Here is a 124,977-nt window from a genome sequence, read left to right on the forward strand (position 1 = left end):
CAGTTTTGTAAAGTAAGTAAAACAAAATATATATCTTCAATATATAAGTTTTCTTCTATATAAATCTTACTAAGCTTCCGCCCTCCAATAGCATAGCTTAACAAGAATAATATAAACTTTAAGAGTATAAGAATATATTTAAATTAACTACTAGATAAAATAGATAGTTGAATTATAGAGAGCTATAATAAAAGTAGGGATAGGATATTTTTATAGATATAAGAAATTTAGTAATTATTCTGATTATAAATAATTAGACTAATTATAGGCTGTATTCTTGATTTGTCTATTTCCTTTAGGCGAATCACAACCCTTCGCTTATGTGAGTCGATCACCTTGATCATAAATAATCAATATAATCGCTTCTTTACGTGATTCCCATGTTACTCTGTAACAAAATAGCAGACGGCGTTTGTTGGATTTAAGTGCGCAACTCTGCTCTTTTTGCATTCATCTTCAACAATTCGCTGTGAACAATGGTGGAATTCGTTTTGCTCAAGAGTCGCCAGGAAAATTGGGGCCATGGGCGCAGCCTGCAAGGCTATCGAGATTTGACGCAAACGAAGTCTAACGCTTTTATGATTGGAGTACGGTGTGACTACGGTCCACAATCCATAGTCGAGCATCAGCACTTGATTCTATGCTATCGGTACGTACCGCAATGCTGTAAACATGAAATCTACGGCGCCTTCGCTACAGTAATAAATCAACAATGCCGTTAATTCTACCCGTGCGGGTGGCGTTTAGCAATTGCAGTTTGACTTGCGCTATATGCCTACCCGCGCTCGCTCCCTCGAAGTCGTACGGCCTGACCATATTTCTGTAGTTTCGTAATGAGCTGATCGCCTTGTTTCAACACATCGTTATACTGCTTGTTTTTATCGTCTGGTCGGTTTGTTTCAATGATCTCATTGACACGATCAATTCTACAGGAGACGCGATCGGTGGCAATGAAATTGCTCAAATCCCTGGATAGACGTTAGCGACCCTCAGCACAATGATACAGGCTAAAATATACTTGTCCAAGAATTCCACGCTAACTCCAAAGTCCGTTGCCATACTTCTCAATCCTACGACACGATATGACTGCAAAAGCTGTTGGTAGCCACGTAATCGCATCTCGCGCACATACCAGTGCCTATGCTCGTAAAGATACCGATCCTGACTGAGGAACCTTTCTTCTACGGTCCCAAGCGCTACGAAGAATGAGCGGTAGTTACCAGCATATAAGCTATTGACCAGGCTTGCCAGCGGCATGAAATCAACGTCCATTTCAGTTTCGTTTGCCTTGTCTGTGCCGATTGCCGTGAGATTTACAGCCGTAGGTGCGGGTGTAGAGGTACTCAACACATCTCCCATCTCTTCATCACCAGCTGCAGGACCAGCGGACATTGCACCGGTGAGGGCAGAGAGCTTGTCTTCACCTTCGCCAAGGATAGCTTTGATTTCTGGAGCGTCTACGACCTTGGCCTTGAAGTCCACCCTCTTGAGTGCTACGGAACCAGCGAGCACAGCATACACAACTAGACTTGAATAGTTGCAAAGTTCATAACTGGTAAAAGTGGACAAGCTGTCAAGAAGCAGAGGCGCGGCGATATTGTAAGAGCGGACGGTCAACGAGTGCAAACCGGTATAGGCCTTAAGCCTGTTGCGGCGATCCCAGTCTCCACCACTTTCGACAAGGGCGGATGCCCTCTCAATGGCCCTTTTGGTAAAGATGCGATCGTTGAAAAAGAGACCTATGCGAACGAGAGCGAGGACAATATCAATCTTGGTGCCTAAGATGCTTGTCTTTTCGAAGACAGCTTCGTATGCGGCTATTGCCTTATCCTGTTTGTCACATCAGAATTTAATTACAAATTTGGAAATATTGAAATCTGTTGCATATGCACCTTGTCGCCAATTTTTGTGTAGTACTCAGCCCGTTTCCCCCGTGCAGTCTGTATCTCGGTTTCGCCAGCTTTTTCGACGGCCTCATCCTCCTCCCGCTGAATTTTTTTCAGCTCTTCTTCATTCTCCTCCTGAAGCTCCTCAAAAAGGACGTCGTCCCAGTTCAAGTTGATACCAGCTTCCCAACTGGGTCTTCTGGTTGCCAGCATCTGCGTTGCAGAGCTGCTCGTTCGTCTTAGTATCTGCTTGGGTGCATCTGTCGTACCCTCACTGGAGACATTCAACACGCCTTCGGTAGGATGTGCAAGGTACCGATATAATGGAGCCATTCGTTGCTCTTCGATGGCATTTTTGAGTGCTGCTAGTGAAGTCTGGCGGGAACGCGACGACGCGTGCGGGTTGGTAATGGTAAAGATATGTTGTGCAAGTGAGAGATCGGGATATTTAACAAACTGTGGCTCGCCCATGATGAGGATGGACAGAAGAGTGCGGTGAAGGAAAGGTATTGTACAGATTTATGAGTTCGGTGTGAGACTTCAGATTGGCTGATACTGCACCTGACGCTAGGTGTGGATAGTGTTCGTGCTGGAGTCATGGGGATTCTTGGACACGAGCTTTGACATCCTATTTACGTCCTCAGGCTGCAACATGCGACGCACCTTTCCTGACGCCTCTGGTGCCTCTCGACCTCTTCCTATCAATTTTGAACGTCTTCAATTATGTTTTAATTGAACAAATCAAATCTGGAAGTTCTATATGTTCACTAGTTCTATGAAGACACTACACTTTTTTACATGATGTGCAAGGCACTGAACTCAAATAACTCGGATTTCGCCTAGTAAGAGGTTCTTTTTCCCATCATCAGCCTCACATGGTCGTAATGCAAACATGCCGTGAACGATTGAGCCGTGTCTTCATTTGAAAACCATATGTTGATTTCGATTCGTTTCATAATATGCCTCACTCTGGCGGATTTCGACTTGTGTGGATCCATTCATTTGTCCGGAAAACGAAGTCCATATCAAGAGTATTAGCACGCTCTTTAAGAGCATTTCGAAAGTAAAAATGACTTAAAACTGATATGTTGCGTTAGCAATGGATACCCATTGGAGGCACTGTATTCAGTGTGTGTATATATCACAAGACTAGAGACCAATTTTTGGACCGGAACACCTATAGCCTAATACGGTAGCCAGATGAGAGTTTCGCGGAGTACGTTAGTCGAGCAGTCGAATTCGGAATTCCACGCCTAACTATCCGACCGCTCAACAAGAAGTCAAAACCACGCTCTGCTTTCGTGGGTTTCACAATTTGTGGACTTGGTCAATTTACTGCCATCCTACTGAATCATCGTTTTTATTACGCTATTTTGCCTTGCCCATCATGACAACTTCTATGGACTTGCGTTCCATTTTCCCTTTCGATAATGGGCAAGAGCATCCAGATTTCATGAAATATACTATTGACAGTGGTAAGCCCATGAAGGTTATTAATATTGGTGCAAGATATACTGGCGTTGTGGCATGCATTAGAATCCCCCGCAAATTCGCGAACATTGAGTTTAAATGCTACGAAAAGAATCACGATGTTGACGGCACTTGGCTGGATAATACGTATCCTGGTGTTGCCTACGACGTGTAAGCAATACACTCTGGTTCCTTCAAGCAAGTGTGCTGAAGGGACGATAGACCATCCCACGAGTATCAGACTGCATTCGAAACGAACCCAAATTGGACGCAGTGCTATTCTACAGGTAATGAGATTTGGAAATATTTCAAACATATTGCAGTCAAGTATGATGCGGAAAAATATATCACGTTTAACACGAAGATGATTGAAGGTCGTTGGCAGGGGGACAAAAAATTGTGGAAAATAACACTCAAGAATGTCAAAACTGGAGAGGTTTTCACTGACGTATGCAATGTGCTTTTTGGATGCGTTGGTAACCTCAACAGACCGCACCTTGCCGACATTCCAGGTCGAGATACATTCAAAGGAAGCTTGATCCATCCCGCTCGGTGGAATCACAATGTTGACATCAAAGGTAAAAAGGTGGCTGTCATTGTCAATGGTAGTTCTGCTCTTCAAATAATCCCCACAATCTACTAGCACGTTGAGAGTCTGGACAATTATGTTCGTTCTCGTACATGAATCACTTCTGGCTTCGGTGGCGACCTTGTTCCAGTTGAAGGTGTACACGAGACGCGTGGGGCAGGAGGTGTGAATTTCAGATATTCTGATGAAGACACAGCCAAGTTTCAAAACAAAAAAGAGTACTATAAGAGCTATGAACGCACTTTAAGAGATGCGTTGGCATGCCTCCACTTGATCACATTCAAGGGATCACCGCTCGCGATGGGAGCACAGAAGGCTACAGCTGAGATGATGCGTTTAAAGAGCGTGAAGGACCCTTCTGTTGCAGAAGCAATTATACCTGATTGGGCAATTGGATGCAGAAGACTTACGCCAGGGACGCCGTATATCGAGGCACTCTGCGAAGAAAAGCGTCAACTGATCAAGGAACCTATAGAGTGCTTTGATGCATCTGGGATCATAACCAAGGAGGGAACCCATCGGCGATACGACGTCATAATACTTGCCAGTGGCTACGAGATTACATACCAAGACTTTCCATTGTACGGGAGAAATGGTGTCAACCTCAACGATATATTTGAGCAGGCGCCTGAATCCTATTTGGGAGTTTGTCCGCCTGAGATGCCCAGTACGCAATCTTTTGTTTAATTTGGTTCTTTACTAACAGTAGGAGCAAGAATACTGCGTCCCGGTTGCTCCTACGGGATTGTGACAACAGGCACCTTCCTCCCTGTCTTGGAATACGCCACTACCTTTGTAATGTCTTGTATTGAAAAGATGCAACGCGAGCGCATTAATTCGATGATACCTAAGCTTAAGGCCATAAAAGCATATTCGAGGCAATGTCAAAGATAATTTCAGGAAACAGTCTATAGTGATCAATGTCGTACTTGGATGCGTGGATGCAAAACTGACCCTGATCGTATCATTGCCATCTATCCGGGAAGTGACTTACACTTTCGCAAAGTTCTTGGAAATCCAAGATGGGAGGACTTCGACTACGAGCTGATGGATGAGGAGGAGCCTTTCGCGTTCTTTGGAAATGGAATGACTGAGCAAGATATGGACATGAAGGGGAACTTTGCACCGTACATGGATATCGAGGCTGAATATCCTGAGTTACGAGAATTCTTTGGAAAAGAGGAGAATACGAAAGAACATGCTAGTCTGAAATCTGCAGTGATATCCAGTGATAACGCGGATCCAAAAAAGATGCTAGAAACGGATGGGATCATGACCACACAGATTGACTTCATTAAAAGTTCGCACAGTGGCATAAATTTCCTGCAATAAGTTGATATCGAGATAAGGATTTTAATTGGTGTCTCGCATTGAAGAGCATATTTAACTCTATATTTCAATAACGTCGTGTCATTCTGCTTGCTTGGATGTTTAATAATCTCTTCGTATGCTTACTATTGCGACGCTTGAATGTGTCCAAATCTTTTGTTAATAGGCTTTTGGTCTGTTAGCCATAAATATATTTCCAAATGTGTATCCGTCATAAAATGTTGGTTTCCCCCCGGATTCGGCAATTGCTATGGTAGTTAATTTGAAGAGACACAAAAAAAAATTGCAGACTGAACACATAGATAGCAAGAATCGGTAAATATACTCTTAAATTTCTCTGAAGACGGCGTTGCACTTATCAGTTGAACGAGTAGAGGATGATTTCTCCGTATATATCCTATTTACATGGGACTTTCAAAATGATATCTAGCATCGCTAATTTGAACTCATTTTCCCCACGCCAAACATGCCTAGATTGAATATATGAATATTTCATAATCCACTTAGAATAGTGTGGTTTTCTGGGCTGCCAGATTTTCTCATCGCTTTTCTAAAAGTATTCGAACCAAGTGTTCATACTAATTTAGCCATGAATGCAGAGACCTTCGATCTAAAATTAATGCGAGTATGCGTTGTGTTTTAGGTGACCATATACTCAAGGCCAAATATATTCGGTAATGATAAAGTGGTCATCTTTCTCTCCAAAACTTACGAGACGCAGTAGGTAGCGAAAGGTATATGTGGATTCCTAGCCTTAAGAAATTGGACGAACGGGACATCTTCCTTGTAATGAGTGCGGGATTTTGTTGCTTCCAAAAGTTGACAAAATTTGAGCCAGCTCAAAAGGCGTTCAACCATGACTAAGGCCGGCGAAAATGCCGTATATGTTCATAATTTGTGCTGTACACGGAGATACGCACAGAACTTCATACCACCAAAGATCAGAATCAGGCAGCATGTGTCCATGCTGTTTAATAGATGAGCGATCTACTAAGATCGTATAAATGCAAAGTCTACGACGAGTTCAGCAAACGGCTTTCACGTCATTTCGGAGACTTTCCATGGCCTTAGAGGGGTGTTTGTCACGTAAATGCCTCACCGGAAACAACTGGAATAAGTATGAAGAAATTCACGGGCAGGTATGTGTACTTTCTCTGAATTTCATATTGGATTCATCGGGTCATGGAATGGTATCATGCAGCTATATTAGGACCTTGCCATGCACAGCTTTAAGTCCTCCAGAAGCAATGATAAACTGGGAGGATCGCAGCTTCTCAATAATCCTTCGTCCGATGTATGAGTGGCAATACGCTATTAAAATTGCGCTAGCCATCATACTTTCGGCGACTACTCAAATATCTATGATTTACTGAGAAATTCAGCGGCTCTTGTTGAAACACTGTCCCCCCTGGCGCTTTCACACGAATTTATCATCACATTTACCAGTAGCTTGTATCTAGAGCGGGCGACGCAAGAATTAATTTGAGAGCCCAGTGAGTCTTTTACTAATCTATACTCCAAATTTGAAGAAAATTCTGTGATTTTTGACAGTCCATATTATTTTCACAAATGTGGTCAGTATTCGAAAAAATAAAGTCGCCAAGGAAGCGAACTCAGCCGTGAGATAGAGTAAAATCAAGGATACTTTAATCTACAGACGTGTGGAATTATGTTTTATATTTTGAACGATCCACGAAATGAATCTGACGATATGTCCATCTCATTTCGCGTATACACAACAAAATGTTCAAGAGGACGAGAAGCAACCAAGACGACGCACGTTTAGATCGCCTTGTAATTTCACAAAAGTGTTTGGCCCTGAGGCTGAAACATGAATATCAGATGCTTCTAAATGCCAAGCTACAAGTTTACAGACCTTTCCTCATTCATGACTAGATCCGTCTTGTAAAAGTTGAATGTTTCAGCAACTATACACCAATTCCACTTGTACTCGTTGCCGTACACAAATTATGCTGTAATTATATAACTAGCGAAACTAACAACATTCCCTCCAGGGGCCTACACAATCTCAACTTAAAAAGAGCTGTGCTATCGGAAGCCCTATTTCCATTCTCGACCCCTCATCGAATGAAGCTTAGCGGGAAAAAGTCACACGGCTGAACTTGAACCAGTAATCACTTTCCAGGTCCTGCCAAAAGCTTAACTTAGAATAGGGACGCAGGCTGTCCAGGTAAGTTTTTGACAAAGAGTCGCGGATGAGCATTGCCCGCGTAGTGTGTCGGGAGATAGAAACAGCAACAACCGTTGAAAGATGTTTACGAGGAATAATGGAACCTTTCGTGCGTGGAAATTTCCTGATTTTCCTTAAAATTGCGAGTGGCATGGCCGTGTACATTTAATAATATTCTGTGGGCTTCCAGAAATGGAGTTTCCTTCTCACTTACTCGATCTCAGCTATTTGTCGATTTTCCGCAGCACCACTTTGACTTTTGCTGTTACTGAGATAATCATCTAATCGTCATGGGCTCCGAACCAGGTTCAATTACCATGTTCGACTCTGAAAGGTCGGGCAAAGTACTTTCAATAACAGGTACCGCTAGCGGCATGGGCCTTCAAACTGCTAAGTTTCTTGCATCGAAGGGATGCAAGTTGTGTATTGCCGACATCCAAGAACGAGTGCTCAAGAAAGCCAAAGCTGACATAGAAGCAAACAACGGTGCCGGGACATGCATTGCAGTCAAAACAGATGTCCGCTCGCAGTCCCAAGTTGATCCTGGAGAAGTCAAGCATGGGAGACTTTTGGTCACATTCATTATTGTTCGAACTTCGCTGCTGCTGTTGGCAAAGATATTTGCATCAAGCCAACATAGGAGATCAGTACTGAAGACTGGCAATTTGTGCTTGATGTAAATTTGACAGGCATGACGAATCGTCTGCGCGCGCAGATACCGAATCTCAAGAATGGTGCCGCAATTGTGAATTTTGCCTCCGTATCTGGCCAGCGAGGTTTGCTCTCAATGGAGCATATTGCGCAAGCAGACATGGTGTAATTGGATTACGCAAATGCACAGCAAAAGAATTAGGACCAAAGGGTATTCGTTTGAACATTGTTTATGAACGGTCCAGACGCTCAGAAGACATTGATTGGACGCTAATAGTCTACTAGCTGGTCCAGTCAACACGTTCATGATGCGCGAGACCGATAATACAGGCCACATCGATATGAACTTTGCCAGCTTGCTGGCTTTGAACGGAGTCGGTGAAGTGCAAGATTTTGCAAATCTTATCGAATTCTTACTATCTGACAAGAGCTGTTTCATAACAGGCGGTACCATCAGTATTAACGGAGGCTGGATCTAAGAATTGAAAACATCACTACGTTGACGTTGTTCGCAATGCCGGAATATATTCAAATGATCATACTAGCCGCGTCAAGACTGTAATATTATCTTTGTTCTTTCTCGATGACGCTGCCGTGATCAAGTCCTATAGCAATTATTTGACTGTTAGTTTCGTTCCTGTTGGATTCATAGCATTGTTCACAAATATAATGACAGAAATATTGTAGGCTCTTGGTAGATGATAATACATTTAACCTAGTATGTTGCAAAAACATTTAGCTAGAGTTTCCGTACATGGAAAGGTTGCGGAAGTGGAACCGCAGGGCAGCTATGAGCGAGTATAGGATATGATAAGTTGCCTAAGATATCAACGATGTTTTCAGAGAGGCAATCGAGGGGTCATATATTAAATACCGAAGCTACAGTTGAATGAGAAGAACTCGGCATGAGAGGGTGAGTAGGCTGGATGCTAGGGCACAGGAGTTTGCACAAGAGGACAAAGGTATAACATGTACTTGTTGTATGCTTAGACGATGCCACCACCAGTGCGGTGCGAGTTTCAGCGCAGCAGATCTCTCAAGTTAAAATGTACCTTACGCAGGGACACGACGATTGAGCTGCTGACTTGATAAGGGTATCCTAAAGAATCGATGCACGATGCTGACACATACAGATGGAGTTGTGAAAGGCTTTGAAAGCTCTGTGCAGAATTTTGCATGTTAAAAATATATGAGAGCATAAAATGCAAATGTGCAATGTTCATTTGCACGTGGACGATGTCTTCAGAGACGATTCAAGTAGGGACGATGTCGAAGTTTTGGAAGCGAGGAGCATTTTATCAACGCGAAAGTGTTTGTTCACTTAACTTCTTGCAGAATGTTGTGCTGCTGTTTCTACTCCAAGTCGTTTGTCGATCTTCGATCTGATTTCGAGCAGCTGATTCACGTTGAATCGTGTAAATTTGCACAATCATTGCCCTAGAACTATGACTGAAGAGAGCTATAAATAAGCGATGCTTTTCGTGTTTCAGTCTACCATTCTTGCCTTGGCATTACCACTAACAGAAGGATAAATCAACGCTTTGCAGACCTGGCTGATAATGTAGCCGGCCAACGCATCTATCGCTCTCAAACTTATTTGCGAGCCCTTTACTGCAGCAACGGGTCCCTAAAGTGCTTCTGCTGGTTGGCTCTTTCATTTATTCTTGCCTGGAATTTTTTCTGTTCCCTATCCGCTCGTTTCTTTTCCTTGATCTCCTGGTTTTTCAACTGCTTCTTTGCAGCGTCATCGAGCCCAGCTACACCGAGAGCTTCATTTCTTAGAATGAGCTCGTGAGCCCTGCCACGTTCACGTTCACGGGCAGCCTCACTTGGTCGTAATTCACGTTCGTCATTATTGCTCTCGGTAAGTAGTCGATGCTGACGCTCCTCTGGCGTTGGGTAGTTACGTAAATTTTGGCGCCATATCCTATTCAGGGATCTGTGACCAGCAGTTCGGCCAGAGGGGAGATGTAATTCGAAGTCATCATAGTAGACTGCGGTGGGACCATGATGTGCGTGACTATGGAAGCCGTCTGTCTCGCGGTGACGACTGCTTGTCGTGGAGCTGTGATGCTTATTCTGCCGTAGTCGACGCTTGACCTCTTCCCGCTGTTCATCCACATAGACCCGCCCAAGCTCTTCGGTGGGTACAGACGAGGCGGTTGAATCGGTCTCCCATCCGTCGCCCTCTTCCATTTCATCATCACATTTGGCTTCACGTCGAGCACCAAGTTTAACGCCACCGCCAGTTGCCGTTCCATTGTCGAGTAATTCGTCATCTTCGCCGTCCTCAGTGTCCCAGTCATCGTCAGAATATGTGCTTCTGAAGTCGTAGAATTGACCAATCTCCAGTTGTGCGTCTTCCGTCTCGTAGGCAATTTTGCAGTGATCCGTGTCCCTCATGTGCGTCTTGATACCGTCTTCTGACCATTTAAGACGGCCGCAGTACAAACACTGGTGTTCCTCATTCACTTTAGTGTTAAGGTACCGGATTAAGCCTTCCATATCAACAATGTAATTTGGCTCAGGTAGGAAGAGACCATGGGATTTGATCATGTGGTCAAGAAGTTCGGGAACTGATTCAAAGTCGTACTGCGAGCAGAACAAACATTCCCTGAGAGGATCACGCTTCCGGATACGACCATTGACTGGAGTGTTGTTGGTGCTTGGCGAGAGTGGGTGATCTGGACGTGTATCCTCACCAACAGCGGAGTGATGTGGGCGTGATGGCCGCCTCGAAATTGGTTCGGGGTTGTCTTCTAGAGAGGAATCTTTGATGCCTTCAATGACGTCCTGGAAGTCATCCTCGGCTTCGCTGTCCACATCACCTCTAGATGAGATGGCAGGATCTCCCAAAGAGAACGTAGAACTCATTAGGGACTTCGAGTCATCCTCTTTCTTGCCCAACTTTGTAGCCTTGACGGCATTTGATTTGTGTTTCTGGCTTGACAAGTGGTTGAGATACGCATTTTCGGAATAGAACGTTTTCCTGCATGGATCGCAGTGCCTCTCGAAGGAGGCACGGGCAGCGGTAGCGGCAGCGGTTGCACGATTAGCAAGCACCTTCTCGTTGAAGACCTCAGACGACAGGGGTGGAAGCGAGGCAACTCGTCTCTTCAGATTGTACCTATGCCAGTCGCTTTGCATATGGGTTCGCTGCAAGTCGCTGGACTTGAAAGCAACCTGGCAGGTGTTACAGGTAAATGGGTGGGTGCTACCATTCATCTTTCACGTAGTCAGTGTCAAGACTACAATAGACAACAATTCTGCGCGACCTGATGTATATGAAGATTCAAGGATGAAGGGTCGCAGCGGGTAGGGGAAATATGAGTGCCGTCGGCGTGTGCAAAATATTGGTCTGTGTCTGCGACAAGTGGGGCGCCGAGTTGGGACTGTATACGCACAACAGTCACAGGCAAGACGCGGCGAATACTCGGAACACGGGCTGAAGAGCAGCAGGGTAGTCCCTCGTGTTTTACGGATATGATGGATTTTGCCACGAATCTGTAGGTAATGCGTACCGAGAAACGAGAGGTTGTTCGCCTTGCAGCCGTAATGCCGAAGAGCGACAGAGGAGGGACGCCGTACTTTTTGCAGCTGAGCCAATGTCGTCACAGGGCGAATTTTTTGTTATCTGACCCTACATTGACTTAGTCTGACGCCCAAAGACTTATCGATTGCAACTCGATGGGCATTTGCCGCTTGTGTCGGCCGCCACCAGCCACCTTTGGCTGCACATGCTCAGCCTCACTTGGAGGTGCAAGTATTTTGAACTCACTTCGTGTGAGTCCGCTGTATCGCCAGTTTCCTGGCGCACGACAAGTTATGTTTCTGCACGTTTTAATCTGCGCGCTACACTTCACCCTCTCCTCTGTACAGCCCCCTTTCTATGGCGTCGAGCGTATGAACGTATTTCAGACGTAGAAAGAAAATCGCATGGACTTTTAAGCTCTGTTCCCGCCAGATTCGTGCTACCCAAGATGCTACGCTGATGTGACAGCCTCATCTCAACGACGCACCGCTAGATACTTCCTTAATCGACTTGCCAGTTTCGACCACCCGTTGCCCTTTCAATCTTGGATGGCTGCCATGCAGGAATCGCCGCTTGATCTTAAGCTCTGGCATAAAGTTTTTGGAGCGTTGGGAGTCATCCCACGTAGCAACGTGTTGGTGGAACGTAAGCAAAAGAGCAGGCTAGTTGCATTCCACCTCCTTCTTCAATGTTTCGCTTTGCAAATACGGTACGGATGCGAGAACAAAGATTGCAAAACACTCGGCTGTTTCAGTTGCCGCAGACGAAACACGAGCGAGCCTGTTCGACGACCTACATTGCTTGCTGCGAGAAATCAGGCGTTCGTTCTTGCAAGTACTGATGATCCACTGTCGTATCTCTGCCCAAATCCGTTGCGAACAGATATCGATGGTGACGAGAGAGTTGACACAAATTTAGTAAGAGCTTATGTTCTGTCTTTGCAAAATGGAGACGACGCCATGAGGGCTTCTCAGGCTGCAATCCAAGGACAAAAGCGCGGGGATGATCCTACGTCTTCTCCTAGTAGGAATGGACAGTGCGATGACTCGAGCGAAGACAAGCATGCAAAGACAAACACAACTCAGACGAAGGTAGACAGGGCTAGCCTGGTTCAGAACCTGTTCAACACGAACAAGATGGCATACTGGTTCGACTCACAGTGCAACACAAGAGACAACTCGAAATCGAAAGACCTTGACGTGATGGTTTTTACGGAGTTGTCTCGTGAACTGGCGATGGCCATCGCCACGGCACTGACAAGGATATCTGGCAGTTATCGAGACAGGTTCGCATCAATTACTGACTTGGTGGTTCGTTCCATTCGATACAATTTCTCCTCGCCAAGTCGTCTTCTAGAGCAATGGTCCTCGCCCGGCCCGCAAATTCCTATAGCGTCGCTGAGTAGAATGCCCTTCAAAGAGGTTCTCGATACAGATGGTAATGTCATCAATTCCATTGTTGCCATGGATAAACCACATGAACATCTGCGGCATTGGACTGCGCTTCCGGCTGCATTTGAGGAGATGCTCACCGCAATGTGGAATGCTTTGGACGCTCTGCTTGTTCCGCCTCCTCGGATTGCTGGCTCGAAGAACAACACATTGGGAACTGCCTATGTTTCAGACGACCAGGCAGCCCGAATGATCTTCATCGCAATTTTGCTCCTGATAGTTTCAATTCCGAAATCAGATTCCACAACGCTAAGCTTAATTCTTGCGAAACGCAGCTTGGGTGGAAGTGTCGTGGGATATTCTTCGGAGACCGAATTCAACGATACTGTCCATATGCGGAACAATGTTGTCTTAGTTTCCGACGCGTTCGAGTATCCTCTTTCAACGCGCTTAGCTGAGAAGGTAGTTGCTGCCCTCGCAGTGAGACGCTCATATTGGTGTGCATTACGGGTTGAGGGCTCTGAGGTATTCCCCGTCATGTATCTTGTTATGGCATACATGAACCGGTTAGTATTTGAAGCGATTTCTCCAGATGATGGACAAGGCACATGGCGATTTGAAGTTCAGCGTCTCCACCGGGTCGGACGCAGTCCTGGACCGATATTGTTGGAGTGGTTGAAAACAGTCTTCCGGATAGGATGGAAAGGTGAACATGTCGTTGATCGATGGAAAGGTGCAGGCTCGGCGCTCGAAATCATGAACGACCTGTATCAGATGTACAATTCGGATCCAAAGGGATGGGTTCCGGACGACTCGCACTTCGTCATACCATTGCTCGGCGCACACCTTAAACCACACAAGATCGTTCCTGATTATCTGGCATGGATGGCAGCAAACCCACCGGGGAGCAAGCGCTACAAGAACGAGCGCCACCTTTTGCAATTCCCTTTCCTGTTTGAGCCGATGCGAAGGATGCACAATTTCCGTCTTATGCTTTACCATCAAATGCACCATGAATGGCGAAGATCCCGCGCTGTTCGTGAGCTTCACAACCATTTCTCATGGCTTATCACCCCGGGCTCGTCCGACTACCGGTGTATAGACGAGAGATGTAACCATGCTATGTGTGAGCGTTTACGTTTTCAGAACCGACAGCCTATTCTCTCGGATGACGCTCGTCACGGTTCTATTCGGCGTCTACCTAGCCATTTCTGGAACAGAGATTTGTATCTACGCAACAGGTTGGACACGTCACGTGCAAAATTCCTCATTTTGGATATTGAGCGACAAAGTATATTGGAGAGTACCTTCGATCAGCTATGGGGCCGAGAACATCGTGAGCTACTCAAGCCGTTGAAAATTGTCATGCGTATGGATGGTAAGGATGAGGATGCTGCGGACCACGGCGGGGTTTCTCAGGAATTCTTCAGGCTTGTTCTGGCAAAGGCCTTCGAGCCGGAATATGGGCTCTTTGTTGTCACGGAGGAGCAAACGAAGATGAACTGGTTTAAGCCATTAAGTCTCGAGCCCCTGCAAACATACGAGCTTCTGGGTTTACTCTTTGGTATGGCCGTGTACAATGGCATAACATTACCCGTAAATCTCCCTTTTGCAATGTATCAAGTCCTGTGTGGTCGCGGACCTTTTGAGCAGTTCGTGTTACAGGATGCTTGGCCATCATTGCATAAGTCATTCCAGCAACTTACAGACTGGAGGGAAGAAGATGGAGACGTGGAAGAAATCTTCGCGCGAGACTATGCATTTTCGTTTGAGGCGAATGGGCAAACATATACCATTGATATGCTCAATGATGATTCGACTTTGGTAGACCGGCTCTTCTATTCTGAGGATTCTGAACAGAGCATCTTCACCGACATGAGGAGATCGCTGACACCAGTCACGTACAGCAATCGCATCGACTTTATCAGTGACTACAAAAAGTGGCTTGTTTTCAACTCGGTTAGACCTCAACTTGAGGCATTTGTGAAAGGATTCAGACATATCATCTCGATAACATTCACATCGTTCATAACATCGCCCACTCTCCAACGCTTTGTTGAGGGCACGAGACAGATTGACGCTTCGCTCCTTAAGGCCGCAACTTCTTATGCGATAACATCCCCGGAGACTGAGCCAAGTTATTCAGACGAGTATTCATCTGCACATCCCACAATTCAGCATTTCTGGTCCGTGGTCATGAATTATGATCAGGTACAGCTGCAGAAACTGCTCACATTCGTAACGGCAAGTGACAGGGTGCCAGTCCAGGGATACAGAGCCATAGGATTCTCGATCGAAAAGCATGGTGACGTAAATATGCTACCTACGAGCAGTACTTGCTTTGGGAAATTGTTTTTGCCGCCGTATGAAAGTGAGGAGGCAGTTTCGAGGATGTTGGGCATTGCCATCGAGGAAGGAACATCAGGCTTTGGTTTTATGTGATGACTCGATTTCTTTTCAACCGCAGATCTAATCAACTAATGACGGCCCTCCTCGTCGAGGGCCAAACCATCCCTGTATCAAAATTGTGCTCTTCGATGCTGCCAGATTTGTCCTGTGTCGAGAATCGACTGAACTACTTGATCATGGGGATCTTTTTTGGCACGGAACTGATCTACGGATTATGGAGCACTGTAATGGAATCTACTTATTGAATGCATTTATGCAAATCTTGGACAGGTGTGGCAACGATACAGATGCGAGTAGCAGAGAAAGAAATATTTTAATACTTGCCATGATTAGTTCTTGATATGGGAAAAGGTACGAATGACGGATATGCGTAAAACTCCGCACGGGAGATGCTATATCAAAGTAAGAACCGATCCATAAGACACGGGGCTACTTCTCTGGGGAAAAGAAAGTATTTTAATTGGCTTGCGGTCAGCTGAAGAAGCTGCAAGTGAGCATTGGCTCGTTATTAAAGTCTAAGGCTATAAGAATAAATCAGCCACATTATTCATGATTCATTAGCCACATGATACGGGTATCACTTCTTTCAGTGGCCCTCAATTCAAACCCGCTGGAGATTTTGTCATGTGCTTTATGTGCCTCATCCTTTGCCAGAATTCAGTCTTGGGAAGAGTCAGCCTGACGAGCTCCGTACATGTTGTCAATGATGGAATGTGCACGACGCAGCGTGCTATTCGTTCAAACGGGAAGCATTTGCGTTGTAATCGTTTAGTTATCGTCGTCTTGTTCGATATGCTCATAACGATGTTTAGTCCTCAACGGATCGCTCCTCATAGGCTTGCCGCTGCCCGTAAAGCCAACTACGAGTAGATCAGTATCTTCAACTTCAGATTAAACGTCAATAAGACTGTACCTCTAGCATTAACACCTTCTCCTGTCCTGAACATACTGTCTTTCTTACTTAGCTTACCCTTGACTGCCATTTTGTTGTTGAATGCCTTCCAATCGTTGGCGCTCTTCTCATATGTCTTGTTGTTCTTCAGTTTCTTTGGCATTTTGGCTGGTTTTGGTGGACCATCGCTTGCTTTGCTAGGCTCCTTGCGTGCCTGAGCCAGCTCAGGGTTAACATTTGCCGCGGCCGAGTATGTGTGTGTCGCAGACTGTGTAGGTGGTTCATCTGCCTTGCGTTTGACCTGCTGAGGCGCAACAGGAGCATTTAGGGGTTTGAGATCAGCCGAACCCAGCGTGGGTGTGTCTGGCCAGCCATCAAACTTGATAGTAAACTTAGGATCCTTGGACGAGCCGGTAACGGCGAGAATTCGAGCGGTATAAAACTTGCCCTTGTATCGCGCCTGGACCTTCTCATTCACATGGTATGTGCGTGGCGGCTCTGGCGTGTCTGCGGAGGGTTGGTTCGAGGGCGGCTTTCGATTGGAACCTTGGTACGCAGGGTGATTCTCGACGGACCATTTCGGTGGCGAGTCAGCAGCTGGTGGTGGAGGCGGAGGTGCTGTGGACTGCGCTTTAGGCTGCAACTTAGCAAGCTCTACTTCGTACTCTTGAATACCGCTCTCGACGATTGTCTTGAGCTCGATGAACTCAGCGTTGTCTGGGTTTAGTGCCAACTGCTCATCGATGGTCTCGAGCTGCGACACAGGTCAGTACGGACCAGAGGAAAATTGGCTAGAGATAGATAGAACTTGCGTACCTGATCGCGCCATTCCTTGAGTTGGCTCTCCAGCTCAGCAACAGAGCTCATGATGGCTCCTCGCGACTTTCTCGTCTCGAAAAGGCCGTCTTGGAACGTGGCTGGCTTTTGTGGTGGACACGGCTCGTGCCTTGCTCGCTCACTCGCTGCGTGGGGGTGCGCAAAGTGCAAAGTGCGAGAGCATACGTACCTTGTTTTCCCTGCGACGTCTTGGATCGGTGGACGTGGATGCACTCCGGGGGCGTGTTGTCTGCGACGGGTCCAAGGCAAGACGCTTGAGGCGTTTTGCAGGCGACAGGAGCCTGGCACGGGTCGTTCTTTCTGCCTTGGTGCCCGACACAGGGCCAGGCAACCATTGGAGACATGCGCTCACGTGAGCCACTCGAGGCGAGTTGCGACTGTGAGTGCTCAAAGCGGCTGAGTGGGGTGGCCGTTACTGGTCTCGACGCGGACGGAGCTGGGCGGCGCCGCTTTGTGGCCCCAGACGCTCCCAACCTCACTGCGCTCAACCACAGGCTCACTTCCCGTGTTCGAGCTCGAGATTTGGGACCTTGCTGAAAACACGACCTGGCTCTCGATCGCTGGAGCGATACCTTGTGTGGACACCGGCTGCCTCCCCACTCCGCCTCTGCACGGCCTGACAATGGTCCAGCCGCTGCGAACCCTTGCTGCCGTCACAATAGTTCCTCCGACCGCCGCTTACAAATCGTCTCCGACCATCTGCCCTCCAGCGACCATCTTCTTCTCCAGCCTTCTGCCGCCTCTTGACTAGGCCAATCACTCGCCGAGAAACAACCGCAGATTGGCCTTGAGTCTGTCGCTGCTTTGTGCACCTGGTCCCTGCTGCTACCGCCGGACAGGGCAAAGCGCGCAATCTTCACCAGGTCCATCTGTCATCATCCATTTGCTCAACTCTTTTGCCCGCTTCTGTCTTCGTACCTTTTCTCACACTTTCGGCCCATCCGTCCTGGGACGCCTTCCACAATCTTTCGCCTTCGTACTACAACCATCGTCCTTGTTTGGTAGCGCAACTCGTCTTTGCGTTTTCGCTGCGGGGTAGCGGTGACCACGACTGCGGGATTCGTCCGGAGGTAAGCCCGATTCCCCCGTCAAGACCTCGTCGTCTGATTTGACTCGGCTTCGCCTGGTACGTTTTGACTTCGATGCAATTGATCCGTACGGCACAAATTCTTTCCTGATATCATTGCCGCCTTTACCCTTCATCTCTCAGGCGCAGCATGTCCGCATGAGAGAAGTACTAACATACGTCTGTCCCTCGTCCCTAGAAAGACTCTGCGCGCGCTCACAAGTTTTGCCACCATCCGCAGCTACGCTCCACACATCATATCTCACCTCCCGCCATGACGGCTTCCAACGGCCAATTCACGTCCTATTTGGACTCAAATCAACAGGATCTGCTCACTGCTGCCCTTAACTCCAACAGCGCGCTGAGTTCCGGCGGCGTGAATCAGCAATTCGGCAACGATGCGCTACAGACGTTCTTCGATAGCATGGACCCGTCGCTATTTCTCAACACGAACAATTTGGCCATGCCGGATTTCAACAACTTTGGCTCCATTGAAGACAGCCCTTACCTGGAAAATTTCGGTGACGATGCCAACTTCGACTTTAACAAAGACGGTCGGATGATCGGCAATCTTCCAGGTGATGACGATGATGACGATGAAGATCACCTACACGACAAAAGAAAAAGTCCTGAAGGCGAAAAGGAAGACAATGAAAATGCCGGCAAACGACGAGAAGGCGAGGTCAAGGAAGCGAAGAAGCCTGGTCGCAAGCCACTCACATCTGAGCCAACCAATGTAAGCAATGTAGCCTTTCATCACTGGTGTCGAGCAAGATTCCGATCTCATCTCAGCCTGAGGCGTGACGGGCGCTAATTTTTTTTTTTCAGAAACGGAAAGCACAGAATCGGGCTGCGCAACGGGCATTTAGAGAGCGTAAAGAAAAGCATCTCAGGGACTTGGAGACAAAAGTCGCAGACCTAGAGAAGGCCTCAGAAGCTGCCAATCATGAGAACGGTCTTCTTCGTGCGCAGGTAGAAAGATTACAAATTGAACTACGAGAATACAGGAGGAGACTTTCTATGAGCACTGGATTGATGAGTCGGTCACAACCCATGGGCGGCAGCATGTTCCTCCCAGGCTCTGTCAGCACAGTTTCAAACAGTAGCTTCCAATTTGAGTTCCCTAAGTTTGGCAGCTTACCTGGAGGCATATTCGGAAACAGCACATCTGGTACAAAGGACGCGATCAACGGCAACAGCAAACCTTCAAATGGTGTACTAGCTCGCAACGGATCAAGTACAAGCAGTATGAGCCCAAGAAGTCAGTTACCCGGGAGTGGATCATTGTCTTCAAGAAGCTCACCGCAAACCAATGGTTCGACAACCTCCAATGTCGAAGCTTCTGACCGATCAAACAAGTCAGTATCCAGCATTTTTACTCCAGCTGCTTTCAATGATTCTTCGGCCCTGAGTTTCGATAACTGGGTGACGACAACCACGAGCGCTGAACCCGAGAGTACAGCTAGCGTCCAGCAAAATCCGTCGCGCATTTTTCAGTTCAACAATAGCAGCAATAATTCCACCGCATCGCCCGGTTCTACTTCATCCGCTTCTCAATATGGAGGAGCTGCAAACTCATCTTGTGGTACATCGCCCGAGCCTAGCCACAACTCTCCCAAGAATAATACGCTCGATACAATATCCGAGTGTAAGACAGTTCAAACATCAGAAGGTGAGATTTCCTTCTGCGAAAAACTCAACATGGCTTGTGGCAATATTCGCAACCCGATACCGCGCAGCAAATCACAGCAATCTGACGGCATCAAATCAATAGGTGCCAATGTGCAACAATCGACCGAAAAGACATCTGCGACTAAAGACAGCGACTTCAATTACTTCGCCGCGATGGCGAATCAGAATGGAGGTGGATTTGATCCCCAGCTGTTTGATACTTATAGGGAGCCGCAAAATGCCATTGTGGGTGACGGTGATTTTACTGGCGGTTTTTTCAATGATGCAATGCCTGCAAGCGACTTCGCTGGCCCATTTGACTGGGCGAACATCACCGCTCCGACCGGCCTCACGCCATTCCTGCCAAAGACGAATCCGCTCGAGGTCGCTGATGCATTGCAAGCAGGCGGAGATGACGAGGAAGTCGTCCCAGCCGATGAGCCTGGCTCATTGATGACTTGCCACAAGATCTGGTATGTTTTTATTGCCTACGTTATACTACGCCTCGATAATAATCATTCATTAGGGACAAGCTTCAAGAGCGACCTGACTTCAAGGATGGTAGCCTTGATATAGACGGTTTGTGCTCGGAGCTTAGAGCGAAGGCACGCTGCTCCGAAAGTGGTGTAGTTATTGACCAGAAGGATGTTGATAGCGCCCTTAAGCGCTTGTCTCCATCTACTGCTGGCAGTGGCGCTGCTCCGCCGGCTTAAATGAGCACACTCCTTTTTGACCATTCTTTGCACACGCTAGGGCGTACGGTTACCAATAAATAGGCGAGAGCCTGATCACGCACGGATGGAATGAACGCATAGTAGCTACGGCTTCTGTCATTAACGACGAACGCGATGAACGCGATTTCGAATAATGGAGTTGGTGGTTTGGCTGAAATGAAATCACTTTCAATGTTGTGACATCCTCACTCTAGATACGGTGAGGATTTGTAAATATCAAATGATATGATAAGAACTTTGATGCTTACATCATGGATTCGTTTTTAATATTGCTCTATACATTGCACGCTAACTATTGCAACTCTGTCGTGCCATAGAGGACTAGTTTTAGCATTGCAAATTCCAGCAGGGTATGAAACGCTCACATTCATTACACTACATGGCTTGTACGATTAAATCCTGCTCGTCGATACCAGGGCGTTGGCACCTGCGGTCAAACGTGCGACAGCACCGTTTACCATGTCGTCAACGATCTCTTTAGCTGACAGCTCCTTGTTTACAACGGCAGATACCTTGCCCATCAAAAAGGGGTGAGCTTCATCTTCAAGTGCCTCCATCTTCTTTGGGTTGGTTTCAAAGTCGTGCATTACAGGGAGGATACCCTTGCTTGTGAGTTCCCTAATCTCAGCTTGTCCTATCAAATCCCGTTAGCGCTGTCCTTGAGAGGCCAAACACCTGACAATGATTTTGACATACTGTTCGTCTCCCAATCGTTGATGTACGGGCTATTGCGCACGCGCAATGGGCGGCCTGAGAAGATGATGGTCCTGATGTTGTCGTCGAAGCCCGCGGTCTCGACAGCCTTCTTATGTGCCCTGCTGGCCTTGGATTCTTTGCACAGCACGAAGCGAGTTCCAACCCAGACAGCTTCCGCTCCCATAACAAGGGCAGCGGCCAGGGTTTCACCGTTTGAGATGCCGCCTGCGGCAATGACTTTGACTGGTTTTCCAGTGAACTTGGACGTTTTCTGCTTGCAGATTCGAACGACCTCGGGGATTATCACGGAGAGTGGAACATCACCGGTATGGCCTCCTCCTTCGCCTCCTTGAGCGCAGATGATATCGGCACCGCGATCAAGTGCCTTCTGAACATGCTTAGGGTGACCGACCATGTTCATGTATAGGATGCCGTGCTTATGAAGCTTATCGACAGCTTCTTGTGGTGGAATACCAATTGCGCAGACGAACAACTTTGTTCCGGTTTCAATCATCACGTCAATGAGCTCCATGAGCTTGCCCTTGTTGTAGTCGTAATTCGTCTTGCGGGCATTTCCACCAATCTGGGGGATCAGAAGGTCGACGCCAAATGGCGCATTCTTGTCAATAAGGTACGACTTGAGTTCCTCAATCTCCTCGCGAAGCATCTGAGGCGTATAACCGTTACCACCGATAACACCCAGACCTCCAGCGTTCGTTACGGCCGCCGCTAATTCAGCGCCTGACGTGCTCCCCATGCCAGCAAGCAAGATTGGGTGCTTGATCCCAAAAAAGTCTGTAAGAGTGGTTCTGATCTGTTGTGGTGAGGCCATGGCTGCGATGTTAAATGTTCAGCCACAAAAAGATTTCCTTTGCAGACTGGTTTCTTTTTCTTTGCACGTTCAATGAAAAAGAAAATATAAATACCAGACGAAAGGACTCTCACAACGAAAGCGAAGATCGCACAATAAATCAGGCTGCGGTGCAAGCGTTATACATGTTTACCCAAAAGGAACAACCGAGGATCCCTCGGCCAACACAATGCGGAGAATCGAGTCATCTTACTAGGTTTCAAGAAACCCCAGCGGTGCATCAGCCACGAGCCCAGCCTACATTTTGTATTCTGGCAAATTTGACCGACTTTGAATATTGTGGAAAATCAAAGCTGATCGGCGAAGTTGAGTCATGATACATGTAATAGCGGCTTGGAACTTGCGTTCGGCTCTGTCGCTATCTGATTCGTCTTAGTCGTGTAACATGGCTTCAAGAGAGGTTTTTAATTGCATTATATTTCAAAAGTTTCTTTATTCCCCTGATTTAAACGTTTCGCAAGGTCCTGTTAAACTAAGCCTGCGTGGGGCTGTAAACTTGCACGATAAGCAGCACATTTGTCTAGGCACGAGAGATGACAATAAAAGTCTTGGCCGTCATGAACATTTTCAACACAATGCACCTGATCAAAAATGTACTGAAAAGCGTAGCGGTGCCATCTCGAATATAACATTAACAGTAATCGGAGAATGCGTCATGTTTGGGTACGTTACAGGAGTCCTGGAATGTCGAGGAAGCAATGCGGGGCAACTGGATCATCGCTGCAGATACGATGTTGACCTTCGCCCTCCTTTAGCCATTCTGAAATGGGCTAACAACACGAGCGAAGTGGGAGGAGACAGTTGGTATTAGCCGAACAACTCGCGCCCGGGGTATATCATTCTAGCTTTCGCGCATGTACACTCTGCTTAATCCTGCTGACCTACCACAAAATATCATCGCAGACACCCCCCCAAGCTTACCTGCTTACACATAGCCATCCAGCAATTCATTTTGGAAGACCAGCGGAACAAGACCATGCCTGTCCCATACAAGAACATTGGTCCCGTAAATCCCGCGGATGAGGTTGACCTGTCGAAGTTGAAGGACAAGAACGTCATTGTTACTGGCGGTAAGCCTCGGCATCTGTACAGTCCAGGTTGCCGCGACTGAACTACACATATAGGTAGCTCTGGCCTTGGGTCTGCATATGTGCAAGCTTTTCTATCCGCTGGTGCCTATGTGACGAATGCAGATGTCCAGGAACCGGTCAATTACTCTCCACCCTCGGAGGGCAAATATCAATACGTTCGGTGCGACGTAACAAAATTCAAGGACCAGGTCAATGCTTTCAAATCTGCGCTCAAATTATCACCAACGGGGAGAATCGATGTGGTTGTAGCAAATGCTGGAATATCAGGACTAGATCCTGTCTTCACACTTTCTGACACTGCTGACCCTGAAGAGCCAGATCTCAAGATCTTGAATGTTGACCTCATCGGTGTCCTATGGACTGCAAAGTGCGCCATGCACTATTGGCAATTTGATTCCCGGCCTCCACAAGAAAAGTGCTTCATAATCAAGTCCAGTCTCGCAGGCTACCTAGCGGTTCCTGCCGCAACCTTGTATTCTGTTTCCAAATATGGTGTCAGAGGCCTTATGGTTCAGATGCGCATGGCAGATCGTTGTAGGGTCAACGTGATTGCGCCGTGGTTCATCAGCACCGACATAATGAGCGATGCAGTCAAAGAGAGAATCGGAGCCAGCTTAAAGAGCATGAAAAGCGACTGGGCTGAAGTAGAAGATGCTGCAAAGGCTGTTATGAAGGTTGCTACTGATGAGAACATCAATGGCCGCGCATTAGCAATTGTCCCGAGAATGGACGTTGAAGAAGGGTATATGGACTGCGAAGCGGACCAGTATCCTGAGGGCACCTTGTTACACAAATGGTCAAATTTCTTTGATAGTGGCTTCAACCATCGGACGCTTCCTAAGGAAAAGCAGTAGATTACGGAATTCAAATAAGTATATACAAAGATACAGCATCTTACTCGAACATCTTCAGAGGAGATGAATTATCAAATATCATTGAGGTAATGCGCTTAATGCAAGTTTCTGTAACTAGTGCACGAAGATGATGTCAAAAAATAGCTTATCGGAAAATGAATAAATAAGTACAATGCAATACAAAATACGAAATGGTCAAAACTTAGATATTTTTATGTTTAGTAATGTCCAACTAGGCTAATGAAGCAAATATCAGCGGGACGAAAGGGATGGATCTCGGTGGTCCACTAGAGCATGGTCGCAAACACCTGTCTCAAGCCAATCAAGGTCTCTTTGCTTGAGTGTGAAAGCATCGACAACTCCACCAACGAGCAGCACAATGTCGTTCCCAACTCTGCCGCGTGGAGCAGCCTACCTAAAATTATTCAATCCGCAAAAGCGAAATGCATTAAGCTTGGGTGTGTTACGGGATTTGAAGTCACAACTGACGCAGTACAATACTGGCGCGAGCGGCGAGCTAATGATGCTTCCAAGGAGAGAGAGCGCTGCAGGCAGAGAATTGCCGCAGTGGCTAACCTCCCCTGACGAATGGCAGAAGGAAAGATCCCAGCTGCCCAAGGTTCTGGTTTTGCGATCTGAAGGTCCCGTTTTCTCTAGTGGACATGACTTGAGAGAGATGAGAGAGCTGGGGCGACAAGGAACCCAAGAGACATTCTCTCTGTGCGCTGAAATCATGGGCATGATAAAATCATGTCCTACACCAGTTGTGTGCCCAATACAAGGTAACAGTGTTCATGCCATAGTTAAAAGCAAGCATTAACGTGAGGTAAAGGCCTTGCGAGCGCTGCAGGGTTTCAACTGGCTATGTGCACTGACTACCCTATTGCACTGGCTGATACGAAATTTCAGCTACCTGGGATGACTATAGGACTTCCTTGTACAAGCCCAGCGACCGTCGTGTCTCGTAAAATACCACCCAGTCTTGCTTACAGAATGTTTGCGACTGGAGATGCCATGCGTGCCGACCAACTTCAAGGGGCGGTGGATGTTGTGCCTGTTCCTGAACATGCAGAAAGTACCGACACGAGAACGAAAGCCTTCGAGCAGAGGGTATTACAAGTAGTGGAAAGACTTGTCGACCTTCCAGCACAGCCACAAGCTTTTGGCAAATGGGCATTCTGGACGCAGCTGACAATTACGGATAGTTCAGAGATGGAGTGGGCAGGACAAATGATGGTGAAGCATTCCGCTGGAGACGACGCAAAGGAAGGTATTTCTGCATTTCTTGAAAAACGAAGACCGAAATTTCAGACCTGAAACCCGTGGGATCTTCTTCCTTTTGCGCTGCCTGTCACTCCATACAAATTCCCCCAACCTAGAGTCTGTATCGTGAGGGTGTTGTATTCGCATGCTTTAGAAAGACTGACCCGAAAACACCGATATGCAAAAATTATGATGCAAGGCAAGTTCGGCCATCAAAATCAATGACCTCCATCTTCTTTATCACCAATCTAAGCTTTTGGACGTCGAAACAGGATTGGAAAAGGCTATAGAGTTTGCAAGGCCATCTAATTCGCGACACACTGGATAGCGTCAATATTAAATCCAAAGTTGAACACATTGGATACTTACGTTTCTCCGCGATGCCGCAATTACTCCCATTGACTTGACCGGAGATCTGCAACGGTAGTGCTGGCGTAATTTTTTTGCCTGCTGCACGCTCCTTGCGAACATGCTCTCGAATCACAGAGTGCAACTCCTCCTGGCTCCGGCTTAACGATCTGCTCCCGCCTATCGCTTTGATCTCCTGGTATTCGACTTCAAGAGCCTTGACCAGGGCTTCAAATTCGCTCTCTAGGTTTGATATGAGACTTTCCATTCCATTTATGGTATCTCTATGTGTAGACATGTAAAGTGTTCGTCGAATTGAGCTTCGCGTAGCGGATATTGGCTCGACAACTGTCATGTGCCACAGTGGTGCTCCTCCGACAGTCGTAAGCGCAGAGACTGGGCTTGGAAAGTATATCCTGCTTTGCTTAGGTACTGAATGAGAAATTCTCTTCAAGCTGTCCAAGAACGAATTCGAACTTGTGTCCAATTGCGGCACTCCGGAGTGCTCCAGCAGAGCATTCACTTGCTTCCAGTTAAAGTTCGCCTCCTTTTGCCAGAAAGCGAGATATGAAGAAGACTTGGAAGCGTTTGAATGCAACGCGAATGCGTTTAGGCCTTGCGTTGGTGGATCGAAGACGTCCCAGTCTGCATCGAAATTGATGAACACGAACCCGTTCGGATCCGTGCGAACCCAAATCTGGAATAAGCCATTGTCTTCTTTCTTGAAGCCTGGGACCTGGTCGAACTGGGGGGCTTTCGTAAGGTTTCCTTTGGTGTCGTAACTCCAACCATGGTATTTGCATCCGAGAACAAGCGATGAGCCCATGACTTTTCTGGTAACGTTGTATGCACGATGTCGACACACATTGTGGAAACCGCGTAATATTCTGTCCTTTCCGAGAATGAGAAAGAATGGAAAATCTGCAATCGTGAATGATAAGTAGTCTCCCGGCTTTTGAAAGTGGCTCAAGTGGGTGATGCAGAGCCAGGTCTATATCGTTCAGTTTGATACAAAGAAAGGTACGCGAGGAGAACTTACTTGACTGAATATGGCTCGCCGTTCTAGTTCAAAAGTGCCGTCATCTGTAAACCACCCATCCGGCGCGTCGTTGACTTTAGCTACTGTCAGATCAAGGCCAATGTCCTTCGGAACGGAAGTGTCTGGCACTAGAGTCTGATTTGATACTGGCGAAGCCCTTCGTTGACTAAACACCCATAAAACTGGAATCGTAATAAAAGACAAGGTCAACACAGTGGCAACGCCCAAATTAATATCAGTAACATCCATTGCTCCGTTCTTTGCGCCGATGGAATAGAATTGAAATGGAATTGGGAACAGAGCAATGCTAGAGCGGATGTCACACTCAACATATTATGAGTCGAAGCTTCATGTCCAAGGTCTTCGCCCCGCTAAACGGCGCTAGCACTATCAGTGTCACAGGTGCAACCATGTTTCCCGAAACGGAATTCACATCCATGAGTCTACAAAGTTCGCGGAGTGAGGTCAACATTTCCCATGCACGTCCCGGTGATCCAGCGTCGGAAGAAGTACGCCACCAATTAAGACAAAGAATATCTTCCAGGGGTATTGCCCTGGAGCTTCTTTGTTGTTCATTACCCAAGAAGTACTCAAAAATCACGATAGAGAATGAGTATCTTATCGGAATAACGATCACATGCATTTTGGATTGGTCGGACGAAGACAAGTTGATTACTGCCACGAAACCCTGTCAATCATATCCCATTACTCAAGCCTCTGCGGGTTCGACCACAAGTCCCGGAGCAGATGCGTCCATTGAATCACTCTTTGTCGACACGTCTTTGGGCATCGAGTCTGCATTTGCTAGCTGCTTTTCATCTTCGTACTGACGAAGCACTCTTTTCAGCACTTCCTGTTGGTAGACTAGACGCCGTTAGCATCGTCAAGAGGTAAGAATTGCCTCTCTGACTTACAGGCCACGCCATTTTCCTTTACTGGATTAAGGATTCCCTCGTGATAGATGCCCTTCTCTAGATTTGCCTGCGCCTTCTCACACAACTCAAAGTCCTCCAGAGCAACTTGCCGGACAAACTTGAAGTACTGCTCGAATTTATCGCCAGTTTCCAAGTGGTAGTAATCGAATTCCATGCGCGTCATTCCAGGCTCATCTGTCGGGCACACCCTGAAACTACTCATGCCACCGCCATACACATTTAGTGTACAGTTGGGGAAAAAATATAGGAAAAGACCATCATCTGGTTTCTTGGGATCCGCAATGTGTTGCGAGAAGTTGGTGTGGTTGTGTACAGCATAGAAAGTCGGCGGATAGAAAATACTGAAGCTTGGATGGGTGTACTGGCAGTGCAAGCATTCCTGATAGCCATCCACCATGGTCTTCCAGTTGAATTTGCCATGGTATTTGAGACTTCGTCGGTGTGGAAGCTTGGTAAAGTCCACGCGTTTGAGCAGTGGAAGAACATCCGGAAAGTATTCTTCAAAAGGCGGGGCCGCATCTGATATTGCTGCGAATAACAAACCCGTCTCTGTCAAGTAGCTTCTGGCTTCCCGTTCATCCTCCGCGTAGACAACCCGAGGCGCTTCATTGCTCTTTGTAGTGGACTTGACCAGCAGCTTGACTCCAGCAAACTCGTACTCGACTACTTGCTCATCGCTCTGAAATCTTGTGAGCGGGCCGAGAAGATACCATGACTTGGACAGTCAGTAACGAGCTGAATAATGGCCGTTCTTTATGCACCTTTAAGAATACTGCTCGTCGCTCCAGCTGATATAATGGTTTACTGCAGTACCACGATGCGGGAAGAGTCTTCGGCAACTCCATCATGGATGGAAGGAATCAAATTTAGCGATACTATGATTGATCTGTTGTTACCAAGAGAGATTTTGGATGCCGTTCAATTTCTTAAGTCGTCGCCGCCGATGTGCCTTGACTACTTTATGGCCATGTTCTATCGCCCCCAAACAGGCAGTCCGGTCCTTTGATGCGGAACTAACGACGAAACCCCGTTTGCAGGGTCGAATTTCGACGACACAGTCACTCGCGCGTCAGATAAGCACTTTCATGAGCTGAAATGACCCACATTGAGCTCATGACTGGACGAGACATCTACCCCTCCAACGCTTTTGTTACGTAGCGTGAACCAATCGAGAATGATGCCGATAGCAAAATTTGCTGAGTTGACGACGCTGCGATCCATTGCGCAATACATCGCCGCAACGCGGATCCAGAGGACAAAGAGAGTTTTGAGACTGTCTCGGCTCTCACCGACTATGTTCCTTCGGCGATCAGGTGACCAAGTGTTGGATGATGTGCAGCCAGAAGTGACACAAACTACGCAGTCAGTTGCCGATGGGATTTGACACGACAGAGCGAACACAACAAAGGTTGCCGCTCTTCTTGCACGGTGCCATTTATTGGTGTTACTTATGATCAACAGATGGCGCCAAGTGCCGAAACCTTGCCGTCTGTCTGCAGACCGTTTGTTCTTCCTACAGCTTCTCCTACGTCGGCCATGACGCCGAACTAGGCGTGTTTCTCGACGAGGGGAGTTTCTTCAAGGAAATATATCGCAGCTCTCATGAATGGGCACACTTCATCCTCGCTGCGCAGTTTGTTGGGATTCCATCCAGTGTATGCGAGCTCCGCTATCCAGATTGGGAGTTCGAAAGTTTGATGCACACCCGTCATGTAATTTTGAAGTGCTCTACATCAGAGTAGTAGATTCCGACGTAATCTATGTCCGCTTGTTGTGGCCCACCAAACATGCCGATGAAGCTGCTTAACCACGGTAAACCTACCGTCCCGTTCGATATCACATGATGAGCCGATCCTGAAATATGGATAATGTGTTTTCAGAGGTCGAACATAAGCAGCAAAATTATATTTCGGCCTGTTCAAGATTGTGTTCGAACATAAGAGTTTCAAAGGTTGACTGTCCTTTCATCGCTGAGATTTGCCTGCGAGACAATATCTGGTTCGTCGAATCCTAGGCAGCTTTTGACATTGGAGTCACTGTTCCCTCGCAGTCTCGAATCTGGTTGACATCATTCACTGTTCAAAATTGCGGAACGAACGTTATCCTGTTTGGTATACAGCTCGTTCTCCACAGCTCCCAGTTTACTAGCCACCGATTTTGCCATTGCTTATCGCTAGCGTGTATACGGCGAGATCCTTCGGCTCAAAACTCTTTGGAACGCATATGCCTCGCTTTGAGGGATGCTTCACGATGCTTCATCTGAGTGGACGAAGCATCGATAAGACCTAGGGTTATGAAGAGATGCATGCAGGAGCAGCAACGAGAATGGGAACCGGGATCATTCTGGCCGACATTCTGTCTCATGTCTCTGGATTTCGTCCGTGGTGGTGCGTAAGTGTGTGCGACATGTTGATTAAGTCGATCTTCCAGGCCCCGAAGAAGAGCGCTAGTTAACACAAAGCTGCGATTTTCGCCAATTACGGCTAAGCTGGTCCCAAGCATGTGGTCAGTCAATGACGGCTGTTTTCTATTGCAACCAGGACATAGCCTCCTGCTATAACTAAATCTAAATGGATGAAATCACTGTAATTAGAATGAAATATCATAGATCTTGCTGCCCTTTCTCATCATCTGCAATTCTTGGCCTGAACCGCAAAGCTGTTTCGTACCCTTTCTGAGCAGTGTCAAGGAAACCTCCCAATCTTTCGTTTCTTCAGCTTATCAAGTTTTTTCATGAAGATTGCATGCTCCGGGATCCAGGGAGGCTCGTCCATGCCTCTGTCTGCGATAGTTGATCTCATGAGAAACGAGGGCAATCAAATGACCTATGCGAAGCTGATTCTCTTCAGAAATGGACTCTATTGTAAGATTTGCAGGTTTTCAGCTCTTTGATACCAATTCTTCCAGCGGGTCGTACCATTTAATCTTTATAATGCTGAATAATCTTCTATCCGTTGCGATTCCACTTAGGGTTGCTGGCACCAGGGTTGTGGCATTTTTTAGTGCAAAGCCTCTGTAAATTCTCAGCCTTCAGGCTGTGGTGCTCTGAGATTATCCTGCCAAGCAGTATTTACAGAGCTCCGCGCATTAAGTCAGAAAACGTTCGGACACAAATGCGGGAGACTCGTCGAATAAAAAATCATTTCTTTTGAAGTCATCCATAGCTGATCTAGCTGCAGTGCAGTTCTCTTGCTAAATTTGCGGGTATCAGACTGCAATCTGAATATTTTTTATATCTAGTGTACCATGATTTTCGGTAAGATGCGTTCAAATCGCTTACCATCACCGCCTGGTACCACCAATGTCCTGCCCCAAACGATAACCGCTAACCTTTTCCCAATCTACCTTCACCCTAGTCACAGGCAGCTGCCTTCTCAAGCCTCTGAAAGCACCCTCACTCAGGCCACTGAATCCCCGGTTCAATTCCTCTTGGTACTTCCGTTCTGCCGCAGCAATAGTCCCAGCTACATTGTCACCACGCACGGTCTCATCAATCTTCTTGTTTGTAAGCAGTCGCACGTTGCCGTCCTCATAGTAGTGTACGTCAACAGTAATGGTACCTCTTAGCTGGTTGGATGACGGCGAATATATGTAGTGCGAACGAAATCGGCCATTGTAGAAGTTTGAGGGCGAATACTTGGACGAGACAGTAAGGATGTGTACACCGTCAGAAGACGGATAGATGCCGAGAGAAGCCGAAGGATAATGCTCGCTGACGTGTTTCGACAGGGATTTGTAAAGCGATTTTCTGTTGTTTCTTGTTAGCCCAAGGTCTGTCTTGCAGAGACGGAATAAGGATTGAGTTCAGTACATTAGCTCGTCATGCGGAGAATCTGGGACGTAAGACTGAACATTTGATGCTTTCTAGTCCAATTTTAGCTGTATTCTCGTTTGAAAGTGCCAGGATGCGGGTGGTTGCACCTGCGCAATATGATCGTATGTCCAACTGCTCTTGCTCTCAACATCAAAATACCTCCCGTCCTCTAGCCGGTTGTACGAGCTGACGATGACAGGTTGGCTAGCGCCCGGTAACTTCACAGCCGTGAACTGGTCCTCATTGTATTTCTGCAACGCCGGACCGAGCGTAGAGGTCACGTTTGGATCGCCAGAGAGCGTTTTAATAGCTACAACAAGTTGTTAGCGGGGCAGCGCACCGGTCGTGTTGTGTTGAATGCATACCTGTGATGACGTTATTGAGCTCGCCAGGCGGCGCTGAGGCTATAAAATCTGAGAGTGCTGTATTTCTGGCGGACATCCTTGTGTCGACTTTGAATGAGTGGATTCAAGTTCGAAATGTGAGCTACCAGAGTTGCGTAGCTGATTCGAGGTGGGATACCTGCATTGACGAGTCCAGTTTCGCAGTGGATCTTAAACTGGACTTTCCGCACTTATGCACTTCACGATGACCTAGGAAAGGTACAATAAGGTAGGGTGTCGACACAATTTAAAAGCCGTCATTTTCATCTTGTATGCATACTAATATGAAAACTAAACATGGGATATCTTTGAATTAAAATACCCGTTCCATGAAACTCCTTAAAATAGTCCGTCCAATCGCTATGCAATATGCTAGGTCAAAGTTGAAAGACGAACAGCCTTCCTGCCTTTCCTATTCAATGCTCATCTTTTCAGTCATCCCCTGCATGTCAGTCATTCCTTGTAGGCCAACTCTCTTTGGTCCTAACAAAGGCGTCTGCGTGACGCTCATACTGCCATTGCTACTACTCTTCTCATGAAGAGAACCCCCACCGTTCGTTGCACTACCATTGCTCTCCTGTCTTGTAGTCTTTGAAGATTGACCCCACACATCAGATCGCTGACTGGGTGACTGACTAAGAATAGGCGAGTTGCCCACACTGACACCGGGGCTTACTGCACGCCGCTTCATACTTGCTATGTCCAAGTCATCATCCCTTCGACGCTTGTTTGCTTTCCTGATACCTTCTGCAGCAGTCAGAGGGGCGTTGATTGCATTTGTTGTGCCTGTAGTTTGGGCTTGAGGAGTGGAGGCTCGTGGTGTAGCAACGCTGTTTGTAGCGGCCTCTTTTGATGGGACTGCCCATGGAAAGACCGATCCTGTTGGGGTAGAGATGACAGGTGAATCCATGCTCACATCGTCACTCATGGTTGTACTCGAGCTTAGTCGGGGAAAGAAAGATGGCGGCGGAGGCGTTCGATGCGTTCTGTCCAAACTGTTCCATAATTCTTGGACGTCACGCCTGCTGTTTGACTGCCGAGAGAATGTACCAAATAGGCCCTTAGCTGGCTTGGATTCGAGGGAGGTCTGATTTTCTTCCGGAATGCCTTGCAGCGCGTCTGCAAGACTGTCGACGGCCTGAAGAGTAGGCGACGAATTCGCGGTTAAAGTATCATTGCGTTGCACATCTGGTGCATCGCTCTCTCGAACTTGCCTTATTACTTCGGCTTCGCGTTTCACTTCAGCATCTACTGGCATAGTTTCCTCAAGGAGTTCAGCACGGATACGGCCGAAAGCGCGCGTCTTTGGCTGCCCGCTGTTAGAGGTTTGAACTTTCTGAATGGCTGTACAACACTTACCAAAAGATTGCCTCTCCGGGTCACTGCCCTTCTTACTACGCCAGGCGTTGTAGGTGGTGGCTTTGTCGCCTCATCTCCACTGTCATTGCCTGAAGAGATATGAAGATCATGGGTATGTAAGCTCAAGCTTTCCCTCCTACTTGCTGGTCCTCGCATTGCGACATCTCTCCCAAAGTAGCCGTCGCTGTTCATCTTGTTTCCGGCGGGTGGTGACGCTGGAACAGGACTCGCCAAACTGCTGTGTCCACTGGCACTACTCGAGCTCTTTCTACTTCGGCCGTTTCGTAACCTTGCTCTGTGAAAATTTTGAAAGTTCGAGGCACCGGGTGAAAACGCGTTCGCCCAGCTGATAGCGCCGGCGCTGTTACCGAAAGGTGTAGATGCGGATGGGTTGTTGCGCTTTAAGATCTGTGGAGTATTCACGATGACATCTTCGTTCTCATCGGGTTCCATGGGCTCAAGCTCGTCATCCGAGTCACTCGTCGAATCACTGTCCAGCATCTTGACACTGCCGAGTGAACTCGAGATGACGCTGCGTTCGGAGGCAGGCGCTGCAGACCATGGCCCAAAGGAAGGAGGGTCGATGGCCATGGCGTTGACCGACATCTTTCTATTCGGAATCATCATGCCCTTCTGCGTGATCGTAGGTGAGGAGTCAGGTGATGCTTCGGCGAGCGTAGAATGGTGTAGGTTTGTGCATGCCCTTGCAAAGTCGAGACCTCGCGAATGTCTAGGAAGGACACTTGCCGGGCTCCCATAGATGTCTTTCTTTTCAACTCTAGGCGATAGCGGGGGCGCACGGAAAGAAGCACTCGTAGGGCTGCCAGTCGCGACGATGCCCAAGTAGTCCCTTGGTGGCATCTGCAGGCTCAGCCCGCGAGCTAGATACTCTGACCGCTGCCGAGGAGTTCTAGGAGTTGAGGTTGAGATAGACGACGGAATTGTATGATCATCCTTCGCCTTGCGCGAGTGTTCCTTGATCTTGGGTGACGGAGAGAGCTTTGGGGTGGAGTCGGAGAGCGAGCGAGCTTTGGAGGGGCTCTGTTGATTCTTAGTTGGAGTTGAAATGCGTGCGTCCCGCAACGCATCTTCCTGTGCCTGAAACGACGAGTCTTCGGACGCCACCGCTGAGAAAGACTTCTTCAGCATCTCCGACAGCGCCGACTTGACTTCCATGCCATCGTGGCTCGCTGTCGAGACAGCTCGTTGGTCGGCCATTGTACTCAGCGGAGGGTTTGGGAACGCGCTCTAGCGTGTACATTCGACAGGCGTCGACATGGCTCTGATATAACGGAGTGTATATGGCAAGCAGTGTTTACGATGAGTGCAGCCGTACTTGTTGGCGCCAGATCGTGACGAATTGAGGTTTGAAGCGACAGCGACTGGAGGAGACAGTACGTCTCCGTACTCCCAATCGCGATCAAAGCGTCCACGCTAGCCCCGCTTTGTGGTTCACTCCACCTTCGCGCTTCGTCGCGCAACGTGAGTAATGCAACTGCCTAAAAACCGTGTTGAATGGCATCGTCGTCCTTCCATGCAGCAGCAAGAGCCTGTTGGACAACCTCGGAGCATATCAAAACAGGCTGTCAAAGCTGCCTCGCAGCTCCAGGCGCTTTGCAATGACTCTGGCAAAGCTTGCTGCAGGATTTCGCTGTCATGCGTTCCCCCTGCTGGATTCAACCCTCAGTCCGCTACGACACAGCAGCCGCAGCACACGCGGCAAGTGGGCCTGATGCTTTGGGTGCATCAGGCTGAACGGCGTCGCTGGACGGAGAACGCGAGAAGGCTGAACGGCACTCGCTGCTCGTGCCTTCATCAACCAAGTCTCGGACCGAATGTGAGTATCTCGATGCCGAGAAGCTGGGATAATTCTCTGCTGCTGAAACGCAGATTTTTCCCACACGGTTCTGAGTAATTTGAAGTACAGTGCAATTTTGGCTCAACCGTCGCCGCGAATTTCGCCCTTCTGAGTTGTTGCCTTCAGCTGCCCACCTTGACCGTTACTTCGTGTACTTTCGCTTCGTTATCGATCGTGACAGGGCCGCTGGTGTCTTTTTGTAGCATTATTTACAACGTGTACAATATTTCGAGAATACATCGTGCGGCTAGCTTTGATAGCGTAAGAAGAAACTAGACTCAAGGCGCTAGGTCGACACAACTATAACTTATCTCGTCCGATTGCAAAAACAGTTTCCTCTTTTGCTTTGTGAAAATAGGCGTGACTGCTCAGTAGCTGCAACGCAAAAAGCTGAGTCGACGCCTTGTTGAGCGATACCTGCTCGGGATTTGCCTGGACGATATGGACGCTACCCAGATTGAGCCGGATGACAAAAAATTGGGAGCTGGGAGAGCTTCGGATGGCATCACATTGACTGTAATTTCTACAAGCTTAGACATCGTCTCCGCAAGAATTACTTTCTTCGCAAGTGGATAATATCAGTCACAAACGTCTACAAATAGGGTGCGGTCAAGAGAAGCAAAGAATAGCTTTGCATAATCAGCATACTTTCGCAATTAGGAAAAAGGTATGCTCAACGCAAGAATATTCGCGTAGATAGCCATAAGGTTCTCGCGATTCGGACCCAAGATCTGCTGTTTAAGGACATATAGCCGATAGATTTCGTACGAGTTCCTCGTGAATTTGTATGATTAACTACTACGTTCGGCACCAAGCCGATCGAGATCGTCCTTTGGTTTTTCGAAAATGTACCGTTTTACGTGCCAAAACATAGCGAGGGGTGTGCCTATGCTATGATTTCGTAGAACGATAACACAATGAAAGGATTGGTACATGAAGCGCGAATTTGTGTCGGGTATCAGGACTGAAAGGCTAACGAACATCATATCATCGAAAAAGAGTAGCAATTGGCATGCTCATTTCCAGCGCCAAGTATATTCAAACCGGACGATTGATTGAATATAATCTTTGTAACTCGGCGTCAAGGTAGTCAATCGCGATTTCGATGCTTGAATTCAGCGTGATACACCAATCTCAGGCGATTATCCTTGCGCCACAGTTTCCTTCTCATCGCTAGACTGTTCCAGACGCTCTACGACGGTTACTGGAAAAGTCTTGGCACCTTCAACACAGCATGCTATTGAGACGGTCTGAACGCTTCTTATAAGATAGGACAAGTGGTCTAAGAGAAGCCTGTTGATAAGAACGATGGAGAACTTGAATTCATGGAGGGAATCTGCCTCAGAACGGCTGCCTCAAAACGGAGACGAAAGCATTGACTAGCTAAATGATGCAGCGCAAGACAGGGTTTAAACATCACGCCTAGGTAATGTCAGTACATGCTGTTGACGACGTAATGGCAATGTGCATTTACCAAGTTAATCCGCTCTTCTCTACATGAGGTGTTTTCACTGCATTTCTGTCCGCAAACGGGTCGTCATCGTCATCGTCATCCTCTTCCTCGCTTTCCGGCTCAGAGGAAGGTTGTTTTCCGAAGCTACTAGGGACAGATGGCATTGCAAGCCCTGTTGGTCTCGGCGGTTTGACTGGCGCATCAACAGCCTCATTCAAGCTTAGTTTAGCGAAGGCTTCACTTTGATCACCTGCTCCGGATGTCCTCCTTGCAAGTCTCGCAGACTCGTATTCCAAGTCGCTATCACTATCAGCGTCAATGCTCTTGTCCAAGAACTCATATGCCATGAGTGCTTTGACGAGCTCGTCGTTGGCTGACAACAAGCTGCCCAAGTATTTCTCGCTTTCTACGAGTTGAATGTATCGAAGAATCTGCCGGCGGAGGACTTTGCAGGTTTCGAAGCGATTCACGCACTCCGCGTTTTCAGAAACTCGTTGGTGTTCGCGGTTGATGAGTTTGAGAGCATTGTATAGATTTGTGGCAGCAAGATTCGCATTCCCAATAGTCTCGGTAATCTTGGCCTTTTCTTTCTCCAAATTGAAGGCTTTGCGCTTGCTTCCCTTCTTGTCTTTTGATGACTTGCCGAAGAATGAAGACGATTTTTCGGTCTTCTCCAGGGAGATAGGCTGTGGCGTCCATCCAGAAGATGTAGCCGCAGCATTAGAAACTGCAGGGCTACGTGTAGTTCTGACTGGAGACGTTGGCGGGGAGTCTTGTTGAGCCTGCTCTTCTGTTTCGCGAACAACTCGGGACTGAGAGGGCTGTGGCTTTTTCGTACGAGGTAGTTGTTTGTGAAGCGTTGCAATGCTACTCATGCCTGGAGTGTTCTTGTACGCAACAGCCCACTGCCGGTACAGAAGGTTGCATTTGGCTCGTACATCAGGATCGACCAAATCGTCACGTGGTAGAAGTCTCAAGCGCTCCAGTAACGGTTCGTCTGCAAATGTTCGCTGAAAGCGGGTACCAGCATTCTGCATTAGACCATCTAAGATGGTCAATGCACGCAACTGTCGATGCATATTACCATATTTCCTGCCAAAGATTAGCTCAGAAAGTACGAGGAATGAGGGTTTGCTTACAACTTCTTGCGTATTGCTCTTGCAGCTTCTGTGGGACCAGTGTCTTGTATTCGAATTACTTCGACAAGATCAGGAATTCCACTGAGGTCATTTTCTTCGTACTCTTCGCTAGTAAGACGATCGATGTGTACGGTCACAGCCGTATACGGTTTTTTCTATTCATCCAATCTCTTAGCTTTTGATACAAGTCTCGGCTCACGTCACATAAGGGAATAGTCCCGTAGGTGAATTCAAGAGGAAGATTAGGATGGACTTTTTTGCTCTGAAGTAACGTCTCGCGTGGAAGAAGATGCAGATCATATGCTGGCCAGCCGTCGGATGGGGGATCACTTGTGACAGGTGTCGCAAAGAGAACTGGCTGTTCATGTCCCATCGTGATAAGGCAAAACCGGTAAAAAGAGAATGAAATTGAAAAAATCAAAATTGGGAAGAAGAGCTGAAGCAGAGAATAGATAGCTGTTCGAAATGCTTACTTGACCGCTGAACATGTTGAATCGCGAGACTTGGCAGTAGATTTATAGAAAGCGCGTTTATAGTATCGTACTCAAGTTGTCGGGAATGATATCAGAAGGGCTTATACGACGAGATGCAATCAAGGAGGCTCCTGGGGCGCCTTTCATGTTGGTCAGCTTGTCTCGATTAACAAATCTTGTATGTGGGATGTGCATAAAAGTAGGCAAACTTGTGGAAGAACCGTGCAATGTCCTGAAGGATTCTGAAAACTACGAAGGGCAAAGCTTACTTGATTCCTAACAATCACCCAGCCCCTAAATTATCATCAGAATTGTGCCAATACGGGCTCGCTTTCCGAACGTATGGCTCAAATTTGGTGCGGCTGAATTACCTTAGCTGAGTGTCGTATCGGCTTGACCTGGAGAGCCGATCGGCGATGAGGCGAAGTCGTCTGCATACACGGGACGCTGCAGGCGATTACACGGACGTACGTTAAAGTTGCCAAAGGAGTCGTTAGACAGTGGGCATGCCGGGGGCAGAGGTTGCTCCTAATGATATTATCGTTGCCTTTGAAGATGGACGAAGTGGGAGGTGGGCGGGTCCGTGGTGGTGTACTGACGCGGAGGAGCGTTTCCTGCTTGGCTGCTTCGTCGCCATCTTAGAACGAACTTACCCCACCATGTGATTGAATCGCCACCGTCACCACAACCTGCCTTCATCTGCCACCGATTAGACACGACCGAGTATGCATCGCGAAGCCCCACCGTTGTCGGATACTTCGAGGTCGCTGAAATTGCATAAGTTTCAGCAGAATCCTGACCAGCATGAGGCTTCTTTCAATCGGCATCCAAGTACGAATGGAACTGTGTCGCTAATCGCGCCGATAACATCGATTGAAATGGTCAAATCAATTCTAATTTCTTCCAGCTCGAGTTGCATGATTTCTCATTCAGGTTCATACTGTCTACATCCTGGCGGTGACAAGTCGTCTTGTGCTTCTCCCACGGAGAGTCTTTTACTTCAATTCCGGAGAACACTTTCTCGACTCTGTCATGCCACGCTTCAGATTTGAAGAGCCTCTCTTCTCCTGAAGGGAAAGCTATCCAATCTTTTGGGAAAGGATGTTACTCAACATTTTATGAAACGCCAGCGATTTCTGCAAGCCCATTAGCAGTATTGTCATCTTTAACAGTTCCTCCGTCAAACCAGGGCTTGCTATTAGATTCACCGAGCGTTATCGTCACTGACTCTCGTACTAATAACCATTGCTGTGATGACGAGTTCACAAGATATAAAGATGTACACAAGAATGAGTTGTTCGAGCTGGAACCCACTGTTCTAAATTCGTACGAAAATAGCTCAGTGCATCCAGATACAAAATCGTCAGTTTTAAGTGACCAACAAAGCACGAAAATGTTAATGCAGAGAGAGTCTCATCGTTTCCTCTTTAATAACGCAAATATGTGTAATGAGTGTACGTGTTTCTTGTACTGCCTCGCCATAGCTAATGATCTCGCAAAATCTAAGTCAATTGAAGAACTAACCACGCTTACAGCGTTGCGCACAAATCCCTCGCGCACTAGAGTAGCAGTGATTGGAAAGATACTTCCAATCTGAGGATCCTAACTGGCATCTTTAGACGACCGAAATAACTTTGAATAGACGCACCTATATCTCCAATTGTTAGGCCACTTTTCCCAGCACCCCTGCTAGAAAGGTCTCCATTGCTCAATATCAGCAACTTATTGACGCTTGAGACATGTTATCGTACTGGCGAGGTATTTAACATTGGTTCTCTCTACGCTCGGCTTACATCGGTCCCCAAAAAGCGGAATGTGCTGATTAAACTCTATGCGCTTGTTATCTCTATAAGCCCCGCAAGCTATTCCGAGCCCCCATATGAGTTCCTGTTCAGAGATATATGGTCAGATAGATCCCCAAAACTGATTGGTGTATGGAATTGCTGGCAGGGGTGGAAGGTTTTCGAGGCCGATTTAATTGAACTCCTCGCTAAAATGAACAATGACACTGATGTGCCAATTTGCAGAGCCATTGGAAAAATGAGGAGAGAGGAGAATACATTGAAATTCATAGTGTCAAGTGCATGGGAATGTGACTGGGACGATATTGAAGCTGTCCGAGCTGTTCTCTCTTAATAATCTGTACTTTTCCTTTGGACCGTTGTGTTGCTGTCTTTCATTTAAGTGTGCGAGTCTCATTGATCCGGCAAATCAGCAATTTAGTTGGCACAGAGAGAACGACTGCAGCTCAAAGTTTCTGTCCCATGGTTGCATGACTTCCTATATTTATCTTTCCATCATCTCCCTTGGTCATTTACCCTCATCCTTTTGATAGCGATGACAGCACGAATTTGTCTTTTTAGCATTCTAAAGGATTCTACCATCTCTTATGTTCTATTCTTCTCTGGCAACTCTACAACCTGGACTTTGCACTGTTTCGCTCTCTCGAAGACGTTTATTGACTTCAAGATGTTTCCTTCATAAGCGATATTCAATTCCCGAACGCGTGACAGAAAGAGAGGTCCCCAAGGAACTGACTGTCGCCGATACCTGTCAACCAGCAGCACGTCGATATTATTGATCATGAAATCGCGAAGCATCTCTCGTTGAATCGCTGATTGGTCACTGCTTCCTGTCTCATCGAGCAGGGGGTCCGAGATAATGTCCACTGTGAGATGTTCGACTATTATCGTCCTTTGAAAGTCTTCACCGTCGACCAAAGCAGGGCCTCTCTTCAAATAATTGTTGCACAGGTGACCAAGTCGCCAAACTGCTGAGAACGGGTGTCCACCAGCTTCATCCGAGGCTGCGAAGTTGCGAATCTGGATCCGGATCCTTTGGACGACGGGAGCATATGGCAAGATGCTGATCCATGTTGGGTAAAACCACTTGTTTCCTTCCAGAAGAAGATCAAGTACCAGCGCTACGCCGCCACACTTCTGATAGCGCTCAATGGCCAGGCTAGCTTCATCGTGCAGTTGACGATTTGCAAGAAGTAACGACACGATCGGATTCTTGGTTGGCCTTTGACTAGGGTAACGGATATTCCTTGCAGAAACATGCTCGGAGTCCCGTCGCGTGTTTGCCTTCTGTACGTCTGCCACGGAAGGCGCCGCGTTCAGAATAGGAAGCAGAAGAAGAATCTCATAGATCTCATCGCGGATTTCTCGTGGCAACGTTATGAACGTCACCATGTTCTGGCTTCGAGAGGCAGAAGGGAACCTTCGAACCCATTTGAACATAATTTCAACCTAGCAAGCACAGCCAAGGCTCTGGACACAGTCAGAAGGCTGTGGATACGAGAAGCTAAGCCGAACCGGGAATAACTTGAGATTAGGAATAGCTGTCGAATCCTTCGTACAGTCGCAAGAGATCGCCCGGAGTGACCATATTCTCTTGAAATACTTGTAATGGAAATCAAATATGGATGGACGTGGCTGTCTGTACTTTCAAAAACTTTCTTCTTCTGGATAAAAGAACAAAATTTACGTGCAGTTCAGAGGATGTCGTGACGAGGAGCTCTTTCTCCCAAGTGTCCCCGAGGACTTGAGGTTTTGCACGCGCAGAAGCACCAGCAAATTTGCCGCTCGCGGTGTGACACTTGATTGCCTTGGACACGAAAGGTGGACTTCCAGGGTGGCTGTGATGACTAACTAGCCTGCCCACACATGGCAACTCTTCAGTTAACTAGACGATTTTGAAAACGTTCAAGCTCGATATGTCGACGTTCATTTGATCCGTCGACAAGAGAGCACCTTGAAATGGAACGAGGTAGCTCTTAGTTGATATAATGAAGATAATCGTCTTCATCATATGCTACAATTTTACTGTCAGCTAATGGACAGTCGAATGGAGAGTCTGCAGACAGGAACGGCACTGCATAAGACAGTATTTCGATAGGGCACATGAAGTTCATTAGCTGTACATACTATGCTTCTCTGCCATGCAATCTAAGGAACTTGATGAGTCACATCATTGTAAGATCTCTGACAAAGCCATTGCCGCTTTCTAATGCACGGAATGTACAATGTTCGACTACCGCGGTTGAGCGTCCTTAAGCTCACAAATGGATCATCATTTTCAGGGCTTCTCGTCTTCTTCGTCGTAATCATCCGGAAGTTCTTCAAATCTACCTTCCTGCATTGCTTTTGCAACCGGATTCTCCACGTCCACGACGCCTGTTTTCTTCAGCCTCTCGAACAAGACAAATAACCTTTCTGCTTCCCTCTCTTTCTCTTCTTTAGTCATCGGCGGGCCTTCGTCTTTGGGCTCGTGTTCTATCTTTTGTCCCGTGATCGGATTGATGGGTGAGCCGTCCGCAGTCCCGGCGAAAGCTTCCCCAGCCGACTGCGGTATCGGCATGTTCTGGGACATGAGAAACCCAGCGGCAAAACCGTAGCCGACATTGCGGACGAAGGTGTCCGCATTTTCGCCCGAAAGTTCGAAAAGCATTCCATAAATGGAGTTGCGAAGGGTCGCCGAGGTGGAAGACGAAGACAGATTCAAAAGTCGGGACGAGAGCGTGTCTGATTTGCCAAGTGGTTTGTTGCGCTCCGCATCTGTAGGCAAGAGCAGGAATTCCATGTACTTCTTCACATTCTCCGGCGCGATCTGGTAAACTTTGCGTATTAACGTGATGACAGGTGCGGCGAGCTGCTCCAGCTCGGAGGAAGTGTAGGACGAGATGGCTGCGTCTAAGATGTTGATCAGGTGTTCAGCGTTGCCTTTCTGGTCAAGTGCTGGAAACAGAGCGTCTCTGCCCAACAGGCCCCCGCTCTTCTCAGCTAGATCTAGATTGATTAGCGCATTGATGACGGCGCACAGAGGAGGGTCGAGTGGAGGCGTGCGTATCTTGCTTTTACGCATAATCTCTACCAGTGGTGGTATAGACTTAGAGAACTGTAGCCCGAGGTCCGGATAGAAATGCGTAATGTTAAAAATGAGCTTCGCCGTTTCGTTGAGTGCCATGTCATCCATGGGAGAGCTGTGCGACAATAAGCGCATCGTGCTAGAGTATCGTTTGGCATGCCGGGATATGCATTTGTTCACGCTGTCGGCGAGACCATTCTCTTTGATAAGCTTCTCAAAGTCCACGTTGGTACCGTATGTCAGCAAGAACAATATTCGGGAAACGAGAAACTCGTCTTCGGTACTGTCCGTCTTCAGCTTTTCAGCCAGCTTTGGCGCAGCGCCGCAGTCCACCAATATCTGCCGCGTGGCTTCCTTGAGCAGCAAAGCGTTGGCGAGACATCGCAACGCCTCTCGTGACGTGGTCGGAGAATTGCTTTCGAAGGCGTGCTGGGCGAGGGTGGACACGCCTTGCTTTGTGAAGATGGGATCGGCGTTGGAGGGGTCACGACCGAAGACCTTGAGCTGCTCGAGGAACTGGTCGCGCTCGTTAGGTTTGAGGTGTTTATCCTTCAGATCGAGCGACAACTTGTCTAGCAACGTGGTTACTGCGTCGAGTTTTGCTGTAGCGTCCGCGTCAGTTCAGGTTCAGTCTCCGTTACAGTACGTTGTGTTGCGCGTGGAAGAGAGGGACCAGGATGTGCGGCGGGAACATGCCTTGGCCTGCTCCTGTTGATGCATCCGAAGCCATTGTGTGTTCTGCTGGACGACCTTCATCGACGCCGGGCCGGCTTTTGGGGAGGGTTCAGTTCGCTTGAAGTACGAAAGAGGTGGGCTAGATTTCGGGATGGCTCTTCTACCCGTTGTCGATGAAATTTGTTTCAGTTGGAATAGCTGGTCATTATTTTTGCGACCGCCCCTAGCGCCTGGCTCGTTGCTCAGTGCGTGTCAACTGGTGGATTTGGCCGATGGACCAGCTGATCGCTGTCGGCTCTGATGTCCAATAAATAGCCCACGCTGTAGGATCTCGCTCTTCGATGAACGCAAAGCGCCGAACTGGGCTAAGTTATGGGCGAGTGTATGTCGATGATGTCAGCCCGTTTCCGAATTTAGATCAGGCTTGCCGCAAGGCTGGCAGAGTCAATACCAAATACAGGACACGATTTGAAGAATTGAACCACAATTAGGAGCAAAGATCCCAATGCTTAGTGCCTTGAAACTTCCAAAGAAAGAAGTGTGCCGAGGATTAGAGTGACATCTTTATGTTGCGCTCCTCAACACCACGTCTTACTTCGACTTTGCGCACTAAATGAATTGGTCGTCGTACTCTCAGCACGCTTGACGGCTCAAATTCGCAGAATATACTGCTATACTATTATTACAACAATTCGAAGTCATCCTCCTCCTCAACGACATCAGTTTGGTCACTGACCCAAGGTAACTCTGGAGAATCCCACTCATCCATGGCTAGATATTCCCACCCAAATTCCTCTTCCACGGGCTTTCCGAGACCTGCTAATGCATTGATTACCAGTGACTCTAGGTCGTACACCGTCTGCAGTTCGTCTCCCTCATATCCAGGAAGCAGGTTGGGAGCTCCAAATTCAGTTTCCCACAGTTCGCAGCTGTGGCAGTACACCTCATCCCAGTAATCCTCGACGTCTTGGTATGCCAGCTCATCGTACTTCGTGCAGTCCCAGCCTGACACGTCAGAGAAATCTTGGTGAAGCTTGATCTTATTCCAATTATATGCCTCTTCTCGGGCAGCTCTCTTCCTCCATTCGGCATCACGAGCCCGCCATGATCGGCAGCAAGCGCATGAGCCTTTCCTGTATAATGGCGCTGTGAACTGGGCTTCTTTGAACAGCTGCTGCTTAGTGAGATTCACGGTCTGGCAAGTAGACAGGTCTGCCGGGAACGTGGGTGCGAAAAATGCATAATGCTCAGACGCAGCATAGTGTGGTTGAGACACCTGGCCGGCATTGACAAAGCGATAGTCGAAATATTTCCTCTTTTGTGCCCTGATACGGTTTCGCAATTTAGAAGGTGAACGTATGTCTTTGAAAGCGGTTGATGGATCGCGACCTGCTGCAAACATAGATTTCACGGACGGAATGAACGCAAGCGGCTGATCAACCATTGTGTCCCTCGGTGGTCCTGCTCTAGACCTTTGACTTGTTAGCGTGAGAACTATCGATCAGGCTATCTCGAACGTGTACTTTGGTCCTTTGCGATTATTTTGTGGAGAACATGGGCTGAGCGCTGAGGAAGAATTCGAAAATCTTACAATCGTCAAGCAACTGACCACTTGAGACTGTATTTCTGACTGGCCCAAGTCCTTGTGTTTCAATGGAGAAGAATCAAACGAGGCTGATGTCTCTCCCAAAAGAAGGTCTCGTCAAAAAAGGAACGAAAATGCAGGAAAAGATCCGAAGAACGGTGACTTTTGAGGAGCAAACGAAGATGTAAGGAAACATGGAGCAATATGTACCCAAAAATCATACTGTACATGCTCGGACAGTCATTGAACGATGAGAACTGGCGGTGCATGGTTTTAGGTAGCAGCGGTCTTTGGTGGTGACCAAAATGGGGCAGCAACCAGGCTGAGCATCGTTCCGGTGAAGCTAAACATATAAAACATTTATTTGACGACGCAATGGGTGCAGTAATTGCCATAAATTATTGAATATTTCTATACTACATATTTATGTGTAAAACTTCACGAACATTCTAATGAGTCTAATGCACTTTCGGACATGGAATGTGAGAACGATCACTCTGGGTAACGCGAATGCAATAGTCGGAAATTCAATGCGCCGACTTCCGAAACAGCTTTAGAGGTAACGATGAATCTTTGCTGCAGTATTCGATGCTTGGTCGGAGCCAGCGTCGAGAACGATTGATATCCGCCGATGGTAAAGTTACAAATTGGGAGGGTATTGAGATAAGCAAAACGACGGTTTAAACTCTTCTCTCATGTGTTTTAACGAGTACAGTTTATACTGAATTGGATAAAAGGCCAAAGAAAATTAAGAAAAGAAAAGGAAACAAGGAATGGACTCACTACAAACATGTACTGCCATCGATCAAAGAAATTCGAAAGCCTGTTTGCGAGTTGGGTTGACAAGGCATATCCGACAAAGCAAGGAAGAGAAAAAAGATAATCATGTGCTCTATCATTTTATTAACTCTCATACTACGACTGAAGCGCCATAGTATCCTGTCCATTATCTTCAAAGCTGTGAAGTCTAGAGGTGAACTTTTTAAAGTCTTATGATTTCTGATGCTATGAAGCCTCAGAGGGTTGACCAACGTCGCAAAAACATTCTATTCCCTTTCAACCACGATGGAAGCCCGAGAAAGGAGCATCACGCCTCTTTCATGTCGATCTTACCGCACGGTCCGGTGTCAAAAAGCTGTCACAGGTGCCCAGGTCGTTGTTGCAACGGCAGTTTCGAAACCTGAATTTTTTCATGCGCCTAGTCAAATCACGATCCCAGCCTGGCCTATCCTGTGTCATCTTCCCAAGGAACCACTTTTCAACTACAATCCACATTAGAGCTGACAAGCTCGTAGCTCTTCTATTCTCTCGCCATTGATGTTGGCTCTGAAAACACTGTCTTGGAATTGTCTAATGAAGCAGCGTTACTCGTGTTCAAAAGCTCTCTTGACGAACTTTATCGCATTCGACTAAAAGCTAAGTCAGTTCACAGGCTCAGAGCCGAATTAGATCATCTGATGAAATTCTAAAGCTGAATTCTTTCCAGAGATATCGCGAACTCGATATGGACTTCTAAGCTGAGATGTTAACATCGGGTTTTCCGAAAGAGAATATAGACACCACCTTGGCCAAACATTCGGATGTGTGCAAAGACCTCAGTTATGGAGTACGCTCTCGGCCCGGTTAGGCACACGGAAGGAATTCGCACGCAAGCTTCACGGACATCCCATTGTTTCGTTTCTACCTATCAGGCACGCGAGCTTCAGTGCACCTCTTTGCACTTTTCTATGATGCTGCTTCGCTGTATATCCTAAGGTGATTGCCAAGATTTAGGGTTAAAACTTGTGCTCTGTTACTGGAGCGGTATTGTTTCTGCCGTGCGTGCCCACCGACTCACAAACACGAACTGTCGCCCAACCTGGATGCATATCCTCGTTGCTTCTCAATGCAGAAACCTTGCCAAACCAGCTGACAGAGCCATGACTTCGACGCAATGAGTGACTTTCCCCTGCACTTTTGAAGATCTTCTCCAAGGAGACGGAAAAAGCCATGAATTCTTGGTACATAAGACTTGCTCATGATGCAGTGCTGGTGATCCATCGAAGTTATCTATCAACATTTCCTTCGTTCCCAGTCTTTGTTCTGTGAACAGAGTGCTTAATCTACTACATTTTACGTCCATCTTACCTCTTTTAATACTTTTATAGCTTTTCAAGTACTCTGCGAGTCGACGCTGGACGTCTCCTTCCAACTTTCATCATGAAGATTCAAAGCTTTGCTGCAATTGCCTTCGGCATCATCACAGTGGTGTCCGCTATGCCAGCACCAGCAAATGGTAAAGAATAGAAAGAGAAACGAGATGACAGACCAACTAAAATTACTTACAGATCTCGGCCTAGGAATACCATTCACAGAGCGTACCGTAGTTGTAGCCAGATCTCCACAAGCCAAGGGCAAAGGTGGTGCAGGAGCCGCTGGAGCTGGAGGTGCCGGCACTGGAAAAGGTAGCAATTCTTGTCTTGGAAGATAAACTTCGTGAGCTTGCAAAACCTCTAATAGTAAAATAGGTGCAGCTCAAGCTGGTGGAGCCGGCGCCGCCGCAGGTAAGGGAAAAGGTCAATGATTACTTATGATTAACGTAGCTGTGACTAGAGAGCTGACAGAGATTAGGTGTTGGTAACACAGGAGCAAATGCTGGCGCTGCGAATGCAGGTGCAGCAGGAGCAAACGCTGGTACAAATGCTGGCGCAGCTGCTGGTAAGGGTAAAGGTAAGGATATGTCTTCTATTGTTTCTGATCATGAATATCTTTTGAAAATTCTATCTAGGTGGAGCTGCAAATGCTGGCGCTGCCAATGCTGGTGCTTTAAATGCTGGTGCTGCAAATACTGGTGCTGTAAATGCTGGCGCTGCAAATGCTGGTGCCGCGAATGCTGGCACTGCAAATGCCGGTGCAGCTAATGGCGGTACCACTGCTGCTGCAACGACAGGGAAAAAAGGTAAAGGTAACGGAGCTGCTGCTGCCGCTGCCGCTGCAACTGGTAAAAAGGGCAAAGGGAAAGGAACTGGTGCTGCGGCTGCGGCTGCGGGCGGTGCCGCAGCAGCCGGGACTGTTGCAAGTGCAGCTACAGCATCTTTAGGTATGTGAGCGGATCTACCACTGTAATCTTCATATTGACAAGTATAAAGCTGCCGCGACTGTAGCATCGGCGGCGGTGTTGCCTACAGCAGCCACGGCGGCAGCAGCGACAACAACTGGAACATTAGTGAATGGTGTTTGTACCTGTCCAAACGCAGCAGCTATAGTTGCAGCCGCTAGTTGATTGCTTTACAATATCCATTTTGCTTCGCCTCGATGTGCGATTCAGGGCACTAAGGTCGTTCGAATGAATGTGCGAGTGTTAGAATGATGCTCTCTACTCGTACCTATCAGTACAATTAGTATATTTCAAATGGCATCTTTGAAATGCATCAATTGAGTAGACTTCTCCGCGATTCCTGCGATAACTAAAACCATATTTCAACAGAATCTTCCGCTCAAGTTTCCTTTGAACAGCATCTCCCAGACTGTTTTGACTCATAGTATTTGAGATCGTAAGCTGGAAATCTACGAACATAACGGGGGGTTTTGCTAGTAAATTGAAGATAAGATGGAAATTAGGACAGAAAATTTCCGACTCTCATCCTGGATTTGAGATATGTAAAGTTCCTTGCTTTTCTTCCTGTCTTTTAATACAAATCTCCACTATCACACTGGCTCATCGCTTGGCAACATGTCTATCAGAGGTAGTCAGTACTTGCAAATCTGATATTAACTCATATCTCATGCGTCCAAAAGCCTTTAACTAAAATTTTAGAAGGCCACAATTTTTGACCAGCTTTTACGTTCAGTTTCTTGGCGACTAGTCAGTTCGTTTGCTATTTTGAGAAGCTGGCATTATGTTGTTCTTTATGTTTGTCGATTTCAGCGACACATTTAGCCAAATGATAAGAATCAACATGAGCTGGTTCATTGGCAGCGCAACTTGGTTAACGGCTATGACTTAACAGTCTTTGAAGAAGCTTTTTTAAAACAATACCGTCTGATACCACTTTTGATTTGAAAAAAAAAAAAGCCAAAGAACATTATCAAAGAAAGTGTTACCATTGGCATGGACGGCTTTCCAACAATTTTCAACTTGAGCGATGAGTCAAACTATTACAGTAGGACTAAGTGAGCATAGACTGTAGAACCTGGGGAATGTGGCAGGCTGGAAGACTAACTGTTTGATTGTGACGCTCAACGTGGAACGGTAGCTAGAACTACAGTTCGCCTGCGCGAGTTTTGCAAATACATAGCTAAGGATCGCAACCGTTACTATAAATTAACACGGTATTTCACACATAATCCTTTCGATTTTATGTGAAATTTGAGAGCTTGTATCATAGTAACGCGAAACGCGACACATAGATTCGGTCAAAAAGGTTCGCAGCATTGGTTTCGGCTGAGCGGTCTAACTTTTACCATCATAGCGAGCGTGACCTTTAGTCTAAAAGAGACCAAAATAATTTCTCCACGAATCAAAAATATGAGCTTTGGGTCGACCAAATTCATAAATTCAAAGTACAGATATATCGTATTTCTTGACGAGCTGAAAGAGGCGCTTGAATGTACTTCATGAGCTAGGCCACGTGTGGAGAATCCAAGCGAAAACGAAGTCCCCTCAGGACTCATACCTTGAAAACGCAGGCAATCAAGAGGGACATAGTTTGTATTTACCATCAGTACTTGCTACTTAAAATCTCTCAGACAGTTATTTTCTTCGCTTTAATGCAAGAATGGCAGTGAATTACCCAGCCGCTCACCTTCTGAGCCTCCCTCTGGAGCTTCGTGAAACGATATACGACTATCTAGCCGAAGACCGACCCGTTTTGCACCTCAAAGACGATTCAGGCTCGTTGCATCTTTCTGCGGCGCACACTCAACCATTGAATCTCCTACAAGCTCACCCACTGCTTTGCGAGGAAGCACTATCACACTTCCACCGAACCCAACGTTTAACCATTCACGTGGATGCATTCGCATTCGCCAAACTAGGCAATCAGAACGCGTACCGACACGCTTTACAAAGCAATCGCTACGTCCAACGCAGTCGTAACATTGAGATCCGTTACGTTATGAATGCTCATGTCGACTTTCTCGTGGAGGCGATCAAACACGTTGTCGCTACCCTGATATTGCCCACGAGCAATGCCAAGTCCGTCACTATAACGTGGGCAGAAGTATTAAACCACGTATTCCAACGTACATGGAGACCATGGGCTTGCAAGATCCCCGCCTTGGAGCCTCTGTGGGATCTCCTGGATCATGTCGACGTCCAGTGTGGGGGAGTTGTGAATGCTCCTCCGGCAACAGCAGAGTTGCAGAACAATGGCTTTACGAGAAGCTTTAACACGATTCTGAAATACAAGAGTTTGAGCGGAGACAAAGCGCAAGTTTGAGTCTACATTCTAAGAGCCTTAATTTTTTTTTTATTGATAAGAGAGGTATATTACGGTCTTTATTGGCTTCATTTGCAGTCAGTTTCCGGGCCATATACGACCTATCACGTTGTGAGGTAATGCACTGCCTTCAAGAATACGGCCACAAAAAGTTGCGCATACTCTTTATTCACATGAATGATAAAATTTCCATTGCCCCATGCAACCTGAGATCCCCCGTGAGCCACACGTAGTCCATATACGCAGAAAACTATCGTAGATGTCCCGAATCTTCAAATTGGAGCCATTCTTGTCGAGCGACTGCAAAGTGATGCAAGCACAGTCTGCGTGCTAAAAGCAGGGGATTGACTACGTGATATGCAAGCCTTGATAAATCGTCAAAGGGAATTATGACTGCACCTCCGGGAGATGGGTTCGTTTGCTGAAGAAGTGCACAGGCGTGATCGATTTAATAGTGCATATAAATGACTCAGATGACAATGGGCGAGATGGCCGGTGAAAGAAGTCATTGGTCCTGTAACGGTAACGGAATGAAAATGCATTGTGCGTAACAAAAGGCCTGTCTACATGTCCGTTGCCGCACCGGGAGTGAGCTTTAAAAAAGGAACAATTCCCATGGAAATGACGTGTTCAATCATCAAACACAAGTGTATAGCTCCGTCGAATCTAAGAAGACATAGATTAATTGTATCCAAACGATCCTGATACAATTAATGTACATACATATGGCATATTATGCTATGATGCTGAACGAGAAAGCCAAAGAGCGGGTATCATCATGCGTGTCTTCATAGCTTCAAGTGAAAAATCAATGAGAAGGACCTCCAAGGAAAAATAGATCAGACCCTCTTTACTTGCACATCAAATCATGTTCATGGCCACAACGGCAACTGCTCCTAGCAAACCCAGCTCATTGAGATTTGCCGCGACCTGATTGCCGGCGCCGGGCTGCACACTTGGCAGTTTGGTGCTAGTGCTGGGAGCAGCGAACGCAGTGCTCGTGATGACTCCGCCACCAGACTGTGGAATCGTGTACGTAGTCAAGGCAATCGACGTTGCCGTGGATTCGCCGTTGGACGTGAGTTGACTGCTAGACGTGGAAGTAGGGGTCGAACGAGGGGTCGAAGAGCTCGACGAAGTGGTGAAGGTGCTGTTGCCAAAGGGGGCGGCCGTTTGCGAGGTGGTCGACTCGAGGACGGTGTCGGTCTGAATGGTGAAGATTATGGTTGACTCGTTCGTCGTGGCGGCAGCCTGCCTAGCGACAAGCGGCTCTGCAGAAACATGCGCGACGGCGAGGGCGAAGCTGACGACAGCGAAGAGAACAGAAGTCGCACGAGCCCTCATATTCGTGTACCATACGCCGTACTGGGGAGTCTGAGGCGGCTGAAGAATCCGTTTTCCGTGGCGTTGTTGCTCGCCTGGTGGTGGAGGCTGGGCTGTTGCGATGCCAGCCTCTTGTGCTTCTGCGCCGGAAATGCTGAGTGGTGGTGATCGCAGGGTCGTCAGGCTGCTCACGAGAAGAGCACGAGAACGTCTCTTTGTGTTTGCGTGGCCACAGGCCTTCCGTATCAAAGGCTGGAAATGCAACAGTCGGGGCCGATATTTTTAACCGTCTGCAGTGCTCAGCCTGGCTGTTGTTCGAACGTGGTGGGGGCTCGAGCGGCTGCACGCCAAGGCATGCGGCACACTGTCCGTCACGGAGTATGACACGCTGCAACCTAATGACATCAGCCACATACGCGACGTTCGCAAGGCAGGCGTTGACCGCGGAAGTGATGACACTCCTCCGTACATTTCCCCCGTTTGCCATCCAGAGCAGAACTCTAGTCTTGATGCTTGTGCACCAGGATGGGCCCTTTGTTCTCCCCCCCCAGAGGTCAGTTGACCCAGAGCAACACAACGTGTGATTTCATGCTCCCCAACGGCGTACTGGCTGTATTTCGTTGTCGTCACGCCCTTGGACCTAACTGAGCTGAGCTATGAGGAAAAATATCATCGAAAGTCTACCATGAGATTTATAGCTGCGCGAACAAGATAATACAGGCGCTATCATACTTCCCACATAAAGACGGCAAATGACCACTATAGCGTCTCCAAAACACCACGCCAATGCAAACAAAGAAGGCCGAGACGGTGCGTGCCCAACTTTCCCCACCTTGAAGTCCCAGATGCGAAGAAGAAGCTCAGTGAAGATCCATGTCCGCGTTGTTCAACGGTGGCAACGTAGGCAACCCCAGGCCTTTCTCCACTAGAAATTCTAGCGGCGGCATGAGATCTCTTAAACTGCGGTTCCAAGCGCCAACCCAGGCTATGCGCTCTCGCACAGGGCCGAAGCACTTTTCAACCCATTTATGCTGGCGCCCGCCTCCAACTTTCTCTGCCTCATCAACCTTGCCCATCTGCCTAGCCAGGTTTCTGAGAACTAGGATCGCCGCAAGCGGCAGACCAGCGGCATCGCCGCGTTCGTCTGTCGCAGTAACTATCCATTGATATGGTACTTTGGATGAGGGGATCTCTACACGTTCGGGTGAGACATTATGCACTTTATGGATGGGCGCTTGCAAACTCGTGTCCGGAAGGTGAGTGATCACGTGTTTAACGACGGCATTGAGATCCGATGAGTCGCGCATCTTCTTGCAACCACCCCAATGACAGCTCCAGACCTTGGCCACAACCGGAGCAGGGCTGTCTGCCTCGCCCATGATAACGTCACCATTGGTCTCTTGTTTACCGTTGCTGTTCGCGAGAACAAATCTGCCCGTCTCCTTGTCTTTGTGCATATTGAAATGGACGTTCATGACATGCTCCCACATCTCGTCCGCCTTTAGTACCGAGAAATCGCATTCGCTATCCCTAGGCTTGGTTTGTCCTGGAGTGAAACCATTTGTCGTTGGCGCAGGTGTTCGCCACAAGCACTTAAGATATGGTCTGCCTCGTAAATCAACTGGTACGGATCGCGGTCTCACACCACGAATTGTGTACTTTGGCTTAGTGCGATCCTGGTCTGGGTATACAACCTGGGCTTGTGCATTTGTGAATGTGCTCGACACGTTTGTGATGAAATCTTTAGCTTGCATGAGCGGTCGCGTGAGTTTAGCTTGTGCAAAGGCTTCATTGTAAGCTGACCAAAGCGCGAGTTGCGTAATCTCGCCCTGAGGATCTTCCTCAAAGCATGTGCGCAACCTGGAAAAGTCAATGGGCTGTAAATTTAGAACAAATGGGAGATACGTACCAAGCACTGCTCAACTCCCTCTCGTCCGGTATCGTAGCGATCAGTGTTTCAATAATCTTTGGCGAGAGTTTTGGTGGTGTGCTGGCTGTGTCAGGAGTTGTTGAGCTGACTGTTCTCCTCTCCTCCTTTTCTTTCTGCACTTGCGCACCGTACATGAGCAGCCGTACAAGTTGACCGACAAGACCCTCCATATCCAAATTCTTCAGCATATACTCCACGTTTTCCGTAATTGCGGTGTATTGATACAGGAAGTCCAAGCAAGAGCTTCGCAGTTCCTCGTCATCAACGAGCAGCCACTCAAACACTCTCTGAAGGATATTCACAGGTACATCTGCCAACCTATTAGGTATCGTCTCAAAGTTCATGGCTATTCGGCTGAGAGCGCGAAGTGCTGTAATGATTGCGCCCCTGTCGTCCGATTTGAGTTGAGCTAGCAACGACGTATATAGGGGGTCGTTCGATTGCAATGCAAAGTATTTGGTGATCTGTTCTGCAATGTCAAGAGCATAATGACGTAGTTCAGTCAAAGCTGGACGTTCAGGTAGATTGAGAATAATCACAAGCAAATCTCGCAAGAGTGGCCGACGGACGATATATGCGGCGTTCTGCTCCAGCATGACCATATTTCGCAGTACTAGACCTGCCTCATTCACATTGCTGAGGGTCATCGCAAAGTCTTCCGGCTGTAAACCATCGACAATGGGCAGTGGTTGTAAGGCAGCTAGCTTTTGCATAATATTCGGAGTGCCGTTGAGCGCGTTGAGGACATCATTCTCAGTTGGTGGCTCATCTTCATATGATATCCTCCAATTGATATCATAACAGAGACTGCTGACCTTGAGAATTTGCTCGAGAAGCGCTTCAGCTAAACCGACGAACTGCTCAAACAAGTATTTATCACCTCGTTCATGAGATATTTTGACCAAATGATGGAGCGCATAGCGTATTTCTGCAGGTTCTCCTGACTGAAGCGCAAAGAGCGCGCGGAGATAGATATTCGCCCCAGTAAAACCGGTGCCTGGAAGCATGGGCGTGCCACGGATGTGTCCTTGTGGCCGTGAACTTCTTCGCTGCGCCAGCATCCGTCGGGCCAGATCGCGAAAGTGCTGAGGTTGGCTGGCAGGCGTCCAAGCCGGTTTAACAGTAGCGGGCATAACTGTACGAGGTTCGTAATTTGAGATGGTCATTGCAGCGCCACTTGAACCATATGAACCGTTTACGCCTGGAGTGGGACTGTTCGTTTGATGGAGTGCGGTGCGAGTTGTGCGTCCCTGACTCAAGTCTGCTTGTTGACCGAAGAGAACTCTTTGGGGTGGAGCCTGTCGTAAACCTGCCTCATTCTCAGTCATTGGTTGAACTTCAATTTAGCCTATCAAATCAGCCTCACCTCGCGTCGCACGACCACTTTGACTCCCTGGGTCGTCAATTTCCATCTTATCGACTTTAGGAGTCTTGGTCTCGTCATCAGAACCGTCTGATTTCTCTCCGTTGGCCAAATTCTCCTGTTCGCGAGGAACGCGTGGCGTGTAGTTTTCTAGGGTTCGTGTCCGCAGGTCGCCTCCTCTTGCTGATATGTCTTCCAGGATCTCTTTCGGTGGAGGCGTTTCCTTCCAGTATGTAGATATTTCGTAGGCCCTATATCTCTGTTAGCAACTGTCGAATCCGCTCAGGAAAGATTGGCAATTCACGACATACGCCAGATTCTTGTAGTACGCCGTCTTGAGCAGAAAAGCCATCTGCACGATGTTCACATTGTGTGGCATAAAGTCTTGTGCTATCTTGCGCCAGGCCAGTTTGTTGTTCTTTGTATCAGAGACACGATCGTAGCCACCCTCTTCCAGCACCTTCTTGTACAGCTTGAGCAGGTCCACATGTCGCGGTCCAACCTTGGGCTGCGGATCGAACACGGTGCCGCGCTTTGCATGATATTGTTCCAAGTCCTTGATAAACTCCTCATACTCTTCAGTCCGCTCCACGCTCGGGTCGCGCTGCTTGAGGACCATCGTGGCCTATCTCAAGGGGTTGTCGCCCAGCACGTATAGAAAAAAAGGAAAGACGGGAGTGGGTGCGGGAGGGTTTGGCGAGCACCATGAACGTCAGAGCGAGGATTTTCAATGGTTCGTGATGCCGGAACCTGAGCTGGCGCAAACTTCAGCCCTTGTCACGTCGACAAGTTTGGTGTTTGAACTTCGCGAACGAGGCCCGCGCCAGTAAGAAAAAGTGGGTCCTTGCGAATCCCTGATCATTCAGGTTCAACTCCAAGGCTGATCGTATCACGAGCGCTGTTATGAAAGAACATTCCAACGCTGTAACAGTCACCATGGGAAAGCCTATGGTCTAGTCTCATTTATAAGGTTTGATCTTAGGCGAAAAATTGATGGCGATGATGCAGACAGTGTCGCACCCCAACGGAGTTTCCTTTTCACTGCTTAAATTTTCACACACCACGGATCCAAAGCAAAGCAAAAAATGGAACTGGAAGCACGAAACTCGCGATCTTCAGCTCATATTTGACACATATGGGGGATTTCCCTCTCGTCAGCGGACATATCCTATGCTGCGCGTTCTCCAAGCAGATCAGGTCTTGGTATGAGCCGTCAAAAATTGCGCTCGTGACTTGCAATCCTGTTGTGTGTCCCGCTCACTGACAGCATAGCACGTAGGAACGTGTAGATCTGTCATTAAAAATTCACCAAGCAGCTGACCTGGTCGCTGCGTCACGGAAAGCTGGGAAGCAGCTCAAGGAGCCGGACGATGTTCCTACTGCGGCTATCCACAAGCGTTCCAACTGCGCGATTGCGATCCGCTACTCATACTCAGAGACTGAGGTACACTCGTCTCTATGTGACTTCTATTATGCTGCTGACGTGTATTATCAATAGACGCGTAGGCTACAGTTCAAATTTGAGTCGGTTCAGGATTTTGATCGCGTTCTCTTAATTCTCAAAGATCTAGGTTGCTACATGGTCAGCCCGGGTGTAAATCCTTTGGGTGAGCGCACAGTGACGCCAAACAGGCCCAGTTCACAACGCTCGTCGTCAGCACAAACATCAGTCCTCTTTGGCCATGTAGATACTGCGCGTTCGCAAGATCACAAATTCAGTTCATCACACGCTACATCCAGCGATCTCTTTCGACCTTCAAGTGCGATCTCTGACACATTTTCCCTATCTTCTCAATTTCAACGGCCGTCAGTACACGCTTACACAACCCAGTTTCCAGAGCTACTTCAGCCTTCCACGCCATTATTTCCAATCCATGAAGACGACTCGTTCGACGCAGATCCAGTGGTTGCAAACATAGGGGGCTTCGATACAAGGAACCAACGTGTCGACCCATTAAGAAGACGCGCTACAGCTGTGGAATCGGAACAAAGCAAGGAACTACGAGCCGATTCACCCGTTCGTCTCGACACGGCACCGGCCATTAGCGGACATGGATCAACTTGCTCGCCTTCGTCGCGGATAGCACTCATGGAACGCCCCTCGACAACTTCAAAGATGACAATAGTGCAGCTCGACAGCGACTTGAGCGCCATGATTCCGCCACGGCGCGAACTCCCGTTTAAACGTCCAGAGAGTCGACAATCCGCGTTTTCGCGAGACAGAAGCGCGAGTCGGCCCTCGAGCTCGGCAGATTTGTCCGCGCTTCCGAAACCTAATTTCATTGAACCGGCTCCGATTGAAAGCGTGATGCCCACGCGTAAACACGGAACAAGCGCGGAGAACGACTTGACGAGGAACTTAGCCGAGGGCGAGACGAAGAAACGTTACGCGGACACCAAAGAAGCAACATCCCTTGATGTGGATGCAGCTGGTGCCGAAAGACCGAATACGGCAACATCGACGCAGAGCAAGAGAATTCGCCTGGCAAAAGAGACAGGCATCCGTCTGTCTACCTCTCTCTCGACCCCTTCAGCGAGCAACAACGTCTCAGATGACGCGCCCATGACCAGTGAAAAGGCAGCTGGCACGAACAACATCACTGATAACCTACGCAACGCCCTCGACCGCGTTGGTTCGGCAATGACGCCAACATCACCGCAGATCGCGTGTCAGCATCTTGAGAAGGAGAATCTTGCCAGCTATGCTGGCATGCCGTACGAAGAGAGGATGGCTGTGCTAGAGAAGTTGATCGTGGAAGGGGTGGCTGACGAGAATTTCATCACGCTATGCGAAGATGTGTTTGGGTGCTGGCAAAGGATTGGACTCGGGCGCTGAAGGGCCCGACCACATGCGCTGAGATAGGAAGAGTTTTGAATCACGCTGTCGCTACAGTGAACTACACTCTTGTCTCGAGCCAAGTGGTCTTGGGGTATTCTACAGAATACGGAACAGCAAGACGGCGTGTAAGACTATATGGAGTTTTAGAATTGAGCTGATAGGTTGTTTCGCAACTACGCCGGCTCATAGATGGTCATGATATGATTCACTCAAGTGTAGCCGTCAACTATGATACTTGTCCTTGGGCAGAGGCTCCCTGCAAAGAGAGTAGAATTTATGATCGCGATTTCCCAAGCTGAAAACCGGACAAAGACTGGACAGCCAACGACGTCTTCTGAACGGAGTGAGTAGCATACCTGACGGGGGCTGTTCCGTTTCCAAGGTCGCCTCCACGCAAAAGGTTTCACGGGCAAAGGCTGAGCAAGTCTCACATAGAGGCATGGCAGTTGGAGCATTAGCTTTCGACCCTAGTTAGCGATTGTCACCTCGTCCGGTCCTGATCGTCTGCGGGAGCCGAAGCGCCTACGTCCACGTTCGCGCCTTCTCCACGTCGCGACCAAGCTTATTGCGTAAGGCGCGCTCCGCGAGTTTCACTGTCGACACGGCTTGGCGAGACGCGGAGTACGAGCAATCAACGGCCGAACGTCTTCCGGTCTTACATTGCGAGACCAGGCGGCACTCCTGCCACAGCCCATGTCTTCTACAGGTACGAGCACAAGCAATGGGAAAAGGGAATCGCTGCGTCTGCATGGAGACGCGAGGAAAAGGAACACCATCGGCGGCCTCCGAGACCAAGCAACGACCCGTACGATGTTCTCGAAGGATTCCGAGGTCGGCAGGGAAACCGCCAACGAAGATACTTCTAAGTTTTTCTCTTGCCATTCGGCATCCGCGAATCCTGGCAGATCATCATCATATAACGGGCGGGTAAGATGCCAGCAAAGCGGTCACGCGGTGCTGCCGCAACGCTGCAAAGCGTAGATTTTGTATGTGTCATGGGCCCCTCGTTGGAGTGGGTGTGAAAGATAGATCACTCGTGTATCAAATTTGCATGGAGTAGGAGCCAGGAGGCGGTCAGATCAAGGCGAAAAGGAGATGAAGAGGAAAAAAAAAAAATTTATACCATCCCATTATGGAAGCTGAATGAAGAGGAGAGTTTAGGCAGAATCAGGCGAATCAAAACTTAGGCCAACTGATACAATGCGGTTGGTCCCATAGTGCGGTGGGCCGAGCCGAAGGAAGACAAAACCGAAGATCCGAGCGTGGAAATGGGCAGTTGTCCCTTGACACCTGCGACGCAAGGGGAGAGGCAGAAGAATGAGAGTTGCTATTGGTTGGCGACAGCGTGGGATGTGAATTTTTCTTTCTTCCGTTGCCAAGCAAAACAAGGCAGAGGGACGAGGTTTGGAGGAGGCTGAGAGCCGTGGAGGGCAAAGACTTGGTGGATGCATGAAAACTCTGTCTGTCGAAGCGCCAAGTCAAATCGAACATCGAACTGTGGGGTGACCAGGGCTCGTTCAGCATGCCGGGCCGTGCACGACGCCCGCTGTTACTTTCTGCCAGGAACATCTGCAGGACATACGTCGAGGGGTGCCGAAGCTGAATTTTACCGTGCGACGATTGGAGGACGTGGACTCACATCCCACGACTTGACGATTCCACGTCACAGTGGGTTTTTTTGAATACGGATCGTTGGCGGTCAGCTGGACGACGACGCAACTCTGAAAGTGGGCGGCTTGCTGGACAGAAGCGTGCAGCTTTTGTACATGGGAGATCAGCGAAGTCGCGTTCAGGCTAGTGTGTGACAGGACTTGCAAGGAGAGGTCTATGAACCTGGTCGGGGACGTCATACCGCGCAAGCAGTTTGTGCCGCTGCGGATGCACGGAATGTGCCTTTGTCAGGTGCTAAAGAGCATCGCCCGGCGTTGCGAGAGTAGCGTCCGCGTTAATGACAAGTGCTGCAATGGGCGAGACGCACAACGGAAAGCTACAAGACAGGCAGATCTGCACGGTGCAGGCTCGACGTCAGCTTGGTCTCTTGTCTGGATGCAACATGCGACTGGGTCTGGGAGAGAGGGGTGTGGGGGTGTTTTGAAGATTGAGAATTGGCAGAAAAATGGCGGCTACCGGGCATATCGAACACGACGATTGTGTGAGAACGTAGGAGCAAACCGGATAGAACTTGTCCAAAACCGTGTACCAGGAGTTACTGCTTGGGGGTTCCCGGGCGATCGTGCGATGAGGGGGACGAATGATCCGCCCACCCGCCACAGTCTTGTTGTCGCATGCTCGACCGCAAGCAAGGCACGCTATGTACGACTCACCCAGGCATCGCATTTCCAGGAAGAGCATAATGCGTGCACACGCTCACGCAGAGCGTAAGCTTTGCACGGGTACGAGAGAAGGCAAAGAAAATACAAGATTGGCGGGGAAGGTCCACAGGACGTAAGGACCAGCCAGAGGCACGGGAGGTGCCTAAACATGGACCGAAATACGCACACATACAGACGCTCACATATGCGGACGGAGACGGGAATGCTGTAATTTCAACGAAGGGTTTTAGCAGTGGTTGAGAACGCGGCCTGGGGAGCAAGGATCACGTATGATGAAAGGGAGGTGCTAGAGCAGACGTTGGGCGGCCGAAAAGTGAAAGGGATAGTCGGTGAACAAGTGTAAGGGTGGAGTAGGGCTGAGAGGGTGAGAACGTGACCAAGAGGTGTAGGTGTGTGTGTGTGAGAAAGTGAAAAATAGAGAAAGAGCGAGAGAGAGTGTGTGTGAGTGAGTACGTGCGTGAGAGGAGGGGTGGATAGGCGAGAGTTACAGATCGCAGGGATGGCAGATGACAAAGACCAAGGCCTGGCAGAAGAGAGGGTCGAGAGGAAAGCGTGGATGGTTGCACTGTGCGTGCATGCGTGCGTGTGCGCGAAGGTGGATGCGTCTAGGTGTGGTTATGCACATTGTATGCGTGCAAGATTGGGGCGGGTTTGCACGGACGGGGCAGAGGTGGCGACAAGCAGCAGAAAAGCGTCGAGAAAGGGTGAGGAGGCGGTGATGCTCGAAGAGGCGGCTTGCAGCATCGAAAAGACGAGAAGACGAGAAAACTCTGCAAAGGCCTTGCGCTGAGGATGATATCGGAGGGGACGTCGCCTTGTGTGTCAAGAAGCAGGCTCCCACGCGCGACGGGGCCAGTGAAGCGCTCCGCGGGTGGAAGAAGAGCCTGAACTAGGCCTAGCGCGGCAGGCGGTGGGCTTAGACGGCATACGACGTTGCCTGGTGCTTTGGGTGCTTGGTGCTTGGTGCTCGCGGCGACTTGACGCATGGTGCTCTCTCTGGCGCGCTGGCAGGAGACTTCAGGCGTCGACGTCTGCGTCTAACAGTTTCCAGCAGGAGCAAATGACAGCGACTCGCGCAGGCGGCACTGGTGGCTGAGGCAGACGCAGCGGGCTGGCGGCGGTTGCGCGGGAGATGGGCGCTGGGAACAGGCGCTTGACGGTGCTGGAGTCAGGCGGGTCAGGGTCGGAGGAGAAGGGACCAGGCGAGCCCGGGGGGGGAAGAAACAAGCGGTGGTGGGCGCAGCTGGGAGGACGCTTCTGGCCAGCGGCCGGGAGACTGCTCAGACGGACGCGCGCGTTGGCAGGCACAGGCGTCCGGCTCCTGGCGCCGCGTGGGGCGCTGCCACTGCCGCCAATGCTGATTGATGTACGGTAATGCTGGACTGTTCTGGTGCGTACTGTACTGTACGTTACCGTACTGTTCTGTACTGCACCGGCCTGGACTGGGCCGGTCCTGGGCTGCCGCCGCCCTGCGCCCTCGCTCCTGCTGCTGCTCGCTGCTGCTTGCGCATCCTGCTGCCGCTGCTGTTGTTGCAGCGTCGCGCTAGTCTGGAAAAAAAACACATGGAGGTCTGCCCACCCAGCACAAGCCCTTTCCTGCACTCGCTGGCTCCGACGCCTTCTTATTCTCTTCTCTTCCCTTTCTTCATTTCCTCCCCACTCCACACCACCACAACAACCACCACCACACCTGCCTCTTGTTTTGGTCGGCTCAATCTTTATTTAACCGGAGGCCTCTGGCCAGCTTCGCACCCTTTGGTGCTATAGCTTGGAGTTGTTTTCTTTCCGTCTCTCGTCCCGTCCGTGTTCGTGCTTTGCTCTCCACCGTCCCGTCCAATTCCACTCTCCCATTTTTGCCTCACCTGCCCGTACCGACCGCTGTGGCCTCGGCCGAAACGAGAGGGAGAGATTGTGGAACAGATCAAGAAGAAAAAGATAACACAACGCAACACATCATTTCGCCTCGTTTCCGCAGTCCTCTTTCACCGCGCGCTGTACCATTCGCGTCGTCGGGGTTGCGCTGTCGTCACCGGTCCCGTCGGTGGTCTCTCCTTCCCTGACTGCTCTCTACCCGAATCTCCGAACCCGTATCCGTCGTCGGTTCCGCAGAGGGTCTGGGAGAGGTGAGCGTTTGGTAACAGCCATGATTATCGAAGGCCAGAAGTGGGCATGCCAGTCATGCATTCGGGGCCACCGCGTCAGCAACTGCACGCATGCTGGTAAGTAGAAGTCGCGCGCCCTCGCCAATTGTGCCTCGTTTCCGTACAGCCTCCACTAACTGAGACGTCTGTTGTACCCGTGCAGACCGCGAGCTGTTCCCCATTGCCCCAAAGGGCCGTCCTGTCAAGCAATGCGAACACTGTCGAACCGCCCGCAAGGACAAATCCCACCATGCAAAATGCAACTGTGGAAATAAGAAGCACAAGGACGTGTCGTCTGAGAGCGGCCCAAAGAGTAAGCTGGTGCCGTCCTTGTTTCCGCTGGACCCCCAGCGCTAACCTCGCACTTCAGTCGAAGGCTTCGGATGCTCCTGCCACAAGCCTGGTAACAAGTGCGTCTGTGGCATCAAGAGCGAAGCAGCCGATCTGAGGATCCAAGAGCAACTCCTCCGGCGCCCCCTCCCCGTCAAGAGCAGGCCTACGCTCGACACGCGAGTCTCCGAGAGCGTCCTGACGACGGGCCACCCCAAGCCCCAGCACCGCAACACTCTGGGTCACACATCGTGTCAGCCGTACCAAAAGCCCAAGAGGCCTGCCAGCCTCCACGGACCTTCGCACAAGGATGCGGTCTCGTCCGACCTCATGGACGGCGAGCCACGTGCCGCAGATGACATGCTTCTTCTTAACGGTAATGCGAGCAAGATGTATGGCATGGACGTGCCTACCATGTCCGCCGACAACCTGCCCGCTTACTTTCCCACCGGCTTTGAGTCCGGTCTTGATTTCGGCAACTACTTTAGCGGAAGCGACGTCAGCACTCCCGACGCTTCTTCTCAGTTGTTCCGCACCACCAGTGCGGACGCCATCTCGTCCCAGTCTGGATGGTACGACACCACGCTGAGTACTGTCGCTGAAGCCCCTGGTGACTTTGTCACGTCGCCCACGGGTGTGTATGGCGAGAGCGACTGGAACATCCCCTCTGCAACCTCGGACTTTTTCTCTCCGTCGGACCTGCCTTTGAGCACGAGCATGAACAAGCTGTCCCAGACTATTTCCCACAGCGGCGAGTCGAACTATCAGAGTGTCCCCGGCCTGACAGCGTCCTCATCAGGTGCCCAGTCCGAGATCGATGGCCCCACGGGAAACGGCAAATTGGATGCTTTCCCAGCGCTATGGAGTGGCACCGTCCAGTTCCGCGAGAGCACTCCAGTCACGAGTGCTCCGCAAAACGGCGTGTTCGCCTTTCCAGCTAGCGTGCCCAACTTTGAACCTGGATTCAAGCCTACGTCATCACCTAGACGACATCGCCAGACGTACAGCGGAGGCTCACATCACACGCACAATGGCAGTGGGTCGACGACCGTGCCTGGGGACTACGGCTTTACCAGCAACGTCAACATTGGCCATCTCCAGAACCTGGCCACACTAAAGAGCGCGCGAGAGGCCGCCGCAGCTCGATCGGCCAGTCAGTCTCCAAGCGGCTTCCAGCTGGGTGGTGAGAGCGACGTGGGCGCGATCGCCATACCTAATAGCGAAGATTACTACGACGAGTTTGACTTTCCTTTTCAACCCCCACAGCCGACGGAAAACTCGAGACAGTTCTCTTGGCTGCTCGATAGCCAATAACAACGGTCTCAGCCAGGGCTGGCTCTACTCTTCCACCATCTCTCTCCCACACACACAAAGTTTAACGACGCCATGAATCATGTCGCGTATTCTGCATATGGAGGACCTGGTGCTTCAGTAAGACAGCATCGTCATCGTCATTCTCGCAGTTACGTTCGAGCACGCACAGCGAACCCGTTAACGAGCCTGTTTTTTTGCTTTGGGTTTCTTTTCTTCCTTTTTTTTTTATTTTTTTTTTACTCAAGCCAAATGAACATAGATTTCTTGTGGATAAGTTTTGCAGATCCGATAAGACACATAAGCGCATACGGGTGGATTCAATGTCTATCAAAAATCACATTCGTTGGGCGGTCATCCATGGGACTTCACTAGTCGAGGAAGCAAGGTGCGATTAGCTAGCTAATCGGCTAGAATTGGTCGCACAATGGTCTCATACATCAATGCAAGAAATTTCCAAGAAAAAAAACCCGTTTCTCATTCCAAGATGGGGATTCAAGTCGGGATTTCCTCTTCACCATACTTTCTTTGTTTTTCTTTCTCCGCGCAAGAGTAGCTACAATCCGCGGAGCTCTGTCGGGTCCATCCTGGCCAGGCTGGCTGGCAGCGATGTAGTAACTCCCACGACTCGATCGGCGTGATCTTCTCTCGTCTTGGTCGCGTGAAGATCCGAAGATGCCGTCGAAAGTTTTGTCAGGCATTGCACTCTCCAGACATCAAGGAACATGCAGGACCACGAATAGGAACCCAGACGCCGGACTCGCCGCCTTGCCTTTTTTTTTGGCTTTCACGTTTTCGATACGCCCCATACATTACCCCCACGCGCAGTAACCGCCCGAAGATCTCTTGGCTTCTAGCCGATCGCAGCAACGTGAACAAAAACGTCACTAATGCATTTTGATGGACCCCACCATTTCCTCTTCTGTTTGAGGAAAAGCGCCGTATAACAAAACAATCTCCAAAATGACAGACGGATTCGACGGCTTGAATGGAATACGTTTCGTGACGGACAGACTGCGGTGAGGAGGGCAAAGTCGGCAGTAGAAGGACGCGAGAGAAGGAAAAGATGGAAAGGAAAGAACAAAAATTAGGTAAGACGAGTGACGGAGAGGAAGGACAAGCTGGAAGCCGGCCCGTTTCATCGCGAGTGGAGCAGGACTACTAAAAAGTGAAGGGGGGTTTTGTTCAAGATCAGTTCACCACCGCCATCACAACAACAGCAGCAGCAGCAGCAGCAGCTGCTGCTGCTGCTGGGCGCTCCCGTTGCTACGACTATCATTGGGGGATACCAACTACTGAAGCTGAGTAGCAGCAAAAAAAGATGCAAGCCACGCCCAGTTCTGGCGCAATCCCGATGCTGCTGCCACTGCTCCTACTGCAAACGCTGCTGACGCTGCTCCCGCTGCTTCTTTTTTGCTTTCGCGGCGTCATCTTTGCAGGTCCACAGAGAGGCCTCATTTTCTTGTCTTTCGTTTATCGTTTTGTTTTAGCTTTGGCGAGGGTTTCCTGTCGGTGCGAGAGACGACGCGTGCAGTGCTGCATATCTAATTCTTTGCAGCGTGGGCGTGAAGGCAAAGATCCCGCTCCCCCATCCCACCCCCCAAAGTTTCCTTTAAAGGATGGACAGACTCGAAGGTGTGGGTATTGGACACATGTTTCTTTCTTTTTCTTTTGTTGTTCATTCTCGCGCAGTGCCGTGAATGGTTGAAGAGGGCCAGCATCCGTGTGCCCCCCTCTTTTTTTTTTTTTTTGTTTCTTTCCTTTCTAATTGGAGTTTGTTTCGTAGCGAGTCGCGTGTTCTGAGCGTGGAGGGGGGAAAGTGAGACACCATTCTGGAGTCTGGAGGTGGGAGAGCGGGGTGGGAAGCGATAGGATGGCGGCGAGCGATACGTGTGCCGCAGCCTTGTGATCGTCTGGACAGGCCTCGATCGTTGCGCTTAAGCGATCTGAACAAATAAACCCCCCCGCTGCGAGGATGCAGTCTGGACAACAGTAAGAACAGTGGTGTCATTCTCTTCCGACCGTTTTTGGCCTTCATTTTTCTCCCTTCTCGCCGTCCTGCTCCCCTCCTCGGAGCGGCCCTAAACGAACCCGCCTCTACCCGCGAGCGCGCCGTGGCCGACGAGGGCTCACGTTGCTTCCGGGCCTCCAGCTCGCCCAAGTGCGTCGAGGCGAACTCTGCGTCCAACCATGCATACGCCCGCCGTGTATGGCTCTTCGGCGGGCCGCAACGGTGTTTGCCGTGCACTTTTCTCGTCGACCGTGCATCAAGTCGCGAGACGCGCCAGAAGCGTGCAAGGCGCATCGCGCGCGAGCTCTCTCCTCTTTTTGCCGGTGCTTGCGCGAATGCCCGTCGTCCGGCGAGTCTTTTTTTCCCCCTCTTGCGTCGTGATCATCGCGCCTTTACTGCCTTCGCTTCGGGACGCTGGCCTCGCAATTGTACTGGGTTCCGACTCAGGCCATACCTTCTGCCTCGCACCTCAATCGTACAAAGCATCCCCTGTCGACCCTTTTGGAAAAAAAAAAGACACTGTTCAAAGTGACATCAAAGTAGAAGAAGTTACCTCATCTCAGAGATGGGGCTGGCACGCGACAGCTACACCCCTCCTTTTTGGTGGAGAAAAAGGCGGAACCTCAAAGCGCTGCTACTCCGTACGAACGGTTGGAATCATTGCCTAGGCGCTTTCCAAGACCGCCTTCAGAGCACGTAAAGCCGTTGACAAAGGAGAATCAGCCTGTACTCAGCCGTGCATGTAGAACACATAAAAGCTGCTCTGTGAGCCTTTCGCGCGCGTATGCCCCGTGCTTTTTTTTCCCCTTGGCAGTCCTGTGTGTCGTCTGCACCTTACATGTTTGCCTGCGTGCGGCGTTTGATTTCCGCAGAGCCACACCTCAGTCTGGAAAGGGAAGAAAAAAAAAAGAAAGAAAGAAAAGGAAAGTCACCGGCCCCGTTTCGCGACGGCCTGGCATCGCGTGCGGCTTTGCAATGTTCCATTCCAGGTTATATGTAGGAGTGCCTCCGCTTCTTCGGCTGCGTAGTGCTTTCCAGCAGAGTAAGCCTGGCATGACTGCGTCACGGACGAGCGGGGACGTTGTGTCTGCCAAACTGGAACAGGAGCACACAGACGTTCATCCCCTCTTTGACCTTTGCCAATTTGAAGGACGTCAGGGCGGTGATCACGAGGATTGGCTACGGCGGCGATGTCTGGGAAGTGCGAATTGACCTGGTGACGCCTATACCTGGGCCTGTTGCCGACCACGGTGTCCCACCACTATCTTACATCGAAGAGCAGGTCAAGCTTCTGCAGTCCATCGGCCCGCTGCCGCTTCTGTCTGCAATGCGCACCAAGTCCCAGCGAGGAAAGTTCAAGGATGACGCTTACTATGAGGCGCTGGCCCTAGTGCCTCTGGCGGTCAAGCAGGGGCTTGCGTACGTTGATGTTGAGCTCGGGCGGCCGGCTTATCTTTGATCGAAGAGATCGCGAGGAAGGAAAGGCGCCTCTCCAATATTGGCGCATCGTACCAGAGCAGGACGGGAGAGGTTGCTTGGAACAGCGACGGATCACGTCGCAGATTTGAGGCATCCGAACGCATTTGGCGGTGCTCTCTGCCCATGTCGTCCTGGAAGGAGAATTCCGCTTGACAGTCTCGTCTGGATATCATCAAGATCAGTAGGGCTTGAGAAGCAGAAGTTTCGTTTGGAGCCGCCGTTGGTCTTCAGCCACACTTTGCTTCGACGAGCAAAACAAATTCACCGGCTGGCCGTTGATCTAGCCGCAGCCGGCACCAGCAAAGAAAAACCGCGGCGTTCGTGACCATGGCGACTCGGTCCCTGGCTTGCCACGAGCGGCCCGGCGCGAAGGCCAAATTGCGACTTTGACAAGAAGCTGTCCGTCGTGCGTGTGGAAGGGGCCAAGGACGGTCCCCTCCGTTGACTGCGGTGGTTTTGGACGATCGGTGGAATCTACAAACAGCGACAGCTCCAGGATGTCCAAGAGCAGGATGAACTCTGGCCTGACGTCCGTACAGGTCTGCCCGACGTCGCGCGCGAAGTCGTGCATATGCGTGAACAGTCGCCGCATCAGGAACCGCAATCCTCGGGTCTTTGGCTCCGGAATTCATGGCGATCACATCGTCCGTGCTGTTTTCGATCGTCAGATCCTTCAGGGGAGGAATCTTGACCTCGCACGGGTTTAATTACGACGAGAGACAATATGCGACGGTTGAGATTTTTTTGACGGCTGTTGGATTTCCCATCTACGGCTGGAAAGCTTCTAGAAGAGCTATCTCGACCTGGCCTCCCTCGTCCACTACTCGTGTCGATTCCCCAGCAGGTGACTAATATCGGACTGCTCAAGAGGCATCTTAGGCCCATCCTTTCGCAGCATCGGATTGGGGAAGTTCCAAGAGGACGGAAGGAACTGGGAATGAGCGAGTCGGAGATGGACAAGGTTGTGGACGAAGTATTTTGCAGACCGCACTGGGATCCGAGGGCGCTTAAGCGAGAATCTATCCGAGAGTTACTCAGGCGTGCGTGGGCCGGAGAAGATGCGAGAGCAGATCTGCAAGATGTCAATTCGAATTGCATCGTTCACGAGAGTCGTTGGCGAAATGGTGTCGTTGGGTTCCTTGCGCATGTAGAATTATAAACTAGGCGTAGGCTGTGGCCTTTTTTGCACGGGTTTAACATCCGAAATTGTCAAATATACACGAAAAAAAAAAGGGGGAAAGAAAAAGAAGTTTCTCTAAATTATTCCTCAACATTGACCTTATTTTCCCGGCTTTACGGCAGTAGGATTCGAAACCACGGTCGGCAAAGGACTAAATCGCCCCTTGATTGCCCGGCTTATATATGAGCCGCAAGTACACCGCTGAACGGCCGAAAAGATCTATACTATTAAATCGGTAATTTGAATAGCATGGCAATGGAATCTGACTCCTATAATCCCCCAATATTTGAGCTCATCAAGACTCTAGCTAATCATTGGTTTGAATCCAACGCGCCCACGAGCATTTGACAGAATTTTAACGGAAACAATCCTACATCCATGATGGCATCAGGTCAGAGTGATGCCGAAAAAACTCTCCATCTTGTTGGAGTGGGCGTCAAGCATTCAATTGCACCACCCATGCACAACTTCATTGCCAAATCACTTCGTCTACCGTGGACCTTCCATAGCACCGAATGTGCATCGCTCGAGGAGTTGCTTGAACTGGCACGGCGTGAGTCAACTGTTGGCATGGTGGTAACCATGCCGTACAAGACCACAGTCATGCCAGAACTCGATGCGTTGGACGACTTGGCTAAGGCCATTGGCGCTTGCAACAATATATATCGAGATCCATCCCAATCCAGTAGACTCTGTGGATCAAACACAGACTGGTTGGGCATCAAAGGATGCCTTCTAGAGAAATCCACCGGTACCAAGTGTCAAGGCAGCGAAGAACGTTCAGTTCAAGCGCTCATTGTCGGGGCTGGCGGCGCAAGTCGTGCGGCAGTGTATGCCCTCGCTACCGAAATGCATTGCTCCACAATCTACTTACTCAATCGAGACGACGACGAAGTCGTTGCGCTCCAGAGCGACGTTCTTCGCATCGAGTCCTCTCCCAATATCGTACATGTCAAAAGCGTAGAGCAGGCGAAATCTCTCGACACTCCAGCCTACGTGGTAGGAACGGTGCCTGACGCGGAGCCCAAAACTGAGGCCGAGAAGACGGTCGTCGCTGCTCTAGAAGAGTTTCTGTCAAGGCCAGGCAAGGGACTATTGCTGGATATGTGCTTCAAGCCTCGGCGAACGCGAATGATCAAGCTGGCAGAACGACTTGGCTGGCAGACAGTTGAGGGCACGCATGTTATCGGATATCAGATTGAACAACAGTGGCGATTATGGTCCGGAGAGGATCGGGTGAAGATGCTGGACAGAGAGGGTGCGTGGAATGTACTGATGAAACATGCTGAAGAGAGTCCAGGGATTAATTTCTAATCTCCTTGATACATACCTCTCTACCTGTCATCGAATGCACTAGCCATTGAGGTTCAAATTTTCCACACACAGCTTCCATGAATTTGCTCCACGTTTAGCGTGCTCTTCAGGCACATGTTCACCCGGCTCTGCCATAGTCCTGGAGAAAAGCTCCATGGATATAAATCCTTTGTAGCCCAAGCCTTCAATGATCGCTCTGGCGATAGGCTCGATTGGGAGATACGCACCGCGATCCTTTTCATACGCAAATGCTCGGGCGTTTCGAGACCAGCTCATTCGTGCCGGCTGGCTTTCGACGTAGAAAGGATGTCCTTTTACCAATGGTGAGTCCATCCGTTCCGCATCAACGACCTGAATATAAAACACTTTATGAAGATCTATTTCTTTCACCATTCTCTTTATCGTCGCCTCAAGATCCGCGTCTGCGTTTGGTGTCTTCCCTGTCGGTGAAGCTGGATCAGCCCAGACTCTGCCAGCGATGTTGAACGTGTCGAGACAGAGGCCGAAGTTTGGCCTGTCGACACGCTGGACAACATCCCATGCTTTCTCCCATGTGTCGATGTGCGTGCTCCAACAGAGACTTTCATAGCCGAACCGAACAGGCGGGTTTTCCAATAGTGCAAGGTCAGCCAGCTCGCGAAGATCAGAGGCGATGAGCTCTACATCATCCGACAATTTGTCTGCTGGGAGGAAATTTGCCGGAATCTGGATTGTGGAAGTCCCAAGGCGCTTCGCGATTTCGAACCATGCTTTGATTTTCTCAATGAGTCGACCGTGCTCCTGACGGTCAAGGAGGCCTTCGTAGAACAGAAACGGTTGCAAAGATATGATCTCCAAGCCCAGCGACGAACAATGACTGTGGATGTGCTCTGCAGCGTCGAGTAACTGCTCTTTGGAAGGAGCTTCGGTGCTCGATCTGGCTTTGGCAAGATGCTCCAAATCTTCGTAAAATATCTCAATTCCTTCGAATCCATATTTCGCAGCTTGAGCAACTTTCTTGTCGAAGTCGTGCAACCAAGCACGACCAAGAGAGGCCGAGAGAATGGCAGGGCGGAAATCCTTCATGGTGCTTGCTGTGCATTGCAGGAAAACTTGTGAACAGTCTGCTTTCAGGACCACGGCAATTAATCAGGCTAATCAGCACATGGATTTGAACCGCATGCACTGCACAATTCGCAGGAGATGCCGACAATTGAAGCCGATAGCTGCGGGACTCATGCCTCGCGATTTACAGTGCGCTCGATTTCTTTGTCGAGGGGGGTAGCAAATCTGCGGAAAAGGAATTAGCCGTATTCACAGCTCCTGGTTTTGCGAGCTTCATTGCGGAACATCCGCTCGTCAATGTTTGATCTTGAATGCAAGACCTGATCATGATGCTTGCAGTGTCTGTAGCAAATAAAAACTTCACCGGAGCAACAAGCCGCAAGACCGTCTCTAAAATTGTGTTGTATTTGAGACAGTTAAAGCCACTTGACGCTGTGCAGACATCATTTAAGGGAAAATCATGGTTGATCTTCACAGTCTTCCTCAAGACTTCTGGCCAAGGAATAGTCTTCGCAACAATGGACCTGTTCAACTGCTCATGGAACGAATGTACTTGAGAGAGCTGGCTGAGGGCTGGCCTTGCTACCGGTAGGAAATAGATATCCCTAAAGCAAAACACGCTGTTTCTGACCGAGCTATTCAGAGACGCCTGTGAATGGGACAACTTCGCCTCGATATTCCATGATGACGCCCATGTATATACGACTTGGTCTGGTCGCGTTCACTTTCACGACTTTATCGAAGCATCCAAAGCTGGAATAGACAAAGGTGCTTTCATTATGCATCGTTGCCATGGTCTCACAACAGACATCAACCCTGAAGGGACTCGCGCGGTGACCAAGATGAAAGCGACTATCACACAGCGGTTTGTGCTAGATGGCGCTGAATTGGATGTAGAGTGTGATTGTCGCTTCTGTTTCTTCTTTGAGAAGGCTGACGGGCGATGGGGAGCCAGATTCGTAAGACACTGGTACGAGAAAGACAAGTTGATTCCATGCAATCCAGCCAAGATTCCAAATGTCGACGAGGAAAAATTGAAGACTTATCCAGATGGGTATAAGTTCCTAGCATATTTCCAGGAAGCGATTATGGGAGCTAAGGTGCTGCCCGATATGCCAGGACATCGACGGCACGCAGGTACGCCCAATGGCGACAAGCATGATCTTTTGTATCTCCAAGCTAAGGAGTGGCTTGAAGGAAAGAATCTGATTTTTTAGACGGGCCTTCCAAAATTTATAGAATGAACTGCTGGGTTCGAAACCATAGCGTGGTATTTTGCACGGTTCATTGAGCAGAGCTTCGGCGCGAAACAAAATTCAGCCCGATTGCAGGTCTGAATATACCTAATGACTATTGAGCCACGAAAGATTGCTATATCTAGACAGTCTCTGGTAAAGAGTTTGAAATGCCCACATTTATAACTGCCCTCGTAGCTCTCTCTCTATAGCATTTCGCATTACATTGACGGGCGCGTCGGTTCCAGTCCACAGCTTGAATTGGGCAAAAGCCTGCTCCAGGAGAACATCTGGACCTCTGAACACCATCCATTGACAGTTCTGCGAAGCAGACTTCATCATTCCTGTTACCATGGGTCGATAGGCCATCTCAACAAGGACTGAAGGCTTGTGGCCAGAGAAGAGCTCTTTCGGAATGTCGTTCTCAGTAAGTTCATCGGCCGGAATACAAGCAACGACAATCTGAACGTTCTGTGACCCTTGACTGCAGGCTTGCCCTAAGCTTTCAAAGATCTCGAACCTCATCTTCGAGAAGTGAGCCGCCATAGCTTCTGCGTTCTTCCTGGTCCTGTTCACGAGAATGACGGACTTGACGTTCAACGTCTGCAGTGCATAACAAGCAGCCCTCGCGGCACCACCTGCGCCAAGGACGAGGGCGCAACACTCATCGTCCGCCGTCACACCCCCTCTCAAGATACAGGCTCGAATGCCAGACCAGTCAGTATTCTCACCGACAAGAGTCCGGCCGGAAGTTGTCTGTTGAACGACTATCGTGTTCACTGCTCCTATCTTCTGAGCTGTAGGCGACACTGTGTCGAGCAGTCTTCCAATTTGACGTTTGTGGGGATATGTGACAGATGCTCCTCCAAAATTAGGCTCATTAATCCGGGCTTCTACAGTCTCGTCCACTTGTCTACTCTGATGGATGGAGTAGTAATGCGGTAGCCCGATTGCTTTGAATCCGGCATTGTGCAGTGCTGGTGACAAAGAGTGGGATATGTTGTCGCCAAAAATGTAGAACTGAAGAGGAGAAATTGAGGTAGGGACCGCCATGATCAATTTGAGATGGGAATTTAACAGAAACAGCGTACTTGCAGTGCAGGAAACCATAAAACTTGCTGAAACGTTTACACATATCTGTGCAAACTCCCGTTGCCACGAGTCCGAGAGATGTTTAGCGTGTATGGCTGAATTCTTCTCCGATATCTGGTCCCAGACCCGTGCCTTTTGTTAGGGGACACCGCAAGAATCTCTCCGGCGAAGAATTTATGCGAATAATTCAAATAGCAGTATCACAGTGTCTGATTTCTGCTAGTATGTGCAGGCTATTGAGATGGATGAGGAACCGAGATCCTGGTTGCTATTCTGAGGCTGGGTATTGTCCGGCTGTCTTACACTGGCTTCACGTTGCAATGGGATATGGATGGTGTAGACATTCGGATTGCATCTGGCGGGCCAATGGAAAGCTATGCTTGGGACAGAAGTACAATTTTCTCATCATCACGATGCGAGACGTGGAAATAAATGTAGTCTAGCGTCCTTGTGATATTCAAGAGTGCGTGTAGAGGACATCATCTTGAATCAATAACGAGACTAACCTTTACTCTCAAGGGAGCGAAGTCCAGACTGTACTTGCTTCATATATCCCTCTCTAACTACTTTACGCATGTAATGTTGAGGTGCCTTTCGACCCGTGAACAGTTCGAATTGCGCAATAGCTTGCTCAGGGAGAACGTGCAACCCATCAACAGCAATCCATTTATGATCCCCCAAGGCCTTTATCTGTTTTAGTAATGGCGTCTCGAGTGGATCGTAAGCAAGCTGTAGTCAATTAGTTCAGAGACTCAAGCGATATCAGTCGCGCTGGCCTCAAAGCATACCTCTAGGACAACACCACCAGTGGGACTTGACAACCAATCCGAACGGAGCACAATATTAGTAGGAGACCCCGTTCGTACATCTTTGGCTGGTATGCAAGATACAATAATAGTTGGTGGCGTATGATCCGCTGACCAAGTATCTTCTAGCGACGAAATGATTGATGTCTCACATATCTCGATTGTGTCCGTATTGCTCAAGAAACTGGCCGATTGTGTCGTGGTCTGCTCTTGAGCCGAGACTATTTGACATTGTTTACCACCGCCTACTGCAATATTTTCATTGCAGAACTGTTTAATTAATACTTCTGCGTGCTCTCTGGTGCGGTTGAAGATATAAATCTTGCGAACACCTAGTTGAACCATCGCGTACATAGCAGCACGAGCCATACCTCCAGCGCCTAGAATAAGGCCAGAAGAGTTGCGTCCGATTGCATTAATTGGGGAAAGGTTGTCCCGAATACAAGTTCGTATACCAATCCAGTCAGTGTTTTCACCATACAATGCCACGATTGGGCCACGTCGATTTCTATCTAACAAGGCGCTCGCATGACTGGATCTCAGTGGGATGATGGTATTAACTGCCTTGATTGCCTTGGCGCTAGGGCTAAGAAATTGTATTCGTTTGACAACATCCACCTTGAATGGAGACGTAATACTGGCCCCACCAAATGAAGGGTCTCCCATTAGCTCATCTAACTGAGAGAGAGACGTGTTTTGAAATAGCTTGTATGAATGCGGCATTCCGGATAGCCGATAAGCAGCTTCGTGCATGGCAGGTGAAAGACTAAGCAAAATGCCTGAGCCATAGATGCCAAAGTACATCTCTTCCAAAAAGAATGAAGCGTAGAGTGCACGTTGACAATCTTGTACTGTAAGAAGCCAATCATTTTCACGGCTGGCTGAAGATGAGCGAAGAACGGGGTGAGTGACAGGCGTCAATGTGGAATTCACGCAACAGGAGAATCGACCGAGCTTGCCAGTGTTATACGCAATCAATGGGATCCTACGCGACTCCGAAGTATGTTGTATAAATTGCCGAATAGCGAAATTGTCTTCTACTGACGTTGCGTCCTGAGATAGTCTTACGATCTGGCATCCAAGCTCCTGAGCGTCTAACATCCTTTGACGACGACTTGGTTCAGTCCAGCCGTTTCGACCGGGCGAGTGGTCATGAAAGTTGCCAATTATCCTGGTTGAACCTCTATTTTTAATGAGGTTCTGTATCTGTAGGGGATCAAATTTTGCGTGTAAATCGACAGAGAGATATTCAGGGCCACAGCGCAACGCATGGTGCATGATCTCAAAGTAGACGTTTTCCATAACTTCGACCTTGATTGAGGTACCTGGATTTGTAGACACGAGCTTTTCTGAATTGATACTGAATATGAGCGGTAGATTAAGCGTTCTTCTGACCGAATAGAATGTTCGTGCGACCATGCTTGCCATGGCGCTATCAAATACATTCTTCCCCTCAACAACTGCTGGGAGGTCCAGAACAATCTCAACTGCGTCTACCAGAAGATCAACGTTCTTGAGCTGAGAACCAATTAGGTCCCATTGCGATAATGGGAGCAACATGGCGTAGGTATAAGGCCTTGATTCTGGGGGCACCTTTGATTGAATGTGTTGCGTGTAGTGATTCTCTTGTGTATCCGCAGGCTTCAGTATTTGATAGAGGAAGTGGACAAAGTCTCGTTCAACTTGTTTCAGCATTAGAGGCAAAGGTGGATGATTCCGTGATCCGTTTGGAGCGCTTGACACATCATGAAAGGACTCAGAAAGGTTGTAAAATTCAAAGTTTGATGCCGCACGGTACAACGGACTAGTCTGGTTGACAAGATTTGAGATGGCGTTTGCGTCCCACACACCAATGTAGCGATGAACATCATCTGCGTCTCTTAGAACCAAGATGACGGGATGCCCACGTGAAAATGCTCGTAGGAGATCTCGGCCGGCGCCCGTGATGGAGCTGGGACTGCAGATAATGACTGTTCGGGTCGAATTTTCAGCCAGTATCTGTCGCAACACCTTTAGCTCCTGAAGACCGTATTCTTTGACACCATGTGAATTCATGTATGACGCACTGGACAGTCCAGTCGTTCGCTGAAAATGTTGATCAGCATCAACTATCTGGAAATTCAAGGCCTTGGCGGCTATGACAGCCAGACTTGACTTCCCAACTCCACGAATTCCGATCAGAACGATAGAAGAGTCAGGAGCAAATGTACCTGGACTTGCTGCATGACTCAAGATACAACTTCTATTGTGGCTCACGGGGATAGGAGTATTGTCGTATGACAAGCGCGGAGTCGTCTGCGAGGTCATTGTGATTGAGGAGTCGTCGGCTCGTAGCAGCCAAGATTCGAGACTTGTAAGGATTGCGTTCCGAATCTGAAATTTGGGGACACACTCAACATTTCGAGAATATCATACCCAGTGCCTGTATGACACTTTTGATGGAGAGATATTCATGAAAGCCAGCTCTATAACAAGGGCTACCTGCGGTGGTTTGACGAGACAACTCTAGAACTAGGACTTGAACTGAAAGCAGTCGACCGGACCGCTTAACGATTCAGCCGAGATACAATGTTTCTAGAGTACATCAGAAGCCTGCGTATTTTCCGTCAATGGAACTGGAAAGGCGAAGAATTAGCCTAGGCTACTTTGATTCGGGTTAATCTTTAACCGCTCCCTGCACAGACTAAATCGATGGCTTGGTTGGGGTTTTGCTGAGATCGGCAAGGTCTGGATACTGTTCGTTAGCGTACCATCAAATAACAGTTCGATCTGCAAACTTATGCGCTGAACTGTCCTCACCAGCATTCATTGTACTCTATTCTAAACTCGTGAGGCACATGGTCTAGAATAATTTGGGAATCGGAGCAGACGCCCATCAAGTGGCCTTACCTTTCCCACAAGCTGCAGACTTCCTCCAATGTGCGTACCTAAGTTACTGCTACGCTCATTCGATAGCCGTCAAAATATTGCAGCTCGACTCCTTTGACAGTTGTGTGCGGTGGTCCTACAATGCCCTGCTTGACAGCGCTTGAACCTTTCTGAACCGTCTTTTATTATGCACGGGCTTGATGTAGAGGATGACGGAGGACGAGAGCACAAACGGACGCGGATATCAAGAGCATGCGGTCAATGCAGAAGCAGAAAATACAGATGCGACGGACGGCAACCGAAATGCACGTCTTGCGTTAAATTAAATCGCGAATGCACATATAATCCATCGAGGAAACGAGGACTCCCAACCGGTTACGTCAGAGTGTTAGAAATGTTGCTTGGGCTTCTGCTGCGAACTTTTGAAGACAGTGAACATATTCTGTCGTCGCTTCTCCAACATTCCTTACGGGAGCCAGCTTTGATCCTCGGAGAAGGAGAGCCTTCCTCTGGTAGTGCATTGGACACATGGCGAAAAAGTGGAGTCTTCAAACTCGTAGGATCACTTCTATCATTGGTGCAATCATCTGACGGTAGGCCAACATTCCATATATCACATAGAAGAGGTGAATTTCCAGTATTACGGATAGTTCACTAAGTTTTTCGATAGATGAAGAAAATTCACCACCCACTATCGATGAGAGCTTGACAACAGCGCTGTCTGCCTTTCTGAATTGCAAAGAGTCAGCCGGAAATGTTCATCAACTCTCAACACCTGAGAGCCTTACAAGCCTTCAACGGACTCAGCGGGCAAATACAGCGACAACGCCTCCAGTAGTGTCCGGTAACTTCACTCCCACTGCCGGTCTCTTCTCGCCTGACCCCTCAATTCTTCCACCGAATTGGCTGAAGCTCCTTGAAGATTATATAGCGACCACACACTGCTGGTTTCTCATCTCTAAGAAACATGAACTTCTCCAAATTGCATATACTGCGGCCGATGCTGGCAGATGTATCGATCAGCCATGCTCAGGAGATCTCGCATTCCTTTGGGCTGTCTTCGCATATTCAACGCGCCAGAACGAAAGTGAGAGCGCGTTTGGAGTGGAATCAGACTGTGAGAACATAGCTTTCAGCCTCATTTACTCTCGCTCTCAGTCTTACGGTTTTGGGCATGTTCGAGCACTTCTCTTGTTGACATTACTAAAAGTTGCTACTGAATCTTGGAGCGCTGCTTGGGTCCTTCTCGGCCAAGCTCTCTATCTTGCCACCGACCTTGGAATCATCTCGCGACATAGAGATGGTAGTGGCCTTTCGACGTATCAAAACCAGCTTGAGGATAGCCAAAGGCGGTTATTTCATGGATGTTTTATACTTGATACGTTAATATCAACTCATCTCAAGAGGCAATCTTTGCTCACTTGGTCGGATCTTCAGTCTGTTGGTCCAATCGATATTGAAGGTCTCGAGGAATGGGAACCATGGAAACCTCCGAGGGCACTGAACATACGCTCATACCCTTGTAAAATGTTGAGCACCTTCAACAGTTTCGTTGAATTGGTTGGATTACTAAACTACATTAATACTACAGCAGAAGTGGGATCAACTGAGTCCCAAATCGAGACCATACAGCAGCAATTTTCTGCGCTCAAGGAAAGGCTATCGTCACAGATCCACAAGATGACCCAAGAAGGAATAGGAATTTTCAACCAGCCCTACCAATTCCTTAATCTCCAATTTGCGATCTCCGGGATCCAATTGAAAGTTCATCAGAAGATGTCCTCTGTTTCAGGTGCGGTGTTCGGTTCTCAAGAACAGCATCTGACCTCTTCCTTCAGATTGTTTCGAGAGCAGTCTAGGGGCACAAATAAGACTTGGAAAACTCCTTTGCTCAAGATATATATTGCGTTGTTCGACGAGCAGCTCGCAATGGAGCCGGCTTTGTGCAGCGAGAACGACTTGTTGGCATGGAAATCTATACTTCTAGACATTGTTTCGCACTTCCAGTCAGATTGGCAAGGCAAGCCTGACGTGCCACATACTAGCTCTGACATATTGCCGAAGACGGTCACTGTTCCCAAGCAAAGCGTCTTACCTCCGTCGACATCTCATCTCACACAACCTATATCTCCCAATTCAATGATGTCTTGCTCAGCATTTACTGACCCAACATCAGTCGTTGATGCAGTAGTTACCCAAACACCTATGGATCCAGATGAGAGTTCCCTCTTCGATAGTCTGGCTATGCTCGACTCCGTGCTCTGGTAAGTCTCATGGAGCAATGGGTTCAAGCGACACATACTAATGTGATGATAATACAGTCCATTTGACAGCCCTAGATTCTTGGAACATCTGGGCATGGCTCCAAATCAGAACCCGGTTGACTTCTCAGCTATTTCGGATTTGGATCGAATAGCATAAGATAGCATCCAGTCTATCTTCATCTGCCGTGTTCTCTCGATTCAATAGCGAATACCAATCGAGTGGACCTCCTCTCACATTAAACCTTTTTCCAAATTTGACCTTGAGTTACACTGTGGCGGGCGCCTGTCGTGCGCTATGAGCAAGCAGCTTAAGCCGTGGCTGAATATGCTACGAGCCGACACAAGTCATTATTATTCTAACTGACTTGCTCCCTGGGCAGCATAGAGAGAGTTGAAAACCAGCTGCTACATCAGATTGATCTAAGAGAGCAAATATAACGTCCAGTTTATTGTAGAAACTGTCTGCTTACAAGTTCTTCTGCATTCTACAGACTTAGGTACTGCGCTCAAAGGCGTAGATCACCTAGATGCGATTTGCTACCGGAAGCTGTGTCCAGGTGAAACTATTGTAAGGCAATGGCAGGCTATATGACGGGGCCCGTGTGACATCAAGGAGCACAAAGCGGTATATTGCAAAGTGATCGCTGGGCAAAGTACTCTGTTATGGGCCCCAGTTACCCCCGCGCTAGTGCTGTGCTGCCTATGCAGCACAGCCAGTGTCTCTTATATAAGGTCGCTTACAGCTCCATCCTAGTACAGCTCTTTTTCACTTAATTCAGAGTTTCATCTACGTAAGAAGCGGGAGCCGTCTAGTTTCAGCCGATCGGAAAGGTAAACTGCGTGGGATTGGTGTTTGCACGGCATCGAAGTGGTCTCCACTACTCTTTACAGACTACGCAGATCTCCTTTACGCTCGAAATAGGTTTGGGCTTAGGCTATATCGCATTTTGAGAAGTCTATCGTGTCATGGCGTCCTGCTTAGAGCGGAGGCTGTCCATAGGTCTCGTTTACTGTAAGCAGTTAAGGAGATACGAGACATGAATGTTGGTCATTTCTTGTGACATTCTTGCGGTCTCATATATTGAATTATTAGAGCAGAGCGTATGCCACAGGACTGAGACGTGTCCGGGGCCCGCTACTTATGATCACTCAAGCGGTAACTTCACGCATTCCGTACTTGGCTTGCTCTTTAGTCTCGAATGCGACACGCGTCATTTATGGACTAGATAGGGTTCTTTTCAAAGCGCAATAGCAGCCAGAAGAGTTTTGGAACGTAAATCAAGTTTCTCATCAATCTGGTCCCAAAACTTAGGTCTGATATTTGCATTACACCACAAGCACTTTAAAGGCCTTCCCTTCCAAGATGCGATTGGTATATCTCTCACTACCGTGGACGGACCGCGCGTCGACATACTGTTTCTAAGGGTCAAGTCTGAAGTTCTGCGGTAGTCGCTCGAGATTCTTTCTAGGGGCGTGATAGCTGGGTGCTGGAAGCCACAAAAGACCGATCCAGATAGTTGGGAAACCTCAGCCTGGCATGACTCGGTTGACGATAATACGGCGTTGGCTGGAATGCTTGAGTTTTCTAGACTACAATGCCGCAGTCCACATCAGGAAATCGAGTTGTTCCTATAATCGTATAATTTAATCACGGATTTGCAATTGAAGTGATCAAGATCGAGTGCTCCAAACTTATAGTTCGTGGAGATCGTGCAAACCATCCGAGGGTCCAAACTTCGAGCTTCCGATGAAAAGGATCCGGAGGAGTAAACAGATATGAGCCAAAATTTCAAATGTATCGACTGATCTGACTTAATTGGTAGCATAGTGGGAGAATTGAGGAATCTTAGCTGTTCAACAAAGTGGAGGCCCATTCCTCGTCATACGATCTCTATCAGTAGTTGCTCTTCCAGCATTGACACAAAGGCTGCCTAACATGAGATTGCTCTCCAATCATCTTCGGCAAAAGCTCTCGACACTGCTAAGCTCTTCCATGTCAAGTCCCGACAATCTGATTGTCAATGACATCCTTTGCCTCATTCAATTTGTTTTTGTCCCACCACGGTAGTGCTTACTTGCTTACAAACGATCAGGGCCAACAAGATGCTTAGACGCTTTTCAGACAACAGGGACTCGAACGAAGTCTACTGAAAGCTACTTGTAGATTCAAAATTGGCACGCTATACTATTGCACTGCCATTGGCGAGAGCTGCTCGTGGGCATCGTCGCGACTGACAGTTTGTTGTCCAACTGCTGCAGGCTCGACGTGGTGGACCCGGTAATGGCCGGGTGATGTTAGAATCTTAATCTTCGTACGAGTTAGGAGAGCAGTGAGATTCTCGCAGGATTCTAGGAAGGGCTGGTGGCCTGCTCGGACTGCTGAGCCGCTACGCAGCTGCTTCACGGATGGACGGAGCGGAAGAAAGAGAAGAAGAACGCCACATTAACGTCGTAAAAGGGAGCGACTCCATTGGCCGGATGTCAGAAGCGAAAAGCCGACGTACGTGTGTAGGTCTGTGTGTACAGTGTAGCATTTCGTCTTTTCTTGCCTTTTGCGTAGGGTTCAACGCGCCGCGTATGGGGCGGATCCCTCGTCGCCAACCAAGAGGGTGTCGTTTGACCGCGAGCCGACACGATTGGAACTGCGCGGGGAACAAGATCTGTTCCGACAGGCTGCCAATCGCCTGGCCCTGTTCATGGTGTCATTTGCCTCTTGCTCTATCCAGAAAGGGAGTGTCGGATCGTGCAGTATTTACGAGCCACTTGGATGTTGACGAAGGCGAGGACTTGGGGCCTTGGCTCGGAACGCGACGTGGGGTGATGATGGGCCGGTTAAGAACTGCTGCATGCGACGAGGACGACGAAGGACGCGATGGGCAGAAGCGGGCCGTCAACAAGAGCAAACCGCGTATACGCGAACCCGAAGAGAGGCGATGCCTCGGGCTCCCCCGGGTTTTGGATGACGCCCGTAGCGCAGCACAGTCCACTGTTTTGCATTTACGAACAACAGGATTGAGCTACGGCACCCGTCTTTGTGCCTCGCTGCTGGATCATGACATGCCCCAGTCACCGACTCTCCCAAGGCACAGGGGCAATGCATTACAAGGCAAAGGCAGCACACGACGGGAAGAGCAAGTGTACGCGTATGATCCAACGTTAGCAAACCGTACGGAATTCTGTTCCGGTGAAGAAAAAAACCGTAAGAAAAAAAAAACCAAGATGAAAAGAAAACAAACAAAAAATATTCATCTTCTGGACCGCGCGCGGCTCAGCGTTTGCGGCGGATACTTGAGCCTCTCTTCTTTGATCTCCCGCCTCGCAGGCGAGCCCTATCAATGAAAAGAGTAGAAGAAAAAACAGCCTGTCAGATCACCATCGCCGCCCGTCCTGGCCGGCCGCGCGAACGCAAAGACACCAGGCACAGGACAAAGATCATTCCCACGTCCGCCGAAGCAGACGCAATTAAGGCGCCTCCCGTGAGGGCTGCGAACCAGAAACCGTCACTCTAGGGCAGCGAGGCCAACGATCATCAGCCAGGTTGTGGATACTGTGGCTCTGGTAAGAACCTTAGTAGGGGACGTTACCTATAGAAATGATTCTATGAAGTAAAGTCGACTGGTTTCTGAGAGAGGTTCGCAGGAACGGCGGCCTTTTATACCCTAGAAATTTTTTTCGGCGTTGGCTCGTGCGTATGTGCCTGAGGCTCTAGAGGCTCCCAATTGGGGACGTGCTACGGTGGGTACCCGACAAAGCTCCTCTACTTCATTTCTCCTTATTTTTATTAACTTGTTAAATTTTTTTTCTTCCCAACAGCGGCAGTCAACTGGAGGTCCACTTTAGATTCTCCTTCTGGGCAACGTTCCGGTGGAACTTTCCGGCAATGGTTGGTCAAAGCCTCCCTGACAATCGTGCGTCCCGTTACTGGATGCTTCGTGTGTCCGTGTGACTGGTGTATGATGACGCCGCCTTGTGCATTTCTTCACGCTTCTTGCACCTTGGACCATGTTCCTCTTGAAGGCCGTGTTATGTCAAAATGGACGCAACATGGACTTGCCTCTTGCAATGACGTCAATGTCAATGCCGAGTTCATGACATTTTATGAAGACCAGCCAGAGTGAGTCCTGGCGTCCATTGTCACGTTCTACATCTCTTTGTGCTGCTCGTCACGTAAGAGTTGGATAGCCATGATTGGAGGTCTGAAATATGGCAAACACATATTCCATATATGTCCCCCACATCCATTATGTTCTTTCTTCAACCAATGTAGTGGTCGCGGTTGCCTTTGACACGCGCAGTTGAGCAGGGCATGTTCGTCGTGCTAAGGGCAGTTTCGAATCCTAGCCACCTTTTCGTGAATGAACAAGACACGGGCTTTTCGTTGTGGTGAAGATCTCAAGAAACTCCTCTAGCCAGTCCAGGCGTGCAAAAGAATGCTTTGATAACCACTGGTGCTTTGCGTAACCACTACCGCGGACGGAAGGCGCGCATCAGGTGCTTGCACGTTGCAAGTCACTAACTTCGCTCCTACCGCTTCTGATGAAATCTCCATCTCTATATCTCCGATGCGCTAGTATCGCACCTTTATGTTCCAGGCCGATATCATGGTGTTGACACGAGCAAAGGCTGCCCTCGCCGCCCTGTACGCGGATCATGTAAAGGCATCGGGAGCACTGGTTGAGCAAGAGCAGGATGACCCTCCGCTGCATGTTTCACTGCGGTTCAAGCGCGAGCTGGCCAGACCCGAGGCCATCGCGAAGCAGGAGAAGTTCGCCAAAGAGCGAGACGAGCTCGAACGAGTCTATGACGCTCTGCCGGAGGAGCTCAAGCGCGGCCCAATGGCTCCGGTCAAGCAGAGAAGAAAGTACTCGAGCGACTTCTTGGAGAAGCTGAAGGAGAAGCATCGAGAAGTGAGGCAGAGAGCTCGAGCCAAACGAGCAGCAAAGGCGGCCGGTGCACAAGACAAAGTCAAACCTCAAAGCGATTGCTTCAACTTCTCCGAGAGTGCGCAGCAAATGCCAATCCAACAGTCCCGCGGAGGGAAGAATTGTCCAAGTCCCGAAGGCGTAGTCAAGCATGCAGAACTTGCCGTACTCAAGCAGAACACGAAGCCGTCACGCTTGCAGCCGCCGCTCCATCTGTCTCCTCATTCCGCACATCCAACCAATTCTCCCATGACGCCTCTTCGCCGAGCAGCCGCATTGCAACTCATACTCGGACGCACTTTCAAAGATCTAGGAACGCTTCTGCAAGCTGCACCAGGGCTATCCTTCAATCAAACCCCGACGTTGCGACTGGCGCTGATCGGAGATCGCGCTCTGGGCCTGGTGCTGAGGGAGAGGCTTTTCGTTGAGCTACCCGGCATCACCAACGGGGAGATGTCGCGAAGGTGTCAAATCTTGGAAACAAATCGAAATCTAGCGGCTGTCGGGAGGAGGGTGGGTCTTGACAGATTTGCGTTCAGGAGTTCCGAGATGCCTCCGTGTGACAAGTCCGTGGCAGATACCGTAGAGGCAGTTATAGGCGCCGCGTATCTGGAAGACGGTATCACTGGTGCGGCAGAGCTTGTCGCACATCTCGGGATCGTTTGAGCGAATATAGGGACGCCTTGCTCAATGTCATATTCAGGTTTACGAAAAAGAAGCGTAATGACGAGCAATCTTTATTCACGGGTGAAACAAGGGTATGGGCAGTAACGGTGATGGATAAAGAACCAGAAGAATAGCCACAAACCAGCTAGTGCGCAGCTTTATGATCCAACAATGGGATTGCGATCTGGTGTTGCCTAGATGCTTTCTGTTGTCATGGCAATCAAGTAGACACTTAGATTCAATCCAATCTCCATCTATCCTCAGAAAATTAGCAATAAATTGAATCCAAACGGTGCTTGCAAAAGCAAATGGCGCGGCAACAGCTAGATCAGTCCAGAGACTTTTGCTTTTACGTACCAGCTCAAGTGTACCAAGACTACCACAATCCTGTTCTCGCAAGCCAAATTTCTCTATTCCTGGTGAAATTGTCAACAATCTTGTAGGAAGATTCAAAAGAAATCGGTAAAGCTAGCAATCTCCTCCCCTGGATACATTCGAAACCTCGAGAACATACTGAATTACAAAGTGGACGGACGAGGACTACATGATCAGAGCAGCCACACGCCTTGTTACAGACATTAATGATGCCACCCTGGTGTCTGACGAGGTGGTGGTCACCGCAGAATCCGATCTTCACGAGATCCTGTTCCTGATCAAGCTCATTTCAATCCGCCACGTCATGTTCGAGGCCGAAATCCTCTGTTCATCATTCGCGCATGATGACTGGCAAGGTGAATGAGCATGCGTCCACTGAACCAGACTCTCTACATGTCTCCGCAGTGCTGAAAAGCCGACTTAGAAGCTCCTCTCCGACAATTCTCCCTGCAGGTGCTCGACCACGCTGTCCTGCCTCTGTGAACGTCATTCCACGCATCTATCGCAGCGGCGCGCGCGCCTGGGCCTCGTGGCAGAGGTGAAGGCCAGGACGCAGCAGAGGAGCTTGGCGAGCACCAGGGGCTTGACCTCGTCAATGGTGCTGAAGCCTCGACAGCGCAAGACGTGGAAAGGGCGAAGTCTCCGGGCTCTTGCTAAAGCGGTGGCGTCGGGGACGAAGTTGGAAGATGGGCAATAGAGAGGGACTCACGTGAGAGTCGGCAGGATGCCTTTCAATTGATGACAAAAGATTCTTAGACGGATCAGGCTTTTATATCAGAATGAACATGCATGGATTCTGGGTGGGACATCCATGCAGCCGGTCACGCGTTTACGAGGCACACAGTGTCGACGACGTTGGGATTAGCCAAGAAGAAAACAGTGGGTAGGGCCACGAAGAAGCAGCATCGTCTTCTCAGTCTTCAGTTTTCACACAAATCCACTATCACACAAGCGCGGATTGAGCCAAGTCCAGGTTCCTTGGTTTTTCTTCAGTTTCCCTGAGCCTTTGCCTGGCCACATGAGACCGCGTTACCTACCACGTTTCTCTGACGTTTGTTTATCTCATCACGGCGCTGCCAACTTTCTCTGGCCTAGCCAAAGAAAGAAAAGGGTGCTATTTTCTCTTTTTGAGTCGTGAATTCTAGACGGATACGTAGGCAGGGGTCAGCTGGCAAAGCGAAGGGTTGGGATTCTGGGAATTAAAGAGTTCGCGACTTGGCAGGGCTTCATTTAACCTTGTTCAAAAATATTCTTCTTTCATTCAATATCACATAGAGAAGGTAGCTTAGGCGCTAGCCTAGAGTTTTGTGTTCGTGTTCGGCACGTGGATTTCCCTCAGCATCTCGCCAGTGCCCGGAAGCGGGAATGGCACTGCCGGAAGCGTGACGGCGACGAACCTGGCCGGCTCGGTGTCAGACGCGTTGTGCCACTTGTGCATCGTTCCTCGCTGCACGATATGATCCTGTAGTGGCCGTGTTTTAGCGTAACACGTCCGACATTTCCTCGAGAAAGGGAAAACCACTTACGCCGGGCTTAAGTACGACTTTCTCGCCGCTGTCGAGCTCGTGGATGATCGTTCCAATCACGCAGATGCTGAAGTCGATGCTCAGCGTCCTGTGCATCCCGCTTACAGCTCCTGGCGGGAGATCCACCACTAGGAGGTTCGCTCCGTTCGGCGTCTCCGGCGTCTCGGGAACCACAATGTGCGTGCTCTTCTGGCTGTTCACTTGCCCCTCGCTCAGATACGCCTTCAGATCGGCGTCGTTCTCCATCTTGACCGGAACGGCGGCGATCGAGTACGAATGAGCCAAGCCCGGTCCTCCGGTGTTGACGTAGACCTGCGGCGGTGCCGAAGACACGTACACCGATTTCCCTTCTGCATTGTGTGTGGCTATATGCCGCCTGTTCGGTGGAAGATCGCATATCTTTTCGCTCCAGGAAGCCATGGTGACCGATTTTTAATTGACAAACGTTCGAAGTGTTGGCACAACGTCCGGCCTGTGGAATTCAAGTACCCGGAGTACCTTTTGTAGATCAACGGTCAAGCAAACGCAATTCACAATTTATACTGCAGTTCAGCTCAAAGCCCGGAGAGATACTCGATATCGCCGCACGTCGAAAGCTTATGCTCATTGGATGAAACGGCCATCCCCCCGCACTCTGGACCTCGGGGGCGCGTACGGGAAGATGGATTTCCAATCCTTGAAGCTCTGCTTCATCTCTTAGAAACCTATCGACTCGCTCACAGCTCGGTTGGGGCCCCCAGTTATGTTCGAGTGTGTGAGCATGCTTGCGGGAATCCGAATCCGAGGTGCATGACACCAAGGATTTGAACGGTATCCAGGCCCGGATAGGAAAGTGGATCATGCGCGTCTGCGATGACCGCATCTAAGCATATCATCTTCAGACCAGCAAGCTCTTGGAGCTAGAAACGTGTAGTCAAAAAGTATGAGATAAGCATGGAAAGCGCAGGGACATAGCATGTGCGATCATTAAGCTGACTAAGACGTGCATTGCATACTTCAATCACAGGCTGCAGGGCTTCAAGAGCACCTTTCGTCCTTGCGAACTTGTAGGAGCCTCCGACACAAGCGTGAGAGAGATGCTAAGTTCCATCGAGTCTTTCCTAACGATGTGTCCTGAAGCAAGTTTTAAAAATCGAAAATTTTTCAAAGCCTCGAAATCTAGCTGGTAAAAATTAGGGTGACAGATTAGGCGAAATAGGTTTCCCAGTTGAGTTTGACTATGCAAGTATGACGGGCATGAAATCTTGCGTGGAACAGAGTTGCCTGTACCCGCTCAATTCTTATACTGAGGCTGAGCTCTCCCGCATTAGCAAGCGAGACTACATAAAAGAGGTTGAGAGCTTCCTAGAAACTCCATAGGTTGGTGATGAATCAGTCACTGTCGCCGCCCATCAAATCCACCATCGAAACCTGCCCTAAAAATTCACCTTTTTCTCCTCTTAGCAAGGCATCGACATCTACCACTCCACCAGCAGTGATATACCTTGGGCTGATACCGGTATTCACTCTCTGCGCAAGCAGCGACTTGAGCTCCGCCTTCCATGCTGCCAATTCCTGCTTGCTGACCATTCTGTCCTCCCGCTCCCGCTTTTTCCGTTTGTTCCCTCGTCCCTGTCTCCCGCCACTGCCCATACGCTCGAACTCCTCACTGTCGTATTCGACACCAAGATCTTCAGCTGCTTGGGCGAACAGCTTATCCGTGGCGTTTGCCTTTTCCTTGGCAATGCCCACATCAGCGATTTTCTTTGCCAGCGTTGCACGTGGGCGCAAGCGCGCGACGATGCGCCGGTCAAGGTCTAGCGTTCTGATGGCACGCTTGTCCTTAGAATTGCTCTGCGCGTGGACCTTTGCGATCAGACGGCGCACGCCCTGGACTTCCTCGGGCCCACAGATTAGGATGCTGCTCCCTTTGTTCGAGGCGCGCGCCGTGCGACCGGAGCGGTGGATATACATATCTGCCGTGCGTGGAACATGGTAGTGTATAACAAGCTGGACGCCAGGGATATCAAGACCACGCGCCGCAACGTCCGTGGCGATAAGAATAGATGAGTCCGCTGCGGCGAATCGCTCTATGGCACGTAGACGGGCCTTTTGAGCCATGTTAGAATGCAGGGCTTGGGCGGGTTGATTGAGATTCTGAAGGAACGGTGTTATGCGACGGACTGCTGAGATGGAATTTGTGAAGACAAGGGTTCGAGTCCTCGGGTGAAGAAGCATAAGTGCGTATAGGTAGAGATCCTGTTCATTGGTGGTTTAGTCATGTGTGGAATCTAGTTCAGATTCGGCATATTTACCTTCTCAGTGCCAGCACATTCAACAAGACCTTCTCTCAGACCCGTCGCCATCTGCTGAACAGGGTTTACATCAATAAACTTGGGCCTTTCTTCCCTAAAGTTGAGCTTTTTCAGCAAGTATTCCATGCTTTCCTGCTTGTTCATCAAATCTCCAATGGGTCGACTTTTGCCTGTAAGCTTTTGCTGTAGCCCCTTGTGGAAGGTTGCGGAAAAAACAAGTGTTTGTCTTCGATTACTTCTTCCTTCTCCGTCGCTATCAGACTCTGTTTCTTGTTCATCCTCATCTTCCACAACACGATCGAGAGCATTTAAAATCTGCTCGACCTCTTTGAAGTGTCCTTCGCTGAGAAGACGATCTGCCTCATCCACAACAAGAAAGCGAATCTTCTTTAGCTTAGAGACCAGACCGATTGAACTCTCTATGACCTCCCACAGGCGGCCGGGTGTGCCTATAATGATATCTGCCGTCTGTAGCAATCGTTTTTGCTTTTGCACGGAAAGACCACCGGTGATGGTAGCTAGGCGAGGAGCTTCAAAAGTCTGTCCTGCACACAGGGCCGTGATATGTTTGCTCAGCTGATGCGCCAGCTCTCTTGTCGGTGCTAGGACTAACGCTGTGGGATGATCGGATTCGTCGGTAGCCTTGTCCTTCTCCGGCAGAACAGAGTCCAAGTAGTACTCTAGAATTGGTATCCCAAACGCAAGCGTTTTTCCGGATCCTGTCGCCGCCTTGCCAATTACGTCGTGTCCAGCCATTATTTCCGGTATGCATCTCTTTTGCACAAGTGTAGGTTGCGTGAAGCCCAACTTCGAGATTGCGGCGAGTGTATCAGGAGAAAGTTGTAGCGAGTGCCATGCGGAAACATCTACGCCTTCGGCATCAAGTTCTTCTTCTGCTAGGCCAACAAAGGAGGTGGCAGCAAGTTCCTCATCCTTCTGTACCAGCGCAGCCTCGTCGTGCGATTCGCCCTTCTCCATTTTGCTCTTTTGCATCATATCTTGATCATCTTCACTGCTCTCGGCTGCTGATATGTCACCGAAGCCGTTCCATTCAGTGTCCACGACATCTTCGATTTCTTTGCTGTTAGTTTTCTTTGCTGATCCCTCGTCCGCGAGACCATCTTCGTCACTATCCTGGTCCTTACGTGCATCGTCTTTGGTTTCAATCGCCTTAAACGATACGCGCCCAGTCTCTAAATCCTTCACCACCTCAACGTTTTCCACCTCTTCCAAACCAAAAAACCCTTCAAAGTCGTTCAACTGATCGGGCATCGCGACCTTTTTCCACTTCAACTCATCGAGGCGTACACCTCTAGCTTCTCTGCGCTGACCAAGCCCATTTGGCTTGCCGCCAGTTTTCCGCCGTTGCGGCTGCTTCTTGTGTACTCTTGACGGCACATTGAGCTTCCTTTTTTTCGCTTCGGGTGGCATCGTTTTCTCTCTAGCTTGACAAGTATATTGGATGTAATGGTAGAAATGAATCTCAACTTTTTTCCCTGAGTCGTCCGCGATTCGCAAAAACGGCAGTTTTACGCGCGGGTGATGTTCGGCACAACTTGCCACGATTCAGTCCTGCAAATCTCGGGCGACAATTATTCACACTTGGATTTCAATCTTGTCCTGCCGCAAAGAAATCGGAAAGAGCTTGGAGTTAAATTAAATCTTCTCTAATAATGTTAAGACGATAAATCGCAAGGGAGAACTTTTGTTATCATGGGAAAATCTTCGAAAGACAAGCGAGATGCTTACTATCGGCTTGCAAAAGAACAGGGCTGGCGTGCCCGTTCAGCATTCAAACTTCTACAACTGGATCAGGAGTTTGATCTCTTCAGCGGGGTATCACGCGTTGTTGATTTGTGCGCCGCGCCAGGTTCATGGTCCCAAGTGCTCTCCCGTGTGCTCATCAAGGGCGAGACCTTCGGGCGCGAGGCTTGGGAAGACGAGGTCGCGCGCAACAGACAAGAAGTATTCGGAATCAAAAGTCATCACGAGACTAAATCGAACTTCAAACGTGAACCACGAGAAAACGTGCGGATTGTAGCGATTGACCTGCAACCGATGAGTCCGCTGGAGGGAATCACAACTATTAAAGCCGACATCACGCACCCAAGTACTGTGCCACTTCTCCTCAAAGCTCTCGATCCAGAGACTTATGATCCTTCTGACAAAGAGGCCCAGAATCGCGTAGACCTTGTACTCTCTGACGGAGCCCCGGATGTAACAGGTCTGCATGATTTAGATATTTACGTTCAATCACAGCTTCTCTTCGCTGCACTGAACCTCGCACTTTGCGTACTGAAACCTGGTGGGAAATTTGTCGCAAAAATTTTCAGAGCGAAGGATGTGGACATACTGTATTATCAGTTGAGACTCATGTTTGATAAGGTGACCATAGCGAAGCCACGAAGCTCGAGGGCCAGCTCAATCGAAGCATTCGTGGTATGCGAAGGCTTTCATCCTCCGCAAGGTTTTCAGGCGAGTTTGGAAAACCCCTTAGGGCAGGGTTTGCCATTCAGGCACGAGGATGTCGCTGCAAAAAAGCAAAAGAAAAAGAAATCCCTCCCGACTAGTGTCCGTGAAGACGGCGTAACTGTTCTTGAAATGTCGTCAGAAGAAGAAGAATTTGATGAAGATGGGGGTGAAATCAACAATAGATGGATAGCTCCTTTTCTTGCATGTGGCGATCTCAGTGCTTTCGACTCGGATGCAACATACAGGCTCCCGAAAGATAGGATAGTGCTCGATCCAGTGCAGCCACCAACTGCGCCGCCATATAGGAGGGCACTAGAGCTGAGAAAACTAAGAGGTGGTGCATATGGGAAGACAAAACTAGGGAATACAGCTGCCACGCATATTCCATCTGCAAATATGGATGCTTCGATTAAGCAAGAGACAGAGAACATTGATGCTGAAGAAGTGTATTGAACACAAAAATAGAACCAAAGCCTCTACGCTTGGGCAGCCATTACTGACGGTTGAAGTCAAATGCCAGATTTCCGAAAGACACTAGAAGCACACTTTGAGTAAAAATTTGCCATTATGGTCCTTGCAGAGAACTTTATTACTGCGACAGCTGTAAGGATACTACGTCGAGATTTGTATATTGAAACGTTTGGATCTCGCCTCAAGCTAGACTAGAATCAAATCTGCGTTTACACCCAGTGTCTTGGTCTTCATCGTATATCGAGACCGGCAGGTGAGTTTTCTGATTGAAACGAATTGATATGTCAACTTCAAGTTACAAAATCATGTCACAAGTCGTCACAGCCTCATCAAGCACTAGCCTGACGATGTCGGTGAATGAAAATAGAAACACGAATTCAACGAAATTCTCTCGACAAGTAAACTTTCAAAAAATCAACAGAAAATACGGATCTAGAAGATTGTACTATCGTGGTCTTTAAGGAAGGCTGGGTGACTGCTCTTATGTCTCAGGCACCAGAACGTAGGGAAATACTTTTGTCACACGAGTCAGGAGCATCTGTCCAATGAAGCCTTCCAAGAAAACGGAACTTACCAATTATTTTCGTGAAACTACTGCGAGAGCCAGCACATTGACGCACGCGCCTCTCAAATACATGCAGACATTCACACCGGTCTCGCATTTGGGAGAAAGCTCCTCAGCCATTCAGCTGGGGCTGAACACAGAAACGAGCATACCGCCTCTCACGAGGCCCTACTTGAATACGAGGTCCCTCCCCTCTTCGTGGGACACGCTTTTCAGTCCGCATCTCACTGCTACCTCTCCGCAACTTCACACCGTCATTAAATACGCTAGAAGCTCCACGGGAGTATTGTGGAGGTTTTCTGTTATCCAGATCCGTCGGCGACTTCCCAGCTTGTTCCGAGTGTTTTTGAGGCAAATTACTTAGATGCAACACATTCAGTATGGGACAATCTCAGGCACTATCAGCATTCAAGAAGGATTTAGCGGCCGCTTTAAATAATGACGACGAACTATTCGCGCTTCCAGACGAACCATTTTACATCAAAGATCACGTGAAGCGATACAATCTTGACATAGAAACTACTCCTCTCGCGGTTACTTACCCAAAGACAACAGCACAAGTTTCAAGCATCGTCAAACTTGCCAAGGACAACAATCTCAAGGTTCAGGCAAAATGTGGTGGTCATTCATACGCCAACTTCTGTGATCCGAACGGCGGTATCATTGTGGACCTCAAGCACTTCCAGAAGTTTGAAATAGACGAGAATACCTGGAGATGTCGCGTTGGTGGTGGAACACTGCTTGGTGACCTTACGAAGCGCATGTTTGAGCCTCACAAGAGAGCCATGGCACACGGTACTTGCCCAACCGTAGGCATCGGTGGCCATGCAACTATTGGTGGACTCGGTCCCAGCTCCAGACTTTGGGGCGCCGCTCTGGACCATGTCGAGGAGGTCGAAATGGTCGTTGCCAATGGCGACGTGATCAGGGCAAACGAAAACGAGAATTCTGACATTTTCTGGGCCGTCAAAGGTGCGGGTGCCTCCTTTGGCGTCATCACCGAATTTGTTGTTCGGACCGAGCCAGCGCCAGGGAGATTGGTGCAATACTCCTATTCTTTCACCACCGGTTCGTGGAAAGACATGGCGAAGACTTTCAAGGCATGGCAGACTTATGTCAGCCAACCGGACTTGACTCGTTCATTTGCCTCAACTGCGACCATCACCGAATTAGGCCTTACCATCTCCGTAACGTACTTCGGCACAGATGAAGAATTCGACAAGATCAACTTCGCTAAAAACTTTCCCGGCAACCAGACACCGAAGACAATCGTTTTCGATGACTATTTGGGCGCGGTTGGACATTGGGCCGAGGATGTTGCACTAGAGATCATTAGCCCTTTGCCAGCACATTCATACACCAAGACTTTGACGTTCAATCATTGCAACCAGATTCCGGACTCTGTGATCGACAGGATGTTCAAGTATTTCGAGGAAGTGAGCAAGGGCACTCTGGTGTGGTTTGCCATTTTTGATCTCGCAGGTGGAAGAGTCAACGACATCCCTCAGGACGCTACCGCCTACGCGCACCGTGATGCTTTATTTTACCTTCAATCATATGCCGTCAACCCGTTTGGGCCAGTGTCTAATAAATCAAAACAGTTTCTCCAGGGCCTGAATAAGGTGATCAGGGATGGAATGGCGGAAGCTGGGGAGAACACGGACCTCGGGGCCTACGCTGGCTACGTCGATCTAGAGCTAGGGGCGGGAGCCCAGAAAGCCTACTGGTACGTGCGGACAAAGACCAATACTCCCCAGAAGCTTTGCAGTCATTACTAGACACATTAATTGTCTCATCATTTGATAGACACCAGCTGATGTAGTTCCTAGGCGAACCAACCTTCCAAGGCTTGAATCCATCAAGCTCAAGTGGGACCCAGAAGATGTCTTTCACAATCCGCAAAGCGTGCGTCCCGGAGGCAACGACGTGATCTCTACACCAAAGGTTGTTTACAAAAAAGCAGGATTTCTGGCGCGACTAAAGGGCTGCTTCCGATAGGCGTGTTCTTCTGGCCGCTCGTATTCTATACCGTTAAAAGAGCTTCAAGAAGTGAGATGATGATTTAATTCCACTGTATTATTATCAACGAAGTGATGGAACTAATCAATATATACATGAACGTAAAGAACCCAGATTTCCGGGAGATTGGGTGGTTTTATTTCAACAGCTTTCGAACGGATGTTTCCATCCAAAGCTTTGTGTATTCTTTGTGAGCAGAATCAAACCACCAAGGAAGCTGAGCGCCGTCCTTTCCTGAAGGGGTGGAATTGAAAAACACGCTCTTGAGGTGGAAAGTCGCGTCTTTCTCATCCTTGCTGACCTCAATGGAGAAGATTCCATCAGAAGGTCGCTTGTCTTGGATTGTTGGAGAGTCTCCACATCGTACCGTGACCTACAAACCGCGTCAATTTTCTTCAATCACAGTAGGCAATTGAGAAAACAAAATAAAATAAAATAAAATAAAATAAAATAAAATAAAATAAAAATATAATTCCGGTCTTACCTTCTCTGGCGACCTCTCCTGTTCTTTGTTAGCAAATTCCCCAAGAAACAGACGAGGGCGATGAAACTTACCACTACCTCAAAGTGATCGGCGATACGGGTTCCGACGGCGTAATCGCTGGTTGCCAGATCTTTCTTATCCCACAGGTGACTTTCCCGACCGTCAAGGGCGCGATACTTTCTCTCCAAGTATCGCCTCTGAATCTCGAATCCCGGGCCGGACCACACGCCCTGGCAAAATCGCCGCGTCAACGCTTCCTGATCGGTAGTTTGAAGCTGCGAAAGTGGAACCTTGCGGACGCAGTGATCGATGACGGCGGGTTTGTTCTGGTCCGGGTTCAATTTCGAGAACGCGGCGGAGGGAAACGAAGACGATGTAGTCGTGAAAGGCACAAATGTTGACCCGCGAGAGTAGTATAACCAGCCCAGAGTTGGCGTCGCGGTTGTAACCAGCAGTGTGCCAGCGGCTTTGGCGAGAAGCGGCATGTCGAGCGACTCTGAATGAATTTGAACAGCGTGATCACTGTGAGTCAGTGTAAATCACGTTTGATCTACAGTAGAGACGGTTTGGCGTAACCTCCAAGGTGGAGCTTCGGGTAAGGGTTCGCGGCTCGTGGTAATGACATGCCGATGCCGGTAAATAGGCCCTCGTGTCGAGGTCGCCATGAACCATGATTTAAAATAGACCATCTAGGGAAATCTAAAGCCGTACCACATGCCTTGATATACTGAGCAAAATCTTGAGACTTTAAATGATTATTAGTCAAGACCCATTTTTCGTCTAAAATAAAAGTTGCTTCATTGCCCGCATATTGCAAAGTTCGACTCCTAAGCCGAACGAGTTCCAGTGCGCCCGTTCTGAAATGATCCAATACTTCAGTCATATCATATAATAATCTAAAATGGGGTAGCAGCTCAGTAATCAAAACTTTCAAAAACAATCTTTCGTCCGTCTAGCCACTCCAACAGGTTCGCTCTCAAAGGATTGCCAGCGCAAAGGTACCACTGCGACATCGCCATTTCAGGTTGTTCTAAATCCTGTCTTGTCGGTCTCCTTCTTTCAATCTTGGCTCCAGACGAAAGGATCTCCTTCAATCTGTCCGCTGGGACTGTTGCTGCACCGGTGAAGAATACCGTTGCGTGCTTCGCGAGTTGCGGATGTTGCGCAAAAACATCAAGAACAAAGTCTATGTCTTCGAGTCTTATGATCCAGAAAAGCCGCAGCTTGTCTACATCAAGTTGGTTCATTTGACCAAGTAAGGGTGTGATGCCTACACCACCAGCGATGAAAGGCACCACTGCATCGCCGGTAGTATCGATCGCGAAGTCGCCGCCGAAGGTTTTTAGCGGAACCTCAAGCCCCGTCCTTGGATTTTGCCTCTTCAGATAACTTGTGACGGGACCATGCAGTCGTACCGTGATTTCGAACTCATTTTGTACTCCCTCGCCATCTGCAGGTACGTCTTTCGGCGGACTTGAAACGGTAAAAGTACGAATGTAGTCATCGTTTAAGCTCTGAGGGTCGTCGTTTCGCATGTGACTATATCCTTGATCTAGATCTTCAGAAAAATCCATAGCGACCCACTGACCGGGTTTGTAGGATGTCGGTTGTGTGATGGTGAACTTGTAACGCGAGATTGTTGGTGTGATGTCCTCTTTGTCAACAAGAATGGCCGCGTTTGAGCCTGTGGCATTAATCAGAGTTGACGAGAGGGCGTCTTCAGTCGCAAGCAAACGGACGTGAGGATTGTATGGGCTCATCTCATTGGGAATACCTCGGAAGGGAAGTCCTTCTTTGACAAATCGAGCCTCCGCAACCTTGATCTTCACTGCAAGATTTGTGTGTGGCAGAATATTAGCTGCGTCTTTTCCAATCAAAACTTCCGTCGTGCCTGTGAGATACAACACATTTCCTGTATCGAAGTCAGGAATCACGAGGCCCGCCTGCGGGGTCACGCGTAAATTTCCGAGGGTTTGATAGAGTCGATTCCCACTGTACTCGGGGTATATGATCTCGGTGCCAGAAGTCGAATTGGAGAGGATCCTGATAAAGCCTGCCGGGCCGCCGCGATGATTCGTGTCCATGTCCTTGCCCTCATCCGTGCTGGAGATAAAGAACAGGTCCGCTTTATTGATCAACTTGAGCGCTTCCGGTGGCAGCTGAGCTGAATCTGAAATCAACCTGGGCCGCACGGGTGCAGGACGAATCTCCTTCTTGTTGAGATACTTTGGGCAGTTTCCTAGGCTCTGCTCGATCCTGACACCCATCTGCAACTCTCCGATGCCCCTCAACTCATTTGTCGCAGCGTCATCACCGTCGGGATCCGCTTCTGAGACGGCTCCAGCAACCATTCTCCCCGCTAGCTTGACCCTTTTCCGCGCCATAAGATCGATAGCAAGCGCGGCCATGACTTTTCCCTCACCGTCGTACCGCACGACTTTCTCGTGTCTTTTCTCCTTTGGAACTAGGATCTCGACCACAGGGTCATACTGCGCGTCAATATCCGCGCGAACACCAACCATAGGACCACCTAGAGGCCGTGCGAATGACGGCTCTCCACCGAGCAAGGTTGTCCAAGGTCTTCCCTGCGCATCGAGAGTTCCAATGGCAAGGAGCGGTGCGGACTGAAGCATATATGCAGCTTGAGGATAGAGTCCATATACAGTTGGATTTTCGTCCTCGGGAACCCTTGCCAGACGGTGCATCTCCTTCTCACCTTTATGCCACTCCTCGCCCATGAAGATAGACATCTTGCTTTGCTTCGGTGATTTGAATTCCTCGCGTGACGAGCCAGTCTTCGAGCGTTTCGTAAACTCTATTCGAAATTAGCCGCGACGCGAACGTTTGTATAGAATCTTCCAAGCTGACACACGCAACCCTTTGCTCAGCTTGCATCCTCCAAGAGGTTCCAGTGACGTGCGTCAGCACCCATTTCAGAAGTTGGCAAGTAAGCACGCCGAAGAGACCCCGCAAGTGCGCCGTGTTTTCAAATCGAGGGCCCTTTGGAGATTACTCATCCAAGCTTGACCTCCATTGCCCGCCTCTTTGATGATCAGGCTCGGAATTGAGCATGGGCAATTAGTGATTCTTTCTGCACACAAGTCTTCTCGGCGCATATTTGGGTGGCATGTGACTAAGTTGAGCGGACACTTGCCATATGACGTGACGTCCAGACCAGGAATCTTGAGCCGAGTTGAATCATCCAGCTAAGCCCGGAACGAGCAAAGACGAATGCGGATTGTGGTTAACGAGAAAGGCCACATGCAATCCTCAACCCCAACGTGTCTTTTGCAAGCTGTCTGTGGACAAATATTCCGATGGTCTTGTGCGTGCGCTCCAAGAGTGTCAATGCTAAAATGTTAGGCCGGATGTCGCAAGGTGTACAGTACCCTGTTGAGAGTGGCCGTATGGTAAGAATCTTGGGAGAGTAGTGGCTAATCAGAAATAAGGAATAGAGGAAAAGACGAAAGTCTGGCACGCGCATGATATCTGTCGTCGATTTTGTTGTAGAAGTCAAGTTATGAGCTGACGCGAGCAACACACGCTGCTAGACGGGCTCTAGGATTTCGACACGCCCAGGACTTCTTGAACAACCTTCAGAAGCTTATCGTGCACGTTCTTATTCGCAGCAACAAAGCCCTTGTTCTCGCCCAGCGTCCTCCCAAGGCCGAAGTCATGCGCATTACCCTCAGAATCCGTCACTTTGCCTCCGGCCTCGGCAACGATCAACGTTCCGGCGGCGTGATCCCAGATCTTCTCCTGATATCCTTTTTTCGCCGGCAGCCGTAGGTATATGTCTCCTGCTCCTCTCGCGATGGAGGCGTATTTCGCCTGCGAGTCCATGCGTACAGACTCCTGCGCGATGCCGCAGCGCCTCGCGATCTCAGCCTGCTCTGTCTGGTTTGAGTGACCCGCCTCAACAGACTCGCAGAAAGCCGCCTGGGACAGATCCGTGAGCGGCTTCATCATGATCGGGTGTGCCTCTGCCAGGCCCGCCTTGGTGAGCGGCCGACTCGTCGCGCCCTGCCCCTGTACGGCAGATATTAGAACTCCCTTGCCCTCGTCGTCGGTCTGATCTTTTCCAATGCTGGCATCTATCCGCGCGTTGTCGTCGACTGGCAAGTTCGGGCAACCCAGAACGCCCACCTTCACTTTCCCGTCGACCATAAGCGCCAGACACACTGCGTACTGGCCGCCCCGCAGAAAGCCCTTTGTGCCGTCGATGGGATCGATGGCCCAGATCCGACCTTTCCTGCCCCCGGGGCTGTTTCCTTGATCAATGATGTCGAGCATCTTATCCACATTCTCGATCGAGCCTCCCAGACTCTTTTCCGCCTCGGCGTCGTCAAGTTTGGTCGCCTTGACATACTCCCATATCTGGTCCCTCAGCGCAGAGTTCTCGCGCAGATCCGAAGCTTCCTCCTCGGCCACGATCTCGTCCGAGGGAAAGTTGTGCTTCAACGCCGCGATGATCAATGCCTGCGCTCCGAAGTCGCCCACCGTCACAGGCGAGGCATCCGATTTTGAGACGGTGCCTTTGGCCGTGGTGTGGAACACGTTCTTGGTCAGAATCGCCGCTCTTTGAACAGCGAGGAGAGCAATGTCGAGCTCGTGAGCGTAGTTTGATGACATGGCCGAGAACGTGGAGGAGGATGCTCGGTTAGTTATGTGACGGGCCAGCTGGGTGAGCCGTGAAGAGATCGTGGGGATCAGTGAGGCCGCCAGGATGAAGACGGACAGTAGAATTATGGCACGAGGCTCCGACAGATTCTTCATACGTGCATCAACAGTGGATCCCGAAGCTGCTAGCCTGTGTTCTGTTGCCCATGTGAGAGCAATTGGGCAAAACTGTGCAGGCACAATGTCGTCATTCCGGTGTCGGAGAGTTGACATTGAACGCACAGAGATGAATTGCACGTGGGTGTGGTAGCGGTCACGGATCAATTTGCAAAGGCATCTATTTGAAGCAACTGATCATAGAAATGCAAATTTGAGGGAAGAGAATCTCCGTTCAGGACATTTTAGAAAGGCGCACGCGATTCTGATTGATCGCTCAGAATACCATGGCAGTGAGGACGTTCAGTTTGGCAGCTGGCAGAGGTAATTCTTCGAGCGTGCACAGTGCTTCGAAAGGACTCAACGTGATATTGTATTTTTATTTAAAATCTAGGCCCATGAAAATGCAGGTTAACATAAAAATAAGCCAAACTCCAGAAACGGCCGCGCAATTCTGTTGCTGCGGCATGCTTGAGCAAGTAGAAGGGTATAATCAAAAATAAGAGCGAATGCAAAAACACGATCATGCTAGGCAAATCTTGGTTTTTCAAACAGCAGCGGCGGCGGCGGCAGCAGCAGGTGTTGATTCAGGGACAGCGGTACCGCCAAGCCCCTCAAGGCCCTGCTCCTGTCCTCTTGTTCGGCTCCCATATCTCTCAGCGACCAGTTGCTCAAACTTCCTAACTTCGTCCGGCTTGACCTCGTATGTGTATTCCTTCGACGGGTATGTTCTCGCCTTGACCTCATTCTTATATTGCTCAATCGCGCGATGGGCCTCTCCCCAGACGTTGCCATACTTCTTCGCAAATTTTGGCATGTACCGCCCAGGCGGGAAGTTGCCAAGCATATCGACCTGCACAAGAACTTGGCCAGAGCAGCCGGCACCAGCGCCAATACCAATGGTTGGTATGCGTAGTTGAGCGGTGATAATGGAGGCGATCTCTGGAGGGATAGCTTCGAGAACGACACCCCAAGCGCCGGCTTCTTGGACGGCAAGGGCGTCCGTGAGGAGAGCGATGGCAGATGCGGCCGTCTTGCCCTGCACGCGGAAGCCACCAAGCGCATTTTGGCGTTGTGGAGTTAGCCCGACATGAGCTAGCACTGGAATACCAGCGTCGGTGATAGCCTTGATCGTTGGCGCCATTTCTTTGCCGCCTTCGAGTTTGACGGAATGGCTCCGGCCCTTTTTGATCATCTCGATACTGCTGCGGACAGCTTGCTCCGGGTTGACCTCGTAACTGCCCATGGGCAGATCGCCGATGATGAACGCGGTCTTGGTTGCGCGAGCAACAGCCCTTGAGGCAAAGATCATCTCTTCCATGGTCACTTCCGACGTGTCTTCAAGGCCCATGGAGACCATGGCGAGAGAGTCCCCGACCAGGATGAGGTCGATGCCTGCATGGTCAGCGACGTGGGCAGACGGAAAGTCGTATGCCGTCAGCATCGTGATGGGTTCCGACTTCTTGTACATATTCTGGATCGTCTGGAGCGTGACCTTCTTGCGAGGGTTGGCGGGCGGCGCGCCCATGGGGCTGTGAGACGAATGACGCAGTTGCTGATGCTGTGTGCCATTGTGGACGATGGGTGTGAGCTGAGGCCGTGTGGCGGTGGCAGCAGCAGCAGAGAGCTTGTGCACCACAGGCAGCGACGAGGTACTATAGCGACATGCAACTAACGTCTTGGAAGCACGCTCGACACTCTTCGTCAAGGCACGCGACATGTTGAGAGCAGCTGACGGGGCGACGGCGGCGTGGTGGTGGAGCCTTTGATCGATTTTGGGTGCTGTGTGCGGCCGAGACAATACGGATCAAGGATTGGAAGCGCCATTTCGAACCAGGGATGGGCTCTTTTATGGTGATGACTTGGGATCTTTTCTACCGCGTAAAATTGGTGTTGCAGTTGAGGATAGCGGCATAGCGCGACGCTTAAGCCGAGGATTTCAGTGGGCGCCGAATGCGGAATGGAGGCGCTCTTGCACCGCCGGGCCAGCGCAGGAGGGGTACATTGGCACTGCGCCGTGCGGGCACGTGACGCTGCGGAAGATTCGGCATTGGGACACGGTCTCGTCGTCGTTCAAGAAGTGGGCTGGCGTGGGACGAACAGGCTTTTGCTTCGGTGCAGAGCATGCGTGCTAGATGATGTAGTTCTCTAACGTTGTGCCCACGTCCAGAAGCAGGACGCGTGCCTGTGGAGAAAATAAGAGCGAAAGGGACGCCTAGTCACGGCGACGTTCGTGCCGATGCAAATTGAACACGTTGGAATACGACGCAAGACGGATGAGATGACGAGGTTTGGACTCTGATCTTTGAGCGTGAAAGCAGTGCAAGTGCGCGGCTCAAGCGACGACGACACCGACAGGCTGCTCGACGGCTGAGAACCGGTGGACAGCCACGGCGCATGGGAACCCAGCTGTCAGAGCCGTGGGATCTGTGAGAGATGCCGGCTTAGCACGGCACCGCAGGCGCACAGGAGCAGACGCAGCAGAGAGTACCAGAGCTCGTCGCCGCCATTCTCGCATGCGGTGACGCCTCGATTTGGCAAGGCTGAGCCCCGCAGCGATTGGCTTGCGGCTGGCGTCGCTTCGCATCTTCCGGACCAGTCCAGTGACGCCATGTTCACAGGCACGGAGGCAGCTGGCACGCAATCCGCGGCGGTCGTTGGAGCGTGGCGCCGGGTGGGGGAGCGCAGGCGCTGGAAACGGCGGGAAAACTGATCGCTATCCCCAACGCGTGACCCGTTGACTTGTAACTACCACGCTTCGTCTCTCGTCCGCTCTACAGCTTATGCCCTCCACTCCTCTCCCGCACGACATCGCACATCCCTCCGACCCCTTGACTTACACCACCCTGCCAGCATCCTTGCTCCTCATCCACGCTATCAGCACCGACTGCAATCGTCTCCCCACCCCTCAACGGCGTTATCGATTGTGAAAGCGCCAGCGGTTCAGACCAGTCGAAGGAAGTCGGTACGCACGATCCAGCCGTGTACGGCGAAAGCCCACCAGGCGAGCAATTGACACTGCCCATCCAGGACGAGAAAGTCGGGTGCCGGCTCCGCAGAACCTGCTCAGCCAAGCCTCCTTCCTCACTCGCCATCTCCACGTCTTGGAAGTCGGCAGCGTGACTGGGAACGCCCGCAAACAGAAGCGCATCGGCTGGCGCAAAGAGCTATCTTCGCACAACATCGTTGGTGGCACACTTCGAGAGCAAGCACGAAAACCACTCGAGCAGAGAAAAGGAAGCAGAGAGCAAGATGTCAAGCCCGAAACGCCGGATAGAAATGGATGTACGTGCTTGATGTCTTTGCAAATACCTGTCACGCACCGCAATGCCCTCCTCTCACGGCAAGCTCTGTGTTGGAGAGCTGTCAAACCAACGGCCGACGGCTTTGCGCCCGGAACGCTCGGCGCGACAGAGTTAATGAGACAAGAGCTTGCTGCGTTGGAAGTTCAGGACGTCTGATGATACCCAAATCGCTCCGAGAACACACGATGGCATGATGCAAGAGCTGACAATGTCGTTTGCTAGGTCATGAAGTACGTTCAAATGTTCTCTGCAGGACGTAGCAGAAAATACGTGTGACGGATTTTCGCTGCAAGCTCTCATCATGGAGAATCTGTTGATCAACTGTCACTACGAACAAACATCTGCCGACGACTGCTGTCACCAGTCTACGAGCCTGAGCTGACATTGTAACGCACAGGATGCTGATGAGCGACTACGAGGTGACATTAGTCAACGACAACAGTAAGATTGGCACGTTCTTGCTTTCAGCAATGGCTAATTGTTTTCGCAGTGTTTGTTTTCCGACGGTCATCCGTATCGATCTATGACTGACGGAGATGCAGGCAAGAGTTTTATGTGCGATTCAAGGGTCCTGCCGAAAGTACGTCTCGGACACCCAGCTTCGCAGCAAACGTGCCAAGTGAACTGCGAGTATGATGAACGAAACTGACGAGACGCCGCAGCACCCTTCGCAGGTGGCAATTGGAAGATTCATGTCGAGATTCCAGATCAATACCCGTACAAGTCCCCGAGCATTGGCTTCGTAAACCGCATTTTCCATCCCAATATCGATGAGCTGTACGTCTTGACACTCACGAAAATAAATCTTTACAAGAATAAGAAATATTGCGCGAAATGGTGGCTGAGCTTCTTTGTACAGGTCCGGATCTGTTTGTCTCGACGTCATCAATCAGACGTGGTCACCCATGTACGACATGATCAACATCTTTGAGGTCTTCCTCCCACAACTCCTGCGCTACCCGAACCCGACGGACCCGCTGAACGGAGAGGCCGCGGCATTAATGATGCGTGAGCCGAAAGCGTACGACGCAAAGGTCAAGGGCAAGTGCTCCCCTATACTCTCGACGAGAGTACCCATGTTATGGTTTGCTTTTTTTTTATTTATTATTAGTCTGACCACATGTGTGCAGAATACGTCCTTAAATATGCAACGAAGGAGCACGCAGATGAGGCGGGAGAGGACAGCGAGAGCGAGGATGCGATGTCCTCCGTCGGCTCGCTAAGTGATAACGAGGATGAAGATGCTGATGACGAAGTCGCGGGGAATATGGAGGAGGTGTGAAGACAAATGGTTCTGGCCGCACAACATGGCGTTTACTCTTGGCGCAATCACCACTTACACTTTTGGCCCAAGGGCGATCAAGTGGTATCTTGGGGGCATGATTTGAAACTTGGGATGGAGTTGATGGCCTGGCTCAAGACTACACTTCGGCTATCACCGATCAGACACAAGGGCTGTAGTATGTATTGTCTCATTCTTTCAATTGATTCTCAACCCATATTCCGCATTCGCAAATCGTCCATTCTTCCATGACAAGATCCGTTTAATCACGTCTAGTGTCGAGCGTTCCCTCTTTTGCCCCCCCCCCCCACAAACCTATCAGGACGCGATGGGAAACCTCTCGGGAGACGCTCGGAATGCGTTGTTCGTTTTCCAGACCCGACGTTGATGTAGAGCCGTCTCCGTGCGAACCCGGCATGGGATGTCCTCCATGGTGCCGCGTTCGAACCACGCCCTGTCCTTGCAAGAAAGCAGAATGGACAAGACGTCAGCACGCAACTCAAACAGTCGGTTACGAGCACGCTCTGCCCACGAGGGCGCTTGTGCATTTCAACTCTCGTTTGGAAAACTGGCGATGAGCGACTCAAAACGCCGCTCCTGCGCCGGACAAAGCAGCCAGCCAAGTCCCTTCTCTCTCATCATCTCTTCTCTTTTAACTTCCCCGCCTCCCCCCTTATTTTTTTTCCCCCCCTCGCTCGGGGGCCGGGCGCGGACGAGGATATATTGGAAAAGCGTGCTAATTTCTGCCACGTTCGGAGCGGGTGGTGTACACCTCAGTTGGCAACCTCGTCAGCCATGCTAGCCGGTGCTAAGCGTAAGCGTCCAAGCTGAGCAGTCACCATGTCGATGCGGGATCAGAGGCCGCCTCTCGCGCAAGGCTCAAAACGCATGTTCGAATCGAATCGAGTACAGAGACCGCCTGATCAGAAAGTTGGGGAGACGACTTTTTTGGTTCTTTCTATGCCCCGCTTCTTTTTCTTTTGTTTCTGGATTTGGTGTCTTACCGATGTTTGCAGAAAGGTGGGTTGTCCAGTTTTTATTTCTCTTTCCCTCTCTGGATTTTTTTTCTTTCTCTTATTCTCTCTCTCTCTCTCTCCCTCACTCTCTCTTTCTCTAAATATATATTTATAGAATATATCTGCCCTGGTTCTGACACACTGGTCGCAGAACGAAAAGGAATCTGCGGATAGGCGACGTTTATGCACCAGTCATGCAAGCACAAGAAACGGATCGACTATGACTCGCTCGCGCGTAATAACTGTGTACGATATTATATGCAACGCTCGACGCGACGCTCGCGGCGATCTCTGGTTAATGTTTTCCTGGCTGAGCGGGCGACAGGGACGTGTCCCGCGACAAGGAAGACGTCGACAGCGGAGCCTGATTGTGTGTGGAGCGGCCGGCCAGAGTCGAACGGGGCCTTTTCAAGCAGAGCGCGCCCAAAAGAGCCAGCGGGGCGGCGCTTTGACAGTGGGCAGACGTGCGTTTGTGCGGACGCCCACAGCGCGGAGCCCCGCGGGTAGTCGCAGTGGGCAACGTCGTCATCCCCCGGCCGCGGGTCCCGCCCACAGCGCGCCGCAGAAACAGCACGCACGCTGCCGGCCTCCTTGGTCCCGGGAAATGCGAACAACGGTTTGAGCCCTTGGGGTTCTTCGTTTTTTATTTCCCCTCAAAAGGGACGCATAGCACGCAGATCTTATTCCTTTTCTCCGGACGCACCCCTAGACGCTCGCGCGCGTTTAGGGCGCTCGCCGTTCTGTGAGGCTCTGTGGTGCACAGCTAGAACTAGACCTGCGTGCATGAAAAGCGTAGCCGAGCTTCCCCGGCTCGCGTTGGCATATCCTGCGCGTACACTATCCAGCCTGCAATTCATAAGAGCGGGCGACCCGCGTATCGTCCGCAATGTGGGGACTTCGCAGCTCAAGAAATCTCTTTTATCCTGTCATCCGTGTTCTTCTTGCCCCTCGAGTCTCGTTGCTTTCTGCCGCCGATCCGTCGGGCCCGTCATTTTTCTTCCCTTTCTTCTTTCTTCCAGCATGGTCGACAAAGTCGACATCGAGCAGGTTGGCGACACGCGCCATGTAGACGACATCGCTACGCAGACTCACGAGGATCCGCGGAGGGGGACGGGCGTTCACGCTGAGCACATCGATGCTTCCTACTGGTTCACGCCTCATTTCTTGGGCTCCTGCGCCGCCATTGTTTTTGTGGCCAACAGCTTGTTCTTTGGCTACGCCATTCCGGTCAACATTTTGAGCGTCATTGAACAGGATCTTGGTACGGCTTGACTGAAGCACTGACGTGTACGGAGTTTGCTGACGATCTCGCAGGGACGTCGACGGATATCTCTCTCGTTACTCTTATCAACACTTTATGTCAAGGCGTTGTCAATCTGCTTGTTGGATCGATTAGCGATATTGTCGGCCGCCGCTGGTTCTTGATCGGCGGCCAAATCTTTGGAGTCGTCGGCTCAGTCCTAGGAGGCTCTTCGAAGAACGTCCAGATGCTGGTCGGTGCATCCGTATTCACGGGCATTGGAGCGGCTTGCCAGCTGACGTACCCTTTGCTTGTCATGGAGATTGTGCCGAACAAGTACCGCGGCTGGGCCCAGGGTGCTATTACTATGGCCGTCCTTCCAAGTCTGGGGTTCGGACCGATTGTTGGTCGCGCCATCATAGAGAGCAGCAGCTGGCGTTGGACGTACTGGGTGGCTGCAATCATCAACGGGATCGGCCTTGCGCTGCTTTTTGTGTTCTATCACCCTCCAAACTTCTCAGAACTCCAACGTCGGAAATCGGCTTGGCAGCAAGCCAAAGAGATCGACTACTTCGGATTCGTCATTTACGCCGGCAGTGTCATATGTTTGTTGTTGGCGCTCAGTACGTATCGACACAACGTCATGGTCGACACATATCGCTAACTTCACGTTGTAGCATGGGGCGGGCAGCAAGATCCTTGGAGTTCTGCAAAAATTGTAGCCCTTCTTACTGTCGGCTGCGTCGTCCTTTTGGCCTTCTTCGCTTACGGTACGGATGAGTTGTGCCAAGCTTGACGGGTCTGACTAAAACGTCTTTCCAGAAACATTTATGCCTCTTGCTCAGCCGCTACTGCCAGTCTCTCTCTTCAAGATCCGAAATTATAGCATCGCTGTCGTCGTAGGAAGTATAGGCCAGATGACGTATTACGCATTCAACGTCCTGTGGCCTACGCAATCCACATTGCTCTATTCAACCAATGTGATCACCGTTGGTTGGCTTGGAGTAAGTGAAGTCCATAGCGATTGCCTTGCAAGGTGAGAAACTAAAGTCAATCGTAGTGTACGACAGGTGTTGCTCTTGCGGTCGGCGAAATCGCCATGGGTCCTTTGCTAAAACGCATCGGACACATCAAAATCCAGCTGCTTGTTGCTGTTGTTGGACTATGTGTTTTTGGTGGGCTGATGGCGGCAGCGAATGAGCATCGTGAAGGTCTTGCCATAGGAGTAAGCGAATCAAAGTTGAACTCTCGCGACATCGTCCACTTACAATTCGCAGTGCACAATCATGTCCGGCTTCTTCGTGGGCTGGATCGAACTCATCTGTATTGTTATGGCTGGTTTAGTTTGTCCTCCCGAAGAAATCGGTGTGGCGCAGACGTTCTTCAGCTCTACAAGAGCTGTCACGGGCACAGTTGCCAGTAGGTTCCATCTTCTCATCTTGGATGAAAGGAGCTAATCTCTTGCAAAGCTTCTGTGTACCTCGCAATATATGACGGGCGACTTGCCACCAACCTTCCCAAAAAAGTCCTGGAATTTGCGCTGAACGCAGGTTTGCCAAGCTCAAGCTCAACCGCACTTCTAAACTCCTTGGCGAACGACACCACGGCTGCATTCGAGCAGGTGCCAGGAATGAGCGCGAATATCTTGACCGCGATCGGCTCTGGACATAAGAGTGCCTATGCCGCCAGCCTCTCCACCGTTTATCTCAGCAGTCTCGCATTTGGAGGCTCGGCTCTCATTGCTTCATTCTTCGTCACCGACATAAACAAATATTTTACGTCTCATGTCAACAAGACGGTGGCTGGCAGATCAGGGCGCGAAGGTGAAAAGGGCAAGGAGCTTGATGAGCTCAAGAACGACATGTAACATTTGGAATCAAAAGCACTAGCTATGACATACGAAGCGCCGCACAGTAAGCATCTACACTAAGCAGGACTTGTGAAAAGATGTTGGAAGTTTTTTGACACGTAAAAGAAGAGATGCAACAGGTTTGGCCTCAAAGGATCTCAGGTATATCGTAGCACGCGATAGGCACCCCAGATAGTATTCGTGCCTGTAAAACTGCTAACCACTTCTATATATATTATGATATCCACATACCAATTTGTGCCCTCTGTGTGTAGAAGATCGATCTTGATGCCAAGGTCATTCAGCCTCCAAAATTTGCTGCCATTTTGATAAACCAGTACTGAAGACAAGGTCGGGGCTTTGGCCCAGAGAATGGAAACAAAGGCCCCTCGTGCATCTACCGATAGCATGCCACTACTCGGACCTCTATGCTCTCTCGGGGCTCCTCTGGTCCGTCCGCGCCATTGAGGTTGTCGACACCGGTGTGCGGCGTGAACTCGGCTTGGCCAGGAAGGACTTTTGAATCGTAGATCTTCAGAATGTACGCCTCATCCGCCATCTGTCGCTTTATGTAGTACCACTTCTGAGCGTCTACAGGAATCACGCGTAAGCATCGTCATCATCGTCATCCGGCTGGCACGAGACAGACACGGCTACGTACCGTCGTGGTGTACAACAACTCTGGTTCCGAACATGCCCATGTGGACTCCGGTCGACTTCGCCGGCAGCGTCGATCCGTCGCACACGGCCAACGGCTTGCAGGTCACCGGGCCCTTCAGCGGACGCCACACGTTGAGCTGCTGCACCCTCGCGAACTTCTCGAAGACGTCGTCACCCGCCGCCCCCTTGCACATCCGGCGCGAATTGGCAGCGTCCTGGTCGACGTGCGCGCCCGAGGCGACGGGGCGTATCGTCGTGCCGAACTGCAGGCCCTTGATGGCCTTTTCCTGAAAGTGGTTGGTCCCGTACGGCGTGTTCACGTCCGGGTTGGCCGACCGGGTGACGGAGTTCCAGACGAAGACCTCGTCGGCGCCCAACTTCTCCTTCACCATCCTGCTCCCGAGTCAGCTTCAGGGCGAACGCGCCACAGGCCATCGTGTCTGCCGCTTACTCGGCCGTCTCCTCGAGGTACGCCGCGTTCCATTCCGCCTGGGATGCGAGGGAGCCCAGCGTCGCGCTGCGGTTCCTGAGCACGGCGAAGCCTCGCGTCTCGAGCTGTTCCATCAGCGACTTGGCCTTCGCGGGGTCCTCCAGCTCAGGCTTCAAGTCGATGAGTCGCACATCGTGCGCTTCCTGCGGCCACGTCGGCCCAACATCTGGCTCCATGTATCGGGACGCGTCGTGGCCCAGCCTCTCGGGCGGGACTGCAAATCGCATCACACAGGCCGTCATCCTCACGATCTACCAGCCAAAATTCTTTTCGAAGATCGAACGCGGAAAAGCAGAGACGAACGCCTCCGTTCGCCGATCGGGCCTTATATTTCTAGATCTTCTGACTGCCTCAGAATCGGCAACAGCACCAATCGCATCTACGACTTTTTCTTCTCATTCTCGGCGGACCCGTCTCGACTTTTGTCTCGGCCGTGCTTTATGATAGCTTGGTCTTCGCATGTGTAATTCCTGCGCGAAGGGGCACATCCGCTCGGTTGGAATGGATCAGGACGACAAACACCGTCCGAGCCAATAGAAACACTCTCAGAAATCGACAAAATGCAACGTGCCGTCCAGTCCTTGGATAGCACGCGGCCGCGCTTTTGCGCAGGCGAAACAGCGGCTCGCGGGAGCATACAGGCGTCGGACTTCACCTGACGCGGCGCTACTGTAAAACTATCTGTCGGCCGGAAAGCAGGGATTGCATCCAAACTGCTTTTGAGCGACAACGCTGGTTCCCGCGCATGGCGAACCCTAGGCTGATCCTTGATCGGCCGAACTTTCATACCCTTGGTGCGAAGCTCCAAATGAAGCCATGATACGGATATCGCGATTGCAGGTGCAGTGCCTTGTGTACGTACGCTGAAGATATATCTGATCTCGGGTATGGCGGAGTAGCGAGTGAACAGCAAAAAGCGGCGGAAACTCAAATACTCCAGTTATCAACAGCGATTTGTCGTGTTTTCTTTTTTATCTAGACAAAGTCTGGAATAATTTTCTTTTTGCTCAGAGTCGCCGGAACAGAATTCAGAATGTCCCCAGGTAAACTGCTTCCCGAGCCAAGTTTCAAGATCGCCCCTATCCCAAAAGCCCCAGGGGCCAAGTATAATTATGGCGCGGTGGTAGAGGGGCTTGATTTGAATGACATAAGTGGTGCGTTCTGTCATCTTATTTTTGTAATCAAAAGGCACAGGCTGAATATACTCATGTAGATGAGGATGTCAAACATCTCAGCGATGCGATCTGGACACACAAAGTTCTCGTGGTCAGAGGCCAAAAGAATCTTGCCCCTATCAAGCAATGGGAACTTGTGACCAGATTCGATCCGGAGGCACCACAAGTGCATTCTCATGGCGATATGAAAACATTCACTGCAAAGGGTGGTGTTTTGTCCGTAAGTGCTCCATTTTTCACCGGGTGCTCTTCACAAACACTGAAGAGCCCGTGCAGGCCGGTCGTGAAGTTTATGGAATTCCAGGAGCTGAGAATGTTCGGCTCATCGGCAAAGGATTCCAAGGTGAAGACCACTACGGTCTAAAAAACGTAGAAATCAAACGCGGATTGGGACATCACTTCCACGCAGTAGACATACCGGTGGACGAATTCAACGCCGGCCACACACGTTTCCACCGCTGGCACATTGATGCTCCCCTATATGCCCGCGACCCGGCGTGGTTTACCACGCTTCGCTGCATCAAACGGCCAAAGTCACCCAAAATTACGATTCATTGGGATGACGGAACCGGTCAGACTCTCGAGACGGAACCAGGGCTAACGGCGTTCTTCAGCAATGTTCAGACGTATGAGCTGATGACTGAGGAGGAGAAGAAGATGGCAGACCACTCGTGGGTAGAGTACGCACCGTACCCCTATCAGTGGATCGGAGACTGCAAAGGCAACTCCAACGGCCTTGGGCTTGCGAGTCAAGGAAAAGAGAAAAAGATCGAAGACCTAGGAGAGTGGGACCCCAAGGACGTGAAAAGATACCCTATGGTTTGGGTAAATCCCGTCACGGGCGAGAAAGCCTTCATGGTGCACGGTATCTGCGCTTACAAGCTCTTCATCCGCTCTTCTCCTGACGAGGAGCCCACGGTGATTGACGACGTCCTGAAGATCCGGGCTTTCCTGAAGCCGATTCAAGAGAGAGTGCTCAAGCCTGAATACATCTTGCTCCCCAAGGTAGAGGAAGGCGATATCGTCATGTGGGCAAACTACCAAATGTTCCACTCAGCCGTCGACTATCCTATTTCACTCGGATCACGGACGATGCACCAAGCGAACATTGGAGCCAGCAAGGGCCCCGTCGGACCAGTCCCGATCCCGGTGTCTGCTTAGAGCGGCGGATCCGTTCTGATCCTTGTAACTGGTAGAACATGATAGCAATACAGAAACGTCGACCGCGGTTCACAGGTTCCAATGCTAGGGCTACGAGAGGTTCATGATGCGACATTATCTTAGGAAATTCATCAAGCCTGATTGGTTGATACTACTGTAGCTTATCACTAGCGCATGGCGAATGCTTACGCTTGGAGTAAACTACCACAGATTAGGCCTTTTGCTCGGCCGACGGATCACAGCGCAAAATGCTGTGGTGCCGCTAATAATCTGCTTTGCATTACCAATCGGCCTTGGTCACGTACCAGAATGTAATGGTGCTTTTTTATCTACCCGAACAGCCTCAACTGGTAACGATAGGTGATTTGCAGGCCTTTATGCTGTCATGGGAGGTATAACGAGTAAAAGCTTCGGCTTGCCCATTCGTGTCGTGATTGTTCCTAGTTGTCTCTCTTCGTCGCCGTGCGTAAATTATGTCGTCGCATCGAGCCAGATACGCGTGCGCGTCATGTACTCGTCGCAAAGTCAAGTGCTCAAAAACAGTACCATGTACTAATTGCGTCCGAAGGTACCGCCCTTCGATCATCTGCTGTAATAATTGCTGGGCACGAAGAACGTGAAACGCTGACCAGCTGTCGAAAGAGGCGAGCAGGATTCCTGTTCGTCCGAGCTTACCACGCCGCTGCGGTCCCAGTCCCAGCGTGCACATCCCATCGACACGCCTCGTGCAACGGCAGCCGACCAGCAAGAAGTGAACGCTCTTCGCTCGCGGATATTCGAGTTAGAGTCGGAGCTTCAACATAGGCGACTGTCATCCGAAGACAATCGAGGAGATTCCCGACAACAGCCAACTCCGGATAGAGTGGAAGCCAATGCCAACTCATTTGCATATGGCCAAACTCCTGCCTCTGAGAGAGTGGAAGAGGAGAGGCAGCAGGACGACCCTTCCGACCCAGTCATAAAAGACGCAGCGTCGATCCTTGAGTTTTTGGCATGGGGGAGGAGGAAGAATCCGGACTACAACTCGGTGATATCTCCAGAGGCGAGCGCGGACGTTGGACCCTCATCTCGGGATATTGGCGATACTCAGCCCGCGTCTTCATTGCCATCTGACAACGACAACGAAGCACAGCTGGCAGTCTTGCAACTGTTGCTCCCAGAAAAGAAGCAGGTCTTGGAGCTTGTCCGCTACCACGAAGAGAAACTCCTCTGGTACCACTGCTCCTATTTCGCTCCGACGTTTCGAAATCAGGTGAACGTGTTCTACGATCGCTTCGATGGCAGCGTTCAGAGCCCGGGACTCAACCTGCAGTGGCTTGCCCTGTTCTTTGCAGTGATTACCGGCAGCATAACTTGCGCATCGAGCCAGCAGACGGCGACATGGGGCTTCCGGCTCCGCGAGAGGGAAACTCTTTCTAAGAGGTGGTTTCGTGCTGTATATACGTGCTTAAATGCGGCTGAATATGCGGCAAACCAATCTGTGCTGTCTGTCCAAGCCGTTTCTACACTGACCATTTCTGCCCACCTACTCGGCTTCTCGAACACGCACTCGACACATCTTGCCACTGTTATTCGTATAGCCCAAGGTCTTGGCCTGCATCGCATCACAGATCAGTCTCCCGGATCTGCGGTGGATAAGGAGTGCGGACGTCGGCTGTGGTCTCAGCTCTGCTGTCAGGACTGGTTCAGCATTCCATTCTCCGATACCTATCTTATCAATCCTTCTTACTCGATCTCGGATCCTCCGATGAACTGTCACGATAAGGACATGATTCAGCTTCCAGAATCTGAGCCCACAATCACCACCTACTGCCGACTTCTGACTCGCATCGCCTCTATCATGCCTCAGCTGCAAGATGATCTTACTTCGTGCAACACGCCGTTTACGAAGTATGAACAAATAATAAAGTGGGACAAGCAGATGCGAATCTTCTCAACTGAAAGACCGGCCTTTCTCCAAAATGTTCCGATCGACCCTGGGTGGCCCTGTTACATTCCTTGGGCGAGGCGATCACTTGCTATAACTTCCGCTCACAAGATCATCATGATTCACCGGTCATTCCTCTCCGACAGTTTCACGAACTCCGCGTTTTCGTTCACGCGCAGAACATGCCTAGCAGCAGCAAAAACCATCATCAAGGAATACAAATTAGCCGTCAATGAAGACGAGCCAACATTTTGGGTACATCAGGCGTTCTCTGTTGCCGCGTCAATAATCCTCATCTTGGATGTATTACATCGCAGTCCGGCAGAGTTTGAATACGCCGAACACAAGCAACTTGCTGAAGATACCGTGGCGATCTTGCGACAATGTCAGAACAGCATGATCGCCACAAGAGGAATAGAACTCCTATCTGCACTTTTCGACGAGATTCCTAACGTAGGTGATAGCTCGAACAGTCGCAAGCGGCGACACGAAGATTCCCAATCACAACTTGACGCTGTTGAAGACTTCAGGAAACGTGGCCGGCGTTTCAGCGTTTCTACATTTATCAAAACGTTTTGCAATGGAAAGAGACAGAATTATTTGACGGCTCTCAGTAACACCCCTAAAGACTATTCAGGTTATCTTTCGGCCTCTGCTAACTCAGAAGTGGCACTTATGGCGTCAGAAATGGGCTTGATTACGGCTGGCTCCCTTGATTTACGCCCAGGCCAGCATCCGGCTAACGACGCTTCATTTTTTCCACCCGGTCTCGAAGCAGCTACAGCCTTTGATAATCTGCTGTTCTTAGCTAATCATGACTTTTCATGAGAACACCAATGACAAGATATCAAGATTAACTCTCCGACGTGATGAATACCATCATTGATGCGTTGCCAAAACGTTTCCTGTGTACTAGCTCCAATCTAAGAACAATCTGGCACAGCACTTTCTAAGTTTTCCCCAAAAGCTGCAAAATAGCAGACGATGTCGATTCGGTTGCATCAATTAAGGGCTGATGACCACTCTCCACTATTTTTACCCAAGCCGGTCCACCCAGAAGTTTGCTGATATCCTCAGATCTCTGAAGTGGACTAATAATGTCCATGTCTCCAGCGACTAAAACAGTTGGACAAGTGATTTTCGAGTAGTCAGGGTCGACGTGAGATGGATCGACAACCATCTCACATGTTCGTGCGTACCCCTCCGGATCAGAGGCGGCGACAGCCCGCCGTACTTCTTCGAAGTGTTCGGGAGGGACGGCGCGCTGTTCTGGCGTCGGAAAATTACCAAGGGCCGATTTCTCCGCTGTGAACTCGATGCCATGCTTGCGTGTATTCGCAGCTACGTCGAGCATGCGTTGCCGCACTGCTGGTACGTGAGCTGCGGATCGGCCGACGCCGAGGAGCGCGAGTCCTGCGACGCTGGACGGGTACTTTGCAGCGTAGTGGAGGGCAACCATGGTTCCGAGTGAGTGACCGATGAAGACGATCTGAATTTTGGAAATCTGCAGTCGGTCATCATGTCCTCCCTTGTGTATTCTCTGTGTTGTTCTTGCGATGCTTACCTTTCCTCCTTTCGAGTTGCCATTACCATCTGTTTGCAAAAATGTGACAAGATCGTGTAAGTCGGAGACATGGCCGGATATCGAAAGCGGTTCAGTTCTTGAAGTCAGAGGTGTTTGCCCAAAGCCCTGAAAGTCGACGAGGATGATGTTGTTTTCCTTTGGAAGATATGGAACCAGAGGCTTGAAAGTATTTACAGAACCACCTAGACCATGAAGACAAATCACGAGTTTTCCGTTCGGATCACCAGTCTGCAGATAGTGTGTTCTCGTGTTGCTGGATGTGTTGAAAAATTTGGACTTTAACAAAGGCGTGGCCATGGTTGGAAATATGCCCGAAAAACCTGCTTCGCTCCTTGAATATCTGCAACGAATGCAGCGCAAGGAGCAGTGATGATATTATGCAGTAGTTGCATCTCGGGTCAAGTCAATCCTGTTCCTATACTTTGCGTCATATTTGCAAACCCGACCCCTCGGCCGAGAGATCAAATGCTTCAACACCAAATCCGTCCAAAGATCAAAGTCGGTTCGGCCGAGGCTTGGTCTCGCCATCAGTGAGACACAAAATTGCGCCACTGGACGATTCTAGCGCAAAAGATAGCTGCTTTGGCTTCAGTTATATTTGCAGTTTAATATGCATAGCCGCTACCCTTCAAGTAAAGCGATGCACGTACTAATCTCATCAATAATTTAGATGTCATATTCTATGGTTCAAGGCATCCCTAGCTCTGCAAAATGACCATCACCGCTATTGTCACGGAAGATCCTACTCAGCTCCCCGTTCTACAGAGGGTGAAGGTTGAGCTTCCCCATGGCACCACCACCAAGGGCCGACTGGTTCCTATCGAGCACGCACCCGGAAGTAAAGTTGACTTCGGAGCGCTAGTTTATGGGATTGACCTAAACAACTTCACCAAAGCCGACTTCGAATTCATTTCTGATGCTCTTCACAAACACAAACTCTTGGTGTTCAAAGAGCAGCCTGAGATGTTGAAGCCTCAACAACAATATCTTCTAACATCCAGCTTTGACCCCGATGAAAAGACTGGAGGTTTTGCGCACGGCGTAGACCCATTCCTGACATCTTACAATGGAGTCGACATCTACGGTATTCCAAAACGTCCTGCCATACCAGTCCAACCGCAAGTGCACATTCTGGGTCGAGGTCAACTACCCGAGAACCACTACGGGTTTCCCCCGGATTTTGAGATACAGGGCATAGATCACGAAGAGTTCCATCTGCCACCTCATATTCCTTCTGAAGAAAGAGAGGCAGGGGCAAGCAGATTCTACCAGTGGCACTTTGACGGTTCGCTTTACAACATTCCTCCCCCTCGTGTTGGATGTCTTCTTGCAGTTCGTACACCCAAGGGCCCAGATGTAACTGTAAGGTGGGATGATGGCACAGGCACAGAGATGAAGATTGCGCCTGGTGCCACTGCAATGGTAGCAGGTTCCAAAGCCTTAGAGTTGCTAGATGAGGAGACAAGGAGGCTTGTAATGCATAGCAGGATTGAATATGCCCCACATGCATTTGTTTGGATGTCAACAGCACGCAGCACACGACTAGGGCATCTAATCGAAACAGAGGGGTTGGAGAAGCCACTCGATCAGCTTCCCCCGTGGGACCCAGAAAAAATTTGCATTTATCCAATGGTCTGGACGAACCCAAAAACGGGAGAAAAGTCGCTGCAAGTGCATGGCCAAGGTGCTTTCAAGCTGTATCTGAAGGATATTCCGGACGGAGAAGAGAAGATTGTGGACGATCTCAAAGAAGTCCGAGCTTTCATGCACAAGTAAGTGTGGATCTATCCGTCATTTGATCTACGTGCATTCAATCTTTTGTTAACTGCTTTCAAAAGGCTCATGCGACCTGTGCTGTCTCCTGAATACATATACGCTCACCGACATGAGGAGCAGGACGTCATTCTCTGGTACAACAGAGCTTTGTGGCACAGCATCGTAGGTACCCTCTTTTTCTTCAAATGATAAAATGGGCAAAAATGACGCTGACCCGTGGTTTTTACTTGCAGACTGAGTTTCCTAAGTCGTACGGACCGAGAGTAATGCATCAATGCAACGTCGCTGCCAGCGACCACCCAACCATGTAAGGTCATGGCGAGATATTTGCAATAGGCATTTGGATGGGCAATAGGGCAGTAAAAAATTAATGGCATTAGAGAAAGTTATCGCAGCGCTTAAATTAAAGACCAAGCATTGAACCACTTTTACTACGTGATTTCGCCGCCATCCTATAGCCCCAAATTATAAATTACAGCGAACTTCGAGAAATCTCTGAAATCTCTGTTGTGAACTGTAAGTATATGGTTTGAGAATAAAGCCCCAGATACTTGAGCATCTTCAAGATGATCTGAAAGTGATTCACTTTGCATTAGAGATATTAGCTTGTGTAGCTTCATTTAAGTATAATCAGTCGTTTTGCTCTCAATTGACGAAAGACGCTGAGCTTAATAGCTTTACAATATTCAAATGATTCAGGAGTGCTCGTTGGTAGCTAGCTTATTGAAGTCCCAAACAACGAGTAGGTTTATTCTAAAAGAATTTCGACTGAAAGAGCAGTAGCTAATGACATCTTTTTTCGTATATAAAATAATCCAAGAATTGGCCAGTCAAACAATAGTAGTATCATGATCCAGAACATCCAATATGCAAATGAAAGGCAAATAAGTTTATTCAAGCTGGAAGAATGTGTGTGATATGACGAGGTCCGCCATCGGAAATGGTTCCCGACTATCGCATTTTCGGCCGAATTTCTGCAAAGCACTATCGTCATCCCTTTGGTATCCGTCAAGCCCGCTGTCAAAAGTCTTGATATCTATCTCTTTATCGCTCGGATTCCTGCTTCCTTATAACCCCGTCCTCTTGGCGCTTGGTCTGGACGCTCTTCTGAAGAGACATATCGTTTGATAAGGCTCTCTATCATGGATGGGATGTGGAACAGCCCGCCCTTAAGCCTAATCGAGATCTACGCCAAACATTTCTCAATTGATAACCTCAAATAATGGACGTGCTATTTCAAACCAGTGATCTCGCCTGTCTGAAGGACAGAGACAGCCTGATCACGTCTGTTCTCGCGCAGACCAAATCCTTGACACGCCGGGTGAGATCAGCCTCGCCGTAGGCCTTCCCCAACTCTATCGTTTTTTAATAGCCAACCTTTACCTAATCAATTGTTGGACCACAATCATGTTCACAAAAGGCGGCCTGAGGGGTTTTGCCCGCAAGGCTAAGCTTGCCGTCACAACGAAGCAGGGCTTCAAAAATGCCATTGAGGTCCAGACTTCGGACTTTGCGCCATCAAGCTATGGATTCATCTGGTCGAACGCTCATATGGACCCAACGCCACCGAAGGAGCGTACTTGGACCTGGTTCCATTACTTCGCTCTCTGGTACTCGTACAACTTTACTTCCGGAGCATGGGCAACTGCTTCGTCTCTCTTAAGCTTGAACGTGAATTGGTGGCAGGCAATTCTGGCTTGTTTGGTGGCCTCTATTATTAGCGCGGCTGCAACTTGTTTGAATTCCAGGCAGTCATCAGTCTACCACATTGGGTTCCCCACCCTTCAACGAGTATCTTTCGGTGCGTACATTTTTGCAGTCTGTACATTTTAGACAGCGACTAACTCGATCTTTTCAGGCCTCTATGGCTCTCTGTTTCCTGTTTTCACGAGAGCTGTTGTGGCGATCCTGTGGATTGGTGTCACGGTTTACCAGAGCTCCTTGTTTCTTGATGTTGCCTTCAGGTATGATATGACACCACATTCTCTGGATAAAAATTTAACAACCTCACAGATGCGTCTTCGGAAGCGCATGGTATAACATGCCCAACACGTTTCCCGCAAACGCGTCGATAACTACAAGAAAGTTCGTCTCATGTCTAATAATATGGCTTGGTTCCTATCCTGTCATGGCCCTTAAGATTCACAAAATGCGACATTTGTGGAGCTTGAAGGCCATTGTTGTGCCACCAGTAACTATCGGATTCTTCATTTATTGCATGGCAGCGGGAAGCAAGGGTGCTACGTCGTATGCAGCAACCCCACATCCTGCTCATGGTTCCAATTTAGGATGGGCTTTCGTATACAGTGTTCAAGCTGTCATTGGCAGTTTTTCACCGTTGATTGCTTCGAATCCAGACATCGCCAGGTATGCAAGAAGCCCGAGGGCAACCTTGTGGTCCCAGTTCTTCACCATAATTTTCTGGAAGACCGTGATCTGCATGATTGGAATATTTGGCACCAATGCAATTGCCTATAAATACGGCAAGACCTACTGGAACATGTGGGACATCTGCAGTGTCATCCTTGACCACCACTGGAACGGAGGTGTCCGCTTTGCCATCTTTCTTTTCGCAATCATCATGGCGACGTCCGAGCAAATCAAAAATCTCTCGGCCAATCTCATCTCGTTTGGAGCGGATTCAGCGTGCCTGCTTCCGAAATACCTTAACATCAACCGTGGTATGATTCTAGGCTTGACCGTGGGATTTATTATCCAACCCTGGCATATCCTTGCGACCGCTAAAAGCTTCCTAACCTTCTTGACCGGATACAGTATTTTCCTAGGAGCAATTCCTTCAATCGCTGTTACAGACTATTTCCTGCGAAAGGGAAATGTGGACGTTTTGTCGTTGTATACGGCCAGGAAAGGTATGTCGCACTAATCCACCACTTCTTACTTCTTACTATTGCGATCTAACAAAATTCTGCGACAGATTACTGGTACAGAGCTGGAGTCAACTGGAAGGCTTATGCGGCATACTTTATGGCAATTTGGCCTCTCTGCCCTGGGCTGGCATATCAATTCAACAAAAGTTATAACATTGCCCAGGGCTGGATTCATCTATATCAGTTTGGTTGGCTCTTTGCTGTCTTCTCATCGGCATTCATCTATACTATACTCTCATATATTTTCAAAGACGCTCACATGTTTGAGGCTCAGAAGAGCCCTTTCGAATCGTTCGCAGAAAGTCAAAGAGAACTTCTTGATAAGGAAGCGGAGGTTGTGACGATCACTGGAGAAGACGTCTCAGAAAACAGTCAACACGATGTGGAGAAAGAGCTCAGCAAGAATCCAGGTCTTGTTACTGTCACTTGATTTCTTAGTTCGAATAGCGGCGATGTGGGAAGATATATCAGAAAGATGTCCAATTATAATTCTATTCCCTTAAGAATGACTCTACGATGGTACTTGATACGGAAAATCGTACTTGTATCTTAAGCAATGATACGGACCATGTTATGCTTTATACATGCTTCAAATATGATTTGGATGATTATTTCGGATATTAAGAAGGTCTCTACTTGGTTTTAATCGCTGGATCGGTATTTAACTTCTTGAATATGAGGTCAATGACATCTCTTGAACAAAAGCTTAAAAGGATAGTTGGAATGCACAAGTAATATTGAACAAGGGATCACAATAGCTCTAAAGCAAGAAATGAACTATTTACACAAAGTGCGTAGACACTTATGAAAATATATGTCTTATCAGTAACGCTGGCGATTTATCTACTTTCATTAATGTCTCTACGTGCCTCTGAGAGGGAAAATTGGAAGCAGTACAACGACTTAGATTTTTCCAATAAGACAAAAACATGGGTTTTATTGATACTCTCACGCAAGGTGTTAGCCACAGTCGGCCACAAATACAGAGTACTCTAGAATAAGTCCGATTTAGATATAGGGACTAAGATTAACATCTAGTAAGCGATAAGAATGTGGCAGAAAGTAAGAATCTCACGTATCCTGATCAACAGCTCACTTGATTTTTAACCTGGAAAATGTGTAAACTTCAGACAACGGAGAGCAAACCATGGATACGATCAATGTAACTTATCTAGATGAATAGAAATATTTATCCATGCTATGAGGAGTGCAAAACTCCTCAAAAGTAAAGGCCGTCAGCGCTAGAACTATATTTCGCGATCTTGGGTGCTAGCCAACTAATGCAATTCCTTTATAGTGTAATCAAAGGGACATAACAAATACCGCTGAGCCTAACCTCATGTCTATCTGGAGATTGACTTCATCATATGGTAGACTCCCAGATATCTAAATATACGTCAAGTTCTGAATCTGAAATAATGAAGTCAAGTAGAGACTGGGCTCCGTGAGACGTTTGCTGTGACGAGCTGCAGAAGTCGTAACACAGAGAGCCCACTTGACCGGAGAAGAATAGTTTCAGAGCCATTTTGAAAATGACATTGATTTCAGATCCGAAATCTTCTGGGAATTTTGACTGTCATAATTCCAAAGCTGATAAAGCTCCTGGAAATGCATCAAAAGTGTTTGGTATCCGCTTTACGTCAGCCTGAAATTTGAGATTAGCATAAAAGCACAAGGCACTGAACCGAAAAGCCATGGTCTGACATACATATTGAGTGCCAGGTTTCAAATTCAAGTACTGCTCATCCAAATGCGGGATGAACAGCGTAACTAACAACCAGTTCCTCGCCCGTTTTAAAGCACTGCAGACCTGAAGTCAGAACTCCGTAGCAAAGAAAGCGCTTTGAAACTCAAGAGATGCAGCCCGTTTCTTTTCGTTCGACGTTCATCGGTGCTAATCCGATATTTGAAAAGGTGGCATCGGGCATCACAAAACTCACATTCCACAGAACGCCCACGCTCTCGTCCAGGCTTGGACTCCAGCAGTTGTGCAAGTAGCAAAACACGCTTTCGGTCTCCTTGAGCTTCAGCCGTCGCCTTAGAAAGCGCACCACGAAGCTGAACGGGTGGTGCGCCGACACGGTGGACTTGACCTGCTTTGGGGGCAGGGTTGGCGCCGAGCCGATGGGACGAAAATGCACCGTGACTACACAACACGCGATCAGCAACAGCACCGACTCTGGATCGTCGTCTCGGAGGCAGCCTCTGGAACATGGCTCTGCGGCCGAAAATGATGAAGAGATGCTTGGTGCGGCGGGCCGGTTGCGCCATACCTTTTCGCTCTCCGTCTTGCTCCCTTCCGGCGTCCCTCAGTGCGCTCCGCGCGTCCTTTGGCAGACTCGTCAAGACAACGGACGCCGTCATCGTAAGTGGGATTTCTACATCTTCGGAGCGGTCTTCTTCCACAGGACTCGCATCCAGAGGTGGAGGGGGCGAGTGTGTCGCGGCTTCGGAGTGCGATGACATGACAGTCCAGAAACGGTACGATAAGAAATCACGGAATCCGAAGACAGGATTGTCATAAAATGCGTCTAAGTCTAGGTATATTAGAAAAAATTAGAAACCGTTTTGTTGTTTCGGCCTTTTCTTTGTGCTACTTTAGAAACAGTGAGCTTTGTTGTAGTGCCTAACTTAAGTTACACAACGATGAAGTGAATGACTGAGGCCGCGATTCCCCACATGCTTGCATTGCATTTCTCCATCTTTAGTCTGTTGACACGAAAGGCACACTGAGGCAATCGTCGTGCTAGGTCATATAAGTTACGAAGGCAGACGAATTCTCGTATGATGGCGTATTTACTGACTTACGGGTTATAAATTTTCCATCCTTAGCTGACAATGAAGAAACTTTTCGTGACAAGGAGTTACAATACTTCCCAAAGTAGCATTGGTCAGTGATGGTTGGAGAAATAGAATATGTACGAAGCAAGTGACTGAAAAAAAAATCCCAATACAAAATTCGCCGCCGCTTCAAGTGGAGAGAGATGTTCTTGGTCCATTTGACATGGAGGTTGAAAAAATAATCTACAAACAGGACGTCCTTGAATTCTTAGTGTGACTCCAGTTATGTGGTCGTCTCATACATATATTCTGGATATCCTAGGGATAATCGTAGATCCTTTGAAGTAATGTTCTTGAATTAGAAATTCTCCAGCCTCGTAGAAGCAAACTCGACTTTAGCAACACGGGTGACAACTGAATTGACGACGCTTAATCGAAACAAAAGTCAAATCTCCTTATTCCTTGCAAGTCGTTTGGCAATCATTATATTGAAGCCCTTACAGAACAAAGAGTGAACCAGAAGACAGAATATTTTTCATACACATGTATTCGCTATTCACAAAACTATGCTATAATGCTTAACATTGAAAAAAGGGTAGTCGAGCAAGCTGGCTTCCAAAAGCTGGCAAAAAACACCCATGTGATGCGAACCCCCTAGGTATCATGCTAATGCTGTGACTACTCGAAGAAGAAAAGGGTCCTGATTAAGTCCTGTCAGAAAGCTACGCAGTTGCGCTAATATTGTCTTGCGCAGGAAGACCATATTGCTTTTTGTACAGCTCAGAGTTGCTAAAATCATGCAGCACTTTCGGTCTCCTCCGACTTTTTTGTCCTCCAAGACACCATCAAAATGCGTTGTAGTAGAAGCTCAAGCTCAGCTCATCTCGTTCACTTCGTGAATTTTTGTATTAGCATAACGGTATTATGAGAAGCCTGAACGTTGCGTTGCCGCTCACTCATCTTTCAGAGGTCGGACCAAAAGGCTGAGCAAGTCGTCCAACTCCTTCCAATTGCTGTCATCCATAGCGAATTTGCGGTGCTGACGTGACACGACATGCTGTCAAGGCTTAGTCATTGCTCAACTCAGGTGCCGAATTGGTAGCATACCTCATCAAAGTCTCGAAATTTGACTCTGCAATTCTCACAGTAGCCAGGCTTCATCTCCTTTTCAACGATTTTCTTCTTTCTTGCTGGTGCGGCATGTTGCGCACTATCCTTTCTTGGAGCCTCGCTCGTATCGTCCTCTTCCTTGATATTAGCTAGTGGATCCTGAGCCTTGCGCTTTTGACCACGTCCTCCGTTGTTGATGGCAGCACGGAGGTCATTGTTCAGGTACGGGTTGACCGAGTTGTTACGCTCCAACACCTGACGTTGTAAACGGTTCAGTTCTTTTGTAGATCCGGCTTTGCCACCAGGAGCAGCTGCTGTTGAAGAAATCATCTGAGACCGAATGGCAGAGGTGGCATTGCTTTGCTGGACACCCGATGCAACAGGTTCTCCGCCCGCAAAACGCGGGTGCTGACGTAGACTGGCTTGAGCAGAGCCAAAGAGTGGCAGGTTATCAGTACTGCCCCTTTTTACGGGAATTGTCTTTGGCGGGTCCATCGGCGGCCTCTTCTCATCCGCCTGTACACTT

At 49.3% G+C, this 124,977-nt stretch overlaps 46 protein-coding genes across 55 annotated transcripts in view; 21 read left to right on the forward strand and 25 right to left on the reverse strand.

Annotated features, from left to right (window-relative positions):
- Nucleotides 1-268: 268 nt before the first annotated feature.
- PV09_04480 (uncharacterized protein) lies at nucleotides 269-2,473 on the reverse strand. The gene is made up of 3 exons (XM_016357831.1): nucleotides 1,893-2,473; nucleotides 1,019-1,830; nucleotides 269-968 (listed from the first exon to the last, which is right to left on the reverse strand). Exons 1-3 carry the CDS (start codon nucleotides 2,355-2,357, stop codon nucleotides 776-778), a joined length of 1,470 nt encoding a protein of 489 aa, XP_016214033.1. The 5' UTR covers nucleotides 2,358-2,473; the 3' UTR covers nucleotides 269-775.
- Nucleotides 2,474-3,242: 769 nt separating this feature from the next.
- On the forward strand, nucleotides 3,243-5,277 carry PV09_04481 (uncharacterized protein; the record flags this gene model as incomplete). Its single annotated transcript, XM_016357832.1, has 4 exons — nucleotides 3,243-3,527; nucleotides 3,579-3,961; nucleotides 4,076-4,612; nucleotides 4,952-5,277. The coding sequence occupies exons 1-4, from the start codon at nucleotides 3,274-3,276 to the stop codon at nucleotides 5,275-5,277; spliced, it is 1,500 nt and encodes a 499-aa protein (XP_016214034.1). The 5' UTR covers nucleotides 3,243-3,273.
- A 2,478-nt stretch (nucleotides 5,278-7,755) lies between these two features.
- On the forward strand, nucleotides 7,756-8,595 carry PV09_04482 (uncharacterized protein; the record flags this gene model as incomplete). Its single annotated transcript, XM_016357833.1, has 3 exons — nucleotides 7,756-8,072; nucleotides 8,114-8,241; nucleotides 8,402-8,595. 3 exons carry the CDS (start codon nucleotides 7,756-7,758, stop codon nucleotides 8,593-8,595), a joined length of 639 nt encoding a protein of 212 aa, XP_016214035.1.
- A 910-nt stretch (nucleotides 8,596-9,505) lies between these two features.
- On the reverse strand, nucleotides 9,506-11,698 carry PV09_04483 (uncharacterized protein). Its single transcript, XM_016357834.1, has one exon. It carries the CDS (start codon nucleotides 11,339-11,341, stop codon nucleotides 9,725-9,727), a length of 1,617 nt encoding a protein of 538 aa, XP_016214036.1. The 5' UTR covers nucleotides 11,342-11,698; the 3' UTR covers nucleotides 9,506-9,724.
- A 275-nt stretch (nucleotides 11,699-11,973) lies between these two features.
- On the forward strand, nucleotides 11,974-16,001 carry PV09_04484 (uncharacterized protein). Its single transcript, XM_016357835.1, has one exon. The coding sequence runs from the start codon at nucleotides 12,197-12,199 to the stop codon at nucleotides 15,479-15,481; it is 3,285 nt and encodes a 1,094-aa protein (XP_016214037.1). The 5' UTR covers nucleotides 11,974-12,196; the 3' UTR covers nucleotides 15,482-16,001.
- PV09_04485 (uncharacterized protein) lies at nucleotides 15,433-17,701 on the reverse strand. The gene is made up of 3 exons (XM_016357836.1): nucleotides 17,157-17,701; nucleotides 16,362-17,094; nucleotides 15,433-16,308 (listed from the first exon to the last, which is right to left on the reverse strand). The coding sequence occupies exons 1-3, from the start codon at nucleotides 17,205-17,207 to the stop codon at nucleotides 16,217-16,219; spliced, it is 876 nt and encodes a 291-aa protein (XP_016214038.1). The 5' UTR covers nucleotides 17,208-17,701; the 3' UTR covers nucleotides 15,433-16,216.
- A 175-nt stretch (nucleotides 17,702-17,876) lies between these two features.
- On the forward strand, nucleotides 17,877-21,061 carry PV09_04486. 4 transcript variants are annotated; one of them, XM_016357840.1, is made up of 4 exons: nucleotides 17,877-18,979; nucleotides 19,072-19,915; nucleotides 20,018-20,387; nucleotides 20,441-21,061. In XM_016357840.1, exons 1-4 carry the CDS (start codon nucleotides 18,518-18,520, stop codon nucleotides 20,625-20,627), a joined length of 1,863 nt encoding a protein of 620 aa, XP_016214042.1. In that variant the 5' UTR covers nucleotides 17,877-18,517; the 3' UTR covers nucleotides 20,628-21,061. The 4 variants fall into 4 exon arrangements, with proteins under 4 accessions (XP_016214042.1, XP_016214040.1, XP_016214041.1 ...); XM_016357838.1 differs by having other exon boundaries at nucleotides 17,877-18,303; nucleotides 18,443-18,979; nucleotides 19,072-20,387; XM_016357839.1 differs by having other exon boundaries at nucleotides 17,877-18,247; nucleotides 18,443-18,979; nucleotides 19,072-20,387.
- Nucleotides 21,041-22,176, reverse strand: PV09_04487 (uncharacterized protein; the record flags this gene model as incomplete). The annotated part of the gene is made up of 2 exons (XM_016357841.1): nucleotides 21,041-21,282; nucleotides 21,345-22,176. 2 exons carry the CDS (start codon nucleotides 22,174-22,176, stop codon nucleotides 21,041-21,043), a joined length of 1,074 nt encoding a protein of 357 aa, XP_016214043.1.
- A 743-nt stretch (nucleotides 22,177-22,919) lies between these two features.
- PV09_04488 (uncharacterized protein) lies at nucleotides 22,920-24,328 on the forward strand. The gene is made up of 2 exons (XM_016357842.1): nucleotides 22,920-23,285; nucleotides 23,340-24,328. The coding sequence occupies exons 1-2, from the start codon at nucleotides 23,192-23,194 to the stop codon at nucleotides 24,158-24,160; spliced, it is 915 nt and encodes a 304-aa protein (XP_016214044.1). The 5' UTR covers nucleotides 22,920-23,191; the 3' UTR covers nucleotides 24,161-24,328.
- Nucleotides 24,329-24,501: 173 nt separating this feature from the next.
- On the forward strand, nucleotides 24,502-25,778 carry PV09_04489 (uncharacterized protein). The gene is made up of 2 exons (XM_016357843.1): nucleotides 24,502-24,942; nucleotides 24,993-25,778. Exons 1-2 carry the CDS (start codon nucleotides 24,540-24,542, stop codon nucleotides 25,475-25,477), a joined length of 888 nt encoding a protein of 295 aa, XP_016214045.1. The 5' UTR covers nucleotides 24,502-24,539; the 3' UTR covers nucleotides 25,478-25,778.
- On the reverse strand, nucleotides 25,664-27,059 carry PV09_04490 (uncharacterized protein; the record flags this gene model as incomplete). Its single annotated transcript, XM_016357844.1, has 3 exons — nucleotides 25,664-25,743; nucleotides 25,793-26,762; nucleotides 26,811-27,059. 3 exons carry the CDS (start codon nucleotides 27,057-27,059, stop codon nucleotides 25,664-25,666), a joined length of 1,299 nt encoding a protein of 432 aa, XP_016214046.1.
- Nucleotides 27,060-27,061: 2 nt separating this feature from the next.
- On the reverse strand, nucleotides 27,062-28,959 carry PV09_04491 (uncharacterized protein). Its single transcript, XM_016357845.1, has 3 exons — nucleotides 28,507-28,959; nucleotides 27,725-28,460; nucleotides 27,062-27,674 (listed from the first exon to the last, which is right to left on the reverse strand). The coding sequence occupies exons 1-3, from the start codon at nucleotides 28,591-28,593 to the stop codon at nucleotides 27,520-27,522; spliced, it is 978 nt and encodes a 325-aa protein (XP_016214047.1). The 5' UTR covers nucleotides 28,594-28,959; the 3' UTR covers nucleotides 27,062-27,519.
- A 1,797-nt stretch (nucleotides 28,960-30,756) lies between these two features.
- Nucleotides 30,757-32,077, reverse strand: PV09_04492 (uncharacterized protein). The gene is made up of 4 exons (XM_016357846.1): nucleotides 31,925-32,077; nucleotides 31,667-31,869; nucleotides 31,557-31,609; nucleotides 30,757-31,493 (listed from the first exon to the last, which is right to left on the reverse strand). The coding sequence occupies exons 1-4, from the start codon at nucleotides 31,998-32,000 to the stop codon at nucleotides 31,028-31,030; spliced, it is 798 nt and encodes a 265-aa protein (XP_016214048.1). The 5' UTR covers nucleotides 32,001-32,077; the 3' UTR covers nucleotides 30,757-31,027.
- A 103-nt stretch (nucleotides 32,078-32,180) lies between these two features.
- Nucleotides 32,181-34,674, reverse strand: PV09_04493 (uncharacterized protein). The gene is made up of 2 exons (XM_016357847.1): nucleotides 33,302-34,674; nucleotides 32,181-33,251 (listed from the first exon to the last, which is right to left on the reverse strand). The coding sequence occupies exons 1-2, from the start codon at nucleotides 34,517-34,519 to the stop codon at nucleotides 32,355-32,357; spliced, it is 2,115 nt and encodes a 704-aa protein (XP_016214049.1). The 5' UTR covers nucleotides 34,520-34,674; the 3' UTR covers nucleotides 32,181-32,354.
- Nucleotides 34,675-36,154: 1,480 nt separating this feature from the next.
- PV09_04494 lies at nucleotides 36,155-38,813 on the reverse strand. 3 transcript variants are annotated; one of them, XM_016357849.1, is made up of 6 exons: nucleotides 38,596-38,813; nucleotides 38,494-38,518; nucleotides 38,225-38,364; nucleotides 37,752-37,906; nucleotides 36,634-37,704; nucleotides 36,155-36,581 (listed from the first exon to the last, which is right to left on the reverse strand). In XM_016357849.1, the coding sequence occupies exons 3-6, from the start codon at nucleotides 38,237-38,239 to the stop codon at nucleotides 36,569-36,571; spliced, it is 1,254 nt and encodes a 417-aa protein (XP_016214051.1). In that variant the 5' UTR covers nucleotides 38,240-38,364; nucleotides 38,494-38,518; nucleotides 38,596-38,813; the 3' UTR covers nucleotides 36,155-36,568. The 3 variants fall into 3 exon arrangements, with proteins under 3 accessions (XP_016214051.1, XP_016214050.1, XP_016214052.1); XM_016357848.1 differs by having other exon boundaries at nucleotides 38,494-38,813; XM_016357850.1 differs by lacking the exons at nucleotides 38,225-38,364; nucleotides 38,494-38,518; nucleotides 38,596-38,813 and having other exon boundaries at nucleotides 37,752-38,176.
- Nucleotides 38,814-40,380: 1,567 nt separating this feature from the next.
- PV09_04495 (uncharacterized protein) lies at nucleotides 40,381-41,466 on the reverse strand (the record flags this gene model as incomplete). The annotated part of the gene is made up of 1 exon (XM_016357851.1): nucleotides 40,381-41,466. One exon carries the CDS (start codon nucleotides 41,464-41,466, stop codon nucleotides 40,612-40,614), a length of 855 nt encoding a protein of 284 aa, XP_016214053.1. The 3' UTR covers nucleotides 40,381-40,611.
- A 647-nt stretch (nucleotides 41,467-42,113) lies between these two features.
- PV09_04496 (uncharacterized protein) lies at nucleotides 42,114-44,123 on the reverse strand. Its single transcript, XM_016357852.1, has 2 exons — nucleotides 43,790-44,123; nucleotides 42,114-43,695 (listed from the first exon to the last, which is right to left on the reverse strand). The coding sequence occupies exons 1-2, from the start codon at nucleotides 43,821-43,823 to the stop codon at nucleotides 42,305-42,307; spliced, it is 1,425 nt and encodes a 474-aa protein (XP_016214054.1). The 5' UTR covers nucleotides 43,824-44,123; the 3' UTR covers nucleotides 42,114-42,304.
- A 327-nt stretch (nucleotides 44,124-44,450) lies between these two features.
- Nucleotides 44,451-45,523, reverse strand: PV09_04497 (the record flags this gene model as incomplete). 2 transcript variants are annotated; one of them, XM_016357854.1, is made up of 2 exons in its annotated part: nucleotides 45,360-45,523; nucleotides 44,451-45,240 (listed from the first exon to the last, which is right to left on the reverse strand). In XM_016357854.1, the coding sequence occupies exon 2, from the start codon at nucleotides 45,210-45,212 to the stop codon at nucleotides 44,451-44,453; it is 762 nt and encodes a 253-aa protein (XP_016214056.1). In that variant the 5' UTR covers nucleotides 45,213-45,240; nucleotides 45,360-45,523. The 2 variants fall into 2 exon arrangements, with proteins under 2 accessions (XP_016214056.1, XP_016214055.1); XM_016357853.1 differs by having other exon boundaries at nucleotides 45,292-45,523.
- A 1,057-nt stretch (nucleotides 45,524-46,580) lies between these two features.
- Nucleotides 46,581-48,728, forward strand: PV09_04498 (the record flags this gene model as incomplete). 2 transcript variants are annotated; one of them, XM_016357855.1, is made up of 7 exons in its annotated part: nucleotides 46,581-46,773; nucleotides 46,840-47,628; nucleotides 47,681-47,797; nucleotides 47,861-47,908; nucleotides 47,964-48,062; nucleotides 48,121-48,432; nucleotides 48,482-48,728. In XM_016357855.1, exons 2-7 carry the CDS (start codon nucleotides 47,553-47,555, stop codon nucleotides 48,613-48,615), a joined length of 786 nt encoding a protein of 261 aa, XP_016214057.1. In that variant the 5' UTR covers nucleotides 46,581-46,773; nucleotides 46,840-47,552. The 2 variants fall into 2 exon arrangements, with proteins under 2 accessions (XP_016214057.1, XP_016214058.1); XM_016357856.1 differs by having other exon boundaries at nucleotides 46,581-47,628; nucleotides 48,482-48,615.
- Nucleotides 48,729-50,110: 1,382 nt separating this feature from the next.
- On the forward strand, nucleotides 50,111-50,913 carry PV09_04499 (uncharacterized protein; the record flags this gene model as incomplete). Its single annotated transcript, XM_016357857.1, has 1 exon — nucleotides 50,111-50,913. One exon carries the CDS (start codon nucleotides 50,111-50,113, stop codon nucleotides 50,771-50,773), a length of 663 nt encoding a protein of 220 aa, XP_016214059.1. The 3' UTR covers nucleotides 50,774-50,913.
- A 314-nt stretch (nucleotides 50,914-51,227) lies between these two features.
- Nucleotides 51,228-52,498, reverse strand: PV09_04500 (uncharacterized protein). The gene has a single exon (XM_016357858.1). It carries the CDS (start codon nucleotides 52,115-52,117, stop codon nucleotides 51,635-51,637), a length of 483 nt encoding a protein of 160 aa, XP_016214060.1. The 5' UTR covers nucleotides 52,118-52,498; the 3' UTR covers nucleotides 51,228-51,634.
- A 270-nt stretch (nucleotides 52,499-52,768) lies between these two features.
- On the reverse strand, nucleotides 52,769-56,171 carry PV09_04501 (uncharacterized protein). The gene is made up of 4 exons (XM_016357859.1): nucleotides 55,701-56,171; nucleotides 55,393-55,640; nucleotides 54,006-55,335; nucleotides 52,769-53,956 (listed from the first exon to the last, which is right to left on the reverse strand). Exons 1-4 carry the CDS (start codon nucleotides 56,006-56,008, stop codon nucleotides 52,957-52,959), a joined length of 2,886 nt encoding a protein of 961 aa, XP_016214061.1. The 5' UTR covers nucleotides 56,009-56,171; the 3' UTR covers nucleotides 52,769-52,956.
- A 127-nt stretch (nucleotides 56,172-56,298) lies between these two features.
- On the forward strand, nucleotides 56,299-58,488 carry PV09_04502. 2 transcript variants are annotated; one of them, XM_016357860.1, is made up of 3 exons: nucleotides 56,299-56,592; nucleotides 56,669-56,833; nucleotides 56,888-58,488. In XM_016357860.1, the coding sequence occupies exons 1-3, from the start codon at nucleotides 56,383-56,385 to the stop codon at nucleotides 58,223-58,225; spliced, it is 1,713 nt and encodes a 570-aa protein (XP_016214062.1). In that variant the 5' UTR covers nucleotides 56,299-56,382; the 3' UTR covers nucleotides 58,226-58,488. The 2 variants fall into 2 exon arrangements, with proteins under 2 accessions (XP_016214062.1, XP_016214063.1); XM_016357861.1 differs by having other exon boundaries at nucleotides 56,299-56,833.
- Nucleotides 58,489-62,204: 3,716 nt separating this feature from the next.
- On the forward strand, nucleotides 62,205-64,812 carry PV09_04503 (uncharacterized protein). Its single transcript, XM_016357862.1, has 3 exons — nucleotides 62,205-62,780; nucleotides 62,866-63,015; nucleotides 63,073-64,812. The coding sequence occupies exons 1-3, from the start codon at nucleotides 62,705-62,707 to the stop codon at nucleotides 64,344-64,346; spliced, it is 1,500 nt and encodes a 499-aa protein (XP_016214064.1). The 5' UTR covers nucleotides 62,205-62,704; the 3' UTR covers nucleotides 64,347-64,812.
- Nucleotides 64,813-67,407: 2,595 nt separating this feature from the next.
- PV09_04504 (uncharacterized protein) lies at nucleotides 67,408-67,813 on the forward strand (the record flags this gene model as incomplete). Its single annotated transcript, XM_016357863.1, has 2 exons — nucleotides 67,408-67,439; nucleotides 67,513-67,813. 2 exons carry the CDS (start codon nucleotides 67,408-67,410, stop codon nucleotides 67,811-67,813), a joined length of 333 nt encoding a protein of 110 aa, XP_016214065.1.
- Nucleotides 67,814-70,349: 2,536 nt separating this feature from the next.
- PV09_04505 (uncharacterized protein) lies at nucleotides 70,350-71,616 on the reverse strand. The gene has a single exon (XM_016357864.1). It carries the CDS (start codon nucleotides 71,390-71,392, stop codon nucleotides 70,367-70,369), a length of 1,026 nt encoding a protein of 341 aa, XP_016214066.1. The 5' UTR covers nucleotides 71,393-71,616; the 3' UTR covers nucleotides 70,350-70,366.
- Nucleotides 71,617-71,672: 56 nt separating this feature from the next.
- On the forward strand, nucleotides 71,673-72,779 carry PV09_04506 (pep2-like protein). Its single transcript, XM_016357865.1, has 2 exons — nucleotides 71,673-71,959; nucleotides 72,015-72,779. The coding sequence occupies exons 1-2, from the start codon at nucleotides 71,832-71,834 to the stop codon at nucleotides 72,586-72,588; spliced, it is 702 nt and encodes a 233-aa protein (XP_016214067.1). The 5' UTR covers nucleotides 71,673-71,831; the 3' UTR covers nucleotides 72,589-72,779.
- A 1,420-nt stretch (nucleotides 72,780-74,199) lies between these two features.
- On the reverse strand, nucleotides 74,200-77,087 carry PV09_04507 (3-dehydroquinate dehydratase, type I; the record flags this gene model as incomplete). The annotated part of the gene is made up of 2 exons (XM_016357866.1): nucleotides 74,487-77,087; nucleotides 74,200-74,427 (listed from the first exon to the last, which is right to left on the reverse strand). The coding sequence occupies exons 1-2, from the start codon at nucleotides 76,809-76,811 to the stop codon at nucleotides 74,200-74,202; spliced, it is 2,553 nt and encodes an 850-aa protein (XP_016214068.1). The 5' UTR covers nucleotides 76,812-77,087.
- Nucleotides 77,088-77,661: 574 nt separating this feature from the next.
- PV09_04508 (uncharacterized protein) lies at nucleotides 77,662-80,134 on the forward strand. Its single transcript, XM_016357867.1, has 3 exons — nucleotides 77,662-77,965; nucleotides 78,043-79,636; nucleotides 79,694-80,134. Exons 1-3 carry the CDS (start codon nucleotides 77,767-77,769, stop codon nucleotides 79,791-79,793), a joined length of 1,893 nt encoding a protein of 630 aa, XP_016214069.1. The 5' UTR covers nucleotides 77,662-77,766; the 3' UTR covers nucleotides 79,794-80,134.
- A 3,297-nt stretch (nucleotides 80,135-83,431) lies between these two features.
- PV09_04509 (uncharacterized protein) lies at nucleotides 83,432-85,483 on the forward strand. The gene has a single exon (XM_016357868.1). The coding sequence runs from the start codon at nucleotides 84,220-84,222 to the stop codon at nucleotides 85,222-85,224; it is 1,005 nt and encodes a 334-aa protein (XP_016214070.1). The 5' UTR covers nucleotides 83,432-84,219; the 3' UTR covers nucleotides 85,225-85,483.
- A 1,340-nt stretch (nucleotides 85,484-86,823) lies between these two features.
- On the reverse strand, nucleotides 86,824-87,880 carry PV09_04510 (uncharacterized protein). Its single transcript, XM_016357869.1, has 2 exons — nucleotides 87,126-87,880; nucleotides 86,824-87,061 (listed from the first exon to the last, which is right to left on the reverse strand). Exons 1-2 carry the CDS (start codon nucleotides 87,543-87,545, stop codon nucleotides 86,897-86,899), a joined length of 585 nt encoding a protein of 194 aa, XP_016214071.1. The 5' UTR covers nucleotides 87,546-87,880; the 3' UTR covers nucleotides 86,824-86,896.
- Nucleotides 87,881-88,248: 368 nt separating this feature from the next.
- On the reverse strand, nucleotides 88,249-90,874 carry PV09_04511 (uncharacterized protein). The gene is made up of 2 exons (XM_016357870.1): nucleotides 89,420-90,874; nucleotides 88,249-89,363 (listed from the first exon to the last, which is right to left on the reverse strand). The coding sequence occupies exons 1-2, from the start codon at nucleotides 90,848-90,850 to the stop codon at nucleotides 88,497-88,499; spliced, it is 2,298 nt and encodes a 765-aa protein (XP_016214072.1). The 5' UTR covers nucleotides 90,851-90,874; the 3' UTR covers nucleotides 88,249-88,496.
- A 159-nt stretch (nucleotides 90,875-91,033) lies between these two features.
- On the forward strand, nucleotides 91,034-92,579 carry PV09_04512 (uncharacterized protein). Its single transcript, XM_016357871.1, has one exon. The coding sequence runs from the start codon at nucleotides 91,133-91,135 to the stop codon at nucleotides 92,342-92,344; it is 1,212 nt and encodes a 403-aa protein (XP_016214073.1). The 5' UTR covers nucleotides 91,034-91,132; the 3' UTR covers nucleotides 92,345-92,579.
- Nucleotides 92,580-93,275: 696 nt separating this feature from the next.
- PV09_04513 (uncharacterized protein) lies at nucleotides 93,276-94,925 on the forward strand (the record flags this gene model as incomplete). The annotated part of the gene is made up of 2 exons (XM_016357872.1): nucleotides 93,276-94,653; nucleotides 94,757-94,925. Exons 1-2 carry the CDS (start codon nucleotides 93,308-93,310, stop codon nucleotides 94,923-94,925), a joined length of 1,515 nt encoding a protein of 504 aa, XP_016214074.1. The 5' UTR covers nucleotides 93,276-93,307.
- Nucleotides 94,926-94,985: 60 nt separating this feature from the next.
- PV09_04514 (uncharacterized protein) lies at nucleotides 94,986-96,024 on the reverse strand. Its single transcript, XM_016357873.1, has 3 exons — nucleotides 95,502-96,024; nucleotides 95,431-95,448; nucleotides 94,986-95,319 (listed from the first exon to the last, which is right to left on the reverse strand). Exons 1-3 carry the CDS (start codon nucleotides 95,913-95,915, stop codon nucleotides 95,083-95,085), a joined length of 669 nt encoding a protein of 222 aa, XP_016214075.1. The 5' UTR covers nucleotides 95,916-96,024; the 3' UTR covers nucleotides 94,986-95,082.
- An 88-nt stretch (nucleotides 96,025-96,112) lies between these two features.
- PV09_04515 (uncharacterized protein) lies at nucleotides 96,113-98,312 on the reverse strand. The gene has a single exon (XM_016357874.1). The coding sequence runs from the start codon at nucleotides 98,178-98,180 to the stop codon at nucleotides 96,345-96,347; it is 1,836 nt and encodes a 611-aa protein (XP_016214076.1). The 5' UTR covers nucleotides 98,181-98,312; the 3' UTR covers nucleotides 96,113-96,344.
- A 262-nt stretch (nucleotides 98,313-98,574) lies between these two features.
- PV09_04516 (3'(2'),5'-bisphosphate nucleotidase) lies at nucleotides 98,575-100,271 on the reverse strand. The gene has a single exon (XM_016357875.1). The coding sequence runs from the start codon at nucleotides 100,204-100,206 to the stop codon at nucleotides 98,989-98,991; it is 1,218 nt and encodes a 405-aa protein (XP_016214077.1). The 5' UTR covers nucleotides 100,207-100,271; the 3' UTR covers nucleotides 98,575-98,988.
- A 284-nt stretch (nucleotides 100,272-100,555) lies between these two features.
- PV09_04517 (3-methyl-2-oxobutanoate hydroxymethyltransferase) lies at nucleotides 100,556-102,097 on the reverse strand. The gene has a single exon (XM_016357876.1). It carries the CDS (start codon nucleotides 101,924-101,926, stop codon nucleotides 100,754-100,756), a length of 1,173 nt encoding a protein of 390 aa, XP_016214078.1. The 5' UTR covers nucleotides 101,927-102,097; the 3' UTR covers nucleotides 100,556-100,753.
- Nucleotides 102,098-106,350: 4,253 nt separating this feature from the next.
- Nucleotides 106,351-109,146, forward strand: PV09_04518 (uncharacterized protein). Its single transcript, XM_016357877.1, has 7 exons — nucleotides 106,351-107,070; nucleotides 107,124-107,672; nucleotides 107,727-107,819; nucleotides 107,872-108,053; nucleotides 108,110-108,274; nucleotides 108,327-108,468; nucleotides 108,519-109,146. The coding sequence occupies exons 1-7, from the start codon at nucleotides 106,593-106,595 to the stop codon at nucleotides 108,914-108,916; spliced, it is 2,007 nt and encodes a 668-aa protein (XP_016214079.1). The 5' UTR covers nucleotides 106,351-106,592; the 3' UTR covers nucleotides 108,917-109,146.
- A 149-nt stretch (nucleotides 109,147-109,295) lies between these two features.
- On the reverse strand, nucleotides 109,296-110,290 carry PV09_04519 (uncharacterized protein; the record flags this gene model as incomplete). Its single annotated transcript, XM_016357878.1, has 3 exons — nucleotides 109,296-109,489; nucleotides 109,560-109,951; nucleotides 110,010-110,290. 3 exons carry the CDS (start codon nucleotides 110,288-110,290, stop codon nucleotides 109,296-109,298), a joined length of 867 nt encoding a protein of 288 aa, XP_016214080.1.
- Nucleotides 110,291-111,081: 791 nt separating this feature from the next.
- PV09_04520 (uncharacterized protein) lies at nucleotides 111,082-112,415 on the forward strand (the record flags this gene model as incomplete). The annotated part of the gene is made up of 3 exons (XM_016357879.1): nucleotides 111,082-111,202; nucleotides 111,262-111,443; nucleotides 111,500-112,415. 3 exons carry the CDS (start codon nucleotides 111,082-111,084, stop codon nucleotides 112,382-112,384), a joined length of 1,188 nt encoding a protein of 395 aa, XP_016214081.1. The 3' UTR covers nucleotides 112,385-112,415.
- Nucleotides 112,416-112,892: 477 nt separating this feature from the next.
- PV09_04521 (uncharacterized protein) lies at nucleotides 112,893-115,213 on the forward strand (the record flags this gene model as incomplete). The annotated part of the gene is made up of 2 exons (XM_016357880.1): nucleotides 112,893-112,933; nucleotides 113,027-115,213. 2 exons carry the CDS (start codon nucleotides 112,893-112,895, stop codon nucleotides 115,137-115,139), a joined length of 2,154 nt encoding a protein of 717 aa, XP_016214082.1. The 3' UTR covers nucleotides 115,140-115,213.
- A 1,394-nt stretch (nucleotides 115,214-116,607) lies between these two features.
- PV09_04522 (uncharacterized protein) lies at nucleotides 116,608-117,983 on the forward strand (the record flags this gene model as incomplete). The annotated part of the gene is made up of 3 exons (XM_016357881.1): nucleotides 116,608-117,668; nucleotides 117,735-117,834; nucleotides 117,906-117,983. The coding sequence occupies 3 exons, from the start codon at nucleotides 116,608-116,610 to the stop codon at nucleotides 117,981-117,983; spliced, it is 1,239 nt and encodes a 412-aa protein (XP_016214083.1).
- A 768-nt stretch (nucleotides 117,984-118,751) lies between these two features.
- PV09_04523 (uncharacterized protein) lies at nucleotides 118,752-121,019 on the forward strand. Its single transcript, XM_016357882.1, has 4 exons — nucleotides 118,752-119,473; nucleotides 119,531-119,636; nucleotides 119,686-120,542; nucleotides 120,608-121,019. Exons 1-4 carry the CDS (start codon nucleotides 119,080-119,082, stop codon nucleotides 120,988-120,990), a joined length of 1,740 nt encoding a protein of 579 aa, XP_016214084.1. The 5' UTR covers nucleotides 118,752-119,079; the 3' UTR covers nucleotides 120,991-121,019.
- Nucleotides 121,020-121,535: 516 nt separating this feature from the next.
- Nucleotides 121,536-123,169, reverse strand: PV09_04524 (uncharacterized protein). The gene is made up of 4 exons (XM_016357883.1): nucleotides 122,834-123,169; nucleotides 122,501-122,706; nucleotides 122,269-122,362; nucleotides 121,536-122,205 (listed from the first exon to the last, which is right to left on the reverse strand). The coding sequence occupies exons 1-3, from the start codon at nucleotides 123,024-123,026 to the stop codon at nucleotides 122,303-122,305; spliced, it is 459 nt and encodes a 152-aa protein (XP_016214085.1). The 5' UTR covers nucleotides 123,027-123,169; the 3' UTR covers nucleotides 121,536-122,205; nucleotides 122,269-122,302.
- Nucleotides 123,170-123,870: 701 nt separating this feature from the next.
- Nucleotides 123,871-124,977, reverse strand: part of PV09_04525 — a 2,699-nt gene continuing 1,592 nt past the window's right edge. The window contains exons 3-5 of one of the 2 annotated variants that reach the window (XM_016357884.1): nucleotides 124,449-124,977; nucleotides 124,298-124,398; nucleotides 123,935-124,232 (exon numbers count right to left, since the gene is read on the reverse strand). The exon at nucleotides 124,449-124,977 is cut by the window's right edge and continues 552 nt beyond it. In XM_016357884.1, the coding sequence (XP_016214086.1) occupies nucleotides 124,187-124,232; nucleotides 124,298-124,398; nucleotides 124,449-124,977 (676 nt within the window). In that variant the 3' untranslated portion in view covers nucleotides 123,935-124,186. Of the gene's footprint in view, nucleotides 124,399-124,448 lie in introns of both variants that reach the window. The other variant, XM_016357885.1, reaches the window with a different exon arrangement.

Source organism: Verruconis gallopava (genome assembly GCF_000836295.1).
Source record: "Verruconis gallopava strain CBS 43764 unplaced genomic scaffold supercont1.13, whole genome shotgun sequence".
NCBI classification, from domain to species: Eukaryota; Fungi; Ascomycota; class Dothideomycetes; order Venturiales; family Sympoventuriaceae; genus Verruconis; species Verruconis gallopava.

Coding starts and splice junctions, on each gene's coding strand:
- PV09_04480 (XM_016357831.1), bottom strand. CDS start 2,357: ATGGGCGAGCCACAGTTTGTTAAATATCCCGATCTCTCACTTGCACAA. Junction 1,831..1,892: donor ACACAAAAATTGGCGACAAG/GTGCATATGCAA, acceptor TGTGACAAACAG/GATAAGGCAATAGCCGCATA. Junction 969..1,018: donor AGCGTGGAATTCTTGGACAA/GTATATTTTAGC, acceptor ACGTCTATCCAG/GGATTTGAGCAATTTCATTG.
- PV09_04483 (XM_016357834.1), bottom strand. CDS start 11,341: ATGAATGGTAGCACCCACCCATTTACCTGTAACACCTGCCAGGTTGCT.
- PV09_04484 (XM_016357835.1), top strand. CDS start 12,197: ATGGCTGCCATGCAGGAATCGCCGCTTGATCTTAAGCTCTGGCATAAA.
- PV09_04485 (XM_016357836.1), bottom strand. CDS start 17,207: ATGAGCTCTGTTGCTGAGCTGGAGAGCCAACTCAAGGAATGGCGCGAT. Junction 17,095..17,156: donor TCAAGGAATGGCGCGATCAG/GTACGCAAGTTC, acceptor CCTGTGTCGCAG/CTCGAGACCATCGATGAGCA. Junction 16,309..16,361: donor AGAAGGTGTTAATGCTAGAG/GTACAGTCTTAT, acceptor ATCTACTCGTAG/TTGGCTTTACGGGCAGCGGC.
- PV09_04486 (XM_016357837.1), top strand. CDS start 18,518: ATGACGGCTTCCAACGGCCAATTCACGTCCTATTTGGACTCAAATCAA. Junction 18,980..19,071: donor TCACATCTGAGCCAACCAAT/GTAAGCAATGTA, acceptor TTTTTTTTTCAG/AAACGGAAAGCACAGAATCG. Junction 20,388..20,440: donor ATGACTTGCCACAAGATCTG/GTATGTTTTTAT, acceptor ATCATTCATTAG/GGACAAGCTTCAAGAGCGAC.
- PV09_04488 (XM_016357842.1), top strand. CDS start 23,192: ATGCCTGTCCCATACAAGAACATTGGTCCCGTAAATCCCGCGGATGAG. Junction 23,286..23,339: donor GAACGTCATTGTTACTGGCG/GTAAGCCTCGGC, acceptor CTACACATATAG/GTAGCTCTGGCCTTGGGTCT.
- PV09_04489 (XM_016357843.1), top strand. CDS start 24,540: ATGTCGTTCCCAACTCTGCCGCGTGGAGCAGCCTACCTAAAATTATTC. Junction 24,943..24,992: donor AGTTGTGTGCCCAATACAAG/GTAACAGTGTTC, acceptor CGTGAGGTAAAG/GCCTTGCGAGCGCTGCAGGG.
- PV09_04491 (XM_016357845.1), bottom strand. CDS start 28,593: ATGATGGAGTTGCCGAAGACTCTTCCCGCATCGTGGTACTGCAGTAAA. Junction 28,461..28,506: donor GACGAGCAGTATTCTTAAAG/GTGCATAAAGAA, acceptor TGACTGTCCAAG/TCATGGTATCTTCTCGGCCC. Junction 27,675..27,724: donor AAAGGAAAATGGCGTGGCCT/GTAAGTCAGAGA, acceptor AACGGCGTCTAG/TCTACCAACAGGAAGTGCTG.
- PV09_04492 (XM_016357846.1), bottom strand. CDS start 32,000: ATGTCCGCCAGAAATACAGCACTCTCAGATTTTATAGCCTCAGCGCCG. Junction 31,610..31,666: donor CATACGATCATATTGCGCAG/GTGCAACCACCC, acceptor AAATTGGACTAG/AAAGCATCAAATGTTCAGTC. Junction 31,494..31,556: donor TCTCCGCATGACGAGCTAAT/GTACTGAACTCA, acceptor AAGAAACAACAG/AAAATCGCTTTACAAATCCC.
- PV09_04493 (XM_016357847.1), bottom strand. CDS start 34,519: ATGGCCGACCAACGAGCTGTCTCGACAGCGAGCCACGATGGCATGGAA. Junction 33,252..33,301: donor CCCGGAGAGGCAATCTTTTG/GTAAGTGTTGTA, acceptor AACAGCGGGCAG/CCAAAGACGCGCGCTTTCGG.
- PV09_04494 (XM_016357849.1), bottom strand. Junction 37,705..37,751: donor AGAGCAATACGCAAGAAGTT/GTAAGCAAACCC, acceptor AATCTTTGGCAG/GAAATATGGTAATATGCATC.
- PV09_04496 (XM_016357852.1), bottom strand. CDS start 43,823: ATGGCTTCGGATGCATCAACAGGAGCAGGCCAAG. Junction 43,696..43,789: donor ATCAACAGGAGCAGGCCAAG/GCATGTTCCCGC, acceptor CGGACGCTACAG/CAAAACTCGACGCAGTAACC.
- PV09_04500 (XM_016357858.1), bottom strand. CDS start 52,117: ATGAGGGCTCGTGCGACTTCTGTTCTCTTCGCTGTCGTCAGCTTCGCC.
- PV09_04501 (XM_016357859.1), bottom strand. CDS start 56,008: ATGGTCCTCAAGCAGCGCGACCCGAGCGTGGAGCGGACTGAAGAGTAT. Junction 55,336..55,392: donor AAGTGGTCGTGCGACGCGAG/GTGAGGCTGATT, acceptor AGAATGAGGCAG/GTTTACGACAGGCTCCACCC. Junction 53,957..54,005: donor AGGGAGTTGAGCAGTGCTTG/GTACGTATCTCC, acceptor TGACTTTTCCAG/GTTGCGCACATGCTTTGAGG.
- PV09_04502 (XM_016357860.1), top strand. CDS start 56,383: ATGGCGATGATGCAGACAGTGTCGCACCCCAACGGAGTTTCCTTTTCA. Junction 56,593..56,668: donor TCCAAGCAGATCAGGTCTTG/GTATGAGCCGTC, acceptor CATAGCACGTAG/GAACGTGTAGATCTGTCATT. Junction 56,834..56,887: donor ACTCATACTCAGAGACTGAG/GTACACTCGTCT, acceptor TATTATCAATAG/ACGCGTAGGCTACAGTTCAA.
- PV09_04503 (XM_016357862.1), top strand. CDS start 62,705: ATGATTATCGAAGGCCAGAAGTGGGCATGCCAGTCATGCATTCGGGGC. Junction 62,781..62,865: donor CAGCAACTGCACGCATGCTG/GTAAGTAGAAGT, acceptor GTACCCGTGCAG/ACCGCGAGCTGTTCCCCATT. Junction 63,016..63,072: donor GTCTGAGAGCGGCCCAAAGA/GTAAGCTGGTGC, acceptor CTCGCACTTCAG/TCGAAGGCTTCGGATGCTCC.
- PV09_04505 (XM_016357864.1), bottom strand. CDS start 71,392: ATGAAGGATTTCCGCCCTGCCATTCTCTCGGCCTCTCTTGGTCGTGCT.
- PV09_04506 (XM_016357865.1), top strand. CDS start 71,832: ATGGTTGATCTTCACAGTCTTCCTCAAGACTTCTGGCCAAGGAATAGT. Junction 71,960..72,014: donor GAGGGCTGGCCTTGCTACCG/GTAGGAAATAGA, acceptor CGAGCTATTCAG/AGACGCCTGTGAATGGGACA.
- PV09_04508 (XM_016357867.1), top strand. CDS start 77,767: ATGTTGCTTGGGCTTCTGCTGCGAACTTTTGAAGACAGTGAACATATT. Junction 77,966..78,042: donor ATTGGTGCAATCATCTGACG/GTAGGCCAACAT, acceptor GTTTTTCGATAG/ATGAAGAAAATTCACCACCC. Junction 79,637..79,693: donor ATGCTCGACTCCGTGCTCTG/GTAAGTCTCATG, acceptor ATGATAATACAG/TCCATTTGACAGCCCTAGAT.
- PV09_04509 (XM_016357868.1), top strand. CDS start 84,220: ATGTTCCAGGCCGATATCATGGTGTTGACACGAGCAAAGGCTGCCCTC.
- PV09_04510 (XM_016357869.1), bottom strand. CDS start 87,545: ATGGCTTCCTGGAGCGAAAAGATATGCGATCTTCCACCGAACAGGCGG. Junction 87,062..87,125: donor AAGTCGTACTTAAGCCCGGC/GTAAGTGGTTTT, acceptor CGGCCACTACAG/GATCATATCGTGCAGCGAGG.
- PV09_04511 (XM_016357870.1), bottom strand. CDS start 90,850: ATGCCACCCGAAGCGAAAAAAAGGAAGCTCAATGTGCCGTCAAGAGTA. Junction 89,364..89,419: donor AATGTGCTGGCACTGAGAAG/GTAAATATGCCG, acceptor ACCAATGAACAG/GATCTCTACCTATACGCACT.
- PV09_04512 (XM_016357871.1), top strand. CDS start 91,133: ATGGGAAAATCTTCGAAAGACAAGCGAGATGCTTACTATCGGCTTGCA.
- PV09_04514 (XM_016357873.1), bottom strand. CDS start 95,915: ATGCCGCTTCTCGCCAAAGCCGCTGGCACACTGCTGGTTACAACCGCG.
- PV09_04515 (XM_016357874.1), bottom strand. CDS start 98,180: ATGTCTATCTTCATGGGCGAGGAGTGGCATAAAGGTGAGAAGGAGATG.
- PV09_04516 (XM_016357875.1), bottom strand. CDS start 100,206: ATGAAGAATCTGTCGGAGCCTCGTGCCATAATTCTACTGTCCGTCTTC.
- PV09_04517 (XM_016357876.1), bottom strand. CDS start 101,926: ATGTCGCGTGCCTTGACGAAGAGTGTCGAGCGTGCTTCCAAGACGTTA.
- PV09_04518 (XM_016357877.1), top strand. CDS start 106,593: ATGAAAAGCGTAGCCGAGCTTCCCCGGCTCGCGTTGGCATATCCTGCG. Junction 107,673..107,726: donor ATGTTTGTTGTTGGCGCTCA/GTACGTATCGAC, acceptor TTCACGTTGTAG/CATGGGGCGGGCAGCAAGAT. Junction 108,275..108,326: donor GTGAAGGTCTTGCCATAGGA/GTAAGCGAATCA, acceptor TACAATTCGCAG/TGCACAATCATGTCCGGCTT.
- PV09_04523 (XM_016357882.1), top strand. CDS start 119,080: ATGTTCACAAAAGGCGGCCTGAGGGGTTTTGCCCGCAAGGCTAAGCTT. Junction 119,637..119,685: donor TTTCTTGATGTTGCCTTCAG/GTATGATATGAC, acceptor ACAACCTCACAG/ATGCGTCTTCGGAAGCGCAT. Junction 120,543..120,607: donor GTTGTATACGGCCAGGAAAG/GTATGTCGCACT, acceptor ATTCTGCGACAG/ATTACTGGTACAGAGCTGGA.
- PV09_04524 (XM_016357883.1), bottom strand. CDS start 123,026: ATGTCATCGCACTCCGAAGCCGCGACACACTCGCCCCCTCCACCTCTG. Junction 122,707..122,833: donor GCAAGACGGAGAGCGAAAAG/GTATGGCGCAAC, acceptor CGTGTTGTGTAG/TCACGGTGCATTTTCGTCCC. Junction 122,363..122,500: donor GCGTGGGCGTTCTGTGGAAT/GTGAGTTTTGTG, acceptor TCAGGTCTGCAG/TGCTTTAAAACGGGCGAGGA.